Source organism: Lissotriton vulgaris, chromosome 3_1 (assembly GCF_964263255.1).
Source record: "Lissotriton vulgaris chromosome 3_1, aLisVul1.2, whole genome shotgun sequence".
NCBI lineage: Eukaryota > Metazoa > Chordata > Amphibia > Caudata > Salamandridae > Lissotriton > Lissotriton vulgaris.
Window position 1 is genome coordinate 1,616,326,952 of NC_141689.1, and position 144,179 is coordinate 1,616,471,130.

Below are 144,179 nucleotides of genomic sequence, written 5' to 3' on the forward strand. Positions count from 1 at the left end.
ATTTCTATCGCCCCAGGCGCATAAGATCTTCCCTCCCCATCCCTTCTTCGCCGCACTTACATGAAAAGAGTGCGTCCCAAAATATCTGGGGTTCTCACCCATGCCGTGGAGGGCGTGCCTCAATACCCAAAGTAGTTGTGATGCTGTCACCCCGCTGCCTTTGTTCCTGTGAAAACGTCCCCAATATCAAGGCCCGCCCTTACCGCTAAGGTCCCACCCCATACCGCAGGGCACACGACCGATCTGCCACCGGTTCCATGACAACTCACTTCCCCGCACCCCGTTGGTCTGTCTTTGAGCGCCGCAAGAGAACCGCCACCTCCCTGACCCGCAGGTCCACCTCCCCCCATTGTACCCCCCGCTAACCCCTTGCCCCCAGAAGCTCGGACATCCGAAAGGCCCCGAAATACATCCACAACATTAATGTGGAAAACAAAACAGTTTCCTTGCGGTTGCGGCATATCTGCGGCATGAGCCGTATCAAGCCGACCAGAATACCCGCCGTGATGGGTCGGCGCTGCGAACATTGATACCTCGTTCCCGTGCCCAGCCTTCCATTAAGTGAGAGCCCAATTCGCCCACCGACAGCGCATAGCCCCTACCACAGTTTCACCATAAAGGCTAAGGCTGACAGCTTGCCTGCTATCATCACTTTGGACATTCTTTTGTCCATCATGGCCAAAATAAATTGCACCACTTGTTCGCCCCGCACCCAGGGACTGTCATGTCGCACCGCGCCTCTGTCCAAAAAATGTTGCCAAGCCTGCTCGTATGCCTTCCAGGTGGAATTGGCCACTGACCCTCCTACCAGTTGCACAACCCTTTCTCTCCTACTGACCATATCCCCGCTGGTACCGGCGTCCTGCAGTCGTTTGCCTCCATGGCTATCCCATGGAACCTCTGCCACTGTGAACGAGACAAAGCATCCGCAATGTCATTGTCCACCCCCAGCACATGCCTTGCCTGAAACAAAATACCATGTTCCAAACATTGCAGCACAAACACTCTCAATAGCTTGAGCACCTGCGCGTCCCTGGCTGACTGCCTGTTCACGACTTGGACCACAGACATGTTATCCACCTTGAAAATCACCTTCTTGTGCGCCAACTACCATGCCCACACGGCGACTGCCACCGCCAATGGGGACAGTTCCAAAAATGCAATACCCCTCTCCCCGTTCTTCCACTGTGTTGGCCATTCCTCAGAGTACCACCTCCCCTGCCAGTACAGTCCAAAATCTGCAGCCCCCGCCGCATCCGAGGAGATGGTCACGTTCCATTCCCACTCTTCCGGTGGGGCCATGGGAATATGGTCAAAGTGTTCCAAAAATGCCCACCACATGCGCAGATCTTCCTTTGTACTCACCGACAAGCGCATATGATAGTGTGGTAGCGTCAAACCGGACAGGGACAAGCCCAGTCTTCTGAAAAAATGTTGCCCTGCCCATACCACCCGGCACATGAAATTCAAGTGCCCACAAGAGAACCTGGACCTCCTGTACCCTCACCTTCTGTTTCACCAACATGGTATCGATCAACATCAGCATGTGCACCATCTTATCACCCGGCAAGCGGGCCTCCATCAACATCGAGTCCAGCTCGATACCCAGAAATGACAGCACCATGCTGGGACCTTGTGTTTTCTGTGGCGCCAGGGGCACACCCAGGTAGCCCATGAGCTCTGTAATACTGTCCAGCTGCTGCTGGCAGTCCGCGGAACCAGGCCGTCCCACCAGGAAAAAGTCATCCAGGTAGTGGGTCACTGTCTCTTGGCCTGTGTGCCACGAAAAAACCCTCTGCAAGAAGGTGCTGAAACGCTCAAACAGTGCGCAAGATATGGAACACCCCATGGGCAACGCCTTGTCCACAAAGATGGACCCCTCAAACTGTATACCCAACAGTTGATAGTCCTCCGGATGTACCAGAAGCAGGCGAAATGCTGACTTGATGTTGCATTTTGCCCGGAGGGCGCCCGTCCCCACCGTCGCAACCAACCGCCGCACCACATCCACAGAGAAGTAAGATACTGGCCACAGCTCAGCCGCTATGAAATCGTTGACCGAGGCCCCTTCTGGCCATGACAGATGCTGTATCAGCCGATATTGTCCGGGCTCCTTCTTCGGCACCACTTGGATAGGGGAGATGATCAGGTCCCGAATAGGGCTCATCTGGAAAGGGCCCGCCATCCGCTCGTCCCGGACTTCTTTGCCCAACTTGTCCCGTACCACTGCCCTGTGCATCCTGGCGGATTTTAAATTCTTAGGCCCACCTGGCAGCCCTCAGACCTTCCTACCCCAGGCGGAAACCCTCCCGAAAGCCCTGTTGTAGCAGTCCTGCGTCTTCGGTCCGTGGATAAGACGCCAAAAAGGTTTCCAGCCAGTCCTGCTTAGTTGGCGTATGAGCCTTTTCCCAGATGCCCCTGTCCTCCTCTACCCCCTCTACCCCCCGGCTGTTGGCCCCCCGCCGTGGGCTGGTGGCCCTGACCACCGCCTCCCGTCCCCCAGCATTGCACTACCGGGTTTTGCTCTGTGCATTTGAAGCATTTGGGCCGAAACTTACAATTTTGCCTCGTGCAGGAGCCCTTGTTGAAATCCCAGCACGCTCCCAGTGTGCTCCCGGCGGCGCTCCCTCCTTGTCCCACCCCCCACCCCCACGAGTGGGGCAGGTCAGAAAGGGGCAGGGCATGAGCGGTAGCCCGCTGGACGTGTATATCATTTTTCTGAACTTGGCCCCTCCCATGGTCTGCTGGTATAAGTCCCCGTCATTTTCCTCCACTTTACCTCCGGGTCCCCGGCCAGCTGCGCCCGAAACTCCTCTTCATAGTGCGACCAAGCGTATCCCCCGTACATGACCTGCGCCCGCCTGATCACGTCCATGTATTTAACAGCTCAACGGACCTGTCCGGGTACTTTTCACAGTACACGCTGGCAAATATCAAAAAACCCGCAGACCAATTCTCAATATTTATGGTTACCCACGGCCTCTTGGCCAGCTCCTGTTCCTCCTCCTTGGACCCCTCTTTCGCTGTCAGCTCGCAATGTAGGAGCTTTAATATATCCATGTGCTCGCCGTTCCATGTCTTCTCTTTGGTGGCCAAAGACAAGTGGGCCCCCAAGGGTTTTGTGATGCCCATATATGGCAACTTTCACACAGGGATGTCATGGCTCTACTTACCCTCTTTACCATCCTTGCCCTCCTTGGGTGCCCCCGTGTCCTTACCTCCCCCTGCCTCCCCGCTCTGGGCGCCCATCCCCCGGCCCCACCCAGTGTCCTGCACATATGTTCCTCTGTTCCAACGTACCCCCATCCTTCCCCCCCCTCACATCCATGCCAACCGAGACCCTGGCCTGGATAGCACCGCCTGCTGGCCCTTCGCCCAACCTTTGGCTTGCCTTACCTGGCGTCAAGGTCGGAGTCCGCACCAGATCCCGCCACCTAACCAGTCGTGCCGGTAGGACCGTCACTCTTTCCGCGTCTACCCCATTGTTCACACCTCCCTGTGAAAGACTAAGCACAGCATTACTCCAAGCCCCCCCGGCCTGACTCTCCCTCGCCCCTGCTCCACTATTTCGCCTTCTTCCACACCTTCCTCGTAGTAATCCAACTGTAATGGGCCGTCCCCATTGGACTCCAGACCCGCCAGCTCTGTGCGCTCCCCCACCACCTTGTTCGGCCACAGGCCGGCCTCCTCGGGCTCCAGCCTGCTCAAACCCGCCCGCTCCCTACACGTGCACAGCAATTCCCCCAAATCCAGTCTCTTTCTCTTCTGCCCTGCGCGCTGCTCCTCTGGGTCCCGTTCCCGGCTATCGTACCTCCGACCCCGCCCCCCCCGGTGGCCGCATCGGCCCATCAGGGTTAAGCCACCAGGGACTCAACGCCCCGCCTCTTGTATGGTGCCAGTGCTAGGTCCCTCATAGGAGCGCTGCCGCCAACATAAGGTAGAGTCGGCCCATCCTCTCGGTGGTTTGGAGCCGCATGCTGCTCTCCCGAGCACCTTGCCATTCTGTCCTACCAAAACAAAGTGGAGTCCGACATGCCGGGGTTACTCCTGCCCCCTAAGCCGCCACACCCCCACTCCTCCCCCGTATCCCCTCAACCCTGGAAGAATGCCCCCCCACCAAGCTGGGGTATATAGCCCGGCCCCATGCCTACCTCCCCTATCCGGGCGCCCCCTCCTAGGCTGCCCCCCACTCCCTCTTCCCCTTCACTCCACTCCAGCGACTCCAACTCCTGGCAAACCTCGCTGCCCCTCCGAGCCCATCCCTGGGCCCCCATGCACCCCCCTGCTCCCGCCCGCTCCGAAGGCTCCCCCCAACCCCCGCATTCGCCCACCGATTACGCAGGCATTCCAGCACCCTCTCTACCTAACCCCCAGCATCTAAGGACGGCATGAACCCCCAATGCGGAAAAACCCCACCCGCCCCCCCACCCTGAACCTCCCTCCCCTGTACCTACTGGGTGACCTCAGTGCTCCCCGGTTCCCCCCTCACCCCTTCTTCACCCCCCTCTCCCCCTCCATAGCCAGAGTTCCCCTGCTATGCACTCTGTACCCTGGGGCTCCCCCATCCGACCATCATTCACCCCTTGCCTCCCACCTGCCCCCACCTCTTCCTCATCGCTGTCAATCAGTAAAGGGGAGGACCAACTGCTGGGCCCCTGTGTCTCAATCCCAATCACCCTCTTGCTGCCCTGGCGCTTCTTCTGGGCTTCCCCCCCACGGCCCTCGTTGCTCCCCGCAGCCCCCATCCATCCCTGGGGCACGCTGCCCCCTCGGCTCCTTCTTTAAAAGCCAAGGGAGCCTGCGGAACCGCGCTCCGCCTCCCGCCCCGTGAATGCTTGGCAGGTGCGGGCGAGCAGCGCAGCCGCGCCCCTCCCCCTTACGCCTGCACACGCGGCAGCACACATGCGATCACCACCGCCGCGGCTCTGCTAGCTCACCTTGATGTCGGGCCGCAGCATGTCCATGCGGCCAGCGTCTTTCAGAAGTCGGAGCGTCTCCACAACCCGAGGATCCTCGATCCGCGCCGAATGTATGTCATTACAACGCATACCATAACAACGCATTTTTCACAACTCTAAAACCATTACAACAAATGTTTCTACAACGCATACCATTACAACGCGATGTAATTAGAAACTATTAAAAGTACCATTACGACGAAAAACAATACTACGCATACCATTACAACGCAAAAAAATATATATTTTTTAAATTTTGTAAAATAACTCCTGGGACAGGATGCAGGGAAAATAGTGGTTTTGGGTGGGGAAGTGTATTAAAAAATGTAACATAACTAAACACATGATTATGATATCACGAACAGTTTAAACTAAATTAATACTTGTGTATTAAAATTAATACTCGAGTATTAATCGAGTAACAAACAATATTTTTAAAAAAATCAAAACAACAAGAGGAAATGAGATTACTAATATTTTTGAAACAGTAAAAAATCAAATTAAGGAAAGACAACAAGAAAATAGAGATTAAACCATAAAAAGAGACACCATTTTAAAACCATCGAGAAGAACAAGTCCTACAACAGTTTTCATGACGAGAACACTAAGTCACAGAAAACAAAATGGAGGAGTAAACACTGTCAAACAGATTAAACAGAAAGTTTAAATTAATAAATTGAAATATAAATTCTGACATAAAATGAATCACAAAAAAACACAAATAACAATGAAACTTTTCCCGTAAATTATGGTGACACACACATAAAGCTATAAATAAGGGGAAGACACCATTTTGAAGCCAGTGGTCAACAGATTACCAGCGAGAGCAGACGGATTTCCCACATACTCTGACGATTACAGACAAACGAGTACTCAGCAAATGCCATACATCAATTCTCCAAAGAACAAGTAAGTATAACACATATAAGAAAAAATAATTACTTTTAATAAATTAATATTCTAAATTTTTAAAAATAGATTCAATATATTTCACAGTTTTCAACACACTAGAAAATCAAAACAACAATGAACAGAATATTGAAAATCAAACGGGATCGAGCGCTTTTCACGAGGAGAGGAGGCGAGAGGCTCCACTGCAGGTCTAAGCGGGGCCTTACTCCACTCCACACCCAGCACCCAGCTGTGAGGGTGAGGGCGAGCCCCAGTCGTGAGTGAAAGTGCGAGCTCTTGTCTTATAGAGCCGCGGGTGCCACGAGTGCCAGCGGGTGCCGCGTATGTGGGAGCAGAGAAGGTGGAGTTGAAAGTGAAGGCGGGAGCCGCGAGTGCCTCGGGCGGTGCAGGCAGAAGAGTTATCAGGAGTGCCGTAAGAGTTACAAGAGTTGCCGCGGGTGCCGTAAGTAACGTGGGTGCCACGAGTGTTGTTATGCCGTGGAAACCCGGCCCCTGAGACTTTTGCCTGATTTCTTTCTTTCTCCTAACGCTGAGAGCTGTGACCCAAGAGCTGAGAAAAGCTCAGAAGAGATAATGAGCTATCAAACAGCCCTTCTAAAGTAAACATCAGTTTAAATAGCCACTAACCCCTACACAGTATACCTCTGTCTCCTAAGTAGGCATTCGGACACCTATTGATTAAATTTGGATGATTGGACTGGATGCGGTAAAACTGTTTGGGGGCATTGTGTACCTGTCTGGCTGCTCTGCTTAGACCCTTAACCCTCCGGTGGCTGTGTTGTTCTGCCGTGTCTCCCTCCCGCCGCCGCAGCACGTCATCCTGCGGCCGCCGAGCGGAGGGAGACCACAACTACCAGGCTCCCCAGCGCCCCAGCACCGGAAGTGATTTTGCCTGCTTCGCGCCCGGAGGCGCTTTAAATTCACTGCAGCCCCAGTGGAGCGGGTGGTGCGGTAAAACTGTTTGGGGGCATTGTGTACCTGTCTTGCTGCTCTGCTTGGACTCTTAACCCTCCGGTGGCTGTGTTGTTCTGCCGTGTCTCCCTCCCGCCGCCGCAGCACGTCATCCTGCGGCCCCTGAGCGGAGAGAGACCACAACTACCAGGCTCCCCAGCGCCCCAGCACCTGAAGTGACTTTGCCTGCTTCGCGCCCGGTGACTTTGCCGGCTTCACTGCAGCCCCCGCGTCGCAGGATTGCATGCGGTTCTGCGCCGGGCTAAGCCCGGGACAAGGGCAGGACCGTTTTTGGCCGTTAGTGGTCGGGTGAGGCCGGGCTGGGCCACCCCTCTTGGTTCGGCGTATTTATATGTTGAATACCTGCTATCCGTTATTGTTTGACCTAGGGATCTAGTATGCGTAATACTAACGGCTAAGTTGTAAGATGCATATTGATTGATTGTCTATAGTGTTATATACAGCTTAACACCATATAGATAAGGAATGGGGAAAAGCAACCCTGTGATACCTGTTCCTGTCTCACCTCCAAAGACAAAAGAACTTATAAAACCTCAGCTCCCTAGCTTAACCGCTATTGATCGCATGCTTCAAAAAACCATAGTGGTGGTGGCTAATGCCATTGAAAGCACCGAGCGCCGTCTTTTGTTTCCTGCTGGCTCTGTGCCCCCCTTACTCCCTGTAAATGTATCAATGTTCTCTACCAATTCCCAGGATTCGATACTGGCACCATCCTTTGTTGCTCTTCCAGGTGGTGGTAATCCTGTGTTGCTACAGAACTTAACCCCTATGGAGGAAAACTCATTTCTAGAGAGTACCCCTTCCCTTGATTATCATTGACCCCTCCCCTTTCTCAATACTACACAACTGTTGATTCTTTATCCCAGGGTCGGGTCCTTACTGATAATAAGAACTGCAACACCCCTGTTAATATTAGTTTAACCTCTGACTCGCAGACAAGTGTAAGCAGTGATAGCCCTAGTGTAAGAACTAGAGGGCAGTGGGCGAGGCGTGAGTTCAAACATGCTGCTAAAGTTTGCCCAACTGTAATAAATTGTAAAGGGCTAGCGGAGGTTACCAAGAAAAAGAAAGCTCCCGCAAGAAAATGGGCTACAAGGGCAAGAATACTGAAAACAATGCAGATAGGGATGCTGTGGTTGCTACTGAGGCCCAAGGTTTATCTCTTGATGCATGCCCACAGGACAGACTAGAGCCTCTCCATGATAAACTCCCTGATAGTCAGGAGCGTAAAGACCCTGTTAGTGGTGATGCCATTTTATTGTGCCCCCCTATTCCAGAGAAGGACATTTCCCTGATTATTTCTATCGAGCATATTTTGAAGTCCCTCATTCTGCCTTTAACTGAGAGGTTGAAAGTGATCACATCAAGACTCGATCGCTTTGAGCAGGGAACCTTGGATAATTTCTTCTCGATAAAGGCCCTAATAAAGTTAAACACTAAAAATACCCGAGAAGCAGTTGCTCACATACAATCCCCATTGGTAGCCCCTTCTGAAGTGGCTAAATCTTTAACTACAAAGCTGGATGGCACTACAGAGACCCATAGAGGAGATAATTCCGCGAAGAGGAAGGCCCCCACGAGCAAAGCTCCAGCTATAGCCCCTAAACTGAATAAGACCAGTAATCCAATGCCTCAACAACCAACTAAAGGGGATGAGGGGACTCCCGATAGTGCTTCTACTCAGACACAGAAGGCCAACCAGAATTGTAGCAACATAGAGAGACAAAACAAGGATCAACCCCCAAATTCCAACCCAGCCCATAGCAGAGAAACTAACCCTCCTTGTATTAATTTGCCTCCAGCTTGTATGCCCTATGTAGCCGTATTGGTAGGAGTCCCTTGCTTAAAGCAAAGGAAAATTGAATCATATCCTGAACTCAAGAATAAAGTCACATTTTGGCTAAATAATAATAGGCCACTTCCGAGGGGCTTAGATGGCGTGATTACTCTAGTTAGACGAGTTGGCTGAGTTGGAAGAAGGGTTTAGAATATCCAAGGGGATTGCATTTTAGTCATCTTTCACGACAATAGAGTGGCAAAGTTCATCCGTAGCCAGCCGAATATGCACGATGAGGGGGGAATTAGCACCCGGGATCTGGGGTACTTTTACCCATGGCAACCAAACTGTCACCAGAGGCACAGAATTGACAACCAGCTCTGGGGAGGGCAAACTGATAATTTTGATCTTTACCAAAACCCTGTTCTTAATGGAGGAGATAATTACAGCGGAAATAACACCTGGTATTGACGCAGAGGCCATTTACCAATGATTCCCCTCTCACCTCCGGATGACCCCAGTGAGGCTAATATTAGGATTAGGAGTGGGTCCCCGACTATTTCTCCTGGGATCTTTTTCGTTTGTCTCCCAGCACAAGATGAGGCATTTTTGCCTAGGGGGGATAGAGCTGAGATAGCCTCTCGAAATGAGGAAATGTGTAATTGTACATCAATTATGGGTCAGTGTGTCGTCACCTCTCCTTTTAGGCTTAGTTTCCGGCTTTGTAACAACATATCTGTTAGCCCCCTAGACACTTCTATCCTCCCAGCAGATATTCCTGCTGGATGAGCATGGCCTTTCCACCACATGCTCTCCTACCATTAACTATGGCAACTCAAGATGGAGGTGGCTCAACATCACCATCTGGTGATGATTTTAACCGCACAGAGGATAAGGTGGAGATCGCAGGGTCCACTTTGAGGATAATGAGCTGGAACATAGCAGGAATTGTCAGGAAAATAGCTCTTCCAGACTGGCATTCCCTGATGGAGTCATATACAATATGTATTTTTCAGGAAACATGGAGCCTTGAACCTATTCATAAGGTTGGGTATTCAACGTTCTTTTTACCTGTAGTCGTGTCCCCTTCGGGGAGGGGTCGTCCGTCAGGAGGCCTCCTCATATGGGTGAGCATCTCTCTGGGCTGTACCATTACACAAAACTATAGTACCTCACCTGATATCCTTACGATATCACTGCAAAGTCTAGGCTGTGGGAGGCCCCTTGACATATTTAATGTATATGCCAGGGGCACTAATGGTAGTTCTTTATCCCCCACAGTAGCAGTGTTGGAGAAAGCTCTCGGTGATATCCGGGATGGTACTTCAGTTTTAATCGCGGGAGATTTTAACTGCACGTTTGAGCCCCTTGCGAGCGAAGACATTCTGGATATTACTGATGCTGACTCTAGAAGGGGTATACCTATACTAGCGATTCCACTGATCAAAAGATGGTCACAGAGGGCGATTCAGTTGAATGCTATTGCTCTGGAGTATGGCTTATGTGCTTTAAATGGTAGAACCACTTCAGATCCTCTGGGGGCTCATACATACAACAGGGCGAACCACACGTCCAGAATCAACTATATACTTCTTGACTTATCTTCTTGGCGATTTGTCCTAGACATGATTGTAATACATACTGTAGACAGCGACCACAACTTGCTGTCTTTAACTCTAAACCATCCTTGGGAAGAATGTAGAAGCTTACCTTCACTGTGTAATCTCGTGCCTGCATCTTTGACTATTCCATCTAATTGTGGAAGGCGCCTTAACTGGCGCAAACTTGCCCTAGACGAGGGTAAAATCCAGGCTATAGGCCAACTTGTGGATGCCTCCCTAAATGAGTTGGAGACGCATTTCTTAGAACATTCTGATTCTTCTAGATTTACGACATTGTTCCAGAAGACCCTAAGATCAATAGGCAATCTACTTATGATAGATACCCGTGGGGGCAGGGCAAAAGGGCGCTCAAGGCCGAAAGCGAAGCAGGGATGGTATACATTCAAATGTAAACAACAGAAGGTACCAAAGGGTCTAAAGCCATACACAGCTCAGAGGTGTACGCTAGTCACCTAATCCACCACAGTCCCTTTAAAAAACACTTCAGTATGTTGAGTACTCAACTGGTTGCCCGAAAATACCCCCCGAGACTAGTCCAACGGTCCATGAAAAGAGCAATGAACAATAATCGGGAAGCCTTGCTGGAACCTAGACCACCGAAGGCTACTTTGGATCGATTAACTTTTGTCCACACCTTTGGGAATCTCTCCAATAGAATCCAGAGTATGGTTCGGAAGCATTGGCCAATATTGAACTCGGGACGTTTGACCCTTCCACGTCCTTTATGCGCCTTCAAGAGGGGTCCAAACCTAAAAGACAGACTGGTGCACACCAGACCACGTGAAGACCAACCAAGAGCCGTGGGCGCACTGTGGGACCTCCCTCCTGTCCAGGGACATCACCCATGTGGCAATTGTCAGGTGTGTGCGCAGACAACTAAGTCGGTCGAAATTGATATTGGCACGTCTAGACCTTGGAAGCAGATAAAGTTTACTAACTGTAACAGTGATCGTTTGATCTATCAGATTACCTGCCCCTGTGGATATAAATATGTGGGCATGACCACACGAAAGGTCCGAATAAGGATATCGGAGCACAAAAGCACCATTCGTTGTGCCAGACAGGCCACGAAACTCACTACCCACTTCCTGGAAGCAAAACATCTAGCTACGGAATTTCATTGGACTGTCCTGGAACAACCTTTCATTCCATCACACACAGCGGATGTGGCGAAGTACCTAATGATTAAAGAACAAAGATGGGTACTGAAACTTAACACTCATAATGAGGGCCTGAACGATGAAATCCCTTGGTCCATTCTGTAGTCTGCTATTCGTAATGTATTCTATGAACTGAGATATTACTAACTACGTGAATATGTCCTCACTGAAGCACCATGGTCCTTAAACGTAGTTGCTTCCCTGTTAGTCATCACTAGCCCCCCGTAGGCATAGACCCATAATGAAGACTTTTTACACCTTGTCCATTTTTTACGAGTTAATGCATGAACGAATTGGGTCTTCTGTGCAAATCACCTCGATCTGCAGAGGCTGATTATTCTCTCATAGGGAATTCTTTCCAGTATACATCTATAGTAGTTCTCACAACAACACATATTGCAAGGCTGTTCATCTAGAAATGAAATAAGTGCTGACCTTTAAATCCTTTACCATACACCTCGCGCGTATGTGTCATAGTCTGTGTTTATTTACACTGCCCTCGTGGTCCCCTTGACAATTTACACTCATTATTAAACGTCGACCCATGTGGCCGCCTATCTACCAATTACATCACTTGTTTACATGGGGATAACCAAGGGGCATGCTTGATTTACTCTAGTCGCGAGTTGAACCAATGAGAACACGCGTCCATGTATACCACGTGATCAGGCCTACCAATTGGCGGCGCGTTTAAAGTACAGCTTCGCAATACAAATCACGAGACTGTTCTTCCATATATGAAATAAGTGCTGGCCTTAAATACTCTACCATACACCTCGCGCGTATGCGTTATAGTCTGTGTTCATTTACACTGCCCCCTTGACATTTTACACTCATAACTAAACGTCGACCCATGTGGCCGCCAATCCACCAATCACATCTTTTGTTGACAGGGGTTAACCAATAGGCATGCTTGTTTTACTCTAGATGCGAGCTGAACCAATGATAACACGCGTCCATGTACATCCCGTGAACGGCTTACCAATTGGCGGCGCGTTTAAATACAGCTTCGCGTTCGCCTTCTGGTACCTCCCCAGTCGGCCAGGACGCCGGCCCCGGAGTACCGACGGATAGGTAAGACGAGCTGCTCCTTTCCCGTTCACTCTCGTTAATGCTCCGTTTTCAAGCGAATCTACTTCACACGATGGAGGTCTTTCTCCACCGCTTTTGGGAACGGAAGCATTAGATATTTGTGTGAGCCTCACTGACTCCCGGTGACTGACAGTAGAGGGTGTTTGTATTTTGATGTGCACATTATGACTGACATGTGTTTCACATGTTTTTTAGAGCGGTGCTTCATCTTCCCCTGAGCCGCTGCCAGGTGGGGTGAGGCAAGTCTACCTTACAGATTAAGGTAAGAACTGGATGGATTTTTGGATAATAAAATATATTTCCGAATGTATGGTAACTGATTCTCTCACAATAAGAGTGTATATATCAACTTTTTCAATGTGATTTCAATATTGATCCATAGATCATGGACTTATTCCACAGCCCACAGGATACAGATAGTCCCACCTGATACCCACTTCCCCTTTTTTATCCACAGTGATCGGCACTGACTGTAATGGCATTTGGACTATACAGGTGACTCTTTGCACTTGTTTTATTTCTCCTTTTGTCACTCTTTCACTTTATTATTTATTCACGCTGTGCAGTAGCTGTAGCATTGTAGTCCTGGTCCTGATGAAAGCAAGGACGCAATAGTCCATGTTTGCTGAAACATGTCGACCGACCCTACCTCAGGCTTTCTACATAACTTGATTGCCTAAGGTCACATATATTTTTAACCTTGGTATTGAGAGCATACATAGAATAAATATCAATCCATGCTCTTCTAACCAATTTTAACACACTCTTTTGTCTTGGTTTTTCCTTTCTTCACTCACATTTTCTTGCACTGCACACCCCAGTCCCATGTTTTTTCCCACTCATTAAGATCGAGTGGTAGACCACACTGTAGTCAAATACCACATAAGGGACCTCCTCACCACCAGGTCATCCTTTGATTGTGGCACTGATTTTCTCAGACGGGTGGTCCGGATAAAATCCCAAATGATGAAGGGCGGATCCGTATGGTGATTGATGGGTATTTTCCTCATCCCTTGAGAGCCTTCTGTGCCCAATTAATGTTGAACTCTGGGTGATTAGGGTACTGTGGTGGATTAGGTGACTAGCGTACACCTCTGAGCTGTGTATGGCTTTAGACCCTTTGGTACCTTCTGTTGTTTTCAGGTTCTGTGGGGACTGTATCCAGAGCTAGGTCTATAAATCTCCCCGAGGTCCTCCCCCACCATAGTGTTTTTTGTTACATTCAAATGTAGACAGATGAAATCTGCCCTGATAGAGGCTGCGAGGACAAAGTCACAACCCCTGATCCAGCAAGCCAGGTAAAATTATAATTGGGTGGTCGCTAAAGCCAAAAAAGAGTGGGAGGATGCATATTGGCACACACTTAGAGAGGCCTGTGCTGGGCGGGACGCCGGTCGCTTCTGGAGCACTATCAGGGCAAGGAATAGGCCGGATAGCGATCTTATTACCTGTAATATTACTTGCCAGACCTGGTTTGACTATTTTTCTAGCCTATACTCATGTCAACCAGGTCCCGCTCTCATTTCCGCCCCTCTTGGCCCTATGCTAATCTTGGAGACAACATCTTATTTCCATTTACAGCTAAGGAAGTTGAATACGCGATTAGCTGTATTGTACCCCAAAAGGCAGCTGGTCCGGATGGCATCCCTGGGGATTTGCTTAGGTCTAACATCACGCAATGGGGGAAGCTTATTCATACACTCCTCGTTGCAATTGACAAAGGTGCGCCTATCCCAGAATCTTGGAAGGGGGCTGAGGTCGTACCCATCTTTAAAAAGGGTCAGAGGGAGGACCCAGCCAATTACCGCCCTATTAGTTTATTAGACTCGACCCAGAAGGTTGTGGGGAAGGTGTTGCTCGAGAGAGTTCTCCAATGGGTTAGCGACAATGAGATTCTCTCAGACTACCAAGCGGGTTTTAGGGCTGGCACTGGTACCATTGAGCAGGCTTTTAGGCTCTTGATGATTTACTGGAAAGTGGTCGTTATAGGCAAAGGCAGTCTTTATCTCGCATTTATCGATTTAAAGATTGCCTTTGACCTTATGCCCAGAGGACAGCTATGGAGAGTGTTGGCAGACATGGGGATTCCATCTAACATCTTGTCTATTCTAGAGAGACTACATGAAGGTACCTTTGCGCAAGTGAGGTGGGGCACAGAGGGGCAGAAAACAAATAAGATACCGGTGGGTAGAGGGGTCCGCCAGGGATGTGTTCTTGCTCCAACCCTTTTCTCACTATATGTGAATGGGGTTGTTGAGCACTTACTTAAAAAACCATCAGATGCTCCATCCCTGGCGGGGGAGCGAATCCCCACCCTCTTATTCACCAATGGCACGCTCCTAATATCAAAGACCCCGGTAGGCCTTCAAGGCCTCCTAGATAACTTTCAGGCCTTTTGTGACCAACGTGGCCTAGTTATAAATACAGACAAAACCAAGTTTTTAGTATTAAATCCTCTGAAAAAACGTGGCCGATTCCCTGTACTTAATAATGTATCCCTGGAGAGGGTCATTGTATTTGATTATCTAGGTATCCGTATTTCGGATACCATGCAGTGGACCCCCCCATCTCCATAAAATGCTGCTTAGCCATAAGAGGGTTGTCGGGGCGCTGTATAAGGAACAGCGATTTGCCACAACTCGTTTCATTGCACCGGTTATTGATATTTATAAGGCTAAGGGTGTCAGCTCTGCCCTTTATGGTGCAGAGCTTTGGGGCACATCTAACACAGATTCATTGACAAGGTCTGAGAATAAATTTTTGAGGGGTATTATGTCACTTACGCAGAGTACCCCAATGATACCTCTGTTGCTTGACCTAGGTTGTAAACCCATTAATTATTTGGCAAAACTTTGACCGTTGCTTCCATGGGCCAGACTGTGGCAAGTCCCTGAACTCGCCAAGTACGCTAAGGGGCTAGCGGAGGTGAGGTCAATGGTGGGCTGGCAAAAAATAAAATGGCTTAAAGATGTCAAACATCTCCTCGTAAGCTAGGCCTTAGTGAAGCCTGGGATAGTCGGTCCTCTCCCCCGAAAGCTACAATAAAGACCCTGTACTGGAACTGGGTCACCAAAAGAGTCAGTACAGACCCAACTCTTGGCAGGCTAACAGAAGAGTTCCTTAGGCATAAGGATGCCCCATTCCGGGAACTTTATCTAGACCTGGTTTGGAAACCTTATGACAGGGCCCTGTACTTTAGGTTTAGGGTTGGGTCTCTTCCAGTTCGCGCCCTAACTGCCCACTGGAAGCCCCCGTCTCAGACCACTCCTTTCTGCCCCTTTTGTCAAACAAGTGTTGAGTCTGTATCCCACATTTTGTTTGTCTGTCCGGCCTATGTGCGTCCAAGGCAAGCATGGCTGTATGTCTGTGGCCTCTCGAAATTTTTATCCTGGACATGGTCCATTAGAGTTAAAAGGCTAGCATCTAATGTTTAATTGTTTTTTAATCGAATGATTAACCTTGAATTTTAAACTTTTAATTCTCTTTTTACTCTTTTGATACTCATGTATTTTAAGATCGTATTTTTTAAAAGATATCCAAGAAATAATGTCAAAAACAATGGCCAATTTTATATTTGTACAAAATGTTCTTTCTTTGTATTATTGTGATGCTTTTATGATTTGATCTATCGAAATAAAGCCTTTGAACTGAACTGAAAATCAAATAACGATATTAGTATTAAGTTCATTTTTATAAAAAAGTTTATTTTTTGTAAAAAAAGATTTTAAGGAGTATATCACACAAAATGTATTTCTCTTTAAAAAATAATTCAAAGAAAGCATTGATATGAGGCACATTAAGAGGGATCATGTGTCAAGAAGTTTTTGGTGTTCGGGCAACTAATTATTCTTTTTATCATTATTTTTTATTTGCACCAAAAAACCTTCTCTATTCAAGAAGATTTAGTGAGTACTCTTCTTCCTTTAGGATTTAATCTTTCTTAACCTTTAGTGGTAAGATTATTTTTAATAGAGACATTGAATTCTGTAATTCCAAAAAGAGACTTGAGTTAATTGTAAGGACAAACACACAAAAAACTCCCCAAAAATATGTATATTGGAATTTACAGCACGGACCCCGAAGACTTCTCACACTATGTCGCATGAATCTTCTACCTCTAAACGATCTAACTGCACACTGGTCCCCAAATCGGAGTAATGGAAAAATCTGTAACCTTTGCAATCTGAGTGTTCAGCCGAGCCGCCGCCGTTGGCTATGACCAATGTTCTTACAAAATGGCGTCAAAAATGTAACTTCAGCAAGCGATTTTCTATTTTGTCCAAAAAATGAAACAGTGTGTTTTAAACTTTTTAATTATTTTAAGGAGTTTATGTGTATATTTTAATCCTGTTTTCTGTGGCTGTTTGCACAAGAGGGAGATGCTGTGTTCTTTTTCCACCTTCCGTTCCGCTGCTAGCTTAAAGTCTCAGATAAAGTGAGATACTGGACTGCGTTACACAAGTATTGCTGCTACTGTATTGCTTTCTGGTTAGGATAGGATATGCTTTATGAATTCTGTTTGCTGCTAAAATCAAATAGGCTGCTGAGGATGAATTCTATAATGTTATCTAGTATTTTAAATTGTTGATATTTATTGCCCCCCGTTCATTTTAGTTCTTTTTCAGGATACATCTTGCCATTTTATTCCGTTTACCGTTTGTGGAATGAGTGCTGCTATATTTACATTTTCTTGTATTAATTTGTATGCATTTTATGTGGACCTCATTTGAGTTCCAAATCTTAATAAATATTTGAATTGAATTGAGGCACAGTTCTATATTTATCTAAACATTTTGACCAAACAGTGTTTTTAAAATCTGAAAAGAAGAAAGCCATAAATAAAATGTTTTCTGTAAAATATTAAAATATTAACAAAACTAAACCATGTCACGTTTTGATAATTTCAGCAAAATAAAACTATTTTACAAGAAATCTTTTAAAAAAAGATTAAAGAAAGGACACCTACAGTTTTTAAAGACATCTCTTTAAAAGGTAATGAAAGAGAATACTGAATACATAATTTAATGTATAAATGAATGTTTTTTTAAACGTTTTTGTATATTTACCAGAATAATTTGACAACTGTTTGAAAGCGATAACTTTACAAATGTAGAATGAAAAATGGAGACAATTTATTGTCAAATATCTTAAAGCAGTTTATCCATGAACTAATGACATATTTTTTAATCCTTAAAATAGATATTTAATATTTAGAAAATAAACAGTTTATTATACCTATATCCCACTACAGATATCTTCAAAGAAATATCAACTATAAGAATCCAACAAAAAAAACAGCTGAAGACCATCTTCTTCTGAATACGAAACCATCTACAATACATCGAAACTAAAAAACTAATGGTAAATACTAAATAAAAATGTTGAAAGAAATCAATTAACCACTTTAACTCCTCATAGAGTTACCATGCAAATAAGCAGAAAAACTTATATTTTCTTTTTTAATTTGAAACAGCTAAAAGAATTCAAAGGTCAACAAAGCAACCAGAAGATCATCAAAGTACATCTACAAAAACAAGCAACCAACTTCTAAAGAGGTAAAAAAATTCTAAAACATTTTTAAAAGTTATACACAAGAAACGTTTCAAAGCAGATTAAAATTTAAATAGTGTATGAAATATAAATAAATGAATAAATAGAACAGAGAGGTGTAAAAGTAGAGAAAGTTCTTGATAGTGTAGAAGTATGAATTACTATTCAAACTCAATGGAGGTGTATAAGGAGAGTAAGTGCTGGTTAGAGTAGGAGTAAGTGCTGTAAAGAGCAGGAGTATTAATAACTATTCTAACTCCTAGAGGGTGTAAAAGTAGGTTAAGTGCTGGATAGTATAGGAGTATTAAATACTATTCTAACTCCAGGGGGGTGTAAAAGTAGGGTATGTGCTGGATAGTGCAGGAGTATTAATTACTATTCTAACTCCAGGGGGTGTAAAAGTAGGGTACGTGATGGATAATGCAGAAGTATTAATTACTATTCTAACTCCAGGGGGTGGTGTTAAAATAGCATAAGTGCTGGATAATCAAAGGAGGTGAAAAAAACACTGTTTTAAAAAACAAAGGGGCATATGTAGGTAGGCTTTTGCGGTTCGCAAACGCCGTAATTCGCAGAATTTTGGGTTTTTTGGAACGCAAAAGTGTGTGATGCTATGTAGGTAAGTAAAGTACCATGCAAAATTGCTAATCGCAAAATTTGCGATTAGCAATTTTGAGAGTAATGGGTTCTGTGAATAAATTTGCAAATTCGCAAGCTGCGTATCAGTTTTTGCGAAAATCGCAAATAACGTCATGCAAAAAGCGAACTCGCAATTTCCAATGTAGGAAAAAATCGCAAATAGCAAATTTACGAAAATCGCAATTTTGCACTTCTCAATTACCATCAACTCTGGCCAGGTGGTAACCAGGTGCAACCTATTTAAAGTGGCCCATGATGTATCAGTGGCTTCTCACAATGGCTGGGCTCTATGTTATAGCCAGGAGGCTGCGCATCCGAGAGGCTGAAGAGAGAAGGAGACGCCAGGAGAGGATCTACAGGACGCGCATCACCCTCTTCCAACGCACTGAGGAGGACATCCATCTGCACTACATGCTGCATCCAGACAGTATTCTGGAGCTGATAGAGAAGCTGACACCCATGCTTGAGCACCCCACATACAGGGCCCACACCATTCCCACACACATACAGGTGTTGTGCTGACTGCACCTCCTAGCATCAGGGAGTTTTCAGGGGGTGATTGCTGCAGTGGGAGGGGTGTCCCAGAGCGCACTTTCACATTTCTTCCATGCTTTCCTCAATGCTATGATGCAGAGGATGCATAACCACATCAAATTTCCAGACACACAACAGGAACTGGACCAAACCAAACAGGATTTTTATCAAATTGCCAAATTTCCCCATGTGATTGGCTGTGTAGAAGGAACACATGTTGCACTGTCCCCCCATAACACAATGAGTATGTTTTTAGAAACAGAAAATCATACCATTCAATAAACATCCAGGTAGTCAGCATTGCCAAAAATCTCATTACCGATATTGAATCAAAATTTCCAGGAAGCACTCATGATTCCTTCATTTTTAGACACTGTGCTTTACACGCAGAGACTTACAAATGGCGATTTTGGAGAGGGATACCTGCTAGGTAATTTCATGGCACACACAAACAGTAGTATGAAATGTTTCAACTTGCAGCATCTCACTAAACATCAACATTCTTCTTCCATGCTGGAGACGGTGCATATGCTGTGCGTGATTACATCCTCACACCCTACTTAAATCCAACCACAGCTGTTGAATGGAGATACACCACTGCCCACAGAGCCACAAGAGCCACCATCGAGAGAACCTTTGGAATCCTCAAAAGCCGTTTCCGCTGCCTCCAGAAGAGTGGAGGTACTCTATAGTACAGCCCAGAGACGTGTTGTAAGATAGTGGTGGCCTGGGCTATGCTACACAATATTGCTATCAAGAAGGGCAACCCAGTGGATATGACTGACTCTGACACATCGTGGATATTGTAGGAGAGTAGGGTCTGCAATCCCATGATCACCCAGATTTTTTGCTTTTGTTTCACTGGTTTACGACTTTCTCTGGCTGTGGGCCTGCCAATCAGACCCACAGCCTGGCTGTTCTCTTTCTAAATTACGAGATGTACCCTAGGTGCATTTACCAATTGGTACTGGGCCACCTTATCAGACCCCGTAACGCAGGGCATAGGTGTACCCAGGGCCGCCAGGGGCTGCAGCATGTATTATGCCACCCCTGGCTGGCCTCCTAAATTTGACACAACTGGCTGCATGACAGCTGGGGCGAAGTCGTGTAATCACCCTTTGCTTTAGATATAGTAGCCCTATATCTAACCCTCCAATGGACACCCGAGTTCCTATCAGTCACTCCTATGGCAGGCCTTGACAATCCTGAAGGCAGAGTGCATGGGCTCGTGTGAACTAAGCTCTGGCCCGAGCCGAGCCCGGTTGCAGCTTGCGGAATCAAGACCCAATGGCTGTTCCATGATAACGCGTTCCATATCGGTAACTTCGGTGTCGCGTTATCAAGACATGTCGAGTAAGGTGTCATACGAATCGGGATGCTGCCCTCTCACCAACTCTGGCGACGAGGTTAGCATTCCGCCCTTCTAGAGGGACACGACATGTACGTAACTGTGAACCCCGGTTAAAGTTAACGAAAGCCTCAGCTCCACAAAATGGATGCTGCCACCACAGACACGAGTCTGACCTCCTGCTGCTGGGAGTCCTTCCAGCGAGGAGCACTTGGACAAAGGGTTTCCTGTCGAGGGCGGTGTTCGCACCGTCCCAGACAGGGTTTGTGTATTCTGGGTAGGTAGGGCTTTTGCGAGAAGGTGACTGCGGAGTGGCACCCCGGTGCTCACTACGCATCTGCCGGTTAGAACCAGTTCCAGGGGCGACAGCCCTGGCCTGGGGAAAGTCCGGCAGGGGAGAGGGGTGTAACTACCCCCCTTCCTGGTCCCACCCTTAGGGCAGGACCTAGTCATGTACCCACCCCTTTCTTTAGGATAAAGGCCGGAGCGGGGACCCTTCCAAATTAGATCATCTTTGAATCAAGAATACTTTCTACGAAAGGACTTCAAGACTCTTCTCAAGATTTCTCCCTTGTGGCTAAGGAGTAGTCACCCTGCATCAGCGGGCACCATCTAAGAACTCTGCGGTTTGCTGTAAGTCCTTCCTCAAGGAATCCGACGGCCCAGCTCGACGAGAACCGGCTTCCCTGGCACCTCTGACCTCTACCCACGTCATCAGCTCAGCTGTGATCTGTGGGTGCGACGAGACCTCGAGGGACCGGCCATCATCAAAACCTGCACGCTCTTAAAAACCAGCACGGCCATCGAGGTAACTCTCTGGTGAGTGCTCTGGGGTCCGAGAAGCCCCGACCCTGAGCCGCTCCAGCACCGAAGTGCAGTCTCCCAGCATCTCCACGATCTGCGTGGGGCCCTTCTGCTCGCTGCTCAGCACGTTGTCTGGTCACTAGCCGCTGGCTTGTGTCCTTCTGTGACGACATCCGAAAATCAACACTGCCGGTCTGGTTGCTCCAGACTGGCCCTTGCTTCCATCTGTTCGAGAAGCACCCCGGACCCTCCTGGTCCACTCAAGACGCCGACAGCGACATCCGTCGTGGGACAGCTCGCACCTCCACCGTGGTCGCCGACAACGCCTCCTGGTCCGTGAGACTGCAGAGCCTAGCGTCGCCCACTCACCTGGTCGAGGTGACGGCCAACTGGTGCCTTCCTGGTACCCTCTGACTACTGGCTAGTAGTACGAACTTGGTCCCCTCTGCTTTCAGGTTTCATCAATCTCTACGAACTATACACCACTGGTCACCGGCCAGCAACTCCTTTTCTTCCGGCTCCTGGCTCGTCAGCGAAGACCCCGACGCCTGTAAGACTTGTGCAGCCGCAGCCCTCGTGGCTAGGTAACTCGGCATTTCGGTGCCTGCATAGCCTCCTTACTCTAGGGTCCCGAGTCCCTCGCTTCCGACTTGCCTTAACCTTTCCGTGTCCTCGGACACTTGTTTTTAAACTGTGCACTTGAAGTATTTACTAAAGAGATTTGGTTTGTGCTTAGTACCCTGTCCTCATAAAGAGTACAGGGCTGTTGTGATTCTTAATAAATATACTGTTTATTTTCATAACACTTGTGTGGTGTCCTTTCACTGGGTGTTCAAGGGGTACATGTGTGGTAAACAGCTGGCTTAACGCGCCCTCTCGAGTCTTTAGCCTTAGACTGCTCGTATCCACGCTACTAGGATAGCTGGTCTATAGGTTGACTTACAACCAAACACCATAAGGGTCGTTGGAACGATACATAGCGGTCGCTAGAATAGCGAACGTTGCATATCGGGCCAACTTCTCACATTGGTGAGCAGCGGTTGGGATTTGAGCTTGCTGTTGTTTTACCACACGTATCCTAAGAATATCTTGTTGAAAGATCACACAAGTACTGTTAGTACATATAACTAAAGCTTAGAATACTCTGAGTTCTACTGAACCAGCTGTTGTAGCTCCTCAAGGCTTAGCACACCTTGGCTACAACTCTTAGCAAGGGAAAAGTAGGTAAACACATAGTGTAGGTAGGTGCATCACTTACACCACACTAGAAGCAGTATGTCGGTCACAGGAGGAAACACTGAGTCTCCCCTGGTGTCAGTTGACCCTCCACAGGTCATCCCGTCAAGATATACTGCGCTTAACTTCCATGAGTTACGACAAGTATGTACCTCTAGGAAAATTAAGCAAGGGGCTAACCCCACCACCTCCTTTCTGATTGGTCTCCTAGAGACTTATGATGCCAGAAAGGCTGAGAAGCTTCTTAGCCCTTCTAATCCAGAAGGAGACATGCCTCCCCTCGAGGGAACCCGGGACGATCCTGACCTCATTCACCTCGCAACCGAGAACGGGGATGTGGAGGAGGATGAGGATGAGGATCTCTCTGGGGACGAGGCAGATAAGGGACAGGTAGAAGTCGGCAGACTGACACGGTCCAACTTAAGCAGACATGATAGTGGTACTGGGGGACCCCCGGCGCTACTGTCAGGTGCGCTTAACATTGGGAATGGACGAGTTAGGTCTCTATCAAGAGGCTCTAACAGATCCGTTCGAACCAATGGCTCTCGCAACTCTTCTCAAAGAGGGATGACGTCCCCTCAGAGGAGTGTACGAAGCGAAAGAAAGGGCAGCTAATCTAAGGATCGAAAGGGAAGAACTTGCCCTGGCCAAGGAAAAGCTTGCTTTTGCTAGAGAGCAACAGTTAAGTGGGGCAGTCCCCACTGGTGGCAGCAATGTACCTAGTAATAGGGAAAAGAGTTTCGATACGAAACACCTTGGGAAGATAGTGCCCCCCTTTAAACAAGGGGATGACATCCACAAATGGATTACTGCTTTGGAGAGGGCCTGCACTGTGCAAGGTGTTCCCCAGAGTCAGTGGGCAGCTATCTTGTGGCTCTCCTTTGAAGGCAAAGGAAGAGACAAGCTTCTCACCACAAGGGTAGAGGACGCTAACAATTACCAAGTCTTGAAGAATACGCTCGTTGAAGGGTTCGGCCTAACCACTGAGCAGTACAGGGTGCTGTTCAGGGATACCCAGAAAACGCAGTCTCAAGATTGGTCTGATTTTGTCGATTGTGCCACTAAGGCTTTTGAGGGCTGGTTGCTGGGCAGTAAGGTTACTGATTACAAAGGATTGTATAATTTGATGATGAGAGAACAAATTTTAAACAATTGTCAGAACCAGTTGTTGCATCAGCATCTTGTCGACTCGGATCTGACCTCTCCTCAAGAATTGGGGCAGAAGGCAGACAAATGGGTTCGTACGAGAGTTAAACAGAACCAGGGCCAGAATCAAGGTGGTCAGAAGAAAGCAGACCAGAAGGGTAAAGATTCAAAGGGGGAACAAAATGACCAGAAGTCTTCGACAGGTCCCCAACAACCCAAAGAGGGTGGGGGTCAGGCTCCCCAAAAGAAGAAAGAAGGCCAATCCAAACGATGGTGCCAGTACTGTAAAAGTAAATCTCACTGGTTTAGTGAGTGCACCAAGAAAGGAGGAGGGCAGACTCCTGCCACTGCAGCCCCTAAGGCACCTGTGCCCCCTAGTACAGTCAGCAGTGGTAGTGCGCCTCCCAAGGGTTTAGTAGGGTTAACCCTGGGTTCTGAGGGGCGTGACAACTTAGTTGGCACACTCACTCAGGCTGTCCTTGTCAGTACGGGGGACGCGGACGTGTCCCCTGACGTAAGCCCCAATACTTTGGGCAAATACAGACAGACGCCTTTTATAAATGGAAAGATGGCTCAGGCCTATAGGGACACTTGTGCCAGCGTCACCATGGTGACGCCTAACTTTGTGGACCCTGGACAGATCATGCCAGGTACAGAATTCCTGGTGACCAATGCAAGCAATGTCACTACCAATCACAGTATGGCAATTGTAGCTTTCTCCTGGGGAGGGGTAACTGGCCAAAAGAAGGTTGTAGTTAGTCCAGACCTCCCAGTGGATTGTTTGTTGGGCAATGATTTGGAGTCGTCACAATGGTCAGAAGTGGAGCACCGGACTCACATGGAAATGTTAGGTTTGCCAGCACATGTGTTCGCTGTGACTAGGTCACAGGTCAGGAAATGCCCCGCTGAACAGGTGCTGGATCCTGGAACAATGGACCAGACACCTCCCAAGAAAAAGAGCAGTAGGGTTAAGGCTGCGCCTTCCCCCTTGCCCCAGGTCGAGGATCAAGTCTCAGAGGAGGCTGACCTACAGGAATTGAGGGAAACTGAGCCGAGGGAGTTCGAACTTGATCAAGTTGAATTCTTGGGCTCAGGGGGACCCTCAAGGGAAGACCTGGGGAAGGACCAGTTAGACTGCCCTTCTCTTGAACCCCTCAGACAGCAGGCTGCTGCTGAGGCTGCTGGGAACGCCACAGGTACCCACAAGGTATACTGGGAAGATGGACTCCTGTACACTGAGTCAAGAGACCCCAAGCCTGGCATGACCAGGAGGCTGGTCGTCCCCTTGTCTCAGCGTGGTTTCCTACTTACCTTGGCCCACGAGATTCCCTTAGCAGGTCACTTAGGCCAGACGAAAACGTGGGACAGGCTTGTCTCGCACTTTCACTGGCCTCACATGAACGAAGATACCAAGGAGTTTTGCCGCTCCTGTGTCACTTGCCAAGCCAGTGGTAAGTCAGGTGGCACGACAAAGGCCCCCCTTATACCAATGCCTGTGGTGGGGGTGCCCTTTGAACGGGTGGGGATCGACATCGTCGGTCCCATGGAACCACCGACAGCATCAGGACACAAGTTTATACTGGTGGTAGTGGATCATGCCACCAGGTATCCTGAAGCTATTCCCCTTAGGACCACTACAGCACCTGTTGTGGCAAGAGCCCTAGTTGGAGTATTCTCCAGAGTGGGCTTCCCTAAGGAGGTCGTCTCCGACAGAGGTGCAAACTTTATGTCGAGCTACTTAACTGCTATGTGGAAGGAATGTGGTGTTAACTACAAGTTCACTACACCCTATCATCCACAATGCAATGGGCTTGTTGAGAGATTCAACCAGACCCTAAAAGGGATGATTCATGGACTACCGGAAAAGCTTCGGCGTAGATGGGACGTCCTGATCCCCTGCCTCTTGTTCGCCTACAGAGAAGTCCCGCAGAAGGGGGTTGGCTACAGCCCTTTTGAACTTTTGTACGGGCATCCTGTAAGAGGACCCCTGTGTTTGGTGAAGGAAGGATGGGAGAGACCCCTCAAAAAGCCTGCAGCCAACATAGTGGACTATGTGCTCGGCCTCCGCTCGCGGATGGCTGAATACATGGAGAAGGCATCCGAAAACCTTAAGGCCAGCCAAGAACTCCAAAAAGCTTGGCATGACCAAAAGGCTGTCTTGACTGTTTACCAGCCCGGACAGAAGGTGTGGGTGTTGGAGCCAGTGGCCCCAGCAGCACTCAAGGACAAATGGTCCGGGCCCCACACCATCCTGGAGAAAAAGGGAGAGGTCACCTACCTGGTCGACCTGGGAACTCCCCGGAGCCCCCACAGGGTGCTTCATGTCAACAGGCTAAAAGCATATGTCGACAGGAAGGACATGAGTTTGCTCATGGCCCTAGATGAGGGACAGGAAGAGGAGAGTGACCCTCTCCCCGACCTGCTCTCTCAAAATCCTGACGATGGCTCGGTAGATGGTGTTGTCTTTTGTGGCAGCCTCTCCGAACATCAACAGAGCGACTGTAAACAGGTTCTTCAGTCGTTCCGACATCTGTTCTCTCTGACACCCAGTCAGACCGATTGGTGCACCCATGAGGTCGACACTGGTGACAGCTTGCCCGTAAAGAGTAAAATCTACAGGCAGCCTGATCACGTTAGAGACTGCATCAAAAGTGAAGTGCAGAAAATGTTGGAGCTGGGAGTCATTGAACCCTCGGATAGCCCTTGGGCTAGTCCCGTAGTTCTGGTGCCGAAACCTCACACCCAGGGTGGTAAGAGAGAGATGAGGTTCTGCGTAGACTACAGGGGTCTCAATGCAGTCACTAAGACTGACGCCCACCCAATACCAAGGGCAGACGAGCTTATTGATAGGCTGGCTTCGGCCAACTACTTAAGTACGTTTGACCTGACAGCTGGGTATTGGCAAATCAGGTTAGCTGAGGACGCCAAGCCTAAAACCGCATTTTCAACCCCTGGTGGGCATTATCAGTTCGTGGTGATGCCCTTTGGTCTGAAAAATGCACCTGCCACCTTCCAACGGTTGGTGAATCACGTCCTTACTGGGCTGGATGACTTCTGTGCGGCGTATCTTGACGATATTGCTGTCTTTAGCTCCACCTGGGAGGATCACCTGGTCCACCTGCGGAAGACATTGGAGGCGCTGCAAGCAGCAGGCCTCACTATCAAGGCCACCAAGTGCCAGATAGGGCAGACACAGGTTGTATACCTGGGCCACCTTGTCGGTGGAGGTCAGGTTCAGCCGCTGGAGAGCAAGATACAGTCAATCAGGGACTGGGCTCCTCCAACCACCCAGACTCAGGTTCGAGCTTTCTTGGGCCTGACTGGTTACTATAGGAAGTTTGTCAGGAACTATGGTTCCATCGTGACACCATTAAATGAACTGACAAGTAAGAAAATGCCAAAAAAGGTTCAGTGGACAGCGAGCTGTCAAAAAGCATTCGATGACCTAAAGCAGGCCATGTGCACGGCGCCTATCCTCAAGAGTCCGGACTACTCCAAACCATTCATTGTCCAAACAGATGCTTCTGAGTTGGGTGTGGGAGCTGTTCTTTCTCAACTGAATTTTGATGGTCAAGACCAGCCCATTGCTTTTATAAGCAGACGGCTGACCCCTAGAGAGAAGAATTGGTCAGCTATTGAGAGGGAGGCCTTTGCTGTGGTTTGGGCCCTGAAGAAGCTGAGGCCATACTTGTTTGGCACTCACTTCAAGATTCAGACCGACCATAAGCCCCTCTTGTGGCTAAATCAGATGAAGGGTGAAAACCCCAAACTGCTTAGGTGGTCCATTTCCCTACAGGGGATGGACTTCACAGTGGAACATAGACCTGGTACTGATCATGGCAATGCCGATGGGCTCTCCAGATATTTCCACTTAGAACAAGAAGACTCACCTGGTCAAGGTTAGCTAGTTGTTCCGACGTTTTGGGGGGGGTCATGTAGGAGAGTAGGGTCTGCAATCCCATGATCACCCAGATTTTTTGCTTTTGTTTCACTGGTTTACGACTTTCTCTGGCTGTGGGCCTGCCAATCAGACCCACAGCCTGGCTGTTCTCTTTCTAAATTACGAGATGTACCCTAGGTGCATTTACCAATTGGTACTGGGCCACCTTATCAGACCCCGTAACGCAGGGCATAGGTGTACCCAGGGCCGCCAGGGGCTGCAGCATGTATTATGCCACCCCTGGCTGGCCTCCTAAATTTGACACAACTGGCTGCATGACAGCTGGGGCGAAGTCGTGTAATCACCCTTTGCTTTAGATATAGTAGCCCTATATCTAACCCTCCAATGGACACCCGAGTTCCTATCAGTCACTCCTATGGCAGGCCTTGACAATCCTGAAGGCAGAGTGCATGGGCTCGTGTGAACTAAGCTCTGGCCCGAGCCGAGCCCGGTTGCAGCTTGCGGAATCAAGACCCAATGGCTGTTCCATGATAACGCGTTCCATATCGGTAACTTCGGTGTCGCGTTATCAAGACATGTCGAGTAAGGTGTCATACGAATCGGGATGCTGCCCTCTCACCAACTCTGGCGACGAGGTTAGCATTCCGCCCTTCTAGAGGGACACGACATGTACGTAACTGTGAACCCCGGTTAAAGTTAACGAAAGCCTCAGCTCCACAAAATGGATGCTGCCACCACAGACACGAGTCTGACCTCCTGCTGCTGGGAGTCCTTCCAGCGAGGAGCACTTGGACAAAGGGTTTCCTGTCGAGGGCGGTGTTCGCACCGTCCCAGACAGGGTTTGTGTATTCTGGGTAGGTAGGGCTTTTGCGAGAAGGTGACTGCGGAGTGGCACCCCGGTGCTCACTACGCATCTGCCGGTTAGAACCAGTTCCAGGGGCGACAGCCCTGGCCTGGGGAAAGTCCGGCAGGGGAGAGGGGTGTAACTACCCCCCTTCCTGGTCCCACCCTTAGGGCAGGACCTAGTCATGTACCCACCCCTTTCTTTAGGATAAAGGCCGGAGCGGGGACCCTTCCAAATTAGATCATCTTTGAATCAAGAATACTTTCTACGAAAGGACTTCAAGACTCTTCTCAAGATTTCTCCCTTGTGGCTAAGGAGTAGTCACCCTGCATCAGCGGGCACCATCTAAGAACTCTGCGGTTTGCTGTAAGTCCTTCCTCAAGGAATCCGACGGCCCAGCTCGACGAGAACCGGCTTCCCTGGCACCTCTGACCTCTACCCACGTCATCAGCTCAGCTGTGATCTGTGGGTGCGACGAGACCTCGAGGGACCGGCCATCATCAAAACCTGCACGCTCTTAAAAACCAGCACGGCCATCGAGGTAACTCTCTGGTGAGTGCTCTGGGGTCCGAGAAGCCCCGACCCTGAGCCGCTCCAGCACCGAAGTGCAGTCTCCCAGCATCTCCACGATCTGCGTGGGGCCCTTCTGCTCGCTGCTCAGCACGTTGTCTGGTCACTAGCCGCTGGCTTGTGTCCTTCTGTGACGACATCCGAAAATCAACACTGCCGGTCTGGTTGCTCCAGACTGGCCCTTGCTTCCATCTGTTCGAGAAGCACCCCGGACCCTCCTGGTCCACTCAAGACGCCGACAGCGACATCCGTCGTGGGACAGCTCGCACCTCCACCGTGGTCGCCGACAACGCCTCCTGGTCCGTGAGACTGCAGAGCCTAGCGTCGCCCACTCACCTGGTCGAGGTGACGGCCAACTGGTGCCTTCCTGGTACCCTCTGACTACTGGCTAGTAGTACGAACTTGGTCCCCTCTGCTTTCAGGTTTCATCAATCTCTACGAACTATACACCACTGGTCACCGGCCAGCAACTCCTTTTCTTCCGGCTCCTGGCTCGTCAGCGAAGACCCCGACGCCTGTAAGACTTGTGCAGCCGCAGCCCTCGTGGCTAGGTAACTCGGCATTTCGGTGCCTGCATAGCCTCCTTACTCTAGGGTCCCGAGTCCCTCGCTTCCGACTTGCCTTAACCTTTCCGTGTCCTCGGACACTTGTTTTTAAACTGTGCACTTGAAGTATTTACTAAAGAGATTTGGTTTGTGCTTAGTACCCTGTCCTCATAAAGAGTACAGGGCTGTTGTGATTCTTAATAAATATACTGTTTATTTTCATAACACTTGTGTGGTGTCCTTTCACTGGGTGTTCAAGGGGTACATGTGTGGTAAACAGCTGGCTTAACGCGCCCTCTCGAGTCTTTAGCCTTAGACTGCTCGTATCCACGCTACTAGGATAGCTGGTCTATAGGTTGACTTACAACCAAACACCATAAGGGTCGTTGGAACGATACATAGCGGTCGCTAGAATAGCGAACGTTGCATATCGGGCCAACTTCTCACAGATATGACTGACTCTGACACATCCGATGAGGAGGAACCAGCCCCCCAAAGCAGACGTGCATGAGGAGCTGGGGCAGCTGCTGGGCGCATGAGACGTGATGACATCATACAGAACTACTTCTAAGTAAGAGAAAAAACCACAATGACCAATGTTGTTGTTCAAATAAATAGTTTACTTCCTTAAATGCAGGATATGCAAAGTCACACAGTGCGACTGTAAGTCTGAAATTTGCACATGTTAATATCCTCACTATGCCCAAATATCACTAACGTACGTAGTCCTCATGGCTTGTGTTGCTTCACAACATACCATTGTCCATTCCGCCCCTTCACCTACGGCGTGAACGCCTGATGCACCACCTTCAGCCTGTTCAGTTGTTTCAGTGTTGTTGTCCACACCTCTGCCCTGGAGGCCACTCCTACGCCTTTCTGCTGGTATAGGTGGAGTAGGTGAAGTAGTGTGGCTCACTGGTTAGAGGCGGCAGACCCGAGAGCAGAGGACGGCCCGGGACCAGGGTTCGATTCCCGGCGCGGCAGGTTTCTGGACCAGGGTCAGCGGACTCGATAATTCTCTCGCCTCGGTGCCCACTCTGATCAGCGATCACACTCGGCAACTCTGGGCATTAGCTTGCCTCATCTTCACTAACGGCCCCACCAGACCGCCGGGGATGCCTGGTCTCACCCTGGAGATACCCATTAAGGGACCATCTCTCAGGGAAGCCAGGAAGGGTTTCGCAGCGGTGGAAGCGCCTTGGGACCCTCCGGGTAAGTAGTGCGCTATATAAATGCCTATACATACATACATACATACAGAGTACGGATAGCCAAAATAAAACCACAGGTTCAAAAAAAACGCAGCCAGTTCATGTACAATAGGTCTCAATTAGGTATTCTTCTGCTGGATTGCCCAGCAGTGTCTATGCTACCTGGCGTAACAATTCCCCCAGTAACAGCAGCCCGCAGTTGATCAAGTGCATGGGTTACCTGCACCAGGCTCTTGGCAATGTCCTGACAGCAGTGTGCCATTTCATGTTGCATGCTCACAGTTCTTCTAGCAAGAAGAGCTATGGCTGTTGATTGGCGGGTCACAGCCCTTGCAAATTGGTCCAGCCGTGTGTTTAAGCGTCGTTGGTCCCTGCGCTGGGCCTGCCTAGCAATCCTTGCTTCATTTAGATTTGTCTCTGTTGCTGTTACTGTTGCTATGATCCCAAGTCTCACCTCTGACATGTGCCGATTGTGTTGAACCAGCTGACGCTGTATTGAAAATATGCCTTTGCTTTGCAGGCGCTGTACACGTAATATTTGGCCCTCCAGGCCAGCAAATACAGAATCAGTACCTTTTGAGGCACTGCAGTGTTGGCCCGTGCCCTCTGTCTGGCTCCACTGCCAGTCGTGTTGGATGTAGGTGTTTGGGATCTGCCCTGAGCTGTGCTTGGAGATGCATCATCCTGTGTTTCATCTTCTGCATCTGTGGACCGGGATGGCATTTGTATTAATGCAGGTACAATTTTGTGCTGTTTGCTTTGCGCAGAAGGTGTGTCACGTGTGGCACCCTGGCTCTCCTGCTCTGCCTGGTCCTCTGCTGAAGCGGTCTCCCCCACTGCTGCAACAGTGTCCTGTGTTGTTGGTCCATCTGCCAAAAAATAGCACACATGAGTTGTGTGTCAATTAATCTTTTTTTTAAATAAGGTTTTTGACAATACTATTTACATGCCTGCTTGTCTATTTTGTGTACTTTGCACATTGCTATTGGAACTATTCCCTATGTACCCTTTGTATGTGTATCTGCCCCTATTCACATTACATAGGACTACATTTTCCATTATGCCTCACTGGGTAATCCTCAAAACATGGACCGGATTCCTATTCATGCATGGGTTTTTGGGGTGTGTGTGGGCTGGGAATGCATTGGGTGATTTTGGCATGCATCTTACCTTCTGTGGTGTCTCTGGTTTCAGAGCTGTCCAGGTCGGCCACGCCCGTCACTGCCTCAGGCATGAGGATTGTCTACACCAACTCCTCCAAGGTCGTCAGCTCAGGTGTAGTGAAGCTCCCACCTCCAGTTGCTTTAGCTTCTACCAATCTCGTGGCCACCCTCTCCTTGGACCTTTGCCTCATATCATACCACCGCTTCCTTAGGTCCTCGGTGGTACGATGGGTTACAGCAATGGCGTTTACCTTTTCCTGTATGTCTGACCCTATTTTCTTTTTTCTGGCTTCAGGCACACGAAGTGATGCTTTTCCAAACAGGAGGTCATGTTGCCTCACCACCTCCTCTGTCAATACCTCCAACTCCCTCTCAGAAAATTTCTGCTTCCTTTTCCTGCTATGTTCATCTGCCTGCTTCTCAACACCTTCCTTTTCAGCACCCTGTGATTCCATTTTGCTCAGTTTGAAGTCAGAGCCAATTCCACACTACCTCCTCTATGTCTCTCAGTCAGCAACTGACTCTGGGACAGGTACAGGCAATCAGGTGCAGCATGGAGACTCACACTTCCTGGTTGTGATGTCACCATTCTGCACCTGAATTGCTCTTTCCTGTTTTTGTGATTCCTTATTAGCGAATTAGATAATAAGGAATTGCTATTTGGGTAATCGCACATTTATTCTGCGATTTTTTTGAGAATCGCAAAAAAATAGTGATTTTTTTACCTACATCCGATTTTGTGATTCTGAAAGAGAGGTTTGCAGAAAATCGCATTTTCCGAATCACAAAAATGGATTTACCTACATATGCCACCAAACCTTAAAAATTCTTATATTTTTCTTTTAATTTTTTTTTCTTTTCAGATAATGTCAACAGATAAGACAGCCAAGTCTATACCTTCAAGCAAGGGAAACCGACTATTGAAACATGCAGGGCACATATATTGCAAGGAGAGATTACAGAACCAAGAAGACATTAGCGGTGCGTGCAAAATTACTCAAGCCATTACAAAGGCAGAGCGGTTACACTGGGTGACACAGTTGTTAAAGCATCTGAACATAACCACTCTGCCTCAGCAATGGATATTGAGGTAAGAGAAAATTAACGAAATGAAGAATATTGCAAGCACCTCCAATGACTCCTCTGGTTCTTTTTTAATGGAGGTTGCTCAGCATGTCCCTACTCATGTTGCTAGCAGTATGCCAATCATACCTAATCTGAGAATTATTCAAAGAAAAAAACAGGCAAGTAACCCACAAAGAACAACACCTCAAACCTATTCTGAAATTCAAATTCCTCCTGAACTCTCTGTTTCTATTTCTAACAAACCTTTCATTCTGCATGATAACAAAAACCTTCAAAAACGAATAATTATCTTCAGCACACCCCGTTAAGTAGCCAAGTTAGAGAATAGTGAAATTTGGATGATGGATGGGACATTTAAAAGCACGCCCCATCCATTCACCCACATATACACTATTCATGCAAAGATTAACAATACAGTAGTCCCCTTAGTTTACAATTTGCTACCTGACAAACAACCCACAAAGTACACTGAACTTTTGACAGTGATTAGATCAAAAACATCAAACAGAAGTTCTAGGAAAATAATAATTGATTTTGAATTCGCAATGATAAATGTTATAACAAAAACGTACACAGATACCCAAATTCAGGGATGTTTTTTTCATTTTTCCCAGGCATTTTGGCATAAAATACAAAAAACATCCCTAGTTGTAGATTATGCATCAGATAGCAAACTGCAATTCAAATAAAAAAAACTAACTGCACTTTGCTTCGTTCCTCCTGATAGTGTAGACGAGTACTACACTGCCATTACTGAATCAGATTTTTACACACAAACGACGAAAAATTGGCACCCTTACTAAATTATTTTGAAGACACATGGATTGGACATCTAAGCAGGTCGGGTCGCAGGAGGAAGCCACGTTTCCATGTGGAGTGGTGGAACTGCTACACGAGCTGCTTAGAAGGAGGAGCAAAGACAAACAATGCCATAGAGGGATGGCACAACTCCTTCAACCACACATTTGGAAAACATCACCCAAACTTTTAGCATTTTTTGGAAACTTTGAGGAAGGAGCAAAGTTTCCAAGAAATGAGAATGTCACAAGCATTAACGGGTACTCTAAACCCACGTATTTCTAAAAGATCAAAAGAAATGTCAGAAAGACTATTAGGTGCATTACAACAATTTTTGTTGTATGTAGCTTCAGACTACCTGGATAATGTTGCTCACATACTGCACTACTAACTCTACCTACACCATTAGTTTCCTGTTTTGCCCTAAATTAAATTAACAATCAAATTAAATTGAAATTTTTCTAAAACATTTTTTCAAATTAAAAAGTCGGGTCACCTTACCTTAGATGTCTTCTTTTTTCTTTTCTTTTCGTTGTATATCCAAACCATATGCATGCTTTTTGTAATCCATAAAGAAATCCAGCCACAAAATAAATCCAAACGATAATTCTTAATAGTAAGAAAGATTGCCCCAAAAGAAAGCCATTGTCCAAATTTGGTAATCTATTCAAAATCAAAAGAGACCTTTGGAAGAAGATTGATTCAAACAAATCCCTAAAAAAAAAAACTTCTCCAAATCCAACTGATTGCGAAGTGAAAATTGAAAACAAAGTACGATCCATCTTCTTTCTTCTCTGAAAAATCCAAGTCTTCAAAATCCACTACCAAAAAAATAGATAGCTTCCTCGATTCCAAAAAATTGATTAAAAATGAATTCATTTTCCCAAAAATAAATCCAATCCAATGAAATCGATCTTTTTCCGCTCTTTTCAAATCCAAATTTTTTCTTTGAAAAAATACAATAAACAAGCACTGGCGTTGCCAATAGGTCTCGCAGTAGGAAAGTTGGAGCTATTGGTTTTTGTAAATGACATTTTGTATTTTTGTTTAGTGATTTACAATGCCAATAATTTTAACTTTAGCAAATGTGACACTTATAGCATTTGTAATGCCACATGTTTTGTATTTACGTGACTTAGATGTATATATCTTAGTAATATAAATGGTTTTTTTTGTTAATTAATTAATATTGAAATAAAAGTTATTTATAATGTATAATGGCAATATTGTAAACTTTCCTAAATACCTTTTATGAATATTATGTTCAGTGTTTTTTTTGGTGAAGAATATCTAAGATTAGAAGTGAAATCTTAAAAAAATGTTGTGGCATTTGTAATAAAGTTTGAAACATTGAGCGAAGATTTTATAAATAGTTGTTGAATTTTTGCATGGATTGATGCTGTGGTGGTGCGGATAGATGTTGTTGCCTGTGTGTGCGCAGTGCCGGTGTGTGTATGCAGTGCCTGTGTGTGCGCAGTGCACTGTGTGCACTGTGAGTGAGGGCTGTGTGCACTGTGAGTGAGGCCTGTGTTCAGCGCGAGTGAGGCCTGTGTTCAGTGCGAGTGAGGCCTGTGTGCAGTGCGAGTGAAGCTGTGTGCACTGAGTGAGGGCTGTGTGAACTGTGAGTTAGGGCTGTGTGAACTGAGTGTGTGCAGTATGCACTGAGTGCGGACTGTATGCAGTGTGATTGAAGGCTGTGTGCACTGAGTGAGGCCTGTGTGCAGTGTGAGTGAGGCCTGTGTGCAGCGTGAGTGAGGGCTGTGTGCACTGAGTGAGGGCTGTGTTCACTGAGTGAGGCCTGTTTGCACTGAGTAACGCCTGTGTGCAGTGTGAGTGAGGCCTGTGTGCAGTGCGAGTGAGAGCTGTGTGCACTAAGTGAGGGCTGTGTGCACTGTGAGTTAGGGCTGTGTGCACTGTGAGTTAGGGCTGTGTGCACTGAGTGTGGACTGTGTGCAGTGTGATTGAGGGCTGTGTGCACTGAGTGTGTGCTATATGCACTGAGTGAGGCCTGTGTGCAGTGGGTGAACTGTGTGCTTGGTGCACTGCGGTATGCTGGAGTGCACATGGGTGAGCTGGAGCGCACTGCGGTATGCTGGAGTGCACTGCAGTATGCTGGAGTGCACATGGGTGAGCTGGAGCGCACTGCGTTATGCTGGAGTGCACCAGGTTGTGCTGGGTGAAATGAGGTATTCTGGAGGGCACTAGGGTGTGCTGGGTGCACTGCGGTATGCTAGAGTGCACATGGGTGTGCTGGATGCACTGCGGTGCGCTGGAGTGCACTGCAGTATGCTGGAGTGCACATGGGTGTCCTGAGTGCACCAGGGTGTCCTGCGGTATGCTGGGGTGCACCAGGGTGTGCTGGAGTGCTGCGAGCTCCGCTGGGAGGTGAGTTGGGATGCAATGGGGGTTGGCGCCGGCACCGAGATTGGCTCGTGCCGCGGGTTTTACACTCAAAGCACTGAAAGCAGTATATGTGCACTGGATCCGGCTGGATGTTGCCAGAGTGAACAGAATTCCATTCAGATTCAGGCCCCGCTCCCCAGCTTGGATGCCTCCGCGGGGGTCGTGTCTCTCGGCTGCAGCTCTTTGCATAAGAGTTTTAACAGGGAATACAGGCTGCGTGTGCTTCCCTTTTGGTCACTTATGTGATAAGGAAAGTTTGGGGGGTGGGTGGGGGGGGGCGTCCGGAAGGGGTGGAAGTTCACTGATCGCCCTGGCTCCTGGAATGCGGGCCCTTCACCTGGCCTGCGGCTCACAGCTGCCTATCGGGGTGAGGGCGGAGGGGGTGCATGCGGAGCCCTTGGAACCAGTAAGGGGGCTCTTCACACCCCACAGGGAGGGGTCGTCTCAGCAGCAAGAGTTGTTTCTCCCCTCCACCCCCGGCTGGCGTGAGGACCCGCCTCTGTCACCATCAGGACAATGTCCCCTTATCCTCCCCGTGGAGAGGGGCTGATTGCAAAACCCTCACACCCAGGCCATTGTTGGATGTCCGACTCCACCTCACATTCAGGCGCCTCAACAGAACAACAAGGCGCTGGCGATACTCTGCTCTTTATTTTATTTGATTAGTCGCGGTTTTCTATAGCGCGGACTTGGCTCATGGGCTTTAGAGCGCTTTACAACAGAACAAGATATGTGTCCAGGGTATCAAACAAGTAACAACTGCAAATTAGTAACCCGAAAATAAAGTGTAGCATCTGACCTTGCTAAGAGAAAAACATTGGAAAGTTTGTGTTAAACATACGAGTGTTTTGAAATTAAAAAAATTGTTGTGCTCTGCAATGTGTGGACGTAATGTGTATACTGTCACTTATGACTGCTACGGGCTCAGTTCGCGCTACAGAAAACCTAATGTAAATAGATGTATACACTAAGATATGAAAGAGGCGGGTGTTCCCTTTGTACACCCACACACTCTGAAACTCATATTAAGACGTCCCCAACTCACTCGGTGAAAAGCTAACCTGGTTCGACCACCCCTTCCATCAGCTGAACTTGCAGCCGCTTTCACCTGCCACCTGGAGGCCCCGTCTCAAAGTCGAGAAATTGAACGGGATTGCTTTGGGGGAGCGGAAAGAAGACGAAGCCATGCAATATCGGAGACCATGACAGTAGGCCAGGCCTAGAAGTCTCAGCAGAGAAGCACATAGCCAGAGAGCTGCTTGTTGCTCACGAGCTACTCATTGGAGAAGCCTGCTCTTTCTATATAGGGGCATTTATTTCAGAAGTTCTTCAATAGGTGCCAGTGCGCATCACGAGAATTATAGGCGTTTCAGACACAATAACAGTATTTAGGAGTTATACAGTTGTTAAGATCTATGTTACCAACAGTAAGTTACAAAAATACAAAGTTTAGGGTAGGTTCCACACAACAACATATTCTATTCTGAGAGCTAGAATGTTCAAGTTCTTTGAAACTATCTAGACAGAAGTCGAGTGGATAAATACACACACTGAAACAACTGGCTGACAGAAGCCATGAATGAGTTTTGTAATAAGACTGAGCTCTGGAGATGCTACGATTGTTAAGAGCAAGAGCACAGTGTGAGGGTGAGGGGGCAACGCAGGGGGCAGGATTACAAACGCCACGGGAGAGGGGAGCAATTGGAGTGCGGCGGAAGCATCAAAGGGCTGGGAGAGGAGGAAAGGTGGGAGGGAACACGGCCTCAACAAGGGCAGCAAAGCGCTGTACAAAACCCGAAGATGGCAAAACCGTTCAATATTCAGAAGATTTGTAACTCGAGTTTGGGTGATGGTTACACTTGCTGTTGAAGCGCTTAGAAATGGTAGGATGAGCTGAGCTGCTGAATAAAAACAAATGGATTTTCCTGCAGCCTTTCATTGGTGCTCAGCATATGAAGCATGCTGTCGGGAGATTAGTTCCTAGAAGCTTGTAATTTGTTTACATGGTGGGAGCAGGGATACGCAGGCCTACTCTGTAGCTCCAGGGGTGGGTCTCTTAGGAGCTGTCAGGGAATACGTTTCCGTGTATACGTCTGTTCCCATCTTCATTTGTAAAAAGGCCTCGGCTAAATAAAGTCAGAAAATGCTCCCTCAGGCCTGCTTTTCCTAGTTTTATTATCGGCGGAAGGAGCGGCGCATCTAGAGTGAATATCGTAATTTAGCAGGCTAGCCTGGCGGACCTCTTAGGCACCGAGTTAGTGTGTGAAATAACTAGCTCTGATTGTTTGCGTTTGAAGCAGTCTTTAAGGACCTGCTGGCCACATTCAAAACAAATGGCCCTTTGTAGCTTGGTTTGTTACGGATACTGCTTTCTTCTATGTTTATTAAGTGGGGTGTAACCTGCTCATTCAGTTCAGTAACATGGCTCGGGGATCACGTGGTAGTGCCACGTGCCCTTTTCATGTGGTAATTTTCTGTGCATCAATTCGGCCAGGCTCTACCTTACAAAATGTGTAGCAGGAAGGCATAGTATTAGCCCAAAATTTGTAACTGCAGTTCAAATTCAAATTCAAAGATAGCTTTATTCGGCATTTAACAAACACCATATAAGCAAACATTACAAAATACAAAATACAGTTAAAACACCAACATTAAACGTTCAAGTACAAAAATTCCTATTCGTTACACTAGTCATTCAAGTAGTCTAGTATTAAGAACCATAAAAGTTTTTCCTAAAAACGTTTGGTACAAAAATGAATTCATTAACTTGATAGGAGGATGAGGTAAATATGACATATTTATGTATTATATGGTGTTATTAGGCACAGAATAATACTCCTACAAACCCTCAACCTTCTACTCGCTTCTCATAGTCCCTCTACATTTTATAATGAACGACAAAAATTTTATCATCACTCTAATAGTAAGCTCATCTTGAAGCAGGTACAATCTATGGAGGGCTGCTTTACAACTTCTCACGCCCCACAGCTTTAGTAGTGGCAACAGGTGTTTTTTCCTCCCCCACTGATAATACTTGCAGAATAGGATACAATGTATATTAGTCTGGGTAGCTACTCCATCACACGGGCATTTTATCAGTTTCACTGACCAATCATTTGGGACGGGGAACGTTATTAGCCTGAAAAAGGAATCTGTCCTCAATCGTGCTAAAAGCATTCTGTGATAACACGAGAAGTTTGGCGCCAAATAAGGATGAAGACCCTGATCATAGAGGATCTGACGATGGGCTATGATAGTAGACTTATTCCCATCCAGATAATATCTCCTCTCCTCCAATAGACCAAGACATGTCTCTTTTAATACTTTTTTTGAGATTTGGGCGCATGAGGTTGGGTCTAAAAAGAATTCTGGTTGGCCGATGGAGTTCAGGAATTTTTTAACATAGGCCAGCCATGGCTGTTTAGCGCCATTCACTTGCTGCAGGCAATCGTGAATTACTTCCCTATTGAAGGTCGTGTCCTCGCATGTCCAGATCTTGTGCCACAACATGACTGGCGCTATCTTTATCAGATAACTAATATGGGATCTGTCAAGTTCGCTGTGGCAAATAGTAGTAGATGTGGGACGCGGAACTCCTAGGAGATACCTCAGGAATGCATTCTCCTCCCTTTGGATTTCAGAGCTATCTGCGAGTCCCCAAATCCCCGCCCCATAGACAGCTGTAGATACACATTTTGCTGCATAAATCTTAAGTAGTGTATCTACCGGTTTCCCGCCAAGTTTTTTGGCAAATTGCTTAACCGCCCCTATTGCGCGGGAAAAGGCCAAGTTTCGGGAGGTAATCGCTGCAGACCATGTCCCTCTATTGTTAAAAATAATACCCAAGTAAGAAAAAGTTTTGGACATTGCTATCTTTGAATCATTAACATGGGTTTTGCAGTCTGGTACTTTTTTTCTGGTGGTGCATGACATCGTGAAAGTTTTCCCCACGTTTATTATTAGGCCTCTAGAGCTCATAAAGGTTGCGAAGCCCGTTAGTGCCTTTTGGAGTCCCCGCTGAGTGCGGGCCATGATCACCGCATCATCAGCGTATAACAGTAGTGGGACTGCGAGTCCGTTTATCTTAGGGTAATCAACCTCCAGATTGTTCATGGAAACTGCTACCTCATTTATGTATAAATTAAATAAAAATGGTGCGAGAATGCAACCCTGGCGAACTCCCTTTGCTATTGGAAATTTTCTGGTTTGCTCGCCGTTTTTGCCAAATCTCACCGTGGCGCCTGCGTCTCTGTACAGTTCCTGGATAAAGCTTAAAATGTTTTTATCTATCCCCATTTTGGTCAGGGTTTTCCACAAGATTCCATGATCCAAACAATCGAATGCCGAGGTTAAGTCGACGAATGTTAGGAACAGGTTCCCTTTTTTTGATCCAATGTATTTATTTATTATGAGGGACAGGTTTAAACCCTGCTCTATGGTTCCCACGCCCGACTTAAAACCGTATTGGAATTTTGATAATATCCCGTTGCTCTTGGACCAGGTTTGTAGTTTGGTTAGCAACACCCTGCCTGCTACCTTCATTAGGTTATCTAACAAGGAAATGGGGCGATAACATTTTGGATCTTGTCTATCCCCTTTTTTAAATATTGGGATGACTATCGCTTCATTCCATGTGTTGGGAAAGCCTAGTTTGGTGTAGGCATTGAGGACATTTGCTAGTAAGGGGGCCCATAGGTCTACGTTCCCTTTAAACAAATCAATAGGGACTCCGTCAGGCCCCGGGGCCTTTAAACTTGCGCTCTGGGAGATCGCTTGTTCCAGGTCTGCCGGGGTGAACATTACATTTAGTGGAAAGTTTCCCTGTGACTGTGAAAGAAGCTCTCTCCCCGCGTCCTGCGGGGACTGCAGTTAAGATGCAAACTGCATGAATGGGAACGAAATTGACTAATGGCTGCAAATAAAGTAAACACAAAAAGCATGGTCTGATTTCATATGGTTGTAACGCATTAAAGGCAAATTTCTTGATGTGGGTCGTAGCCAGATAGAAAAGCACATACAATACACAGTGGCGAAAGTTTAAGAGTGTGGACAGATTATATTAAAATATATATATATATATATATTATAAGCTTAATGCCCCTTTTTTGTGTGTGTAAAGGTGGGTTGTGTGCACAATGCACAAGAATGGCTGCTGCCTTTTTATTCTTGCTTGCGTTGTTCTTTGCACAAGTCGCGCTATCATTAGCTCGGTTTGACACATGGTTACTGCTGAAAAACTGTACATTAATCTTTCACGTCAGTTTGAGGACCGAATGGAACATCAACAGCTGGCTAATCAGTCCTTGTGTGAAGCCATTATTCCATTTTCAAGGCACCCTGGTAGCAATTCTTGCTCTTCTAGCCCTGCTGTAGTTTTCACTATTTGCCTTTTGTCACTGATTACAAACGTGTGGCTGGATTCATTAGACAAACCATGTTTCTGTGAGGGTGAGGGGGCAACGCAGGGGGCAGGATTACAAACGCCACGGGAGAGGGGAGCAATTGGAGTGCGGCGGAAGCATCAAAGGGCTGGGAGAGGAGGAAAGGTGGGAGGGAACACGGCCTGGGGGAAGCTGGCTGGGGAGGGGAGGAGAAATGCAAGTAAAGGGTGTGCGCAGGGAGAGAGAGGGGAGGTGCTGGAGCTGGGGAACAGATGGTTTATGGCCCAAAAGCGCGTGCCTGTACCCACGTGAACTCCAAGAAAACCGCTCGAAAAAACCCGTGGTTTCACGAGTATTTTGAGCACTTGAATTCTCGCCATTTTCCAATGGAAAAGGGGAGACCTAAAAACAGTTTTTTACAGTACTTTAAACATTACTATTATTTTCAATTAATAATATCATTTTTATAACGAATAACACGTGAGCCGACAACGGCATACTCTAGCAACACGATCTGCGACATGCTAAAAAGCTAATAAAAACATAAACATATATCTAAACTAAACCTCCCTCTTCTCTCTTTGCAATGTATGTAACTCTAAACAACATTCATATTATAAATAAAGTTTTAAAAGATTCCTACCCGAGCGCAGGTCTCCTTGCTTCTGCTCTGTCCATCGACGCTCCTCAATATGGCTGTGATGAATCACGTCTACGCGTATACGTCATTAGAAGCTATGAAGAAAGAAAAAGGACTATTTATTTTCAAATTATTATTAAAAGTAATATATGTTTAAAAACATTTTTTCTTATTTAATAAAATACATCAACATTTTTTATAAAATATGTAAAAAATAAAAAAATTCTTCTTTAATTAAAAAATACTGTAACAAAAAATGAAAATGAAACAGTCTCGCATTCTAAATATTTATAATATAAATATTTTATTTATTCAACTATTAATAATGTAAGCAGGCAATAATTTGTAAAGATTGTACTTACCTTTATGCTGCTCACATTTGCTTCTGTTCCATCCCGCACCTATCTTCAAATGAATTCAACAATGATACACTTGGTAAACCCATAGACAGCAATGGAAATAAATGAAGGACAAATTATTACATTGAAGTCAATGTAAAAGCGTGAGAAAATATGTAAAAGTATTTTTTTAAATAGTTTAAACATATCTATTTTTTGTAAACATTTTTAAAAAATAAAGTACATTGAAAAAATTAAGTAATTTTTTTATTAAAAAAAAAGTTAAGCATTTTAAAAAACAAACAAAAATAAATGTAGTATTTTTTTCAATTTACTGTCCATACATGGGGGGTGTAAAAGTAGAGTAAGTGCTGGATAGTGCAGGAGTATTAATTACTATTCTAACTCCAGGGGGGTGTTAAAATAGAGTAAGTGCTGGATAGTGTAGGAGTATTAATTACTATTCTAATTCCAAGGGGGTGTAAAAGTAGGGTAAGTGCTGGATAGTGTAGGAGTATTAATTATAATCTAACTCCTGGGGGGGTGAAAGTAGGGTATTTGCTGGATAGCGCAGGAGTAGTAATTACTAGGGTAAGGTATTAATTACTAATCTAACTCCAAGGAACTTTAAAAACTATTGGAGGGTTAAAATTAGGGAGGTGTAAAAAAAACTAATACAATAACTTTTAATTACCAAAAATAAAAATAAAACGTAGCCATACTAACGTTGTAATAGCATGCTTTGTAATAGCATCTGCGTTGAATAGCATGCGTTGGAATAGCATGCGTTGTGAAGGTACTTGCGTTGTAAAAGATTTGTTGTAAAGGTATTGAGTTGAAAAAGTTGCATTGTAATGGTTGTTTCCCATCCGCGCCATTGTGACCCGCTGCTATGATCTGCTGGAAAAGCCAGTAAGCGCAGCTTCTTCGGTAATGCGCAATCCCGCAAACTCCGCCGACCGCAAAAACGCCACCACCAAAGGCTGCCCAGCGCAACAATCCACTACTATTTCTCCCACCAACTCAATTCTACGACCACAACTAAACCCTCTCAACTAACTCCACAAAAACAGCCTCCCAGCCAGATGTTGTGTCTCAATCCACCAAAATGGTGGCCTGTAACCTAAGATGGCCGGCTATATAGTGACCCAGCCCAAATGTAGCCCAACACTAGCCCAATCCGCACAAATTAGCCCTGGGGAGCCCAACCAGCCCACTGGGTTCTGGCTGCACTATAACTCTCCGTGAGGAGCAGGCCTCCCGCTGGTCGGCCGCACCCGCCAAAGCCCTATTAGACAACAATGTAATGTGGGCCAACTTGGTCCCACCAAGACTATAGGCATTTTAACTCTACATGAAAAACAAACGAAACAACTATTCCGTTATCCTGCCTCTTGTGCGCCTACAGGTTGTTCAGGCGAGTGGATGTAGCTTGTTTTCCCCGCCAAAGCCTGCCTCAAACACCTGTGCTTCACACGGAGGCCACATTTATGGTGAGCGGGAGAGGAAAGGTTAACGCCCCCACCGAGGGCAGTCTGTGGCGCGCGGCAGCGGAAGGGTTAACCCCCTGAGGGCCGCACCTGTAGCAGTAGGTGGAACAGGCTGAGCTCACTCTTGCAGAGGGAAGTGTGATAAGCAGCAGGGCGGCTGCCGGGTTACCAGAACTGGAGGAGGGAGCCCTGTCCGCAGGTGAGACCTCCGTGCCGGGAGTTGCTGTATCCCCGGCAGGCTGTGCGTGCTTCGGGAGAAAACAAAGAGGCCCCCTATCGGTGCACCTGCGCCGCTGCCGCGAGCATCACCAGCTCCGTGAGGCGGCGTTGACACCGGCCGTTGGTGCCGTTGTGCGAGTCTCGGGCACTTACTTCCTTGTTTGCGTCTTTGTCTTGGGCTTTCCCAGGGGAGGGTGGGGTTCCCAACAAGCTTTAATTAACAGAGTGCGGACAGAGACAGCCACGGACGACAAGAAGCTGAGAACGGAATCGTTCCTTCTTCCTGTTGCTTCGTTGGAGCCTGCGAGCAATGAGCGTGAACGAGGCTGTTCCCTGTAACATACATGGCACTGATTTGTTGCGACTGTGTCGTCGCACTCTGGTCTGTTCCTTTAGAATGAAAAGGGGGTGTCAAAATACATTCCTTCATGGGACTGTGTGGTGTAGAAGATGGGCAGAGTAGCTGGTCCCTCATTTTGGGTCGTGGGAGAGGAGGATATGGGGGGGGGTGAGGAGGTTGCTGGTTAAGTTTCTTGAGAGATTGTGTGTCTGACTTTCCAATTACTGCCACCCGGTTGTGAAACTTGAAAATGGAAGACAGTTACTTGCAAATGGAAGACCGTTTAAAAAAGAAAATCCTGTTCTCCTGCAGTGCAGTGGTGGGAGAGGAGCCAGGACTAGTGGACAAACCTGTAAAATGCGGGATAGTTGTTTACCTTTGTTAGTGGTGGTGTCAGAGGGTATGCTATGGTACCTGGCATTTGTATAGTGTATAACTACTGCTGCCAGTTTGGCTTTCTGACATTCTAAGTGAGTAGAGTGATTACGGGTGGGATGGGAAGTTTGGTTGGAGAAAGGTTGGTTGTAGTATGGCCTAAGCAGAAAAAATTGGCTGAGGTGTGTAAAGGCCTGACATGCCTTGTCACGGTGAACTTGACAATGCTGGTATTCATATTTATATTTGTTGGGTGTAGAGTTGGTCTGGCCTAACTTCAGTACTCCGTTTCTGCCGAGACTCATGACAAACATGGGTGTGCCACAAAGGTGCAAGGGGTTGGGCCCCCAAGCGAATAGAGAGCAACATTAATTAATCATATGTTAATTTTCTTTTTCAGTTTTGAACTTGCTGAAGAAGGAAATGTCATGTACCTTTTTGGTACTTTAATACTATAATAAATATTACTCTACCTACCAGTAGATCCACTATACTTATGATTGTTAGTCTTTTTAGAAATATTAAAATAATTTTTTTTGTCTGTTAACTACGAACATCCTATCCTGCAGTTCAATAAATACAATATAGCACACGGGAAGGTATTCCCAATTTCAAATGGAAGTATGATGAACATTAATACAGGACTGTGGCGGCTGTCAGCTATCGGTAGTGGTGAGGAGAGCAAAATGCTGGGAACACAAAACATACATTTAAAGAAAAAAAAGCCACTTACCTGACCCCGCTCCTCACTCTCGACCTGATCTTTCACCTTCTTGCAGCACGGGACCAGCTGACTTGCTTAACCAATCATAGCACTGCTCTGTAGCGCCAGGATTGGATGGAGGGTCCTGGCTTGACTCTCCTTGAGCCTGTGCCTGGTCTCCACCCAGCTATCTAAGACGGCTAGATGGAGAGCTTCAAAGTGCGCATGTAATTTTGGACGGCATACGACAGCCGTCCAAATTGATATGCCCTCTTTGGCGCATCCTACCTGCCACTGTTTTTGTTCTCTACTGCCAGTCGGCAGTAGAGGACATGCACTGTGGGTCTCTGGGCTCAGAACAGGCTGGCTGCTACAGTGCGCACCACAGTAGAAAAGAAAATGGCAAAGAAATCTTTTCCTTGCCATAACATTTTTTTCTGCACAGCTCTCAAAGGGCGGGGATGTAAAGCTCCCTCGCCCAAGTGAAGAAACCACTCTTGATACAGGATCTTGTAATGAAACCTATTTTAGCAGTTCTATTTTGACCACTATTTCATATGAGCTTCGTTGAACTTTCTATGGCACACGTTCATCTTTTTCGCTTCACTTTCCACCAAAGTTGACATGCACATATAATTTGACTTGCCCCCGTTCACCTTCCATGATGGTGAAAATTGGTGGCCTTTAGAGAGAGAAATATTCTCAAATGTGTTTAGAAATTATCTATGATGGGGGAGCCTAATCCTATTCAACATGCTTCACAAACTGGGGGGAAGACGGGCGTGTGCCTCTTGAGTAAGATAGAAGGGAGTCTTCAAATAGCTGCAGCGCTCTAAGACGTGGAGGGGTAAAGCAAGCATTTTCAGTCTAGGATAGGTGTTGAATTGGTTGCCAAGTGCGAGTGAATTTGGTGTCTGTATGATTAAGATGGGCGGTAAGCAACTCTAGGGCCAGAACATGCCACAGCTGAAGAAACCACGGCGCAATAGGTGGAGGGCCAGGTTTCTTCCAATATAAAGTTATTTATTTATTGATTGATTTTATATAGCGCGAACGTGATCCTTTAGGATGTCAGAGCACTTAACAGAGATATGGCGGTTCTGAATGCGACCAATAGCAAGCAACATAAACCTGTGAAGATAATATAAAACAGTATGAAAACAGTGGACAGTAAAAGTTCTCAGGACTTACAATAATATGAGACTGAACAAATACGTTAAATTACAAATTGTCTTTTACCATCAAAAGACTTTGAGTTCAAAGTTTAGCTGAGCGATTCGTCTCAGTAGCTTAACAAGATGGGGGACCCAGGAAAGGACTGTGAAGACCCCAATACGAATCAGTTAAGGAAGTCATTGTGGGGCCCTCTGATTTTATTAATCTATAGAGAACAGAAAGGTGATTCAATCGACAGATGAATTACTTGATTCATTGTAAAGAGTTATGGTAGGAATTTCCCCATTAGGAAGATCTTAGCTTCCTTCGTGAATTTTGAATGGAATGGTATTCTTCTAATGTTTGGCGGTAGCGAGTTCCAGATTCTGGATGCAGCGCCTGAGAAAGCTCTTTTGTATGTTCTCTTCTTCTGGAAGCGCAGCGGTTTCAGCACAAGATCTTTAATGCCTCTAGAGTTCCCTCCTCCGGATATCATCACTTTCTGGGCAAGGTATGCCAGTGTTTTTGAGTGTAGCGCCTTGTGTGTGTGATACAGGCCAGTTTTAATTGTACTCTGGCTTTGTATGGTAGCCAGTTCAGAGCTTTTAAGTGTGGAGAGATGTGATAAAATTTGATATGGTCTGTCGTGCTGCCCCCAGCATTTGTACTATTTGGCCTCCAGTTTGAGTGGGTCATGGCTGTTAGCTGTGAGGGTCTAATGCTCAACAGAGTTACTGTGGGAGAGCTGGGTATGGGGAATCCTAATGTATCTTTAATGTGACTAAGGACCTCCTTCCAATATAGCGTCCGGTTTGGGCAAGATCACCAGAAGTGGATGACGTCACCCGTTCCACTCCGACATCTCTAACATGTTGGAGGGAAGCCCAGAATCCTTTTCTGGAGATGGACGGGGGTAAAGTACCACAGTGTCATAAGTTTATAGGCCGATTCACTTTGGGGGATGCTTTGGTATATATTAGGTATGTCTCGCTATAGTCTGTCACAGTTTCCTGGGAGAACCTCTAAGTCAAGGTCCATAATCCATTGATTTTGGTATGTGTGGGGCTGGGGTTGTTGCAAGTGTTGTAGCACTTTGTATGTTTTAGAGATCAATCCCCTAGATCCCTCGAAGGCCCGGACTAGGGCCTCAAAAGGAGTAAGCGGTCTAGTCGCTCCTTTTGATAATGCGGGAGAAGACAGCCATTGTCTAAGTTGATAATATTGCATTCGTGCATTGTCTGTAAAGTGAAACCATTTTTTGCACTGGTCAAAGGTGAAAAATGTGGACCCTTGGAATAAGTTTTGAATGACGCGGCACTCGCCCTCCGTCCATGGTTGGAGGGCGGGTGGAAAAGTGGGTTGCGTGCTATAGGGGTATGGGGGAAATGAGTTCTGGCCCGAGGTGCTGCGAGCTTGTCCCATATGTCTAGGACAGTTTTTGTAGGGGTAGCTATGTATGTGCTACGTGGGCGAGACGCTCAAGGGAACAAAGCTAAGTCCCTCAGGGGTCTACACGCCACTGCTCAGTCCATGTGGAACCAGTATTTTTTGCTTTCCCGTACCACCCATTCAAAGATGTAGCAAAGATGACAGAACCAGTAATATTCAAGGGGGTTAGGGCACGCTAAACCCCGATCGCTGGGTAGCATCTGAACTCCAAAACCCCAGATGAAGGTGGTTAAATCACGTTGGAGGGATTGAATATCGGTTTATGGGATTGGGTTAGGGAGGGTTTGAAATAAATAGAGCACCTTAGGGAGGAGAGTCATCTTAACAGTGTTAAGTCGGCTTAGCCAAGAGAGGGGGAGGTTTTACCATCTACGGATATCTTTCCCTATGGCTTGACTGTAGCTCGGCCAATTGGCCTGTGTCCCGGAAGATCATGAGGAAGTCGGGTCCAATCCTAGGTATCTTATCGAACTATCAGACCATTTCAATGGGATCCATTTCTGTAATTCTTGAATCTCTGAAAAAAGGAGGGCAAGATTCAGGGCATGGCACTTTGACTAAGTTGATCCTGAAGCCAGAGGGTTCTTCAAAGGAGAGCAGGAGTGTTGCTAATACTGGAAGGGATACAGCTGGAGTAGTAAGAGGCAAGAGAAGGTCGTCCGTGAATAAAGAAATCTTGTGTTCATATCACGCGAAAGGAATGTCTGAGATATGTTGGATGAACAGCGTACTGCAATTGCTAGAGGTTTCACCACCAGGGCAAACAAGAGTGGGGATAGCGGACACCCTTGTCTAGTGCCCCTATGTATAGGGATGGGAGAATTAAGACCACCATTGATGCAGATACACGTGGTTGTTGATAAGGGGCCATCAGCATGGATATCATGGTAGGGCCTGATCCTATTTGGTTTAAGACCTCCCTGTGAAAGTGCCAGTCCACCGATCAAATGTTTTCTGAGTGTCCAACGACATCAAACCGGCAGGAATGCCCCTGTATTGAGCTTTTTTTAAACGGTGGGCTATATGACGAATATTGTCTGCGCCCTGGGAGTGGCGGATAAATCCGACCTGGTCTGGACTGATGAGACTAAGCAGTTAGGGGTCCAGACGATTTGCAAGGATCCAACATGTTTTTTTAAACTTCTCCTCTTCAATCATGTTCGACCTCCTCTTTCTGTGTAGCGATGAGACTTCTATTTGAGCGGCTTTGAAAAGGAGGGGAAGAGGATGAGCTAGCATGTCGCATCTTACAATCTTGACTACTCATAATATTTCCAAATTGGCACAAGTGCACTGCCAATTTAAATAATGTCCTCACACTTACCTGTCTGATATCCCACGTAAAAGGTGAGACTTGCTGCATTAAAGCAATATCCATAGCATGTGTAAAAGCAGCACCTCCCTTTTTACTTGCAAGAGTGCTTCATCTTACCACTACAAATGTTCTTTCCTCTTAATAGCCATGAACAGGGGTCGCATCTCCAGAAAGTTACCTGCGTCCTCAACTTAAACTCTGAATGATGCTTATGAATATAAATTAATTGCACCTTGCCACGGAAGGCTTGATGTCAACTAATTTGTGAGAACCATTTTTATTAGTGTCCTCTCTTAAACCTTTCAGAGGAAACACTTAATGACAAATAGTCTAGCAGTATTGTGAGACATCGGGGAGCCAAGTCCATCAGAGACCCCTACTTTAAAGTCCTCGTCTCAGATTAAGACCGGCAAACACCAGGAGATTGCTGAGAATAACTCTCATACCACCTACGTGGTGGGTGAGGTTTCATTTCAGTTTCTTAGTTTTCTCCTGTCTCGGTGAAGTGCAAACTACCACGTTAGTGATGAATGGGATGAGGGAGGTGGAGCGTAATGACTATTGCAAAGGACCAGTTACACCAGACTGAGGAAGTCCACTTCAAGCCTAGTTTGATATCCGTGAGAAACTCGCTGACATTGGGTGTTAGTGTAGAAGCCTCTTTTATAGGCTTTCTAAGAAATGTTTGGTGTATCATGCCATATACCCCTTCCAAATTCACACAACTATGATTTAATATAGAGCAGCCACATCTTTTGCGATGTAGGGGAATGCCCAGCCCGTTATCATAAAATTATTAGTAAAGGTTACCTTGTATTTAGACCATACTGAAGTCCAAAAGATGAAGGGGTTAGACTTGCCTATATCTAGATTCCGTGTTAAACCCAACTCAAGATAGACAAATTCAGCTTTCATTAGTGAATGGGACACAAGAATTTGTTTCCCCCTCCAAGTTTAACAAGCATTTTCAATGCAATAGGTCTCGCTCTAGGAAAGCTATTGGTATTGTAAATGACACATTTTGTATTTATGTGTTAGTTTTGAAAATAGCTAAATTAATAGCTTTGTCATTTACAATGCCAATAGTTTTAACTTTCGCAAATGTGACACCTACAGCATTTGTAATGCAATATGTGTTTTCACATGACTTGGATGTATTGATATTACTAATAACAATGGCTTTAAAAAAAATGTAATACTTAAATAAAAGTTATTTTAATTTATAATGGCAATAGCTTAAACTTTTGTAAATAACTTTTGTGAAGATTATGTTCAGTGTATTTTATTGTGACGAAAATCCAAGAACAGAAGTAAAATATTAACATCTTTTGTGACATTTGTAATAAAGCTTGAAAGATTGAGAGAACATATTTGAACCAGTTGTTGAACGGTTGCACAGATTGATGTTGTGGTGGCGACAAGTGATGCTGTGGCGTTCAGTGATGCTGTCGTAGCGCATAGTAATGTTGTGGTGCCCCTGAGTGATGCTGTGGTGGTGCTGAGTGATGCTGTGGTGCTGCGATAGAGTGAGGGCAATAGACAGAGTGAGGGCGATAGACAGAGTGAGGGCGATAGACAGAGTGAGGGCGATAGACAGAGTGAGGGCGATAGACAGAGTGAGGGCGATAGACAGAGTGAGGGCGATAGACAGAGTGAGGGCGATAGACAGAGTGAGGGCGATAGACAGAGTGAGGGCGATAGACAGAGTGAGGGGTATAAAGAGAGACAGGGTTATAATGAGAGAGGAGATACTGTGTATTTGGCCAAATTGTGTGAACTTGGAGAAAACACTTTTTAAAATTATTCATTTGCTCCCTTTTTGGAGATGTGAAGCCCTTGGAGCAAGTAGGAGTTACATCCTAGGCACATCAGACTCTCGTGGTACTTCTGTCCACGGATTTAAAAATACTTGAGCACTCAGGAACAGCTTAATAGAGCAAAGAACCACCAAGGTGATACTCCCAGGATTGGTCCCTAGTATTGTTTTCGTTCATGTATCTGGAGCAGTGGCTGTATTTGCGTCTCTGTAGCTAAATAGGGGTACTGCAGCTGATGTGCAGGTCCCCTTTGTGCTGAAGCTCCTCCCTATCTAATTGACACCTCTTACACATAACATTAAGGGGTATAGGAATGAGAGTAAAAGGGTTAAAAGTGGCTGGGAACCAAATTGACGGCGTAATGGCCAGAGCTGCCGACTTTGGGAAACCAGGCTCGAACATCGGCGTTGGATCAACATAGTGTGATTCTGGGCAATTCACTTAATCTCCCCGTGCTGCCTACAAAAAATTAATGTCTCCTTGTGCAACGTAACTGGTGCTCATGTAAAGTGCTATTATTCGTGCTATATAAAACTGCACAAAATAAAAAAAGCACCCGACTCGTGTACCTCAAAGCCCCAGCCAAAGGAATTGAGAGAAAGAGCGGCTTGTGTGACACGGGGACAGAAGGTCAGCGCTGCCAGCTCTCTCCTTCCCTGTGGCCTGATAAGGTTTTCAGAAGCGTTGTCCTTGCAATGGTGGCCGCATGGATTCTCCGGCGCTTAGGTCATTCTGATCCTGCATGCCTTGGAGCCATCTTCGGATTGCAAGGTATGCGAGACAGTGGGCAGTAATGCGGGAAGATGGGCAGCTCTGTGGTGACGTGGCTTTGTTTGGATGTTTCAGCACCGTGTCTGCTTACAATCTATGAATGGATGCTCATGTAAAGCGCTATATTTCGTGCTATATCAAACTGCAAAACTTACAAATAAACAAGCAACACAAAGGAGGTGGGGGTATAAAGCTACACTACACAGATTGGGTGGTTGGAGAGAAGGTAAACAAAATAGAACAAGCTCTCGGCATTACGTGGCGATGGGGGGGGCGGGTTCCTTTGAAGTCTGATGGGGGGGGGGGGGGCGGGGGAGCCGATTCCTTTGAAGCCTGATGCCAAGGCTCAGACAAATGGCGTGTGATGTGGCCGGCGATGTGCACGCGCCTGGCTCACATGAAGCAATGCTGTAGGCTCGACCTAAAAATGGGTTTTCAATATCCTCAGCCTAGCCTATTGGCACTCCCTCTCCAAAACATCCAAGCAATCCTACTCTAAACGGCTGGACTTAAGATGCATTAAAATAGAAAACAACCCTCTTACCTCACAAAGCAAGTGTAAAGTGATCCCATTGTTTTTGACTTTTTTTTCCGTTTGTGGCACCCAATATAGAAATTCCAAAAAGAGCATGCCAAGGTGATCCTAGTAAGTTTCAAAGTATGGGGGTTGATCGTCTATGTAGAACTTGCAAAGGGTTTTTGTTGGATCTATGGCAAGTTGTAAAACTTAATGTTACGGCAGTGATTGTCCATTTATTCTCTCTTTAAAGAATTTAATACTAGGGTGTTGCACAGTTAATGTAGTGTTGGCCGTGGAATCTGCCATGGATGTATGAGGGCAGCATGTTTTTTTTTTTTTTGCCTGACTACAATAATGAACTAGAGTGTTTCGTCCGACGTGGTTGTGCTCAATGTGTAGATGATGCCACAGACTGGGGTCTTCGTGACTTCTTCCTGCACCCCTGCTTTTCCTACATCTGCCATCCTCTGTCCTTAACAGATCATGGAAATTGATGATTAACTGCTGGGGTATGTTCTGCAGACTCCATGCAGGCAGCAGTCTGGCACCTCTATATCATTTGTCCACGTTCACTGTTTAGTGAAGCAGTGCTTCTTTGCTCTTATCAGTATTAACGCCATGAAGAATGCCTCTGATTATAGGGTTCCCCAAGAAGTACAGGAGCTGAATGTATCCGGATGAGAGGTTGCCACTTTCGCCCTTTCTTCTTGCCTTTTTTTTCCCATCTTCCATGGCAAGCATAGGGTACTTAAGCCTGTGTGGCCTGGTAATGCATGACTAGGTATTGTCTGCTGTGGCAAGCCTTCCTGTACTGCCATAATGCACCCAGCATAAAAGTGTAATATGGCGCAGTCTGAACAGCTATTGTTTCCTGTGAGGTGAAAGAGCTGCATCCCATTAGGAAAGACTTTGATGTCCTTGTTAAAGTACTGCGGACACTCCATGTGAGACTGCCTGTATTTTTGCTTGGGTGTCTGCCTCTAAACCTGACCTCCATCACTGAATGGATTACTTTTTCCATTCAATGCTCAGTATCACGGATACATTTCACCGCCCACCCCATGGACCTGTTTCTGCTCTACGAGATCCAATATACCTTAATTTATATTCCTGGAGAATCGCTTCTTGCAGGTATTTGCAGACCACTTATGACCCGGATAACCTTCTGATTTCAATGCTTCGTTTTGAAGTAATGTTACTAAAATAGCCTTTAAACCTATTTTTGCTTAATTAATTAGCTGACAAACCGACCTTCTTTCCGCGTCTTTATTTTTGCTTGGTGATGAATGTACCTTTAATTTTGAAATGGTCGATGAGCAGGTTATAGGAATGGGCTAATGTGCAGTTTATGGGGATTAGTAGTCTAGAACTCTTACTATTTCCTTCTCCTTGTATCAAGACCAGTACTTGAAGAACTGCCAAAGGTGTACATCTACAGGAAAGAGCAGTGGCAGCATTTTATGTGGTACAACCCAAGCACGTGTTAATAATAAAGCACAGCATGGTGTGAATCTCTCCAGTCTAATATGTATTTGACGCAAAAATAGGAAGCTACACAGCAAACAAATAAAAAAATGTTATTTGAACTGAAAGCTCTTGCAAAAAAAGGGTCAGCGGGAGCCTAATACCGAAATACTTGACATTTAGTACAGTATGTTTTTATCCCAATACATGCCTATAGAACCTAATCACATGACACATTGTTACTTTTCAACAAAAACGCATCCCATGAGGTGGGATCTTTTACTAGAGGAAGCACAAGACATTCCAGAGGTGTAGAAGATATGATTCATGAATACAATACTGAGCTCGGTATATTATTCTAAATCCTACTTGCAGTTGCCATTATTAAAAACGAGGTTATGATTTGCAGAAATTTGCAATTGTATGCCCTTGAATAAATTGGCTTCTGGGCATACAACAGCGGAGAAAACTTAGCGAGCGGGAGGCTGGCTGTAAGATAGTTCAGCTCCATAATAAACAACATCCAAATTTGATTCTAGAACATATTGGTGCACATGGAGATATGCAGATTTTTACATATGTTATGCTACTAGGCACTTGTAAAAGCACGGCTACTCAAAGGTGTGTCCCGGCGCTAAGACAATACAAGCTGTTCATAATGTTATTGTTTTCTCACACAGTTCTTTCACGAAGCAGGTTCTACTTGTTTCACCAGTTGCCTGGGTCCATAGTAGTTGGGATTGGAGGCCCCCTAAAGTGAGCAACTGGCTCCTAAATAGATACATTTGTAAGGTTTGATAGTGGAAACAGTAATGAAAAATAATATTGAGACAGTCACATGCCCAGGAATGCCTTTATTCAATACTCCTGCGCGTTCACACTTTAGGAGTATACCTGCAACAGGATACCTACTTTGAAGTCACTTGTCAGTAGTGATCTTCCAAGATACACCAGGAAGGGGGAATTAAATATTACAAATGAGCTACATGCTATCGCCTATCCTGAATGGGCATTTCAAAATATTTACAATAATTCAATTACAATAATGAGAAGAAAAGCTTGTTTTCTTCTGCGGTGACATAACCCTGCTCAGTCTTTGAGTGGGAGCCTCTCCTTTGGTTTTGTACATATCTATGTTTAAAATGACATAGTTTGAAAAGCCTGTTCACAATAGTGAATGGATTTGGAGCGGTCTGTCTAGTTCATCTCGCTAAGAATCCGTTGGTTTAAAAAAAAAAAAAAAAGAAAAAAAAACTTTACTCACACTTCCTATCTACAATTCTGTCTTCATAAAACCGAGAGCATATAACTATTAATCCCAATATAGGGATCCCTTCTTGAGATCGTGAATACAGAAGTTGCTCATCTGTTACTTATTTTCGGCAATTTAGTGTTGTGCGTTTGACTATGTGCACTCAATCTATCTATTTGTCTTAAAATACAATAGTTTTCTATTCTGAAACAGTGGTGTTCCAAATTTTTTGGTACCTTACTTAGGAAAAGTGAGCCACATTTCAGCACCACCTGGTGATGTGTTAACACCATTAAAAAATGTTGCATGTAATTTGATCCCGCTCCTCACAATTAACCCATGCCCTTCTGCTCCCAGGATTCTTTTAAAGCGGATACTTTGCGCAGGATCGTTTGCTGCAATGGATCGCTACCGGTATTTCATCTTTAACCAGAGGAGCATGATCATCTTGGGGATTTGCCAGATTGCCTGCGCAGGAGTTACGGTAGTCAGCGGCTTCATGGATGGTGCCTTCCGCAAGGAATCCACATTAAGCAACACCAGAGCACCGATCTGGGCTGGCGTGGTAAGGATACCTTTCTTTTATCCACACTTGTTGACCATTACCTGGTTTTGCCAAGATCTGTGTGTTGATGAACAAAAAAAAACCTCAACTCTGCTGTTATTGGCAGAGTAGAAGTGTCCTTGATCGTGTTGCCTATCTTGGCCTACTAGGTTGTTTGGTGAAGTATGTTCCTGGCACAGCATGGAGCACTTAGATGTTTGACTTCTGGTTATAAACTTACAGAGGGTAGCTTTTATTTTAGCAGCTGGCAGTCTTTACGCTTCTAATGTTGCATCAAATGACGTTTGCAGGAGTAGGAAATACTGCACGTTTGACTGATTCTTGGGCAATTCAGTGTTCCATCTAGGGGGAAATTTTGCTGTGGTTACTATCTGCTGGTTACTGCTGAAGTCGGGCAGTCGCAAACCTAACAACTAATTTCTCCTTGAGGAGAAATACTGTTTTGTGCTTTGCCGAGCAGAATAGCGAAATGCAGGAGGTTTGTATGATTAAATATTAGCCAATGACAGAGGGCATTGGTGCCCAGTGAACTTGGTAGGCAATTTTTTTTTTTTAAATAGGGCATTTGACGGCACTATTTTCACATAAATTAGGTGAAACTCGGGGATACCACACCTTCCCCTTGGGCGAAGGAGCTCCCGCCTCCTCAGAACACATTGAAATAAAGGGTGGGGAAACAATTGCTCTTTCAGCACAGTTTCCATGTTGACCAAGGAGCTCCACAAATATCAAAATCAGTTAAAAAGCGACCCTTAAATATGATTTGTCTTTATCACAGGATTTATTTCAAAAAGGTTTAAGGAGAGCTTAGAGCTTGTAAGGCAGTGTCACGTGGTGCAGCGTTTTATGGCTGAAAGTGGCCTTTGTAGATTTATACTTGGAGCATACTCCATACCTACTGACTTTAAAAGCCTGAAACTATTTGTGTACATTTCGGTAGCTAGTTTACGCAAGGGAGACCCCCTATGATAGTCACCCTAGTTAGAGCTTGGCTCTGTTTATTTGTTAATTGTTCCTTTGAAACCATATTTTGGTCACTCAGTTTATCCTGGCATAGATGCCAGCCATCTTGCACTGGTGGTGCGGGCTAGACCTGAGTAGCAGGCCCGCCCGTCTTGCCCAGCTTGCATTGAATAGCTAAACCTCCACAGAAGCTTGAAGAGGTTGGGCACGGCTGAATTACTTTTTTTGTTTTCCTTGGAGTAGTCGATCAGTTGAGATGGTACAGTGTCACTTTTCGATAATCAATAGGAAATGCCAGGTGAGTAATTACTCGTTTTATTTAATAGGCCCAGAACAAGTTGTAGTGTTTGTGTGTGGGCTAGCGCTGGGGAAGTGGACGCTAAATGAGACAGGAGCCGATGTTACTGTTCACACGTGGCTCCGACTGCCAGCCGTAGCCACACCTCTTTATTTTATAGGTTCGCGCGCCTGACGTCACACGTCAGCGCAGGGACGCTCCAGCGGCGCGGGTCAGCTAGACCGCTGCCTTGCGCCTTGGAACACTACATTCCTTCTAACCTTTATCAAAACAGTGAAAACACCAACATTATGGTAGATTATAAAATGATGGATCTGTTACCAGTCTGTCAGGGTTCATTCAGGGCGTCACTCCACCAGGTAGTCAGCCAGCTGGGAGGAGGGTGCAGGATTCTGCCGCAGCCCATATCTGGACTGTCCCCCTCTGTGTATCATTACACTCTGTGTCCCTATAATTAGGGTGCTGTTTCCTCCGGCCAGAGAAAATGGGCTTAACACTCTGCTTTCAGGGGTGGCTGGGACCTGAGAGGTGTCTTGGTCCCTCAGGCCTTCTCCCTCCGAGGTGTCCGAGTCAGTCTCGGGCTCCTCTCCTTGCTGCTAACCCAGGCTGGACTGTGCTGGGCCAGGTGAAATGCTCTGGTGTGCTTTCTTGAAGAATGAAATGTCTCTGGTAACTATTTCGGCCCCTCTCTGGGCTGTCCCCATGGTACCGGTCCTGCGAGTGACAGTCCACGGTTGGTGTTCGAATGGGAGTCGGAACTTGCTTCCGGGGTAGCGATCCTTGACATAGACCTGGTCACTTGGTTTTATCGTGGATTCACAGGCTCCTCGTCGTTTGGGAGTGTTTCCTTCACTATCCGGCCCATGGTTGATGCACTATGTGCTGTGACGTGTGGGGTCATGCGACATTTTCTTAGGAAACTGTAAATGGCCTTTTCCAGAGGTGATCCGTCTGCGAGGGCTATGCGGATGGTCTTGTTGAGCGTGCACATGAACCTCTCTACTTCCCCATTGGCTTGGGGCCAGCGCTGGGTTAATTTGCGGTGATGGATGCCCCAGCCTTTTAGGTGCTCTGCGAACTCTTGGCCTTGGAAGGGTGGCCCATTGTCAATCTTAACCATTCCAAAGATGCCGTGCGTGGCGATGGTCTTCTCGAATTTGGCGATGACTTCCGTGGCCGTTTGGCTCCCTACGATCTCTACCTCCGGATACTTGGTGAAGTCATCAATTATTACTAGCGCGTATCGTCCATCAGGGAGGTATCCAAAATCCGCACTTATGCATTCCCACGGCCTCTGAGGGTTGTCTTCGGTCACGACTGGGTGAGGTCAGTCCGGCTGCCCCGCTGCCTGACACCAATTGCATGCTCTGACCGTTTGTTCCACCATCGGGTCCATGCCCGGGAACCACACCTTGGCTCTCAGCCTGCTCTTGGTTTTAACCATGCCCTGGTGTCCTCTATGCGCTAGTTCCACCGCTTGATGGGTTAGGCTGGCTGGCAGGACTAGGCGGGGACCCCGTAGAAGGCATCCTTGGCTGTCAGGGGACAGTTCTTCTTTGATTCTCAGGATAGACTCTAGGGTTGCGTTGGCTTGTGGTGTCCTCCTGATTAGGGAGTCCTGGATAGGGCGCCAGTTCCCTGACTGGACTGCTTTGGCGACCAGTTGAAGGCATTCGTCATTCTGTGAAGCTTCAACGATGGAGTCGAGGCTCATGGGTAGTGGTCGGGATCCTTCTGTCACTAACCGGACATACATTTTGAGAACGGTCTATAGTCAAGTAGAGGTACAGGAACTATGAAACAGTGTGTAAAACAACCACAATTCAAAGATGAATTGAGTTATTTGATTTATTCAAAAATTGATATAGATATTTTATCTTTTTATAACACTTTTTTTTATTTATATATATATATATATATATATATATATATATATATATATATATATATATATCTTTTCATTTTGTATATTCATTTCTGATATGACTAATTTACAGTTCATAAACGTATAGTTTTAAAAACACAAACCAACAATAGGCATAAGACATGACCGATGGTGGAGGCAATACAGCAGGGTAGTTCAGGGGTGTGAGGTGATATGAATTTTTATGGTCAATTGTGTCCCCTATCGTAGACCCCAACGGCTCCATGTACGTGCTTTAAGTACATGTATGTTCCCTCCACTTCCAGCTATGAAGACGCAAATACACTTGCGTCCAACTTTAACATGTCCTCTTTCAGATCCACCATGAATGGGTCAGATATTAAGTTCCTAAGTGTGCCTTGCCAACGTCTTTACATGGTGCACTTTCATGTTTTTCTAACTCTGGCGAGTTAGGCCCTGATTCCTGCCATTCAAGCCTTTTCCTGCCTTCCGCCTCTGGAAGCTGCAGCCTGGACCTGCATCTGTATTCATGACCTTTTACTTACTCCCTGCGCGGATAGCGGTGCCTGGCTCGGCCTGCTCGCCTGCCAAAACTGTATTCAGCCTTCAAGTTATCTGCTCCGCTTCTCGAATACATTCCTGTCTAGTAGTATAGGTAAACATCCTTCCCAGCTGCAGAGCAAAGGGCCCGGCCTTTCTGTCTCCATGCAAGTAATTCATAGCTCCTGTTACCATGGTAGGCCCATGGCCCCTCGCATCTCATGTAGACACGTAGTCGCATATGCACGCATTAGCAGTCAGTATAGAATAGCCTCTGCCCGAGAGACCTTTTCTTCTAGATAATACAGTTCCTTAAACACAAGATACCAGATATGATTTGGGATTAGGTTGTTCTGACACTCCAGACTTCTGTCTCCTCATGTAGGGCTAAATGTAAAGTCCCCTTCACCCTCCAGTTACACGTCAATCACACGTCATGCTGCTGCGCGCGCGCATCTCTGCCACATGTTTTTGCTGACACTGCAGGATTCCTCTAGGGATCCACCCACTTGTGACACCTCTATGTGAAGTTTCTAGCACACACCTCCGTGTACGCCCTCATGCACGCCTTCTGTTACGTACTTATGTTCTTATCTCTTTTCTCTCAGCTGTTACGCCTTCTGAACCCATCACCACTGTAATGCATTGACTATATATATGATGTACTGTTAATAAAACATTGTAATTCCCTTCCTGAACCTTCGTGGTGATGGAACATGAATGAACCTGGTTCGAACCAATTCCTTTTTAAGGAATAAAACCCCTTTTAAAACTCAGATGCCACGGACTCTGCCTTTTCATTTTGACTGAGTTATTCTTATTGAACTTTACCGCATAAATTAAGTATAGGTAATTTAAATTTACCACATAATTGGCGCCCGAACAGGGACCCCTCCCCCACCCCACGCGCCGGCGGTGCGTTGCAGGCCCGGTCCCCTGCCACAGCGCTGACGGACAATTACGCGTACCCGCAGGATTTCCTGTATCTCCCTCAGGCCAACGGAGGTGGCTGAGGCTGCGATCGACACCCAGACGAGGCGGTGAGGAGTGCGGAGGATCCCGACCAGAGCCTAGCTGAGAGAGCAAAGTCCGAGGTATTCCGAGGCCCACCAGTTCCGAAGTTCCGAAGTGCTTACGTCGCGAGTCCAGTCCATGGTCCAGTCCAGTGTCAAGTTTCCGAGGCCTTCCGTTCCGTGCTTCCCGGTGAGTACCGTTGCTGGGGACGCATCTAGACGTGCGCATTAATGTGTGCCGGTCAAGACGGGTTTGGGTACACAGACCCGGTCTGCACTGTTTAGCGGTATATCGAGTATGCAGGTAGTTAGTTTTATCCTAGTTATTATTGTTCGTTTTAAAAATGTTTAAATGTGTTTTAATGTCGTGGTATGAGTGATTGTTCGATCTACATTATTGTGTTTATTGTGTTAGTTGTGCCCAAGTTCAAGTAAGTATCAAGTACCAAGTAGTATAGATGAAACATGCCGCTGTTCTCTAAACTAAGACAGATAGGAACTAGAAAAGGGATACTAGAGGAAGCTGTGCCCATTCCACCTAGGGACACTCCAGGGTACTTTATGTATCACAAACACGGCCTAGATGCTGTATTATATCTCGATTTATGGGTGGATTACACCAAAGATTTAGCAGAGAATCAGAGATGGCCCGCTGCAGGGACATGGGATGCCGATTGCATCATGAGAGTAGAAGAAGCATTATGGAAAAAGAAAGCCAGACAGTCACAGAAAGATGCCATTGAATTATGGCGGAAAGAATCACACAGACGGACAGAGAAAGCACTCAGAAAAGCAGAGAAAAGTAGAGAGGATTCAGACAAAGCCCGTGAAAACGTATTAGTTGAGGAGGGGATACGAGTAAAAGCAGAACAAGTAGACCGACAACGAAACACTCTTATGAATGGTATGTATCCTCTTCTGGCCGAGGGTTTACCTAAGGCCACTCCGGAAATGCCAAAAGATCTGCCCCCTCCATTGCTCCCGACTAAAGTACGTCACAAGACCACAAAAGACATTTTCCTTTCTTCCTATTTAGACGATGTAGCCCCCGAATATGTTAATATTCCGCCGCCACGCACACCACCTGCTGACGGCACTCCACCCCGAGATAATCCACACCCACTTCCGCAACAACAAACTCCTCCTCCCGTTCCACATCCTGCGCCTATTCTCCCAACCCTTCCGGCACCCGTTCTCCCTACCATTAACCCACTAAATCCTTTTGGACCGGGCACCTCGGGAGGTGCTGCAGGAGGTTTTCAAACACCGCCACAAGCACACCGATTGACTTATAGGGATTTAGCACAACAACGTACACCCCAAACAGCAAATTACGACATACTTAAGGAGCCTCTTACAGACTGTAGATATGATCCGGTACCCGGTAAAGACGACAGAATGATGCTATCATCAGTACGTCTACGACGAGTTGCAAACTATTTAATGTTACTACCAGGAATGATTGATCATCTAGACAGAATATATCTTTTTGTCCAAACGGGGCAAGGCCCTGAAAGTATTGGCGATGCCATGGCGCATCAGAAGGTTAACACTCAAAAAATGATACTACGTTTCTTCATAAACAGCTTGATAAGAGACCGAGATAGGCCTGGTGTAGACCAGGAGGAGATGAAAGCACTTAACAAATGGGGTCAGAATATAGCAGACGGAAAACATGATAAACAGAGTTGTATAGAAAATATGTATCGAAGGATCCGAAAAGTAGTAGAACAAATACACGAAAGAAGACAGCCTGAACCAGAAATAGATTCAGATAAGAATGAATCCTCGGAGGAGGAACAACCAGAAACGACAACAGGACAATTACAATTACCAGCTAGAGAAATGATGGCATATGTAGGTAAGGGAAGACCTTTTAATAATTCAATACGCCCGGTACGCCCAGAAAGTAAGAGACATTTTCAAGCTGCCATGTCCAATCCGAAGACGCCAGAACACCTATTTCAGGCTACCGATAAAATACTTCAAGAACGAATGGGGTACCATGTACTCGATTCCATGGATGAACAAGAATTAGCCAGGTCAGCAGTACAATGGGCTGACAGTTCTGATAAATATAGTGATGACGGCTTAGCGCAGACCTTTTTGAACCTTTCCCCTGACGAACAGAAATTAGCTGGAGTATATATGATTCAGCATCTCATTACATTGTTCAAAGGCCAACATTCTGATCCAGGTCCCCTACCTGATATTTTAATAGAGCTACTCTCGAATAGATGGAGAGGTCTAGGTACCGACTTAATTAAAGTAATTCTAGAAACCAGACACAGGTATAATGCTTTTCTGAATACACAGTTCGTTCCAGCTCCACCTCCAGAAAGAAAAATGTATTACATGGACAGACAGAATCCCTTGCGAGAAGTACATCCAGTTAGAAATGATAATACCTTTAGACGCGTGTTTGTGTACACGCCCATCACTAAAATGGAACTGTTAGAAATGAAGAAATTAGTGCCTAGTCATGACAAAGACCCAGCAGGTTTCCACCGTGAAATTAAAGACCTGTTACTCATGGGTGATTATACCTATCCCGACATCATGAAAATATTGAAAGTATTACTGCCTGCCGGTATTTATGAGAAACTCAAGGAAAAAGAATGGGAGGTGGGAGAGCAAAAGATTGTTTGGGCGGAATTAGAGAACGAAGAAAATACCCGAACCCCAGGCCTAGGGCTTGGGGACAAAACTAAAGCATTACCAGAACTGTTAGTACAAGTATTGCCACGTTTATTAGCTACTAAAAAGGAAGACTGGGATGCAATCTCAGCCTGTAAACAGAAACCAGATGAAGACACTAGTGATTTTTATTCCCGATTTGAGAAATGTTTCGGTATTAATAGTGGCCTGAAAGCAAGTAGCGAATCATATCCACATCTTTTTGTAACCAAGCTAGTCGAGAATTCCCTGCCCCAAGTTAAGAATCGTGTACAGAAAGTCGAGAGCACATGGCAAGCAAATACGCCTTCACAAATGTTACAAATGTTACAGTACCACCAGAACAGAATTAGAGAAGAACATGAGCACGAACAAAGACGTATGAAAGACACGAAAATGAAAATGTTAGTTGCTCAGTCAGTTCCAGCTGACGGCCAGAAAAAGGGCACAACACAGTCCAATAATTCAGCAGCTCCTGTTAAAGGGACATGCAACTATTGTAAACAGCCAGGTCACTATATAAGCGATTTGTGCAGTTTTGAAACACAATATACTTACTGGTAAAACTAAAGAAAGACCGCGTCCCCCTAGACAGGACCAGGTCCAACAACAAGTACCCCAGAATATCCAGCCTATGCAAGCTTCACAACAGACGGCACAGACCGTAGCAGTTCCGCAGCCGCAACCCATTGCCGCAACACAACATGCCACACAACAGATGTACCAGTATGCACAAAATGATTATCCCGATTATCAGCGATACACATGAAACAGCCTAGAGAGGGAAGTTGGCTTGCCTCTTATTGAGGTTCCTGTAGATCAAGAGGGTCCTTATGTACACAGTCAAGTATTAGGGAAAGACCGAAAGTTTTTAATTGATACAGGGGCAAGCAGAACAACTATAAGTCACGACGAGGTTCCAGGGGCACCCCTCTCAGGCTCACAGAATGTTTCCCTTGGTTTTTCAGGCAAGCCTATTATTAATGAAGTATCGCAACCACTTCCCCTTGCAGTTGGTCCATTGGCACGTACTACAGATTTATTACTCACAAAATCATGTCCAGAAAACTTGTTAGGTATCAAGACTCTGAAAGCTCTAGGAGCTGTTATTTGCTGTTCCCCGGAAGGAGTAAGGTTGTTTTTACGTGACTTTAAGGGTCACTATGTGTTGAGAGATATTGATCCCAGATTACAGAATGTTCCTGCACATTTGTGGGCACAAGGCCCCACTGATGTAGGTTGTATGCACATTACACCATATCGAGTCACACTTAAACCAGGAGTTGTTTTACCACGAATTCAACAATACAAGTTACCCCCAGATGCTGTAGTGGCTTTACTGAAAATCATTGACGAGCTCATCGCATAAGGAGTGGTTGTAGAAACCGACTCGAATTTATGTAATTCTCCTATCATTCCAATTCTTAAACGCACTGATCCAAATGCACCACCAGTTAATCGATTAGTTATCGATTTGCGCGAATTAAATAAATGCATTGTACCGCAGTACCCTGTGGTCCCAGATATCTCATCTCTATTGACAGCTATTGATTCCGAGGCAACGTTCTTTACTGTAATTGATCTGAAGAACGCCTTCTTTAGTGTCCCAATTGACCCGGAAAGCCAATACCTTTTCGGATTCTGTTTAAATGGACGAAGCTTCAAATTTGCACGCGCACCTCAAGGATTCAAAGAAAGCCCCAGCATTTATAGCCAAGCACTGAAAAGACAATTCGACAGTATTCATATGCCTGATAACACTGCCTTACTCCAGTATGTCGATCTATTGATCACCGCCCGAAGTGAACCTGAATGTGAACTAGCGTCGCTGACGGTTTTACATTTCCTGGCTGACAAGGGGCACAAGGTGTCCCCTTCGAAGCTGCAATTCTGTGTTCAGCAAGTGGTTTACCTTGGGCACTTGCTGTCCAAATGGGGGAGACAGCTAACACCCGACCGCATCCAGTTAATTGCAAACATGTTACCACCCAAGACACAAAAGGAGGTACGAGCTTTTATAGGCCTCACTTCTTACTGCAGACAATGGATCCCTCAGTATGCATTTCTAGCAAAGCAACTCATACAGTTGACAACACAGGAGGCAGCGTCTTCGACTGTCCTCCCTTGGACTCAGGAACATACACAAGCTTTTGACGACTTAAAGAAAGCCTTATGTCAAGCACCAGTTTTAGCGACACCATGTTACAGTAAGCCTTTTACACTTTTTGTCACAGAACGTGAAGGTACTGCATTGTCAGTACTCACTCAGGATCAAGCAGGTTCACACAAACCGTGTTCCTACTTTTCTAGTACATTGGATCCAGTAGCCCAGGCTCTGCCTGCGTGCTTAAAATCAGTAGCAGAAACAGCTCTAGCAATCAGACAAAGTGATTCAATAGTGTTAGGACATCAATTGACAGTACAGGTTCCACACTCCGTGGAAGTTCTTTTAAACCGAACACAGACTCAACACTTGACTATAGCACGACTGACCGGTTATGAATTGACATTGTTTCAGCCACACATAGAAATCAGACGTTGTAATACATTGAACCCTGCTACACTTCTGCCATTAACTGAAACAGATCCATTAGCACATGATTGCATTGAAGTCATTACTATCACGACGAAACCCAGACAAGACTTGACAGACACCGCATTACCAGATCCAGACCTGACACTCTATGTGGATGGTTCATGCATGAGAACAAGTACAGGAGAATTAGTGGCCGCCTACGCAGTCACGACAGAAACTGAAGTCATAGAAACGAATTGTATTGACACCCTGTCAGCTCAAGCAGCAGAGCTCATCGCTCTGACACAAGCCTGTATTCAAGCCAAGAACAAGAGTTAACATCTACACAGATTCACGTTATGCATTCGGAGTCGTACACGACTTCGGTGTCCTCTGGCGAGAGAGAGGTTTTTTTACTTCTCACGGTGCCAAAATTCAGCACGGTCCTCTCATTCAAGCTCTGTTAGACGCAATACATCTGCCTACAGCTATATCCATCATGAAGTGCAAGGCACATACAAAGGTTACAGATACCATTTCTCAGGGTAATGACCTGGCAGACCGAACCGCAAAGCATACAGCTCAAAATCAGACTCACACCACTGACCTGACAAAGACAATAGTCGCGACACCGACACATTGCATGACAGTTAAGGATCCCGCCCTAGATGTAATTGACATACAGACACATGCTACACCAGACGAAATAAAGAAATGGGCTGAACTAGGAGGGGTCCAGACAGAACAGGGATGGATGACGAAGGGAAAATCTACATGGTTTCTCCCCAACTCTATGGTTCAAGTTATCATTAACACAGTACACAGTCCAGCACATTTAGGAGAAAAAGCCATGTTAGACAGTATTCAACACCTCTGGTTCAATAAACATTTACGAGCAGCAGCCAAACAAAGTGCGTACTTGCATGATTTGTTGTCAGTTCAATCCAGGTAAAAGCATTCCCGTAGAGCAAGGTGGATTTCATCCTCCCGATCACCCTTTTGAAGTCCTCCAGATGGATTATATCCAGATGGAACGTTGTCGAGGATTCAAATATGTCCTCGTAGTTGTATGTGCACTCTCCCGTTGGACAGAAGCATATCCAGTCCCAGATTATACTGCTCCGACCACTGCCAAGCAGCTGGTTCGTGAATTCTTTCCCAGATATGGTTTGCCCCGCATCGTGTACTCCGATAACGGTCAGCCATTCTCGTCCGAGCTTATGAAGCAGGTATCACTCCTGCTAGGCTATCAGTGGAAGTTCCACTGTGTCCGACATCCCGAAGCAGCAGGTCTCGTAGAGAGACACAATCAGACTCTGAAAATTCGTCTTGCTAAAATCTGTAGAGAGAAAGGTGTCGACTGGATAGTAGCTTTGCCAGTTGCCCTTTTTTACATGAGAATGGTCGCACACTCCAGAACAGGGCTATCCCCGTACGAGGTGGTCTTTGGTAGGCCACCGAATATGTGGGGGACGCCTCTGCCTCGCAAAATAACCGATGTCGATTGTAATATGCTGACAGATTACCTTGCTTCCTTGATGTCTGCACTACAATCATGTCGTTCACAGGTCGCTGCAGCCTTTCCCGACCACACCGAAGTGAAGCCCCATGAAGTGGTTCCGGGAGACCTCGTCTATATAAGGAACTTCGACAGGAGAAGTCCGTTGGAGCCCCGCTGGCAAGCACCAAGACTAGTACTTTTGACCACAAGGACAGCTATCAAAGTCGAGGGCCGCAAGGGCTGGCTCCACTCGAGTCATATCAAAAATTTCCATGGACTGCCGCCAGTTTCAGACTCCCAGCCCGGCCCTCCTCCACAGACTGACTCAAAACTCCCCCTGGTAGAGAAAACTTCTTCCGAAATATATAAACTGAAATTGAGGTCTAGCAAGTCACAGTTTAATTGTTTAAGTCCTCCCCTAGGTGAATCGGTTAGACGTGTTTTCTGACATGTATCCCCTAGACCCCAACAGAGAGAGAGATAGACAGAAACAGCTCAAGAAACGTGAATATTGTAAATCTCTTCGCAGCCACTGCATTGTGACACTATTGATTATGTTTTTTCTAAGTCTTCTGATTATTGCTGCAAGTGTGCTGTTACACGTGTACTACCCTATTTTCAAGCGTGCACAGTCTCCCTTCAATGTTACTGCCGAGCATTCTTTCAGTGAACTGCCCCCGCATGAATTGTCTTACAGACTTGTGCTGCGCAACAACACATTCATTAGTATGTTACACCATTCCCATCAGACCAGCAACGCTACAAATTGTTGGATATGTGGCCGACTCCCTCCCTATCAGAAATACAAGGGAGTTCTGCCTCTTTTCCCGTACCCGTTCACACACAATGGTTCCTGTGGGGCGTGGTTTAGTCTAATGAACTCTCTAGATTCCAATTCCGTAGTATACCAGGGCAACTGGGTATGGGGAAATCTGAACACAGTTCTGCATAAAGTATGTTTCCCTGACAAGGAGGGTCTTCCCAAAAGGGCAGGAACTGATCTAGAAAATGAAGTATATGGATTAGGTAACTTTACACTTAACCTCATGATTCTGAGTGTTGAATCCGAAACAGAACCAGTCTTGCCCGCCATGTCCGTACTACCAGTCAAAGGTGAATTATGTGTCAGAAAGAATGGTTCAGTACACCTGGGTCATAGTAAATGTACTACTGTGATCGAATTTAGTGATAAGGGCAAGTCAACATTCAAAGCTTCCCGTCATTCCTACTTCGTTTGTGGTCATACCGCATATATACGCTTACCTCTAGATTGGGATGGCACCTGTTACATTGCATTCCTTCTGCCACCCGTTTTCCTAGCCCCTCCTGACTATCATAGGAACACCCATCTAGTACACAATAGACCACAGAGAGATCTCCCGATTGTCGACTACACTGAAACGGCATGGGAGCAATACACAGATTTCAATAAAGGTTTCTTTCCCTACTTAGGTGCTGTCTTTAATAGTAAACTGATACGCAAATTAACTAGAACCCTCGAAGCAGTAGTGAATGAAACTACTTCCGCCCTAGGTAACTTAACAGAGGAGCAGTCTGCTATGCGGATTGTTGTTCTTCAAAATCGTCTCGTCCTTGACGTCATCCTGGCCGATAGGGGCGGAGCCTGTAGAGTCATCGGATCGAGCTGCTGTGTTTTCATTTCAGAAAACGCGCCATCAGTATATAGAGCCATTACCCGTCTTCACAAGATTGCAAGTCTGATTCACCAGAATCCAGGCACCTGCACTTGGTCCGGTTGGTTCTGGACCACGTTGTCAGCCTGGGGATGGAAAGTCCTATCCTTCCTAGGTATAGCCCTTCTTATAGTATTCAGTTGTTGCCTATGTCTGCAATGTGGGCCAGCAGTTTGCGGCTTGTGCGCCACATCATGTATTCCTCGTTCAAGTCCTCATTCAAAACGCCGTAAGAAGAAAGAAGAGCAAATGATGTTACATGAACAAATTGATAGATTAATGAGGATTGATATATCATGAAGGGTCCGTAGGGGACAAGGAGGGAATGAGGTAATATGAATTTTTATGGTCAATTGTGTCCCCTATCGTAGACCCCAACGGCTCCATGTACGTGCTTTAAGTACATGTATGTTCCCTCCGCTTCCAGCTATGAAGACGCAAATACACTTGCGTCCAACGTTAACATGTCCTCTTTCAGATCCACCATGAATGGGTCAGATATTCAGTTCCTAAGTGTGCCTTGCCAACGTCTTTACATGGTGCACTTTCATGTTTTTCTAACTCTGGCGAGTTAGGCCCTGATTCCTGCCATTCAAGCCTTTTCCTGCCTTCCGCCTCTGGAAGCTGCAGCCTGGACCTGCATCTGTATTCATGACCTTTTACTTACTCCCTGCGCGGCTAGCGGTGCCTGGCTCAACCTGCTCGCCTGCCAAAACTGTATTCAGCCTTCAAGTTATCTGCTCCGCTCCTCAAATACATTCCTGTCTAGTAGTATAGGTAAACATCCTTCCCAGCTGCAGAGCAAAGGGCCCGGCCTTTCTGTCTCCATGCAAGTAATTCATAGCTCCTGTTACCATGGTAGGCCCATGGCCCCTCGCATCTCATGTAGACACGTAGTCGCATATGCACGCATTAGCAGTCAGTATAGAATAGCCTCTGCCCGAGAGACCTTTTCTTCTAGATAATACAGTTCCTTAAACACAAGATACCAGATATGATTTGGGATTAGGTTGTTCTGACACTCCAGACTTCTGTCTCCTCATGTAGGGCTAAATGTCAAGTCCCCTTCACCCTCCAGTTACACGTCAATCACACGTCATGCTGCTGCGCGCGCATCTCTGCCACATGTTTTTGCTGACACTGCAGGATTCCTCTAGGGATCCACCCACTTGTGACACCTCTATGTGACGTTTCTAGCACACACCTCCGTGTACGCCCTCATGCACGCCTTCTGTTACGTACTTATGTTCTTATCTCTTTTCTCTCAGCTGTTACGCCTTCTGAACCCATCACCACTGTAATGCATTGACTATATATATGATGTACTGTTAATAAAACATTGTAATTCCCTTCCTGAACCTTCGTGGTGATGGAACATGAATGAACCTGGTTCGAACCAATTCCTTTTTAAGGAATAAAACCCCTTTTAAAACTCAGATGCCACGGACTCTGCCTTTTCATTTTGACTGAGTTATTCTTATTGAACTTTACCGCATAAATTAAGTATAGGTAATTTAAATTTACCACAGGTGAACTACCCTGCCGTGTTGCATATACAAAATGAAAAAAGATATAAGTGTTATAAAAAGATAAAATATCAATTTTTGAACAAATAAATCAAATAACTCAATTCATCTGTTCTTTTGGGTGGTGAGTTTACATACTATTGGATGCTACTACCATAACATTGAATTGTGGTTGTTTTACACACTGTTTCATAGTTCCTGTACCTCTACTTAACTATAGACCGTTCTCAAATTGATTATTTTTCCCTATGTATAGCAAGTATATTACTATTAATAAATAGGGTTTCCCTTTTTCCAAAGTGACTAACCGGACATACTTCTCTGTGTCTTCCGCTTCCTCCTTCACTTTCAGGGTGGCTTCTCGGGGGTGCCTTGACAGGTAGTCCGCGGGGTTTATTGACCCTGGCTTGTATTCCACTCGGTAGTCATACCCCTATAGCTGAAGTATCCACTTCTCGATTCTCGGAGGTGGCTTTGATACTGAGCCTTGGAACAGGGGTAGGAGAGGCTTGTGATCCGTGGTCACCGTGAAGGAATGGCCGTACACGTAGACATGAAAATGCCGGCAGGCCCAATGGATGGCTATTGCCTCTCTCTCAATCTGCGAATACCTCTGCTCCGTATCTGTCAATGAGCGGCTGGCATAGGCGATGGGTGCCCACTCCCCGTTGCTCTGAAGCTGCGTCAACACTGCCCCTAGGCCGAAGGGGCTAGCATCCACGGCCACGTTGGTGGGCTTGGAGGGATCAAAGTACGAGAGGGTGGTGTCCACTGATGAGGCCGCCTTGGTGTCTCGGAATGCCTTCTCTTGTTCTGGGCCCCATTGCCAAGTGGTGGCTGATTTGGTCAGTTCTCAGAGCGGTTTAGTGAGATTGGAGAGATCAGGGATGAACCGTCCACAGAAGTTCACCATACCCAAGAAGCTCCTTGCTTCCGAGACGTTCGTTGGGGCTGGGGCCTCTTGGACATCCTTCACCTTGTCTGGGTCCGGCGCTACTCCGTGGTCCGAGAAGGTGTATCCGAAGAGGCTGATTTTGTCTGCAGGAATTGGCACTTTTCTCGGTGGAGGGTTAACCCGGACTCTTTGATTCTCTGGAGAACTCCTCTTAGTCTTTGGTGGTGCTCTTCAATGGACATCGCATAGATGAGCAGGTCATCGCACAAGGTTCGCACTCCTGCGAGTCCACTGAGGACCTCGCGGATGGTGTTCTGGAATACTTCTGCTGCACTTGATATTCCGAAGTTGAGGCGCCGATATCGTCTTAGTCCTACATGAGTGTAGAAGGTGGGTATGTACCTTGAATATGGGTGGAGCGGTAGCTGATGGTATCCTGATCAAAGATCTACCTTGGAGAACCATTTCGCTCCGTTGAGCTCCCCTAGGATATAGTCTATCGTGGGGGTCCGGTGCCGTTCTCTCTTCACCACTGAGTTCGGGAGGCGCATATCCACACAGATGCAGACTTGTCCGGGTTGCTTGGGTTTTTGGGCTGCTACAATCTGAGATACCCATGGGGTGGGTCCACTGACCTTTTCTATGATCCCTTGTTTTTCTAGTGTTTCGAGTTCGTTTCGACCTTTTTCCTTAGGTGGAACGCAATGCGCCAATGCCTCAGCGCGACCGGTTGGACTGACGGGTCGATGTGGAGAGACACCTCCTTCCCTTTTAGGCATCCAATGCCCTTGAACATGTCCTCAAACTCTTCCATGATGGTGTCTAGTTCTTCTTCTAGTACTGCCAGGGCATAGGATATGAGTTTTAGATCTTCTGCAGACTGTCCGCTTAGAAGCATGCCGCTGCCCTCTTTCGTGACATAGACCGTTGTGGGTACTGTTGCCTCTCTGTGTTGTAGTTCTGTTTTGAAACACCCGATCAGAGGGATGGGCATCTTCTGGCCCTATGCGAACACTCGTATCTTTGCTTTGCGTAGTGGAGGTCTTGCCCGCAGTTGGTTGTACATGTTCGCTGCCATCAGTTCAATAGATGCCCCTGTGTCCATGGTGGCTCTCACCTTTTGCTGGTCCATCTTGATGCGGCACTTCAGGAGGCGGTGTTTCTTCATTTTTGGTTGATCGATAGCATAGACATAGTGGACAGGATAGTCCTGTGTCCTCGTCCATGTCTTCACTGTCCCTTTCTTCTCTCGCCACATGTGCAGCCTCCTTCTTGGCTCTCGTGGACTTGCATACCGCTGCAAAGTGGTTTATCCACCCGCATGCGCTGCATTTCTTCCCTCTCACCGGGACAGTATTGCATGCGGTGGGGTTGGCCTCCACAATATTCACACTCCTCCTTCTTGTCTGGTTGCTTTCTCCCACTCGTTTGTCTCCCCTTGGGTCTCACCACGTTCACCTTTTCAGCCGTGTTAACTTGTTCACTTTTGACAGGTCGGTGTAGGGCTGACTCCATGTGGGATACTCTCGCCTGAGACAGTTCTTTAGACCGGCCCAGTTTGAGTATGTCTGCGAGGGGTTTGTCGTCTTCCTGGAGGATGGCGACTCGGAGTTTGGATGAGAAACAGCCTTGGAGGATCTGTCCTCGGATCTGGTCCTGTTCATCCCGGAATCTACAAGAGCTGGCTAGTTCTTTTAACCTGCCGTGGAATGCGTCTAATGACTAGTCAGCCTCTTGCTTTGCTTGGCGGAAGATGAACCGTTCGTAGTCCTTGCTCACCATGGGTTCAAAGTAGGCAGTCAGCGCCGTGAGGAGCGTTTGGTATGTCTTCGGTGTGGCTTCTATCAACGTTTTGTAGATGCGATGTATGTCTTTGCCTCCTAGGTGTAGGAGTAGGGCTCTGCGCCTCTCTAGAAATTCCCGCTCCCTCAAAATAGATTTGGAGGCGGTTCGTCCAATCCCTCCAGCGTGGGGCAAGGGATGAGGGAGCTCAGTCAACCACAAAGGTTCGAGGGCGGGAATAGACGCCATTTTGGCACGTGCGCAGTGTGCTGCGCTGTTTCTTCGACGTTAATGAGCCACGCCTCTTTATTTTATACGTTCTCGCCCCTGACATCACACGTCAGTGCAGGGACGCTCCGGCGGCGCGGGTCAGCTAGACCGCTGCCTTGCGCCCCAGAACACTACACAAGTCACTGTTCCTGAGCCCTGCAGTAACTGAGGTCCGCTGCCACTCTAACGTCTGGTTCATTGTTCCCTCGGGTTTCAGTCCCAGCAGCACAGAGCCCTTAACATTCTAGAAAACCATAACCCATTTCTGCAACGTTATTAACTCTCACCCAGACTACAACAAACTTTAATACTAAACCTTAAACCTCCACCTCCTTCCCAACCCCCCCTTTCTTGGATTCTAAGCCAGCTTCTTGCCTGTGTTGGAAAGACAAAAACAAGACCAGAAAACGCAGGAAAATGCCCATGCTGCTGTTTATTTAATTTATTTGTGCAGTGATAGGGTGCGTTGCTCAGTATAAATTCAAGTTCAGACAGTGATCTCCGAGGATTCTTTAGTTCTGGCTTAAGCTGACATTAAAATTCAATACATTTCAACAACAGGAAACACATTTGAATCCACAAGGAAGACAGTGATTATTTTTTTTTTTAAAAAAAGGTTTATTAATGGAGTACCAACGTTACAAACTCAGTCAGTATTAGTTGTGATCAATGCATGAATGCAAAAGCCAATGCATAATTCATTGCAATTCAAACTCAATAAAAACAAAGACAAAGTACTCTTAAGTGTCTCAAAATGTAAGTCAGTCAAGGTCGATTCCCCCATAAAGAGCGCACCCTCCTAACATGTGGAAAAGGGAGTATCTGAATCTAAAGACCAGTAGAAAAGCACCTGCTCTAAAGGCTTTTACTACGAAGTATGGAAATAGGGAATCTGAATCTACATTGCATTTGTTACATTTCTAATATTTCGCTTCACCTACACATGATTCTCATATGAGGAACCAATCCGGTTAAGGCACAAGCAGTCAAGACAACTTCGTTATTTTCTCAAGCTCGTATACAATAAACTAACTCTACATTTCCTTCAGACTTGCAGTTATCTGCAACATAATGAGATCTATTTGGTGTGGGCAGTTTTCCTGCAGGTGCTTGTTAGTGCATTTCGCAAATGTTTTTCGAAAATAAAACTATTTCACATGTGTACAGAAAACAAATGATTCATTGCTTAAAGTTATTGGTTTGGTTTTTTTCCTGAAATAAAGAAGATGTCTGACATGGAAGAAATGGCATCCAGACATCCATTTTAAAATGCGCCCTAGGTGGTGGATTAGCAATTTTCATCCTTAATGTTGTCCCTGACAAAACCAAACGAGTCATTACATACGTATATTATTAATAAAACTAATTCGAAGACTGAAGTCCAAGATCTGTTTTAAGTAGAAATCATAATAAAAAACAAGCAATGGCAATGCCAATTGGTCTGGCTTTTAATGTGCTGCTCTGTTACGGTCCCAGTGCTCACCATGCAGTCACATGGATAAAATATTTTACTGTGCCGTTCTGGGTTTAGGAGTGAGAACCAAGAAAGAGTGACTGCCTGCTCTAGTGCCATGGATCATGGGCAGCGCCAAAAGTGCTTGAAAAGAAGAACAAAGCATGTGAGCAGGCATGAAGAGCGGAACCAGAGATTATTTAGAGATACTCTGTAAAGGTGCCCGCAAGTACCTTATGCACTACATGCAAAGTGTCCTAAACAAGATCTGTTTATTCACTGGTAACCTATAGAGGAAGTACACTGGGATGTATCGGCAATCGCTATAGGAACTTTTTCAGGAGTCCATGGGAGGTCAGGGGGTCCCGGGCTCAGATTGTATCAACCAGTCATTTACCCGTGTTTTTTTTTTTTTTTTTTTTTTTTTTTTGTTTTTTTTTCTCTGCTGTTGGAGACTAACCCAATCACCTAGTGGGCCCCTTGAGCACTATGCTCTGATGGTTGTGAAGTCGAGCGGTGCAATGCTTACTCTGGTTGGTGGTGTCGTGGTTCAAGACTGAGAAGTCAATAAGCATCAAGTAACAAACTGCTGACCAGACAGCACATAATGTTAATAAAAACAAGAAGTACTTCAATACTACATACAAAGGATAAAAAAAACTGAGGTGATTCGCGTTCTGTCTCTTTAGGCAGTGGCATTGGACTTTGTCCCATCAGGAAAAATTCCCATAAGGCTTGCTGGAGTTATTCTTGTGGGGCTTGCTTTTTTCCTTTAATCAAATTATCAGTTTTCAGGTGTGATACCACCATACGTATCTGTCCAGTGTGAAATAGTTTGAGGTCTTTGTGCTCAGGTGGATTCTACATGCATCACTATCGGTGGTAGCAGCTGATTAATGGCAGTGTGTGGCACGCAGCCTGCTGTGTGCAGATGGTGTGCCCCTGACTGCCCGGCCAACAGGATCTGTCTGCGATGAGCACCTGCAACCTCCAGTGAGTCATGACAGGAGAACCGTGCTCTGGGTCTCACTTCAGGTCATCGAAAGGCATCTTTGCACATGCATAATAGTTGTGTTTGTAGTGTTTGAACCCCATGCAGGAACCTTTCTCTATCCCTAAAGGTGTTCTGAGGTAAAATACGTAAGAGACATGGCAGCTGCATTTTCTACAGTCTGAAGGGGACCAATAGGAGAATTAGGTAAGCCAATCAAGAGTGCCTTCCTATAGTATATAGGCCCTACAGTAGCTCTCCCCGGTGAGGCAACTGGGGCTGCGAGCTGTGTTGCTGAAATCTGAATTCTTGTAATTTGTGGAAACGAAATAGCGCGTTCTCTCCTTTTTAAATTGCACATAACGTATTTTATCCTAATTGTGTCTACTGACTGTGTTTTTACTTGGGGGGCTCACCTGAGTTAAAGGGAAATATTTTGGAGGCACTCTGACACCACTCACACATTTGCAAAGTCCATTGTCTGCACTGCCGCCTTGCCGATTCTCGGCGACGGTGGGCGCCATATTGAGGGAGGCAGGGAGAGCGCTCTAGTCGCGCCATACTCCCACCCCCTTTTCTCCCTATAATATGTGCAGACCGGCCAGACGGCGCAGCGGGCTGGCGCAGCGGGCGCGCTTGGCGCGCGCCGAAGCCGCGCCAAAGCCAAGCCCGTCTGCGCCCGTCCGCGACCGGATCGCGCCGGGCGCTGGGCACGCTGTCGGGGCTCACCCCGCCATCAGGTATGACAGCAACTTCTTATTGTCCCTACGCCCCTTACCTGCTCCCCACTGCTCCGACTGCCCCCATATTGACCCCCTTTCCAGCCCCCTTGCTTGTCCTCGTTGTGAGTGGACCCCTCCTCCGCTTATAAATGACATTACCGATGTGCATGCCCCCTTAAAAATTCGTTCCTCCCACTTCAAGGGTGGTCTTGTAAATGCTAGATCCCTAGCCTGCCATGCCCAAGATGTGCATGATCTAATTTTGAATCATGAACTGGATGCCCTGTTCATTACCGAAAGTTGGCTTAATGACTCCTCCAACCCTGACTTGGCAACTGCTCTCCCCCTTGACTTTACCATCTTCAGGAGGGATAGACCTTCTGGCCGAGGAGGCGGGGTAGCGCTAATCATTAAGGAAACTTTTCCCTGTCACACATTTGAATTATGCCACCTTAAAGACACTGAAAGCTTGGGTTTTTCTATTAAAATCAATGCCTCGTTTTCCCTCTCGGGAGGACTTCTATACCGCCCTCCGGGTAATCCTACCTCCTTTCTCAACTCTTTGGATGAGGCCCTCGGAGCGCTCATGCTACAATACCCCAATTTTACCCTCATTGGTGATATAAATCTACATATGGATTCACCTGCCAACCCCCATACCTTTTCCTTCTTACAGTCTTTGAACATTTTTGGACTTTCCCAACGTATCAACACTGCCACTCACAGTGCTGGACATACTATTGATGGCATCTGCTCTAATCTTCCAAACCTCTCCATTTCCCTTCCGCTACCTCAAATTTGGACTGACCATTACTTCATCCCATTTGATATTATGTTACCTCTTTCTACCCTATCCAGCTCCAGGCATACCCATGCCACCTTTACAGTCAATTGGAAGAAGGTGGCCGAACGAATAAAGCTAGAACCAAAACCACTGCTCCCATCCCCTACTCTAATTGGAGATGTCGAAATCGACTCCCGCAACTTCCATATTTGGATGAACCAAATAGTCACGGCTAATACTAAGCCCAAAAACCATCAGGAAAAGGGCTCTAAGAAGAGAAAACCTAATGCCCCCTGGTTCACACAGACCCTAGCAGACACTCACCTTCTATGTCGGAGACTAGAAAGACACTGGAGACAAGCATATGACACGGTGCCCAGAGCATGCTATGTCCAACAGAGGAAATTATACCTCTCCGACATAAAAATAGCAAAAAAGGCATATTACACTAAGCTCATAACGGAAGCACACCAAAACCAAAAAACCATCTTCACCATAGTCCAGTCATTTACTCATCCGAAAGCCCTCACCACCGAAATACCTCCCTCTGAGAGCCTATGCAATCAAATTGCAAATTTTTTTGTTGACAAAATTGTCAACATCCAGAAAGACTTTTCCCCTCCTCCGACAACGCCCTTAAGGGAATCAGTCAACTACCCTCTTCTCTCCAGTTTTAAATCGGTCTCCCTGCAACAAACCAGTAAGGCAATACGGGCCTGTAAATCAGGAGCGCCTACTGATTCCTGCCCCCCCATTATTCTACATCACCTGATCGACACAGTTAACCCCTACATTAATGCCATTATTAATGAATCCCTTGAATCTGGACATGTACCTGCTGACTGGAAGAAGGCCATCGTAAAACCTCTGTTGAAAAAGCAGAATAAATCATCAACAGATTTGACCAACATGCGTCCCATCACCTTACTTCCCGTTCTTGGCAAAGTCACGGAGCATCTAGTACATGAGGAGCTTAAAACTTATGTAGAAGCCCATAACATCTTGCACCCTCAGCAATCGGGTTTCCGCTCCGGTCACTCCACTGAAACAGCCTTGATCGAACTTGCTGATTCCATCAAATTCCTGCAGGATGAGGGCAAGCAAGCTGTCCTCATCCTGCTGGATCTTACAGCAGCGTTCGACACCATCTCGCATGCCATCCTGATTAACCGAATGCGAGAGATTGGCGTGACAGACACAGCCCTGGCCTGGATCTCATCGTTTCTATCTAATAGGTCTCAGATCGTGTCCTTAGGGCCCCACCTATCCTGCGAAAAACCTATTACATCTGGAGTGCCCCAGGGGTCCATATTAAGCCCTTTATTTTTTAATATTTACATGGCACCCCTCTTAACTGTGATTGAATCACATGGGATTCTTGTCACGTCTTACGCTGACGACACTCAATTGGTCGTCACCATTGACAAACAGCGAACTGACGCAGATCTCCGGTTTAAAAACTGCCTCTCTGATGTCTTCAAGTGGCTCAAAACTAACCATCTTAGATGTAACAGTGCTAAGACGGAAATCATCCCGTTGGGTAAAAATTTGACTTTTTGCCCGAAAGATTGGTGGCCTCTAGGATCAGAGGCCCCTCCAAGTGCAGTACCATCAGCCAGGAATCTAGGCGTGCAATTTGACTCTTCTCTTTCTTTCGATGACCACGTCAAGATTACCGCTGGTCGCTGTTTTGGACTAATAAAATCTTTGAAGAAGTTCTTCGACTTCCTCCCAATTGCAGCTAGAAAGTCAGTCGCGGTAGCCCTTATACTCTCCCGACTTGACTACTGCAATGGCCTTATGGCCGGAGTGAAAAAATCTACCCTTAGAAAGCTGCAGAGCATCCAACATGCTGCAGCCAGGCTGGTTTTACAACTCCCCAGAAGGTCATCAGCGTCGGCAGCATTAAATTCGCTGCACTGGATGCCGCTGCACAAAAGAATCCTGTTTAAACTGCTTCTCACAGTTTTTAAAACCATGCATAATACAGGGCCCCGCTATTTGGCAAATCGTTTCACGCGCTATAATCCCTCGCGTTGCCTGAGATCCTCTGGGACAAATCTGGTTCTAATTCCCAAATTCAAATACAAGACCAAGGGTGGGAAATCCTTCACTGTTCTGGCAGCCAAAGCCTGGAACAATCTACCTGTCAACCTCAGATTCATAGAAAAAGAGAACAACTTCAGAAAACTTCTCAAGACATGGGTCTATCGACAACCAGACTCCTCTGTCTTGGCTGCCATTTAGTTTCTTCCTTTTATCACACTTCATTATTCAGTCATTCTCCGCAGCTTGCCTAGCGCCATGATGCTCCCTTGGGAGCGAACGTTAGCGCTTTACAAATGTACATAAATATCAAATAGTCCATAAAGGATTAGATAACTGCCTTACTCACCAGCATTCTCAGTTAAATTCAGATATGAGAAAAAAATATTTCTTAAGCTCTTGGAAAAGGGAGTAAAATGTACAAGCAATTTAGTTGAAATGTGGACACAAGGTAAGATCAACGTTGATAGTATCCCCAACATTTTTGGCCAATAATATTAACCTGTTTACTTTAATGTGATCATAAACGTGACCATGTGTTTTTTGCCCGATGAGACCCATCGAACATTTTGGTCAGACCTGAAGTATACAATGATCTGAACTTTAAGTAGTGCCCTCAAGACACCACAAATTTACTGCAGCCATACCTAAAAAGGGAACCTCTGTTTTAAGCCCCTCCCTATTGGACGTTCCATAGTTGACAATGTATTCAATTTGTCAAATTTAAAATGTAAAGCCTCTTACTGTTATAAAAACTCTTTCTCAACATTTGTCAGAGTTCACATGATAAAGCCACTTTTTATCGTGTTTGTAAGGCGGGTGCGGCTGGTGTTAGAGAAAAGTGGTTGGGCAGCATGAGCGGGGGTGACAGACAACAGCACACACAAAAAAAAGTGCCTGCACCTGCTGTATCACTGCTATTCTGCAGCACAGACTGAGGCTCCTAGACACCCCCACGGCCAATCCAGATCTTGCTCTCATGCTGCTGGCAGCATGAGAGAAGTTCCAGGATTGACCTGAGCACCCTGGAATTGCGCTCCCACAGGGACTGGAAGCCTGTGCTGGCTGTCTCCAATATAGCCACGCAGCTTGGGTTGGAGACATCTGTGTGCATACCGGTTTGGCCGTCCTAGGACGGCCGGCCAAACCCATATGCGCACTGAGCCACAGTGCTCACCACTCCTCCTGTGACTTTTTCTTCTGCCCGTCACTTCCAGGTTGTCCACTCTAAATAGATCGGGCAGTGTAATGGCTTTACTCCGTTGAGCCACTAAAGATAGCTTTCCATCACTGAGCTACGGTGCCCCATCAACAGACAGCAGACTGTTCTCCTGACCTTAAATTGGGTGAGTGGACGTCAGTTTTGTGGACAGGGTACTCCATTGTGGCAAAGTACTCTGTCCGTCAAATTCCGAGGCCCCACTGTGGTGCTTTGAGTTTAAATGAAACCTTTTGAGCTGAAACAAATCTCAAAGTTGCACAACAGAGATCCACCCATTTATGGAGTACTAAGAGCATATTCTACTTTCCAACACCATTTTATTTAGCATTTATTCAGAAAATGTGCAATCATTCAGAAAATTTGGGACATGTTTATGCTTTTAGAATCATTATATAACTTGCAATTGGGCTTGTAAATGTTCCTACAATGACCATTTATAAAGCAATCTATATCAAGAGATTTGTCAAATAAATTAAAGAGAATGGTACACATCCAAAAAACAATGTGTTATTGTGCGCTCGCTTTAAAAAATAGGATAGGGAGAGACTTCCTTTTCCATCTATTCAACCACACACATAGAAAAGCATAACACCTACCTTCTGGTATCCCGTTATCTTTCTCACTCCATACATTTCTCCAAGTTGATTACATTTTTAGAGTACCATTCCAAGAAATGCATACCGCTCCAATTAATCCCTCCTCTGTTTGGAGAGTCTCAGCTGTGTGATACGGAGGGGATGCACTGGAAATAACATTTTTTCAAAAGCCTTTAAGGTGAACTATAATTATGGTACTGGGCCTAAGGCATCAAGTAGGTTCTTCACACAACCCGTGCTTCCATTTCTTTTATAGTTTGTTTGATGAATAAGCCTCTTTCATATGATTAGAGATTCTAAGTTGGAAGTAAATAGATTAAGTTATCATACCCCTGCTTCTTTAAACTGTCTGCTTTTTAAGATTCCCCTACCACCCTTTTCAGATATGTATAATTTATTTAAATAAATATAATTGGATACTCTTGTAACCGAATTCTTAAGAATCCAACATAATTCAGTGCATGTCAAATAATTCAGCAAACCGGTCCCTGCTGTCAGCTGAAGACATCTGGGAGGTTTGGATTTTCACACTATGACAAATTATTTAATTACTTAAAATATTCTACTGTAAAAGCCTACAGTATTCAACCAACAATGCATAGACTGGATGTATATATTTTAAGTAGCACAGGCTGATTCCTATCCCTTAGCGTTCCAAGCTTGACCTTCAGAGGGATAGCCCCTTTCTAATAACTGGTTCCTCATTATGTCCTGCTCATTACGTTTGCACCATGTAGGGTCTGAGGTTGGGATGCTCCAGACGGTCTTTCAGTTGATTTCTTCTTTTGTGGTCTGGTCTGTTGGTGGAATGTGTTTATCTTTAGCTTGAGAGTCTCTTGGCTAGTTTTACATTTTACGTGTCGTTCTTTCATTTCAGATGATGGCTGTTCCTGGAGTTCTGGCATTGTTCTCATCGCAGAGGAAGAATCCAATTCTGGTATGGCTCTCTAGTATACTATAGTCTGCTTCTCAAGAGAACTTTTAATACCTTGCCTGTTCTGGAGCCAAAGAGCATAATTAAACTATTATGAACATTTACTTGTTTGCTAGCAAATCCTGTGCTTTCCAGCCCTATCAAAACGTATGATCATTGAATAAAAAAGATTTTATCTACCGGAATGCTAAGAAAAAACCTAGACTTGAAGGTATACTCCTTTGTGGACATTGGAAACCTCATAGTGCCGATGCACGTTGCCTGTTGGCATTGCTGAACATGAGATCTTGCAGTCCAAGGTGCTCATCCTCATTGTGTGACACATTTAGAGTAGCAGAAAGGTCTGTTTTGATATTGCTTGGCAGAAATTCTGACCATGTGGTGTGAGTGCACATTTGCGTACATGAAATTACCCAAAATATAGAACTAGACTAAATCAACAGGTAAAGGGTCTCCTCATCGGTAGAAGCCTTCAGCTGTGTGCTGAGACCCAGGCAGGGGCGGTGGGTTACATTTGAAAGTGGTGGGGCGCAAAGTGATTTGCATACAGCACCGTAGCGAGCGAGCGCAGCCCGAACCCCAAAAGGGGGGTTTGGGGGGATAACCCCCCCCAAGAAAATTTTGAAGAAAAAGAAGAAAAATCGTGCATTTTCAGGCAAATTTGAGAAAGCAGGAAGGTTAATAAAGCAATTGTGAAAGTGCAGTTATTACATTAATAGATGGCATAACATAGGTAGCTGCTTATTCAGTATAACCACAGAGCTTCATACATCCCGTCCTATTATGCTCAGACTGAATCCTGTCACCAGGCCAGCTGGCTCACTTTCAAGAACAGGACCGTATTCAAACCACTTACATGGACATACAAATCAGCAAATGACATGGCATTCATCCTACTCTCTGACACTCTACCATACTACACACCAGATCAGAACCTTAGATCCACCAATCACAACCTTCAAACAACACCAAAGCCACCATGTTTGCCTCCTAGTTCTGGGACTTTTACATCTCAGTCCTTCTACACTGAAACTCCACACCACCCAATATGTGGCCCATTCAATCTCTGCAGGAATTTCAGATGGCATTGAAAAGACATGTGCTTCAAGGAAAAAGCACAGCGGCATGGCGGATGTCGACAATGTCATTTAAAGAACGTGCAATACAAAATAACGTTATATGGGCAAACATTTTTGTTGTTTTCCCCAAACATTTTTTATTAAGTAAATAGAACACTATGAGCGATCCGTACAGGAGAGCTGCATTATTGTGACCAATTGACTACAATCGACAATCAAGGGGAGAGGATGTAGCCTTACGGCTAGAGCGGTCGGCTTCGAAGCTGGGTAACCTGGTTAGACTCTCAGCAACAACACTCTACATCCTGTGATTCAGGGCAAATCACAATCTCCCCGTGCCTACCAATAAAAAAATGAAGGTGTTCATCTATAACGAAACTGGTGCTCATGTAAAGCGCTCCGATACCCTATCTCTCAGGTCTAGTTCGCGCTATATAAAACTCAAAAAAGAAAAAATCTGAACTTCAAGGTCTGCTTAGCCATACAATATGACTATTCAATGATCAAATTATACAGGTCCTACACACGGTCACTGCGAGGAACCTATGAAGCAATGACTGATGACTTATATGCCTTCCCCATAGGCCTATACACCCAGGAAGCAGCAAGTGACTCTTCTGTAGCTACTCTGCGAGTCACTCTTGTGGAATGCTCACGAGGAACTGACCCTTTTCTAAGCGGAACAGCTTTGAAAAACCGGAAAGAGAATGAGCTTTACTCTGTAATGCTAGGAGTGTTGTCTTTATATCTTAGGCACCTCACCTGTTCTAGGCCCCTCCGGTACGCATGCTTGAGCCTGGAACTTCCCATTATCAGAATAAGTGAGTAGATGTGGTTGTCTGCTTGTTGGTCTCTGGTGTTTGTGGCTGTGTGCATGTGTGAGTAGGTTTGAGTTTACATGTGTTTGGGAAAAGAATTACAATCAATGCAATGTAATCCCCACTGTATTTATGTCCTGAGTAATTTGCCACAGCCTCCTGTGCACTGAGATATCTACACAACAATATTAACCTCCTCCATGCAGCTAGGCAACATGCAGAAATGCAATTTCATAAAAACTCATACTTACAGGCCTTGGGGATAGCATTTCTACCAGATAAAAGCCAGCCACTCTGTTTCTATTAATGTCAGATTTCTGCATCCGTTATCTCTCTAGAGGAACCATGACCAAGGCTGAGAGGTAAAGTGGGCGTAAAATTAGACTTTAAATTTGCTTTTGAAGTGAGATGAAATCCAAATATTGGCAAAGCGAATGTGTTTGACTTTTATAGTAAATACAGATACACACCATCCAAGCACATGTTGACTCGACATAGATGATGCATGCATGTAAACATCCCCTCCCTCCCTGGTCTCTACCTTAGTCTTCTCCAAAATGGATTATGGAAACGCTCTCTTTCTCCATACCCAGAAGTGTGTTATAACAAAGCTGCAATCCATCCAGAATGCGGCAGCCAGGATTCTCCTGAGCATTCCTCGCCGCAACTCCACCACTCTTGGCATTCGTCAACTCCACTGGCTGAGAGTAGAGAGCCGCATTAAATTCAAGGCCCTCTGCATTGCATATAGGGCAGTACACGGCATAGGACCCAGGTTCCTGACGGAAGCCTTTCAGCCATACACTCCTAGACGGCAATTAAGATCGGCCAATACCAACCTCCTCACTGTGCCACGCACAAGAACGGCCACCTGGGGAGATAGACGTTTCTTGGTGGCCACCCCAAAACTCTGGAATCTTCTGCCACATTCCATCAAAACTGCCCCGAACCTGATGAGCTTCCGCAGGCTCTTAAAAACGTGGTTATTTAACCAGTGAGAGGATGACTGACCCAGTAGCTCCACAGCGCCGAGACACCCCAGGGTATTTGTTGCGCTATAAAAATTACGTAAATAAAAATGCACTCTCAGACTAACACACCTACAGTACCACATGCATACATACCATTGGGCAGTCCCCCATGCCGACAGAACAACATACCCCAGGCAAACAGAACAACAGACCCCCATGCACACAGAACAGACCCCCATGCACACAGAACAGACCCCCATGCACACAGAACAGACCCCCATGCACACAGAACAACAGACCCCCATGCACACAGAACAACAGACCCCCATGCACACAGAACAGACCCCCCCCCAGGCACACAGAACAGACCCCCCCCCCCAGGCACACAGAACAGACCCCCCCCCCCAGGCACACAGAACAACAGACCCCCCGGCACACAGAACAACAGACCCCCCGGCACACAGAACAACAGACCCCCAGGCACACAGAACAGACCCCCAGGCACACAGAACAACAGACCCCCAGGCACACAGAACAACAGACCCCCAGGCACACAGAACAACAGACCACCCCAGGGACACAGAATAACCAGCCCCCTGGCACACAGAATAACCAGCCCCCTGGCACACAGAACAGACCACCCCAGGCACACAGAACAACAGACCACCCCAGGCACACAGAACAGACCACCCCAGGCACACAGAACAACAGACCACCCCAGGCACACAGACCAACCGGCCGCCCCAGGCACACAGAACAAGAGACCCCCAGGAACACAGAACAAGAGACCCCCAGGAACACAGAACAAGAGACCCCCAGGAACACAGAGCAGACCCCCACACACAGAACAGACCCCCCCACACACAGAACAACACACCCCATACACACAGAACAAAAGACCCCCAGGCCGACAGAACAACATACCCCCATGCACACAGAGAAACAGACCCCCAGGCACACAGAAAAACAGACCCCCAGGCACACAGACCAACAGACCCCCAGGCACCAAGTTCCCTATTTCTATTGAGCAGCAGTTCATGTTAGTAAACGGAACGCGTGCCACGTCGAATCGGACAGCTGGAGAAAAACAGATCGGGTGTGCCCTCAGTCCTGGTGACAAGGCCACACATTAGTGTTTCTGTGTTATTCATCAGGACAGCGACATGTGGCACACATGACATATCACACCCAGTGTCTACATACTGCTAGCACTGGGGCGTGTCTATAGATTAAGGTTGTACAATAAAGCTTTTGTTCTAAAAACAAACAAAAAACGGGCAAGACAGATTACTTTTGCAGTTTTGTACAAAGCGAACTCTTCCCGAAGGTATTGGAGAGTTTTACATTACAGACAAACAAATTCATTTTTGATAGGCGCGGAGAGATTTATTAAGTGGTGTACCCAGAATGGCATGAGGTTGAGCCAAGGTCGAGAATCGAACCTCTGTTCCCCCTTGCAAAGTCGGTAGCTCTGGCTCTTACGCCACATCCTCTCACAACTTCTAACCGAAAACAGCCTACAAGGATACGCCTGAACATATTTTAGACACAGTTTGACGCTAATTAAATTAAAAGAGTCTGTGGTATAAGAAAGAGATTTTTCGCTGCCATAAAACACACCAGACCGGGTAATACATTTGGTTAAAACGTAAACAGCTGCACGGAAACAATAGTTGCTCTACTTTGTAGTGTAAAACAATGATTTGTATGGCTATGCGCTGTAGTGGAAGATTCCATAGGGTACATTACAATGTGCTGTAAAGCCCTCCGTTCTAAAATCTGTGATGTAAGTACCACAATGGACATGCTATGCCTGTTGACAATGCATCACATCATTTACTGTGGCCAAAGGTACCGGCTACAGAGCAGGTATTTTGGCACGGATTACAGCAAATGTAGTGAAACGCAAGTGTATTTTTAATTCCAAATACACACACTTTCATACACTCATGAATTGTCTAATGCAATGTTTTAACTTTGTGCTGGAAAATTTTAAAGTCTTTATTTTTAAAAGAATCCTGTTTTGACTTGAATACCTGCAATGAGTGTACTGCTTGACATTCTCTTTGTGGACAAGGCAATTGGCCTCAGACTACTTTTAATTTCTGTGAATAAGCATAGATTAAAATTGACTAAATACATTTTCATTGAAATTGAATTGAATCATGAGTCATGACTCGGCTCGGGCCAGTGGAGTAATTATCTCTCACCTACATCATACCGGCAAACTACCTTTCCAACAAAGTCTTTACCTTGTTGTGCCTTTACCACTCATTTTATAGCACGCACATTTTTACCACATGCATGCCTTTACAACGCATGCCTTTACCACGGAGTTGAGGGTGTGGGGGTCTCCCCCCCCACAAAAACATTGTTTTGATATATAAAAGCAATGCATGGTAATAGCCTGCGTTGTAAAAGCATGTTCATGGTAAAAACATGCATGGTAAAAAATATGTGGTAAAGGCATACGATGTCTTTACCTGCGATGTACCGTTGAACAGCCCACTATACCATACTGTTGACTACTTGGGTGTGTCCTTCCACCGCCAGTCGAGTGCTTGCATTGAACCATATGAGGGACTTGTATAGTCCTCTCTGCGCGCTCCTACTGGCTCCTGCCTTTGTGTTTTGCTCTAACGTGCTGAGCTTGGAGGGTTGTCAGGTCTCGCAGCTGGCTTGCCTCATGCAACCAATAGCACATCTTTAGCGATCCCTGGCCTCACAGGTGACAAAAGCAGAGCCAAGAACAGACGGCAAACAGCCCCCACTCGGACATTACACTTTGTTTGGTAAATAAATGCATTCAGGAGTGCAGCACCCTTGAGAATACATCATACAATGAAACAAATAAAATGAACACTTTTTTTAAACTTGATGCAATGCTTCATTGTTGTAAATGCGTGAAGCACATAAGCCTGACCTCAGCAAAATGGTGAAATTATTAATTCTCTATTGCGAGGGCATGCTACAAAAAATAAAAAAAAATGCCACCTAAGCATGGCATAACATGCTTGCAATAACAATTTAAAATAAAAAAATTGCAATCAAATACAACTGTGATAGAACAGTAGTGGCCTTTCCTAGGAGGTAAGTGTACATAGAACACATAGAAATCCAGTTTAGTTTAAATGTGTGTCACAGGGAAATGCGCTTCTTATTGACACAGAGAATAGGCATTATTGGCTCTGAACTACTGTAACCTTAAGACAACGTTTAAAACCATATGGATGAATAAAAAACAGTAAGAGGCTAGTCGAAAAGGACAAAATATTGAAAAAGTAAATTATCAGCTCACCATCCCTGGTACTGAAGTGAGCTTCTTCTTAGGCAGGTGTGTATATATATCAGGCAAAATGTCTCCACTCACAGCACAGGGCAGTCATTGGATAAGGGAATAAAATGGACTGATCCTTGCTCCATGCTGTGTGCGTAAGTGGGCAGACGCAATTTGTGCAGGACTGCTGCACAGATCTATGAATGAAGAGAATTGACCAAAAGCCCTTTTATGTACGTACTCCTAATGAATGATGATGATGTGCCAGTCACCTCAATGTGTCAAAGGTGTGGTGGTTTCTTATAAGTAAGTGATCATCCTGCATCCACCCATGCATCCATCCACCCACCCATCATGCATCCATCATCCTGCATCCACCCATGCATTCATCCACCCACCCATCCTGCATCCATCATCCTGCATCCACCCATGCATCCATCCACCCACCATGCACCCATCATCCTGCATCCACCCATGCATTCATCCACCCATCCTGCATCCATCATCCTGCATCCACCCATGCATCCATCCACCCACCCATCATGCATCCATCATCCTGCATCCACCCATGCATTCATCCACCCACCCATCCTGCATCCACCCATGCATCCATCCATCCATCCACCCACCCATCATGCACCCATCATCCTGCATCCACCCATGCATTCATCCATCCACCCATCCTGCATCCATCCATCCACCCATCCTGCATCCACCCATGCATCCATCCACCCACCCATCATGCATCCATCATCCTGCATCCACCCATGCTTCCATCCACCCACCCATCATGCATCCATCCTGCATCCACCCATGCATCCATCCACCCACCCATCATGCATCCATCCTGCATCCACCCATGCATTCATCCACCCACCCTGCATCCATCATCCTGCATCCACCCATGCATCCATCCACCCATCATGCACCCATCATCCTGCATCCACCCATGCATTCATCCACCCACCCATCATGCATCCATCCACCCACCCATCATGCATCCATCCACCCACCCATCATGCATCCATCCATCCACCCATCCTGCATCCACCCATCCACCCACCCATCCTGCATCCATCATCCTGCATCCACCCATGCTTCCATCCACCCACCCATCATGCATCCATCCTGCATCCACCCATCCATCCATCCATGCATCCATCCACCCACCCATCATGCATCCATCCACCCATTAATCCATCCATCCTGCATCCACGCATGCATCCACCCACCCATCCTGCATCCACCCACCCATCCTGCATCCACCCACCCATCATGCATCCATCCACCCATCCAGCATCTACCCAACGGTGTCATGGGGTATAATCCGAATCAACAGCTGGCAATCATATATGCGACATATAAAAAAGAAGCATTTGTAAGTGTCGTTTTTTGATGCACTTGTAATTTTTTTTGTTATGTGGCTCAGGCGAGTCTCGAGCCTTGGTTCCCAGCACCAAAGTCGGCAGCGGTATCCGTGTTGCCACCTCCTCTCTCGCTTTGCAGGTCCGGCATTTTACACGCCTTTCACTTATCCCCCTGTTGCCTTTGTATGCAATCTGTTTAATAAAATTAATGCTGTGTATTAACCATACCGGTTATTGCAAGAGCAGCTCTCCTAGAGGAAATGAGTTTCTGACGCTCAAGCTTTCAGAGGTTCTGATTTGTGAGCGGTAATGGGTTCAGGCTTAGGCCCTACCAGGTTGCTGTTTTTTTTCTGCTGGACTGGCAGGGTGGGGGGTCCGTTTTACTGCTGGTGGTGGCCTGTTTTTTAGGCTGGGACAGGAGCAACCATGTTTGCTGTCTGCATTGCTTAATGCAAAAAGAACAATTGAGGGACTGAATGAAAGCTATTCGGCACACGTGCACATGAAAAATTCATTAACAGTCATTATTGTAAGCTGTATAATTATTAATAAAGCTGCTTCGTGATGTCCATCAATGGGTGCATGGACGATGGCTGGATGATGGCTGAATGATGGAAGGCGGGGATGAATGATGGGTGGATGGATGGGTGAGAGGGTGGATGGATGAAGGGTGTATGATTGGACGGGTCAAAGGCTGGATGAATGGCGGATTGGTGGGAGGATGGATGAATGAAATGGTGCGTGGATGAATGGATGGAGCATTTGTAAGTGTCGTTTTTAATGCACTTGTAATTTTTTTGTTTGTTTATGTGGCTCAGGTGAGTCTCGAGCCTTGGTTCCCAGCACCAAAGTCGTCAGCGCTATCCGTGTATTTTACACGCCTTTCACTTATCCCCCTGCATTTCTATTTATTATTAATTTCCCCCAGGCCATGCACACATATTAGGAATATCACGGGCCTGTCACTAGCGAGGTGGAATGCCCCTGCAACCAAGATCCATGCTTTTTAAGTGCAAGTGTAATGCTATGTCGCTTTTTAATTTTTTTATTGATTAAATGAATTTATGTTAAAGTAATAGCCTGCGAATGCCCCTAACCTGCGAATGCCACTGCAACCGAGAGCCAAGTTCATGTTCAAGTTCAAATTTTATTTTATTAAATGATTTTCTGTTCAGGTTACATAACTTCAAGTTCAAGCGGAAGGCTGCTGCCTTCAATTTAAAGCGGAATGCTATTGTACGATAAAAGTGCATGTAGTTCTCATTTGTAACTGAGGACCTGCTCAAAAGGGAATCGGCCATCCCCAGAACTGCCTCGCACAGTCGTAAGTGCACCCATGAAAGTATGTGTCCTGAACCTTCATATATCATAAAACAATTTAATTTAAAAAATAGCGGTCACTTGTCTTACCCAGTTCGGAATCGTGTGCTCGAGGGAGACGACCCGACCGGCCTTCCGACTGCATGATGAAGGGGGTACTGGTCTGGAAACTACGGTGAACAAATATGGCCCTACTGATAAACCCAACCTGGCAGGATCAACAGAGGCAGGCAGGCCTGGCCGGAGACTAGATAACAGGGCAACACGTCCCACCAAGAGGTGCTGGTGCGAGCACACGCACTGACGCGGGTCGATGCCAGGGCCGGGCTCGATGTGGCAAGCAACTTCCGGGCACCTTTCGAGCGTTGGACTAGCCAATCCTGGTGCCTCATGTGGCGCCAGGATTGGCTAGGGGGGCATATTTACTACTCGCCTTTTTTCAACGGGTTTTCAGCGGCGGCGCCTGTAAGAAGCAGCACCCCTCTCTATGGGTAAAGTCTAGCGCGCATGCTCGGGCAAGGTGGCACCTCACCTTGTCATGCGCAGTACTGCTGCAGCTGAGTGTGGACTGTCACTCAAGCTGCAGCAGCACAGCCAGCCCCACCCCCTGCGCACTCCCGATTGAGTCGGGTGTGTCCCACTCCCGGCGGATTCCCGGCCGGTAGCGCTGATAAACACGGAGGTAATTATTGCCAAAAATACCACGGTGCGTCCATGTGGCTTAGTGGGGCTACGCCCGTACGCCCCAATGGACGCACCGCGGCTGGACCCAGGCCTTTGTACCTTCTATCATTATGAAACTAAAGCCACTGAAGATGTATGTCCCAGAGGAGCCTGAAATGAAAGTGAACCCTTTGGCACGGCATTACTCTATTTTGTGTATAAATAGGAGAGGCACATCAAAGCATTTAATGATCCTGTAGTATTAATTCATGATGCAAATTAGCTTTACGGTTCACATTTTCTTTTCGATAATTTGGTCCATATGCATTAAATGATGCTCATATCCACTACAAAAGCACAGTTGTAGGTTGTTATTAAAATGGTGATCGGGTCTGAGGATGTGGCCAGAGCTGCTGACTCAGGAGTTGGGGGGTGCGGATTTGAGTCTCTGCGTTGGTGCAACTATCTGTGATTCTGGGCAAATCACTGAATCTCCCTTTGCCCATGGTCCATGCCTGGATAACCTCATGGGTGAATGATTATCTTAATTTGTTACCTTTGAACATCAGTTTGAAATGGATACAATGTGTTTCATCCCAGATATCTTCGATACAACAGGACTTCATCGGAGCACTAGTCTTGGCTCAATCCTAATCCATTCCTCACAATAGCATTTCTCTTCAATGTCCTGAGAATTCAACCTTGTCTATGTAGTACACTAACATGCCACTATGACATCCTGCCACAACACGCAGTGCCGAGGGGATTACGCTGTTGAAATAGTAATCTGCTGGAGTATTAGTGAAGGAGCAAAGTTCAGAGTATTCAGTTTCTAGTAGTAAAATATATACACCAGATTGACTTTTCAAGACATTGGGGTGATGGTAATGTGAGGAAAGGATTAGGAGTCAAATGAGAACTAGTCACCTAAAGAAGTCTCATTGTATCTGGGACCAAAATGCATTCACTGTACTTGTTCCAAGGATGGAAAAAATATAAATATATATATATAACCAACACATCTTTTAGACTATATATGAGAATCATTTATTGCATCTGGACCTGGTTATTGAAATGTAGATTGTAAAGTTAATTTGCATCCTGAATTAAAAATAAAGGATAATTACATGCTTTGATGTGTCTATTAAACCTGGCATCTTTTGCGTGTTATGCCCCTGTCTTTTTGCTTCTGACCACCTATTTTTGACTGTGCTGCATTTTGCTTTAGCTGGTTTTAGAACTCTGGTCACTTTACCACTGCTGATCAGTGCTAAAGTCCACGTACTCCATGTGTAAGTTGTTATTGGTTATCCATGATTAAAATATTTGATTTACCGGTAAGTCCCTAGTAAAGTGCACTGTGTCTGTGCGCCCATGGCCTGTAAATCAAATGGGACTACTGGGCCTGCAGCACAAATTTTGCCACCGAGAATAGTAGACTTGCAACCATGTCTCCGGCCTGCCACTGCAGTTTCTGACTGCAGTTTATCTGAAAGGAAGCGCGCTTGCTAGTGTATTTTACATGTTATGATAGTTAAATACTGCTAATTCCCTTTTCCACTGTTGCAAGAGCTATCTCTCCATAGAATATCACTGGAGCTGCCTTGTAACTTCTTACAAATGAAACTTTCAACTGGGAAGAGGGAGATAGGAGTCTGGGTCCCTGAACTTCTGATTTCAAAATACATATTTTAGTGAAGTTGGTTTTTAAAATGCATGTTTTAAAATGCCAATTTTAGAAAATGGGCTTTTTTTTACTTTACAATTCTGTTCCTCTGCCTGCCTCTGGAATTCATATCTGGTTTAGGCTGACAGTCTGGCTGTTTGTGCATTCGCTTTAGTCAATCACACATAGGGAGCTGAGGTGTGCCCTGCATATCCTAATGACCCATCACCAGTTGATGGGTCTTCCTGGACTAGAGTGGTGGGACGAGCTGTCAGACACCCAAAGAGGGCTGTACCTGTCCTCACACAAAGGTGTCTCCAATCTCCTGTAGTGTCTGAAACCAGATCAAGAAAAGGCAGGTTCTTGTGCACGACAGAGACTTTCCTTTGAAGTTTGCCTACTTCAAAAGCAGAAATTGATATAAGGACTGGAAGTTTGATGCATAACTTCTGGACTAAGAGGAGATTCTGCCAAGAGGAGAGCAGAATCTGTAGGCGGGGAACTGGCACTCTGCATGTTGCTGTGTTGTGCTGGCCTACTGCTTGCTGCTTCTGTCTTGGGCAGTGGAAAAGGACTAGACTTAGCTTTTTGTATTTTGCTTGCCAAGGTTCTCCAAGCTTGTGTTTGCTCTGTTAAGAAGTCTCCAGGCAATCAAAGACTTCACCTGCAGCCTGTGAACTCCTCCGCTGGGAGTTCTGATCTGCCAAGTGGTGCCAATTCCAGTTTTGGGCCCTTGGAGGTGGTTTTACTGCAAAGAGAGAAGAAAATCCATGCACTTATCTTCAGCGTCTGTTTTTCCTGACATAGCACCGCTGTGCAGATGAAAAATGACGCATTGCCACAGTGCGGCCGAAGAATCGACACTGCAACTTTTGTGTGGCCGAAAGATCGCTGCAGTGTGATTCTTGAGCCCTGTGTCTCTGACGTCCGAGGCACCTGCTCCAACACAGCAGGCCCTGCTGTGCAACTTTACAATTTGACTTATAACCTGCCACATGGCAGAAAAATCGACGCAGTGCCTGTTTCACCACCTACACATCGGCCCAGCATGGCTGGATTTTCGACACATCGCACCTGTGCACCAAGATCTCCAACATAGCCCTTCAGTATGGACCGAGTCCGTTTTTCCCGAAATCGGCACTTCACATCCCCTCACAGTAAGGAATTGACCCAACACTTCTGCTGCTGTGCAGAAAGAACTGATGTCTCCTTTCTTCTTGGACTAAAGAACTGATGCATCACTTTTGGTTTCCGCCCCTTACCTCCTCTGCGGCTGTTTACGTCTTGGATTTTGACGCACAAAGGTACTATGTACTAAAACAAACTCATCCATAGATTTCTATTGACTGAACTTGCTTAACCTTTTAAAATTGATATCTTTGCTTATGTATTTTGGATTTTTTTTGTTTTTGGTCTTGTTTTCCTAAGATGGAGATTGGTTACCTTTCTAAAATGATTTGTCTATTTGTAGTGTTTTTACTGTGTGGGTACAAATGCCTTACACATTGCCTTCAAGATAATCCTGACTGCTTGTACCAGCCACCAAGAGGGTGCGCAGGGGTTATATAAGGGTGTAATGTCCCTACTAGCTAGAGATAGGGCCCCTACTTGGACCTGGTGCAAGCCGCTGCCAACTAGAGATCCCCCCCCCCCCGTTTCCAACTGTACCTCTTCTATTTTATGTATAAATGCTTGAACGTGCAGGGTGTTAGAATGGTTAATGTAGGGAGGTGGGCACCCAAAATTTGGATCAGCATTGAGTGTGGCACTAAATGTGTATGTTTGTGTGTATTTATGTATGTATATTCACACAACCTTTGTAGCTTGTGCCATTTGTGTGTGGAAATGTGCAATGGTGTTGGAGAGGAGCTGGTGGTAAGATGACAAGCCAGAAAAGTAGAAGGTCGCCAGGATGCATGTGGCTATTGAATTATCTGGACGTGATCACTCTACCTAAAGGAGGAGGAGCTTGTTGTTTGATCATTGTTCATGCAAATAATTAACTGAACAGATGGCAAACCTGAGGTCAGGATAAATGTCAAAATGTCCCTACATCATGTCCTGCCATAGATCTCTTCTGGCTTCCAGTAACATGTGCTTCAACAACAAACTCCTATCATGCTTGTGGAAGCAACTTTGAGCAATTCTGTTGCTCCCTTCTTTAATTCTTTTCTAGAGAACAGTTAACTTTAACCTGAATTAGCACTTTTTTAATCAGCTTCCATTCTCGTATGGCAATCTCCCCAACAAGGGCGTTGCCTCCAGATAAGCCCTGTGCAATTGCTTAGCTGCTGGGACCATGTGGGTTACGGCACCACAGTAACAGGCAATGCACTATTGACAGGCTACCTAATATTTAGGTGCCACTTGCCTACCTCATCCCTGCACGCTCAAATGATGTTTTCCCACTCCGTGACTCTCTCATAAACCACTCTTATAACTACCTGCATTTACGATCCCTGACTACCTCCTACTACTTTGTGCAGATTCACTCTTAATTCATCATGTGTAAGCACACAGAAGCATATACATGTGTCATAGAAGCCATTTTATGTATCCACCTGTGAACATGTAAGGTCTCTTAATATGAATGTTGGGTGTGGCCTTCAGTAACCTAGGCCAATGGCCTACTGAACAATCCATCCCATTCAAAACATGGAAGTCTGGTATTGATCTGCACAGCTGTGTATTAGGGTCAACGTGGGCTTAGTGAGAATGTGGTTGTATAAGATGGGGTTGTACCAAACATGGAATAAAACATGCAGTAGGAAACTGGTTGAAGGCTATTTTGAGAGGGCATGGGCAAACATTGCATGGTGAACCTGCAAGAAGAAACACAAAGATACATGAAAGAGCAAGTAGAAGCAAAATTAAATACAATGTTCAGTCCTGGAAATTGAGAGGAACACCCTCTACTCACATGCACAAACTAGGAAGGTGAGGGAGACACCAGACCATGCATTAGATAGAAGAATCTGCTTCACTTGACTCCTCCGCTTTCCTGATTCTGGTTGCACTTACTTGTTCCTTCTTGTACACCGTTTCCACCACTAGCACCTGTAAGGATGTAGGTATCGTAGATGTTCACAGGGCGAGGTATGGGGCTCTTTGAATTGGCCATTGGATAGGAGGCCTCTTGCCTCATGTTCTTAGTCAAACTCGAATTGAGACTAGCCCTGGTGACTTCCACTCCTAGGACACCAGTGGCCTGTCATAGATTGACTCAAACGTCTCCAGTGACTTGAGTTGTGTCCTCCCGCGCTGCGAGCCCAGTGTGTTGCCCAGTGTAGAATGTCTCCAACCTTTGAAAGTTCACCTTTGAAATAGTGATGATGGGTCTGACATTATGAAGAGGACGTATCTGGGACAAAAAGCTCTATTGCAGACCTTTCCAGTGCAAACTGATGAAGGGCCCTGAAAAGAACTACCTAAGCCAGGGGAGAGATGCTATCCACTGCTGACTTCAGTTGCACTAGGGCAACCTATTGCTTTACTGGGACAAACTGACCCAATCTGGCTCCCTGGCTTGCACGAGCGTGAGGTCCTGTTCATGCCAGTCTATCTGAATCCTGTTTGGATGAATTAGTATCATGTGCTGGCATTTGTCTGAAGCTCACTCATGCGATAATCCAGTTATCTCCTTGACACTGTGACTTCAACACTTAAAGGTGCTTGCTCCAGTCTAACAAGTAATGGTGGTGGATTCAGCTTCTAGCCCACGCATTCAACCTGGAGGGAGTCCCTACACTCATCTACTACTTCCAGTGAATATGCACATGCTGCACTCTGCATCTGTACCATATTAACCTCCCCTGCAAACATTGGTCATTCCCTGAAAGCCCTATATGGCAAGTGTTAGCACTTGCTTGTGCTGAGAGAAAGCCAGCTGATATTGGTAGGACTTTTAGAACTGTCAGCCACAGCCGCCTTATCATATGGGAAATTAGTACAAGTCCTAACCATCTGCCGCCCATGATTTGATGACCTTGGGCAGTCACACGGGCACCATTTGAAAGTGGCTAAATTACAGTTGAAGGATTTCCCACCCCTTTTGGGGCTGGTCGATTGGCCTACTTGCTACGTAATGTAAGATCATAGTTCATATGTCAGTGCGGGCAAGAAGGTCCTGTGCCTGTGGTACCATCCTCATCCACACAGCCACACTTTGGCACATCTTTAGGAAAGATGTTTATGGTTGAGGACTAGGGTTGTGGTTAACCTAGCGAACACCCAGTTTAATTTTGGTTTGCAAAACCTTCACCTGCCCACTTTTTGCAGCTCCCATGATTCTTCAGTTCTTGTTGCTTTGCCTGTTGGTGCCTCTCTTTTTTTAAATTCCACCATTAAAGGTACAACTGCAGAAATCTTTAGTTCCAGTGGAATTTCCTATGAATAATGAAGTTCTGCAATTTCTGCATTTCTTCTAAGCTTTGTGAGTGTGGTCATCAGTGGCTGCAGGCATGCTTCATGGTGACGTTTGCCACAGGTCTCTATATAGTCTTTTTATCCAAAGCAACTGGCACTACTCTCCCAGGGTGGCAACTGTGTATCACCAGGGATCTCCCATCACTTCGGGGCCATCTCTGCTCATCCAGACACGATTCCTCGCACAACTTTCTCCACTTCTAAGCTGTCCATTCAGACCTCTCTGTTAAGTCTCACTGCACTGCTTTAATAGTCCAGGACATGGCTGCATCTCATGAGCCCCAAGAATGATGGACTGTACAATGTATTGGAGGCCTAACCTGCTTTAGCCCCATGACTGATATAATTATTTCAACCAGAATATGCAAGCCACCAACGAAACCTTTTCGCCCACCCCGAAACACTCGCACTCGACTCCTTCTGCTGCACTACATAAAACTAATGACATTGGAATTACTGCAGGAAAGAGCTTTATAAGTAGAAAAATATCGCCTACTAAAATTCTCTTGGAGGTGCTCCATGGCCTCCTCAACGGGTTGTCTGTCTCCTCTTTAAGTCCCTGAACTAGCCAAAGATGTAGTAAAGTTTAGAAAGGGTCTTAAATACAATACAAATGAAGACGCATTGGAAGCCATAAGTGGTGTTGTGCATCTGTGTAATTAAACTTTATTTTTCTTCCAGGTGAACACGCTGATCGCTGCATCTGTGTTTTCCTGTTTTACAACTTTGATTATAATAGTGTACTCCTCGCTGACACTGAGTTATGGAGAAGAGGACGACGACATATTCCTTCATCAAGATATTCACATCTTTCATATGGTAAGCAAGGTAGAGGAAGGTAACTCAATCGAAACCATGTTGCAGTTCATTTCAGGGACTACGATTGGCTCAGCAGTTACTTTGCATAAACCATGATGCTCACCATTAAGCTGTGAGTGAGTTCCTGCAGAAGTATATTTACTTGAGTAAACTCTCTGTACTGATGCCAACTTTCCATATTTAATTTGTGCTGCTAGTTGCAGGTGGTTGCCACCGGCACTCCTTTTTTGGTACAGGGTCGTATTTTTCGTCATCAGACTTTGACCCAGGGAGAGAAACACAGGAAAGTTGTGTCAAAGTGAGAAAGCGTGAATGAAAAATTAACTCGAGACACTAGGCGTGCTACCTCAAGCACATGGTCTGGGTAGCATTCCAACCACTCATTTTTCACCCACTGTGGGACTCTAGATAGAGGCCCACCTTATGCGAATCAGTACTGATCCTGCTCTTCATTAGAACTCTCTATTCAGAGCTACTCAGCAAGACCCCCTTCAGAAGGGAACACAAGCAACTTCAGACCAGTTTCATCTTTGTAAGGCCTCATCAGGGAGGTATGGCTTGAATCTGTAGCATAGCAACCAAAGGCATACACAAAAAGCAACTGGAATCGTTTTTCTATGCGAGTATGACCCTTATTTTCTGACTCCTGGTATCCAAAGATTTTGGATTCGATGCCTCACTCAATTGATTGTGACATGCTTAATCATCGGTGCCTATCGACACCCTGGGTAGGATGGTAACACCAGGGCGGACTCAACCAAAAAATGTGATGTGGGTTCTTCTATAAATCGGAACTGGATAAGTAGGGATCCAGTTGAAAAGTATAATCTTAAAAATACCTACAACTATACCCTCCTCTGAAATTCTTAATTCCTGGGTTACATGTGATATGGATAAAAGGAGAAATGTTTTATTTTTTTTAAATGATTGTTCATCTAAACCCGTTTATATCTTTGCCAAAATGTTTTGGCCCTCGCACAGCTTGTTTGGGTCTGGGGCCTTCGTCAGGGCTTGTTTGTGTGTCCCTGCTTACTTATGCGTGGTCTCATCCAAAAGCTGTGGCGTAAAGCTCTCGCCTATCTCGGTATTCTGTTGCTGGGAATTTCCATGAGACAAAAGGAAAGGGAATGGGAAGGGTAAGGCAGAGAATAAAGAGTGTTTAGGGTCGATTACTGAAATCAGCTCCTCGAGAAGACTTATAGGCACTCTGCCTAATTCAATTTTTCTCGAAATATTTTTTAAAACTAAAAAACTATCCCATGAGTGATAAGTGTATACGGATTTTGATGATTTTAGCAAAGTGAGTGGATGTGGAAGGGAAAAGGAAATGCTAGCCCCTCCTGGAAGTTATAGTGGGAATCATCATCCCACTGAATTATATATCACTTGATTAATGGTTTGTACATGGTTTAGACTACTCTGTCATGTGCAGGCACTCACCCATATGTGTGGAAACCGCAACCATGGACCCATCTCTGGGAATACCCTTAGCCACTTAGGACATTACATCAAAAAGACCAAGGATGGCAGGAGGAATACTTGGCAGACATCTGTCTTCAGTGGCACAGTGTGTGAATTATGTTGGGTTGGAATGCTACCTCCCAACATTGTGTAAGGTAGAGGTGGGGAGGTCCAGAAAAACAACTGGAGGCTTCGAGATAGATTGGTGTCTGTAAGAACACTTGACACATGTCCACCTTCTTGTGGCAGAGAAGTGTTGGGCTTAATTTTACTTCAGTTTTCGGGTAAAGTAGAACAGCTGAGTTTTGTCCCCAAAGGGAAGATGTTGTTAATTATCCTCCCTAGGAAAGACATCCCTCAGTGTGAATGCATTGTAAACCTATACCGTAATACAAAAATGTTAAGTCCTAGGTAGGAGGTGACATTTAAATACAGTTTTTGCATTATAAATTTCAATCTGTTTTTAATGTTTCCCCCCAGTATTTACTGAACCAGTTTGTTAAAGGAGCCAACGTAGCAATGCTGATGGCGTCTCTCTGCAGCCTTTTTATTGTACTGACCATTGCATATCTGTGCTGCCGGAGTCTTCCACACTGCATGTGCTATGACACAGTGACTGGCATGGTAAGTAACCTTTTCCATTCTCCGTGCATGTCTTTAATGTATATTTAATTTTATCCCATAGTTTGTTCTCATGGTTGCACTTTTTTGTGCATCATGGTTACAGTTCAAAATTGTTGTGGCCCTGTGGAGCTTTCTCCCAGGTGAGGCAATAATGTTTGTGTGGTATGTATGTACAGCAAACAGACAATAGGGTTCTCTGTGTTTTTGGGTCACTGCTGGAAAGAGCAGCAGCTCAAACAGTGAATATAGGGTGATTTGTGTTCTAATGGAACCAACAAGAGTTCTTTCTGGTCTAGTAGAGTAAAGTTTACCATTTTACTATTTAGAACTAAGATTGAATTTTATTTCTGATGTATTGAAGTATGTCCTCTCAGTCCTGCTTAGAGGATGGAAGTGATAACGGTCTGAGGTGACTTGGGCGAATGTCGGATGTTGGAGGCTATGTATGAGGAGTTTTGAGTTTGTGTAGAACCGGAGAGGAAGATCGAGCATGTGGGCTCAAGTTAGTAAAAGGCACCATTATGGGACTGTATAGTATTGCGGTGTAATGGATTGGTTACAGTGCGCGTAATGTATTCCAGGATTGAAGGGGTGGTCTTATGGTGCTGCTGTGACTCAAAAGCATGTCTTAAAGATGTGTCAAATGCCATCACCTTTATGGGCTGATTGGGAAAATCTGGCAAATTCTTTTTGGGAGAACTGAAGTTGTGATAGTGTATTTGTATACCCAGATTTTCATAATCACTGTGAGGTGGGGAGGGGTTATACATAAGCCAGTGGTCACTGGGAGAAATCTTGCATGCCGGCCTGCAGTTCCCAACCCACAAAAATAATAGTTTGCAGGTGGCATAAATACAGGCTTAAAATCAAAGTACTCACGCCTGCATAACTGGGCCATTGTGATCTGTCAGGGCCTCTGGACAATGCCTATCTGGCCATTAACTGCTTCAAGTGGGCTCTAACGTCACTGTTCCAAAGTGGTACTCACTGATACTGGAATGTACTTGTCACCTGTAGCCGATTCCTGGTCATTAGAAGCTCGATCGCGTAAACAGTTTAGTTCTCATGTAGGGGGCCATCACTGAACCTGGCATACCCACTAGACTCTTTGTCTACACCGACAACGGGAAGGAGCTCCACAATAGTGGTAGGGTCTGAGACCCTCTGAGCCGTACAATGGAGAGCCGTTCTCCGCCTTCAGATAGGATTCATTAAACACAAACAGTATGTTCTTGAAATATACAACCACAACTTAAACAATTCTCAACCACAATTAATGTATACACAATGTCTTCACAGTCAAGCACATACCGTATCTTTAGTGGGGCTCCAGCAAGGTAAAGTACAGTTCTCAACAAAGCTCTGCTTTCTGAAGAAAACATAGCAGTAAATCCCTTTCACTCTTGGAACATCTGTTTAGAAAACGTATTCAAGCTAGGCTTCACAATCCTTCCATTGCAAGTGGGTGCCTAGCTTTTAAAAAACAATAAATATATTACTTTAGAAATGTGTGCATTACAAAGCATGCATTGTCTGTGTCATTTCCCAGGCTAAGTATTCTTATAGCCAACACTTATCTCCTGAGTTTGTTTCGAAGTCTTTTAGTCCATAACCTAGTGTGTTTATCTCCAGAGTTGGGTCTTGAGGTTTCAGCTCTTGGTAGCTCCGCTCAGACTCTTTCCTTCACTTCCTGCAGATTTAATTTAAGACTCTAATAGGCAATCCTTATCTTTGATCCACATGGAGACAAGTTTTTTTTCTCTCGACCTTCGGTTCATTAGGTGCCATTTATCTGATAGGTTTACAGCTGAGCCTCCACTCGCTTCCTGGGTTAAATAATACAACTTTTCAGGTGCTCTGCCTTCAAATCCAGGGACATGAGTGAAACTATGGTTTGGAATGTTTGGAAATACATATTGATTTAGACTGAACTCCAGATAGCCCTCTGTGCTAGTGTATAAAAGAATTTTCAATAACCCATTACAACATTCAGGTACCCTTTTCACATTTAATTGATGCTCTGCCCATACATGGTCTTGGCTTGAGGTTAGTCCCTAGGCATGTAACCCTACTAAATAGGATTTCTGAACAGGTTTCTGGTGTCTGTCCCCAGTTTCTACCTTTTCAGACCTCCATATTAAAAAGACTGCCTATAAGAAATCAAGGAAAAAGATATTCAGGTTTGGTTAAACGATCACACGTTATGTCAAAATCCCTTATCTCTGTTGCAGCATGATCAGACTGCGCAGACCCACTAAAGCAACAGTGGGTGATAGGTAGGACCATTATTCTGGAAAAGGATGTGATGGCTTGTTCATGTTAAAATTGACAATTTCTAAAGTAATCCAATGAGGCATCAGTGGATATATTCACTATTTGGAAGGCTTTTCAATGTACCATTAGAGGGACCCTTATATAGATATCTATATCTATATCTATATCTATACATAGCAAGGGACTCACGTCTGAGCATACCCTGCCACACTTATGGCGGCCAAAAGCGGTACAAAAGGGGGTGGTTCCCATGAGGCACAGGGTCAGACTGATTTGCATATAGCCATGTCTGAGCTGGGGTGGCAGAGTGGGCTAAAGAATGGTGATGGATTAAACCCAGATCTTTTGACTGGGTGCGAGTGTTTGATTGATTCGGATGCTCCGTCCATCACCACCCCCTTTTGTACCGCTTTTGGCCGCCATAAGTGTGGCAGGGTATGCTCAGACGTGAGTCCCTTGCTCACTTTGCCACTAGATTCAAGCAAGCGGGGCTGAAGACGGCTGGAATGCCAGAAACCGGTCCTCGGAAGCTTGTTTCCGGTCCAGGGAAGACATGGCTTGGCAGTTCGGGCTGGACTGTTCCCATGAGGCACAGGGTCATACTGATTTGCATATAGCCATGTCTGAACTGGGGTGGCAGAGTGGGCTAAAGAACGGTGATGGATTAAACCCAGATCTTTTGCCTGGGTGTGATTGTTTGATTCGGATGCTCAGTCCATCACCACCCCCTTTTGTACCGCTAATAATTTATGTTCTAGCACTAAAATTTGTTTGATTTTATTTTATGTTGAATTTATAGATGGTGATGTTAGATAATATTCCAGTGGTGACTGTTAGATGCCCGAAAGGCCATAGATCTTATAAACCGGAGGCACTTGTTCCCCGTTTTGGATACGTTTCAATTTCCATCCAGGTTTACGAGATCTATTCAATTATTATATCAAGGGGCAACAGATCAGTTGATCATTAAGAATTCTCCGGCAGGCCAAATTAGTTTCAATCAGGGCACCTGTCAAGGTTCTTCCTTTTCTCCGTTATTTGCCCTTTTTATTGAGCATTTAGCTCAGTCTGTCCGTCAAGACACAAATATTGTATCCCCATTGCCTACAGCAGCTAAACTAAAGTTCTTTACGGATGATATGGGCCATGTTCTTGAATCCACCTACACTTAATCAATTAAAAGACCCTTTCAATATTATGACCTTCACGAATATTGGGGGCTATAAAATTAATTAAGCAAAAACAGAATGATATTTGAAACCAACCATGAGGTATTTGTCCTTGCTGAAGGATAATTGTAAAGCAGGCACATAATTGCATCTGTGTTTTTTTGTTCAGAGGAACCGGAGAAAGTTTAAATCCCTTGACGAGAGAGGTTTTTAATCTATTTGAAACCTTGAAAATGCCTTCCCCTATCCATTATCGGGTAGTGAGCCCTGATCAAAATTCGTTTTACTGCTTTTCCACTGCCTATTTTTATCCTTACATTGTAAACTTGAGGTTTTCTTTTTAAACAAATTAGAACAAGGTATCCTCTTTCATATCGTTCCAGAAACGTCCATAAGTGCGCTTGCGTGGGGGGGGAGGTTTGGGACTGCCTGATTTCCAGAAATCTTATATGGCATCAACCATCCTACAATTATGCTGCTTCTCAATACCCTCCTTTTAGTTTTATTAATTCTATTCTTCTACTTGTGTTGAAGAATTTGGGGATGCGTGACCTTAGGTGGTGTCTTAAGTCAAAAATTGTCCAAAAAACGTTGGGTAGAACTTGTTAAATCTTTACGAGCTGTGGAATCCTTGTTTGAAGGCCTTCCTCTGGAACAGAGGCTCCTCCAGCCCAATAACCATGCATGTAAATAATATCTGACTGTAGTTAATGGAGGGTATGATTTAGAGCAGTGACTTTTACATGCGGCCCCCTGGTCAACAGCAGCACTGAGCTGCTGTTTACTCGACTCACCACTAACATTAAAAAGATGGTAAATAAACATGCAAGAACTTATTTTAACGTTAATTGAAGTTGTAGAAAGTAAGTAATTGGGGTGTCCTACACAAGTTTAGAAACTCCTTCATATGGTTTATAGCGTGTTCTCTTGCAGCAAAAGATTAAAATTTTGATAGTCTTGGCCTGGGCTCGTATTATACTTAAACAACGTTATAGTTTATTAAACCAAACACAGTAGAATGTTTTGCACAGCACACATCCTGAAGTCGTATATTTTGAAGTGCTCTTGTATGTGAAAATTGAGAAAAAGGAGGGAAAGTGAAATAACCAAATGTATGTAATTCAGTGCAATTGGTTTAAGTGTAGAAGCCAGGATTAATCCCAGGTCTTCTGGTTTCATGTTGTGCAATTCAATCACTAGATGTACAGGTTTCTCCTTTTATACCCAATTTACCGCTAAGCCCCCCTGCTCCCCTGCCACCACCCTTTTGGCATCAGTGTGGCCCGCAGTCCTATCATAGACCAAACTTTTTGACTCCAGAAAAAATGTTTGCAAGTAGCCAGGATTTAGAGTTCAACAGATGGATTACCCCATCAGAACGTGATGGGTATACTGTTTGTGTTATGCCAAACAATATAATACACCTGTATTAAGGCAAGCTAGATATCTGTCATGTTTGTCAGAGTAACCCGTCCGCCAAACTCTAAATCTGGGTGCGATTACAAGTGTAATTTAAAACGCAAAATTCCTTTACATTCTGGAATTTCATATGCATTACAAAATCTGAGGGGGTGATTCACCTTTGACCTACTGCATCGCCGTCACGAAAGCTAAATGCTGTTTCCCCCCCCCTCTGTTCAAGTTTGAAAACTAGGGTAAAAATGTTGACTCGTTTGGTTTTTCAAAAAGTGTAGGTCGAACCCCCATGTTTCTCCCTACGAGGCTAAAAGGCCCTTTTTAGTTTTTGCTATATTTTAAAAGTGACAAATGGTCCTCGACTGCCCCCATGTGGCCAGTTTATGAACTGGGAGATTCTGCTTGGCGCACATGGGGTTCTCTACCAACCTGTAGCTAGTGAAAGTATACGTTTGTAACATCATATTTTCAGGAAAATTGGATCTTTATCGTAATAATTTCTAATGGAAGTGCTATTCTTTGCGTACTCTTTGGAGAAAGTAAACACTTCGAGGTAGGCAAGCCAGCAAAGAGCCAAGCCAGGGTCCTGGTTGTGCTTTGAGGCAATCGAGCTATCAAGATACATTATGTACATTAGACAAATGACGTAACGAAGAAGATATGAAATAATTTAAATGGAAAAAAATCCACATTTCTTTTTCTTTATTAAGTAGAAATGAGTATATCTGAGGGACCTTGATTGAATATATTTGTTTACAAGAAATATTCAAAAATACCAACATGCCCTGTTGGCTTTGTCAGGAGTTACCCAACAATCACCCATCAGCACAATAACGGAGTAGCCAAAGCATTTTAATCTACACACTTAAAACGTATACTTCACAGCATTAAACATAAAACGACTACACATTTTTGGACAGGCACTTGGGCTACAGCACCTTGTATTATGTCCCGATTATTCCCTCTCTATGGTTTCCCCACCTTGGCAAGCCTAGGTCTGTCTACCCCCCAAGAGTTTAGTGTCTCAGGCAAGTATCAAGGTTTAGGTGCATAGATTACCCTTAAGTTCAGTTAATAGCATTCAACACCTGTAGCAAATCTTCGGTTTTACAGTCTCGCCACAGGCAGGCATCAGAGATGGTGTAGCACCATCGGGGCTCTCAAAGAAAGATCCTACTTATACATTTTATTTAAGATGTGGGTGGTGACAACTTCACTCCTGCTTCCGAGAGGGTTGTCCGCTGGAAGTCTGACCCATGATCAGGGAAGGACCTCAGCAGAACTTTTGCGGATATCTGACTTCGAAGGCAGGTGTCGACTTTGGCGAGCAAAGGGTTCCACTATAGGTTGCCGATGAATTGCAGTTGGCAGGCCACCATGTTTGGAGGTCAGAGTGTCACAGAGTGTGATTACAGCCACTGTGGAGGGGGTGGGTCACAGGTGCAGTGGAACAGCACTTCTAGAGCCCAGTAGTGGCACAGTCTGTCTCGACACCGACTTCTGAATAGCAGAGCCCAGTAGTGGCACAGTCTGCCTCGACACCGCCTTCTGAATGGCAGCACACTCCTTGGGCACAGTGCGTCTTGACAGCAGCAGGCTCTGCCTTGGACATTAGCTCGTTTGAGGCAGTGAAAACTGCTACCAGTGATTCCTCCAGGATCCATCCACATGGGGAGTCTGCAACGAATATTCCTTGGGGGCACTTAGATCTCTCTTCAGTCTTCCTTCAGCCGGTGTACACAGAAGGCCTGGGGGTCAAGCTGCTGTGGCACAAGTCAGCTGCACATCTGCAGGGTTGGCAGGTTCTTTCCCTCGCTCAGCCGGAGGTTGACTTCAAGGTACTTCAGGTCAGAGATTCAGCTTCTTGCAACAGGGCCAGGGGATATCACCTGGCTTCTGATCTAGGTGATGTCCCCTCCCTTTTGAAAAGCTGGCTGTCAGGCAGACATTATCTCTGATTGCACTGCAGTCCTCTGATTACTCTGTGGAGCATTGCCTCCCTTGGTCGACGAGCACTTTAAGAACTGGAATAACATGTGGGCCAGTGCCTCCCACTTTTATAGAGGATAAGCAGACAGAAGATTTGGGTTCTCTATTTACACTGTCAAAAGTTGTTTGGGTTGGTTTTCTTTTCCTCTGCCTTCTGGTCTCTGGAGAACCAACTAGTGAGGCACAAAGGTGTGAGCTTTAAGAACCTGTCTCTAAACAGCCACGCCCAGTGATCAAGAAAGTGACAAATGGCTGACCTCAACTAAAGGACCCTTCTCGCTCTTAACAATAAAGACTGCAGTCCATCCAATCGCCCCCACCATCAGCTAAACTGCAATGCTAAGGAAGACTCATTAGCAGCTCTGCTCAACAAAAGGATCTTATAAAAATTAAGTCCTGTCTCCTCTTTCCCCACCTCATGGTCTGGATCTTCTCCCTCATTCTTCAGGAATGTAAGCAATGCATTTCCAGTGTCCGAGAAAGCAGCCTCCCCATCCTCTGGTGTACGGGAAGAAGCCAGGGGCTTTCAAAATGGAACCAATCGGCTTGCATTACTGTGGCTTACGCTTACATATACCACAGCCTAAATAAATGTACATGCTTAACTTTCACTTGCCATGTTTACCAATGGATCTGGGTAAGCACCTAGAAGCAGAGCTTTATCAAAGTGGGCCGGTAGATCACCACTCCAGTGACACAGATACAAGGTTAACTACTGATTCACAAAACCTGGTATGCTGTCCACACCACTCTGCATGCTAAACCTGTGAAGGGCATGGAAGCCCTGAGTCCAGTAAAAGGGGACATTTTTGATGAGCTCCTCCAGGGTACAAAACCGGTCCTGCACCTGACAGGTCTAGGTCTTCATGCATGTACTAAATTAGTGTGAGGCTGAGGCAAAAATGAAAACCCAGGATACTAGTCTGGCACTCCGGGCAGGGGACACGACTGTACGTGATGCAGGGACCATCCCTGTCTCAATGGGTACCGAAAGCAGCAGTCATTCGCTTCACTCAGTTTGGGCTCTCCTGGGACTAGGATCAAGCCAGATACAGACAATCTGCTCGAGTTTGTTTGACGTTCCCACCTCTCCTACGGAGTATGTAAAATCAATGCACACCTTACTCTTACCTTCGAACAAGCATTCAGCATTTAATGAATGCCAGTTGCCCATTTCTTTGTTCTTTTACTCAGGCCCTCCAATCTCAGGTTAATTTATGGCTTCCAGCTAATTATATACCCATCTACTGTTTTATTTTTGTTTCTTGTGCTAATGAGCTTTGGAGTTTCTGGCTAAACAATTGTGCAAGTCATAATTGTCTTCTTTATATTTGTTTTTTCTATCCTGCAAAAATAGTCTAAACACATTGATGAAAACATTGATGCGCTTACCTACAATTTTGTTTTATATAAAGTTAGTAACGAATGTTTCTGAAAAAAGCACAAATACTGCTTCATCAGACACAGCTAGGTAACAGTAAGACTAATAAAAGTAATTGTAAAGTAGAGTTTATGCAAACCTTTGCATTGTGTAGATTGAACCACAGTTACTTATGTACCTATTTTTGTAGGAGTGGCTAAGGCCGACAGAAGAAGCTCCGCAAACTGTGGAACTAGTTTGCACTTTCAGAGGTATGTGAAGTTAAGCATTTTTTTTAAATTCCATCTTTTGTTGGATTTGGGTCTAATATCATTGTTCTGTGGTATCTCTATTGTAAGCTTAAAGTATCCACTTTCTCAATCTTGTTGCAGGAGGCGATGAGACGGTGTTTAACTCCCCCATGCAGTTCAGGGATCGTCATTTTGTAGCAGAAGAAGAATTCTCAAAACCACCACCATACGTCAGGCTTATTTGAAATTGGGGAAACTTTGGCAACTTATAATGTGCTCAAAAATGTCCCTTAGAACATTTTACGCTCAGAACTTCAAGATTCACACTTTTAACTTTGTATTTTCAGGGAGGTTTTTCTTGGGGGTGTGGTGGAGTCCCATAAAATACTCCCAGAAAGAGAATCAAGCGTGCACACAGCAGAACTGAAACCAGCCGCAGGAGAGTACCAGCGCATTTCAATGCTATGATGTTTTGACTACTATGTCATCTTAAAATCTTGTCGTATACGTATGGTCGTCACAGCAATACTGTTGGAAACGTCGTTTACAACGCGGTCGTTACATCACAATGCCATTACTTTGCGGTTTGTAGAACGTAAGTCGTTACGACTTGCGCTGGATGGCACTCTAGGACAAGGAATAGTATAATTTACTATCCAACACCTTCCCTACTGTATGTAGACTGGAGTTGGAATAGTAAATTATACTACTCCGAAGTCCAGCGCCCTCCAGCGCAAGTCATTGTAACAACTTGCGTTGTAAAAACCGCGATGTAATGGCATGCGATGTAATGACATACAACCAATACTGTTGATGCCTCATTTGTCGTAACTGCTCATGCCATGATCTTCTGATTGCAGTGCCCTTCACAGTAGCTTTCTGCTGATGCAGCCCTCACCACTCTCCAATGCCTTTCTGGAAACATTTCAGTTTTAACTAAAAGTATCAATGGCAACAGGTAGAATGTTGTATTGCACCAAAGTGGTGATCATAGAGGAGTTTGTCCAAGGTGACTACTACACAGAGGAGAGCTGCAGGAATCCCATTGCAGAAGTTTTTTTTTATTTTCAATATGCTGCTACTGGGAAAGATTTTATTTCAAATGCTAGCCCCTTTTGCTCGAAGTTTAATGCTGTGTCCTAAAGGAGCGCTTTTGTCTGCACTATACCACTCAGGATTTTAGATGTATTTCCCTTCTCTGCGGGCTCTTTACATATGAATCTTATTTTATTTAAATTTCTGGTTGACTACAGCTTATATTAATGTCACTTTCACGTGATTTTAACATTATACAAATCTTAAAGTGCATCCACAGTGGCAAGAATATTTTTTCAGGCTCACATTACTGTATTCTGAGGTAAAATTGAAAGAAAAGGGTTTTTTCATTTACTTAAAGGTCCGATTACGTTTGAAGGATTTAGTGAATTTAATGTATATAGTACTTTCCTACATGTTTTTGCACCTGGTCTGATTTTTGATGTGCCATGAAATTGTTTTTCGTGGAGATTTTTTCATGTTTTACTTTTATTTTTAAATTGGAAGTTTTTAATTAAAAAATACAAATTTACTACTCGCATTTTGTTTCAGTAGTTATTGAGCTCTTTTCCTTTGGTAAATAATGTTTTGTGTTTACAAATACGTATCCAAATAATTTGCATATGTAGGTGTGTGTGTGTGTGTGTGTACGGTTGTAAAGTACCAAAGTTCACTGCAGTGTAGAGAAAGCAGATCACCAGCCCATTCACCAATGTTGATGGCTTGGTTTGTGACATAACCTTTCTGTGAACTAGTGTAGAGATTTTTAAACTAGGAGTAATACCACGTTGATTAAGCCAATGCAGTGGGTCAAACCGTCCCAATGCTTGTGACCAGAATCCTACTAGAAATTAAGCAGTTAACCGTATGCACAAAACAATTCTATCTGTAGCAAACAAGAATCGCTTTAAAAAAAAAAATAGCAATTCCTTTCAGATTTTGTCATCCCCAATGTGCAGTAAGTGGCAGGTGTTCCCACCAAATGTGATTTCACTCAATTGACTGACCTCAGAAGCACGGCTACCTGAGAAATGAACCAGAGGCCTGCGAGTAATTGCAGATGGCAGTGAGTGTTTAACTTGCTGAGACGTTGTGGTGCCTTGTGAATTTAAGGCTTTTAAGATACTAGACTACGGGGCCATACATTCATTGGAAGGTTCAGAATGTTTTGCATTCTGAATCCGAAATGAATTAGCTGCATATAAGAGCTCCAGTGCCTCGGGTAGTAAGCTCTATATAAATGCAATTACAGTTGGCCATTGCAAGTAGTAAAACAATGCAAATGATGGACGTACTGTCGGCAGATAATCTCTGTGGGGAAGTGTCATTTCACAGGCTGGAGATTATGACCTCTATTTCATAGAAGAGCAAGCAGCAGGGTTAAGTCTGACCTTAAGCAAGGTTATACTATGTTGAAATCCAAATAAAGAACACTATATCTGATCCAAAAGGCACCCATAGCTGCATTAATGGGTGCTTGTTAAATTCTGCCTGGCCAGTCACTCCATGCCTTACAGCATGTGGCCCCAAAGTTCGGCCGCCCCAGGCCCATTGTCCTCTTGGCTAATTTTAAAAAGAGGGACTGTAATCAGAAGCTGGATAGTATTTATTCATTTATTTATACGTTTTATATAGCGCTAGCTAGACATGAAGGTATCGGAGTGCTTTACATAAAATTAAAAATATAATACTGTAGCTTTTCATATGATGCTAGACACTTAGATTAAAGAGCAAGCATAAATGGAGATAGAGTTATTGGTCAAAAAGGGTGGTTATAGTATGCAGAACAATTTCAACGGCATAAATTAAAGGAGTAACCACATTAGACAGCTGACACAATCAAATAACCAACAATCGCAAATGGTTAGGTGTTAGTGGGAATGAGCTATTTGGAAAAAAACATCAGTGCATGTGTGTGTGAAATATTTGTTGAGGAGAAGGAATTTCTGCTTCCTTTATAAGGAAGGGTCATTTATTTATGTATTCAGTGTTTTCTATAGCATGAACATGACCCAAAGAAATGAGTGTCGAATTGCTTTACAGTTGGATCGCACTACATTTTCAGAATACAAATCTTATACACCTACTACCAGGAAAATGACTTAACCCCATTGCATGTTCTAATAGTTAAAATAACATACCTAATAGTAATAGACAACCTTAAAACAAATCACATAACCCTTATTTACAAACGAATACTGAGCTACTAGGAATTCACATTGGTGACATATTGTTTGACAAGTACAGTACAAGACCAGAATGACAATGGAACCTGATGTAAGTCCTATGAATTGACCTTATACCTCTCCAATATTAAGGAAGGAATTTACTCACCAGAAAGGACTTAGTCTCCTTCTTGAATCTGGTCGCGTTGGTAATCCTCCTGAGTGAGTTCCAAATCCTAGGTGCAGCTCCAGTGAACGCTGTATTATATGATCTCTTCTTACGGAAGGAAAGCTGGTTTCAGTAAAAAATCTCCCCCTAAAGGATCTAATACCTCCAGACAATGTAATTTTCTGGGCCAGGTAACTGATTTGAGTGCTGAATAGCCTTGTGTGTTATACATGCAATCTTTAGCTATATCCTCGCCTCGAATGTAACCATTTGAGAGCTTTCAGGTGAGGAGTGAATTGGTCAATATTTTTGGATCCCGATAAGTCTTGCTGCCGTATTTAGACCAGCTTTAAGGGACGCTGTTAAAATCTTAGGAAGACCTGATAAAGTAGAGCAACCGTATTCAATTCTAGAGCTGACCAACGCCTTGGTTGCATCAGCGGTGTCTAGGAAGTGAGTTCCATATCCTGGGTGCATTTCCAGAAAACGAGCGAGTCTGGGTGGATTCCCTTTTGAGTGTGGGAAGTAAGAGAATGTTCCAGCATTTCTTTTCTTCTGTACAAAATAGCACCTGTTTTGTACTGGAAGATAAATTTAGTCTGAATGAATCCTAATTCTAAAATCTTATGTCTGCAAAGTACATTTAGACCCTTCTTAAACAAATGTAACAGATTCAAAGTCTGTTTAGGAACATGTGTTAAGACAAAAAACCTAAAGTATTTTTGATAAATATCCCCTATCCCATCATATTCATACCTTATGTAGTACTTTAATCCGAAAGCAGCCAAGCTCTGTCTTCTGCAGTTGTCAATACTCAACATCTTGCATGTTGTTAGTGAGCATCTTCTCTACCTTATGTGACCTTTTTATCTGTGTGAAGAGTAATACCATATCAATTCAAAATCAATGAAACCAGCAGAAACTCCAGACCTTGCAGTCGACCTAGATAAGGCCTCCAATTTGCCCATCTGTTCTTTCCTAGTCACCTTACTCTCACGTGTGATAAGCACATAGTGAAACATTGGTGAATCTGTAGAGGTCTTAATATTCGAAAGCTGGTTTTCTTTGTTGGGATGTATTAATCCAATCTGCTTTACTAAATGTGTGTTCTTTCATAGATCATAATGGAGCTTTATGAATGTCCGATAAATTACTGGCTATATGGACAGTGCATTGTTTGATTGACTTTGCTCGCTCCATAGTCAACTTCTGTATGTGTGGTTTTTCATTGTATAAATAGCCACAACTTTACAGGCAAAAAGGTACAATCCAGTTCTTGATCTGGAGGGAAGCTGCTTGAGCCTATAAAAGCCACAGTTTTCACAAATATTTACTTTTTTTTGTCTTTGATAGATGACTTCCATTATTTTCCAGGTGATTTGTCTGTTCCATTCTGCTTTGTACATCACATACTGGATGAGTACCTAAATGCCGTGCTTAGTGCGTATGGACATTGAGTAGTTTGTGTCGCAGGAGACTGGGTTGGACTGGGACAGAAATTAGGCCTGGGTACCAAAGTGCAAGCAGCCCCCATTAGTGATTTCAATAGATAAAAAAGTGATCCATGTTTGCAAATTAGGGCAGTATTGAACTTGTGAACACTTGCTGTATAAATGTTTTGCAAAGTATGAAAGACTACATGAATTTCAGCTTGCTGCAGGCAATGTTTGCCTTACAGGGATATAGTAAAAACTGGCCCATCAGACCAAAAAACTGGCCTACACACTGACCTGTCTGATTAACCCACAGGGCACTATCTGACTGACCTATAGATCAGTCCGACCCTGACAGATCTTTCCTTGTCTCTCAGTCTGAGTCTCTTCTGCTCAAGTGTCATACGGTTCATACTTTGTTGGACAACATAAACCTCAAAACAGTGCAAGACTGATTCTATGCACACCATAATGATGTGTTGGCCTGAGTCCGAGCTTGCTCGCAGTACACCATCTGTACCCCAAACATGGCATGGTAACGGGTGACCTTTGCAGCCTCAGAAAATGACAATCCTGACTCCTCAAGAAATCGTGGAAACAGATTTAGAACCCTTTCATTTGGTAACTTGTGTATGCTCTAAGATAGACACAAGAAATACTCATTGACATTTCAATATTTTTCTGAAGCAATAAGATACTTGTGTAAAATACGTGCACTGCAATGACCAATCGAAGAAAACAAAACGGGGTATTTGGCATCACGAGAATGGTAAAGAATATGAACAATTCAACCATTACATAGAATATATGCTTGCATAGATATAGTTATGATCCTATCTAGTGCTTTCAATCCTAGGGGACCTAGGTTGGTTGAATCTACCGGAATGCCTGTAGAGTGATCTAACTCCACAGTTACCTGTGTGGGTATGTTTCATCTGGGAGCCTGTCTTGGTGTAGAGCAGAACACCATCCTTCTCAGGAGGGAAACCGGATTCAGCTCGGCTGGAAATCCAGCATGGGACAATCTCAACTGAGTCAGCGAGGTGCTCCTCTAAACTAAACAAAGGCAGTGATGTTGTTTATATAATAAACGTTACCCATGTTACCAAGCCGAATACCCAGACAGTCTCATCATTATTGTTTCTATCCTGACAAAGCTGTTACTGAGTGAACAATAACAAACATTTTGCGCTGTGAACTTTATCTTTCATACAAAATATTCAAGGTTCTGATAATATGCCTTCTAAGATTTGTAAATGTAAGCAGAGTTATTTCATGAAACATTATCCATACAAGCATGCAAGCAAATGTGTGTCAAATGTCAGCGTTGAAGAAAGGATGGTAACTTTAAATGTGAACATGTAAAATGGTGGTGTTCCTGCCTGGGCCTAATGTGACCATATAACACCCACTACACTGAGAAACAAAAAAGCTTCCTAAAATGCATGCTTAAACTATAGATTCAATATAAAACCTAAAATTTTAAAAGCATTGTGCTTCTTTAATCGTAAAAGCATAGAGAAAGCCAATGTGTATTAAAAATGTAATTGAACAAGGTAAGTAAAACTTCATTCTAAAAGCAGTTTAGTGAATAAAAAACATAACTGAATTAAAAAATCTCTCCGCTGCTTGAAACTGCCAGATTGCTTAAATGATCCTAGGAATAGACAGAACATTGCTGTTCCCAGCATCCACAGAAGATTGTTCCATTGGCACCCCTCTTGCCAGGAACAAATATGCTCATTCATCCCTCCAGCAGCTGCTGAAAAAGTGATGGCCAGTAGTGTATCTCGGAGGAAGACCTTATAACTTGAACATCAAATATATCTTAGCAGAAGTTAAGGCCACTTACTTCTGAAACAATAGGGCTGTTCAGTCTGCTTAAAGCATTACAGCTCATATTTGAAATCTCTATTGAAGGTCAACTTGTTGCATTCCTAAGTATACGAGGTGGTGGAAATGCACTTGTGTACAACAGGTCATGACCCCAGAAAAAGTCACCAGATAAGGTTGCTGTGGGATGAATCCAGGAATACCATAACTATTCAACCTCCACTAACTCCCATTAGAGCGCAAACTGGATGAATCACATCAGCTGGGGACCTTTCAGATAACATGACAAGTTCGACTTTGATGCATTACATGTGTCATGGAGTGTAACATCTCTGCATATCTAGAGAATGGCCTAAAATATTCGCGCTGTTCGTGCTGCTTAGAAAAACCTCAGTTGCACTTTTCCTACATCGATAAGCGAAAGGCAGGATCTATGCCTCCTGTACAAAGCCTTCTAGCACTTCATATCTGCCTACTTAATGGTGTTGCAAGCATTATTTGCAGTTAAAATTTGGAATTGGCAGAGAAATAAATCTGTATTATCAAATCTGCTGATGGTACCTCTGCAACGGTAAATGGTAATTTTTTTAACTTTTCTATGTATAATATAGTGTGTATTGTCTTTTCTTAGCCATACTGGTCTGTTCATTTGTTAAGTTGTACTGTAAAAACAAACTAGTGGCATTCAGGTGTTTCCATGGAATGTGACCCATGCATAGCATCTATAGAATACAACTTAGTAGCATGATAGACCTAAACTGTGATAGCCCATGTTGCAAAGAGGACATGCCACTGCATACTGTCAATCGCAGACGAGACAATGCTACCCAGAGAATCTATCCTTGTTGATAATGTAGTCATACCATTGTCAATTACAGCTAGAGACTTTTCTAAATTTCCTATGTCAATTTCATGAAGTCTCTCAGCAGCTTCCTGCTAAAAACCAGTCACACTTCATTATATATTGCATACAGAAAGCACTTTTTAAAACAAAATTATTTTTATTAACATAGCTCATATTCAGTCATCATGAAAGCACTTTTGACGTGACTTTTGAGGACCTAAAACAAAATCCTTTTGTGTTAAGTGTCTGCCATCCGGTAGTATCTAACAGCCACACTAACCCTCCCCCTGGATTGGAACTTGAATTGAATGTCCCATTTCGAAGCATGTTTTCAACAGTGTCCTCTGTTTAATTTGTGAATTGCTGCCAATTCTCAAAACTATAAAATGTAGGATATTTTTGGTGTATTGAGATCCTTTATCTTGGCCAAGTTGAGACCGGATGTCTGCTGCAATTGTATTCCAGAAAATCAGTTGGTGTGGTATAAGGCATGCTCTAAATAAAGCTGTGTTACTCAACCTGTTAATCTCTAATTCCCCATACAGATTTTCAATCCATATTGTCTCTCCAAAAGTCAAGCCCTTATGTCGACAACCGAGAAATGAAAGATGCAGAATTAACGAATTTGGTGTCAGTGAGCATAGTTTTATTTGCCTTTGAAGGTGTGAGTTTATAATAGAACTCTGTGTCAGGTGGATTGTGATCAAAAAAATATGCTTACTTCTGTGCAAATGTTTTTGAGCTGCCCAGTGGTGGTGTAGGGCAGTGTTCCAATTAGAATAATTTGAATGCTTCATGTGGAGTGCTTGCTTTATTTAAATAATGGTGACCATAATGGTGAAAGCAGAACATTTCATCATAATTAGATGTACCATCATACATTTCTTCACAAATAAAAGCAGTGTAATGCTTTAAATCGGCAAGCAAGCCTTTCATGCACTGTTAATGTCCCTATCCTCAAAGATAGTACCAGGAGTGATAATTTAAAGATGTACAAAATGCATAAGGTACTTGTAAAATTTCAGTTGGTCCAAACATATCATATGATACCGTTTCACAAACAATTCCATCAGGAACTGGAACAGCTAAACTGTTCACCAAGGAACGGTGCCTTTGCATTTGTATGATGAAGAATGAGTTTTCAAAACCTCATTTTCTAGTTCGACAGCAGAGAGTTCTGGAAGATGGTGTCCATTCAGAAGCAAGAAAAAGACAGTCCTAAAACCAATCCAAAGGAAGTGGAAAGTGATGAAATTGTAATCCAAATGTATATCCACAGAGGGATAAGGTATGTCTTTTTGTGCCAAACTAAAAGTTCATGTAGTTGTCTCTGTAGCGGTGGAGGTGGTTCGGATGAATTCAAGAAGTCAGTCGACAAAGTAGCCGAAGTCTGTTTGTAAAAACATGGAAGGCAAATTAAGCTGTGATTGATTGGTAGATGATTCCAATGGCGGTACATTGTAGATGCCATCACTGACTGCTGGTTGAGTCGGAATCTGTGAAGTCGTACAAGACAGTTGGATGGAATTTGCATATGTAACAGGAAGAAGTGATATTTAGGTGATAGCTGTCTCCAGCCGGGGAGATAACACTTCATCGTTGGTCAAAGCTTGTAACAGGATTTCCTGTAAGGCAGTGAGAGAAAGCAGCTAGTTACCCAGGAGTCCTTGAGGGCTATGTAGAACCGGCCACATGATTAGATTGATAGACACAAATCTCTTGTGTTTGCTGCTGGCAAAAGGCAGTAGAAGAACAGTTCTGGTACCTTGATCACCCAGGCCAGGTACAACTGGTAAGATAGCCCGAAATCCTCCTTGTCAATAATTTTCTTCCGTACTAGATCCCTGATCTTCGGAATCCAACCTCAAGTTGCCAGTGCTTCCTTCACTTTACCAGTTGTGGAGCATTTCTGTTAGATGTTGTTCTGTATGATTTGGTGGTGTTCTGTGTGATTTGGTCCAGGCCATGTAAAAAAATCAAAATATTCACTGATCTCTAAAGGCATCTCTGTTGCTACTGTACTGGGACCATCAAGTTCTGGAACCCCCATCTTAACCCCAAACAGGACTTCATATGGAGTCAAACCACCCAAGGATTTTCTAGGCAGATTGTTTAACCGCATCGCTGCGTGGCTATTCCCGCTGTGTGCGGCAATTTTCAAAACCCCGCGTTACATGACGAGCTCAGCTCGTCATCAGCAAATGAGCGCCGTAGCTGATGATGAGCTGAGCTCTTCATCAGCAGTGAAGAGGTTAAGGCTTTCCTGATCCCATACAGGTGGAGAGCCCAACTACGACCTGAACCTACAACTCTAGCTGTTAAAGACTCCTTTAAGGCAGCTTTTTCCTCTTCTCTACTGCATTTTCCTCTGGCTGATGGGGAGAAGTTTGCACAGTTGCACCCAATCTTCCCACTGTCTCTCTGTGAGCCCTGGAGACGAACGCCGCACCTTGGTCAGAATGAAATGTGGCTACTGCATATGTGCCGATAAAGACTTGTAAGTCCTTTTATAACAGTTTGAACATCAGCAGATTGCTGTGGCTTTACCCATAGGAATCGAGAGCAGGATTCCACAGTTTACATGTATTTAAATGACTGTTTAGAGTGTAAGGGTCCGTAGTGGTCCAGATAAACACAAGCCAGCGGCTTGTGTGAGATCAAGTGAGGTCTGTGGTGGATGAGCAGTGATGGATACTTTTATTTGCTGGCAAATGTCATATTGAAGGGCATAGTCTTTGTCCTTTTTGGGGAAGATCTGGTTACCAACAGCATTGCTGCAATAGTGACATTGTAGCCACATCCACTGCATGAGCAGATGCTAGACTGTCATGTGTTGCTAGGGTCAGTCCTAACCAGTGATCTAAATGAGTTACTACTCTATACCCCACTCCGGGTGTATTAGCAAATGGAATGTTTTTCACGCTTAACTGGTAGGAGTATTTTATTGTAAACCCTTTCGGTAACTGGGCGCCATTGCACCTAGCATCGACTGCCGTCATGATGTCTCCATCTATCCTCGTACTGGAACAAATAATTGCTGTGACTGCAGCAGTTTGCGGCTTCGTCAGCCATTAAGTTCCTTGCAACGTGTATTCCTACACGGTGGCTCAGTGTGTGGATAACATGAGTAACTTGGTTTAAGTCCAACCACTTGTCCCCAAAAGCATCTTATGCCTAATTGTGTACCCTTCGGAATCTCTGAATCCATTCTGGCTCCAGTAGTGTAAATACTCATTGTAAGACTTGACACAGTAATATGAGTCACATACTATAAGTGTGGGGAACTCACTCTGTGTTCTCAAGTGCCAAAATTGGAGCTTTCAGTTCAGAAAATCATGAAGTGACATCATGAGTGTTTGAGGTTGGAATTCTCCATCTTTCATTTTATCCGTTACCACTGCACAAGTGGAAGAACCATCAGTATAGATTATACAATCATACTGAACTAGAGGCATTTATTTCTTTGGGAAGAATTTTGTGTTCTTATTGGAGGTATGCTTGTTTGTAGTGTAAACTCAATATGTCATCTACATCTGTTGCTGCGAGTGAGTTGGCCCATTGTATCGATCTTGGGTGTAAAGTTTTCGCAATTGGAACACTGGCCTTTGGATCACCCTCTAAGGCTGGAATGAGAGTCACAACAATTATTCCTTTTCATTGAGCCAATGATCTTTCCTTCACCACTGCTGTTTTTACTGCCATCAGTATTTTTACTGTGGGTGTAAAATGCATTTCTGAGTGGGTATATAAATGTGATTTATATGTAATTGGTACAGTGTCTTTCATTGAATGTGATGTGTATCCTGATGTAGCCACAGTTATATGTATCACCAGGTTTGAGGCATTAACACGTGTATGTGTAATTGTTTTGAAGCAAACATGTCATCTTGTACTAAATGTAAAATCTGTGTGTAGATGTCCAACGTGCGCTTAAAGTCTGGATGTGTCAAGTCTGGAGTTCTGGACTTTTTGGTTCCGTCCAGAGGTGTCAGGGAACAACACCCGAAGACCCCGGAGTTCCACCTGCCTTGGTGCACAAATGAACAGAAACACGGGCTTCTCGATGGTGGCGTCAAAGACCAAAGGTTTATTACTGCAGGGACACAGAAGTCACAGAAACCACGCATGGGCAGTGTCTAGGAGCCTGTTCAATTTGTACAAAGAGGGTTGCTCCTTATATACTAAATTTTAAGCTGGGGGCGAATTCTTTACATGTAATACATTCTCAAAACCTTTGTGTCTAAAACAATAAATATTTGGCGTTACACAGGAACCGTCGATAAAATCTGATGCCAAACATCTACGAAGAGGGGTTCCCACTAGTTCATCACAATCCCTTGTCAATATTGCATTCAAGAGCCGGACCGCCTCATCGTAAATTTCGTTACCTCCCCCTAATAAAGATTCAGAAAGAAAGGAACGGAGCCAGGTGTGGAAGATAGGAAAGCGGGATAAGAGATGTTTGTGGGTTGTAAATGGGCAAGGCTACCGGCTTCGGCCGCCTAATCGTGATCAGGACAATGGACACGAAGACCAGTTTAGCAGGACTGGCCTCGGGCAGAGGAGGCAGCCTTTGTCGAGTCATGCAGCTACAGCGTGATCTGGTTTAAGGTGCACGTGTCATGAAAGAGGTGAATCTCCGGCTAAGGCTACGTGTCCTTAATCGAAATGAAGTGATCAGAGGTAATTGCGTATGTGAGGGCAAGAAACACATAATGGCTGCCATGATCTAAGATGGATGCCATGGGTAGATCAGAAATGTGTTTAAAACAGGAGTACTCTTGCTCGTAGCATGGCGAAAACACCAGGATATGCTAAATGGATCATTTGCGGTTCGCTGATACCAATATTATGTATTTCCGACAATATTGAAACCACGGGTTCAAATCGTCACGGACCCTCAGACCCTCCTTTTGCCCTTACATAGGCAATTACTCAATCTATGTCAGAATCTAATTCTATGCTCATCAGGTCAGTGACATGCTGTTGTATCATCATCCTTTCTCGTGCCTTTTCTCCAAACGCAGGTGGTTTTCTAAAACAAGTTGCAGCGCAAAGACTACACAGAGCAGGACCACACTGGATAATCAGGCAGCATGAGAATAGGAATACTAAGATGACACCAATGACCATTAGAACCTTCCATCCCCACGCTGATATCAGAGTCCAAAACCACTCCATGAAGGACCAGTTTCCCTTGTCTACGTGTATAGAGTCGGAAATCTTGTGTAGCTTAGAGATCGCCTCATAGACTGTTGGAGCATTATTAGGAATAAAGACACAGCAGCTCGATTGGATCATTCTGCATACCCCACCTCGATCTGCAAGTATAACGTCTAGAACCATACGGTTCTGCAACGTCATGAGTCTATCCGCCTGAAGCTCAGCTGTCAAATTGCTAAGGGCACCAGCAGTTTCGGTAATAGTAGATTCAACTACCCGTGTTAGCTGACGTATGTTTCTACTATTGGCCATAGGCCCCCAGAACGGAAGGAAACCTTTGAAGAAGTCTCCAGCTTCCTGACCAGCAGTATCTTCCTTGCTGAAGACACCTCTCGCTACTCTGGTCTTGTGGTAGTCAGATGAAGCAGTGTATGTCGGAGGTAACAATCGAGCAATATAACATGAACCTGAAAAGTCGGCAGGCAACCATGTATAAGCTCTGTCTCGACAGATGAAGTACGTACCCCTAGCAGTAAGAAAGGCAGGGGAAGAGTTAGCCGGAAACACATAAGTCTCTACGCACTCACTCCTCCCTAGCTGAGCTCTCGGATTTCTCCCATTACCTTGCAAACAGACCTGACCTCGGTGAGGTACGACCCAGATTGGAGTTGAGCTTTTACGCTTGCTTTCTCCCAAACTAAGGCGATACTCTGAAGAATTCCAACTCAAATATACTCGCAATTCGTCTCTAGGGTAAGATGGAGTATTATTGACGTCCTTGATCATGTCAATAATTCCCTGGACTAAAGCTTTGTTGGCAGAGTTATATTTAGTGGAATGTGGTGGACGTGGAGGATAGGTTTCAAGGGCATAAGCAAAGATCGTTTGAAGGGCCTGAAATGATCCATTGTAGCTAAAAGGCAAAACCAGATAGGGAATACCTTTATCCATAGTGTGGGGTATCAAGCCACACACCCAGCAGTCTGTAGTGTTAACTACCAGTTGGTGTTGATGCAAGAGCTGTACAAAAGTGATATTAATGAATTCTGAGCGTCAAGCTTGCTCATGTTCAGGAAATGAGTGAAAAGAGTGTATAGAGGAAACAGTAGAAGTAACAGGATCAAGGGGAGGTACTGTGGTTACTGGTACAAAAATCAAACTCATACCGAAAACGATTCCACCCACCAACGTTATTAAAACAATCAAAAATGTAATGGCACATTGTATCAAAAAGCATTTGCTGTGGAGAATTCTGTAAAGTCTGTTTCTGCGAACATAAATCACATTTTCTCGTTGCAGCGCAGGAAGCTCCATCTTCTACAATCCGCTCGCGACCACTGATGATGTGTACGTAGATGAAAATGCCTCTATCAGCCCTGGGAGTTCCCAGAACCAACAGAAAGATCGACCTTGTGTCAGACCCCCGCAGATTCAACTAGGCACACAGCCACGACCCTACGGCTACCCAGACGGCAAGGCAATTTTAAAACAATAAAACAATAGCAAACTTCCTGGCTGAAGGCAAAAGTTCAAAATGTCAAAATATCACAATGGGCAGTTGCCTGCTTTATTTGTCCATATTACGAGGTCGTAAATTGTATCTTTGCTTCGCAGGTACTGTTTGATCGGCAAATAGCGTATCACTGGTAGCTGTTGCAGTGTTCAAGTTCGCAGATGACAGAGTTTTCTCTGATGCAGGGGACAAATGTTCAGAGTTCAAAGGAGTCTTTTCAGGAGGGGAGTCAGAGTTTGGAGTGTCGGTGATCAATTCGGCATCGCTGAAAGGGATGAACTTTGGCGTGCGTTCAAATTCGGAGGCACCAATTCCCTTCTTCACCCAGTCGTCGTAAGGAAGTGGCAAAGGTACACGTTTGACGTGAGATGCGTGTACCCAGTGCTTGCGACCAGCTACACCAACTGCGGTTCTTGTCACAAGCAGGACCTGGAAGGGGCCGACGTATCTGGGCTGAAGGTTCTTCGTCCTCGCAAAGTTTCTTATTACAACTTGATCGCCGGGTTTCAGCTGATGCCCTGGACTCTCCGGAGGCTTTGGCAATGCATCGAAAACCTGTTGGTGAATAAGACTCAATTTAGCAGTCAAGTCGTAAAGGTAGTCTATCAACATAGGATATTCTAGAGAACAAAACTCTTTAGGCCTCGGCACACCCCAAATATTTGCCGGGCGGCCAAAGACAATCTCATAGGGGCTAAGCCCCACTCTAGAATGTACAGTTGCTCTCGTTGATAACAAAGCCAAAGGAAGTGCGTCTGGCCAGGGTAAACCTGTGGATGCTTGTATTTTAGCTAGTTTTAGCTTGAGGGTGCCATTGTAACCCTCCACTAAACCAGCAGACTGAGGATGGTTCGCACTGTGGAACTTCTGTTTTATGCCTAGGCCGGCACACACACTCTGCATAACTTTCCCTATAAACTCACTTCCGTTATCTGACCATACAATCCGTGGCATACCATATCTAGGGAAATATTCTTTGAGAAGAATTTTGGCAGTTGATAAGGCAGTATTGTCCTTTAGTGGGTATGCTTCGATCCACCTGGAAAAAGCACAGACTACCACCAGGACGTATTTCAGATTATTACAGCGGTCCATGTGAATGAAGTCTAACTGAATCACTTCAAATGGGCAGGAAGGAGGAGCGAAGTGACCAGCAGGAGTTGGAGTTCCCTTGCCAGGATTATGCATCAGGCATACCATACAATTTTTCACCACTCTCTCTGCACACTTACTGATCCCATCATTCTTCCAGACTGGAGCCAACATCTTACAGATTCCTTTAGAACTTATATGCGCTACTCCATGCGCCATTGTCACCACTGCAAGCACATACGCATCAGGCAACATCCAACGCTGCTGTTCTGTCAAATCATCCAACACCCACTCGAATCCAACTTGCCCGTACTTTCTCTCCATACACGTTTTTCCTCCTCAGTTGCCTCTTTCTGAATCTCTTTCACACTTTCCATTGTATCCTCACACATTCCAGACTCCGCAATCCATCTTGCAGACGTAGCAACATACATTCTGCTCATCATGTCTCTAGCTGTCTGTTTAGCGGTTTCATCAGCAAAAGCATTCCCACGACCAACATCATCCGTGATTGCTTTATGAGCACTGCACTTTACAATCGCAACTTCAGTCGGCAAGGTTAGGGATTCCAAAAAGTCGTTAACTAGCTGACCATGTTGAATCTTAGTCCCATGGGACGTAATGAAACCTCTTTCTCTCCACAAACGGCCAAAACTATGGGCCACGCCAAATGCGTACTGACTATCTGTAAACACATTCACTCTCTTTCCCTTAGCTAAAACACACGCTCTTGTTAAAGCTATTAATTCTGCAGCTTGGGCAGAATTCTGACTCACTCTTGCAGTCTCCACAATCGTCTTCAAAGTCGTTACTGCGTAAGCAGCAGTCACATCACCATTCTCCAATTTAAAACATGACCCGTCCACATACAGCGTGCCATCTGGATCTGATAATGGAGTGTCTTTTAAATCAATACGTCCTTTTGTCTCTTCCTCCGTTCTAAAACAACAATCATGTGGCTCGGAATCACTCGACTCTTGATTAGTCGGCAACAGCGTTGCTGGATTCAATACATTACATCTTTTGATCTGAATATGACTCGCTAGTAATGTCAGCTCGTAACCAGATAGTCTCGCACTGGTAAGGTGTTGTGTCTTGGTTCGGTTCATGAGTGTATCCACCGCATGAGGAACCATGACCACTAGCATGTTGTTCATCACCAAACCAGCAGATTGTCGAATGGAAGCCGCAGCTGCCGCTGTAGCTCTCAAACAACTAGGTAACGCACAAGGGCGTTGTTTATCACCAAACTTCTGTGTCAGAACACTCAACGCGCAACCTTCTCTCTCGTGAACGTAGAGCGTGAATGGCTTACTGTAATCAGGTGTACCCAATACAGGAGCTGAACACAATGCTTTTCGTAATTCAGTAAAACTCTCCTGACATTCATCAGACCATGGCACCGGACTCGGAACATTTTTCCCAGTCAAAGCTACCAACGGTTTTGCTAAAAGAGAAAAATTTGGGATCCACTGCCTACAGTAAGAGGTAATACCTAGAAAGGCACGTACTTCTCTCTGTGTGCGAGGAACACCCATCTGCGTAATTGCTTTTATTCTCTCTGGGGTCAACTTCCTTCCCTCCTTTGACAAGAGATGACCTAGGTAGGTCACTTCTTGGCAGCAGTATTGCATTTTCGAAGGTGATACCTTGTGATTCAAATTAGATAAATGATGCAATAACGAAATCGTAGCTGCTTTGCAAGTTTCCTTGTCATCGGCAGCCACTAGAAGATCATCTACATACTGCACTAGAGCAGAACCTGGAGGAAGGACAAAAGAATCTAACTGACTTTTTAATGCTTGACTGTAAATAGATGGGCTCTCACAATAGCCTTGTGGAGCGCGTTTAAATCTGAAACTTCGACCTCCTAGACAGAAACCAAAAATATCTCTGCTTTCCTCGGCTATCGGAATGCTGAAAAAGGCATTCTTCAAGTCAATGACTGAAAACCAAGTAGCTGTAGCAGGAATCAATGTTAACAAGGCGGTAATGTCTGGAACCACAGGAAACTGCGGGACCACAATCTTATTGACTTCTCTGAGGTCGATGACAAACCTATAAACTGGAGGCTTTGTAGGATCAGTTCGTTTCAGAATCGGTAATACAGGACTGTTACAAACATTTCCTCTAGTTTCTTCAACCACACCTTTCTTAATCAAATCCTGCACAATCAATAAAAGCGCACGCTCACCTTCACTAGATATTTTGTATTGAGGAATTCTTGGAAATTTTACATTTGCTTTCAAAGTGACTACATATGGTGGTATTTCTAAAAGGCCTACATCATTAGGACCAGTCGCCCAAAGAGAATCCGGGAGTGAACGCAGCTCTGGCGGTAGTGCATCCATTGACAAGTACATCGGAGAGGTGATTCTTTTACCCAATGTAAGCTGTACCCCTTCCGGAGAACAGTACAATGTCGCATATAGTCGTTTTAACAAGTCTAAACCAAGCAGATTTTCATTACAACCTGTCGTCAAAATCAGGGGTGCTTTCAATTGACACGGTCCAACAGAAATAGACAAAGGACCAGATATGGGGTTGTAAACAGGGGCGCCTGAAAAACCTACAGAAACATTTGTTAAGCTGGACAAAGGTGCGCCAGGGAGTTTCGCATGAATGATAGAACTTTTTGCGGCCCCAGTATCCAACAGAAACGGTTCGACTACACCTGATGTTGCTACCGCGACATAAGGCCCACTCTGATCCACTGGAACTGATACTACTCCCTCTCTCTGTCCATGGCTGTCCTAGTACCCATTTTGCTGAAAACCCTCATCCACTTCACAATAGTCTTCAACAAGATATTGTTGAGATCTATTTTGCTGAGTAGACTGGCCATTTCGTTGATCAAAGTGATTGGAAGGACGATCGTTCGTTTGTGGAGGCATAGCACCTCGCCCTCGACCTCTAGAATTCTGCACAAAACCACCACGACCTCTCTGAGCTGCTGCTGCATTATTTTGCGCTAAGATCGGACACTCATTCTTGTAATGACCCTCTTTCTTACAGTACGCACACTGGTTCCACTGATATTGAGGCCTAGGTGAGCTATAATCTGTTCTTTGATACGACCCTTGCTGCGTATTAGTCTGATTCATGCGAGGCAGATACGCCTGTTGCAAAAGAACTTTAGTCTTTAATTCTTTCGTTTTCTTGTCTGATTTCTCTTTTTCCTCTTTATCCCTATTTTCATAATACTGTGCAGTTGCAAGTATTTGCGCAGTTGTAGAAACAGCCCACGCACTCTCTGAATCCTTTAATTTATTGCATAACTCAGGTAACAAATTATGCACAAATTTATCAACAAACAAGTCTCTGTCCTCCTTCTGTGCTCATATCCTGACCACTATGATCTACAAAAGTCTCTTCGAACCTGGTGAAAAAGTCGGAGACACTTTCGTCTTTCTTCTGCCTGCATGCGGACAACTTGTCCCAATTAACACGCAATGCGGGCATCAGAGTCTTCATTAAGTCTATTATTCTACCTGGAAGATTAGCAATTAGGGGTTCGGGTTTTGCACCACCTGTTTGCTGACCATCCGCTGCAACGATAGCTGCCCAATCACCACCTAGGGCAACTGGATGATTCTCTCTACGAATTTTAGCCCAAATTGGTTGCGGAACTACATTGCCAAATAACATATCGATGTCTGCTAAGTTCATTATACAAGCCTCAACTGTCTGTGTTAATTCTTTATAGTATCCAGCAGGATTCTTACGCGGGTCTGGCAAGGCCTGCTTCACTGCTAGCACTTCGGCTCGCTTCCATGGAATGTGTATCCACACTCTTTGGAATTGGGCCGGAGCAGCTACAATACCACGAACATTATCAGCTTGTACAGCTTCGCGCCAAATTGGAGGAACCTCCCTCATTGGATATTGGCGACTTAGCTTCATCTTGCTTTTCTCTAAATCTCTTGGTGAACGAAGTGATGGATCACTCCTATAACTTAAAATTAGTTCCATCGCTTCTTCTATATTTTGACCTACTATCATTTTTGCAGCAAACTCTTTCTGAACCTTAATTAAGTCTTCTAAATTTGATTCAACATCATCTTCTTCTATCTCCTCACGTAACAGCGAGCACATCTCATCAAAGACCTACCGTTGCGTTGGTTCCTTCCACTGCATAAATGTATCTAGCACATCTCTCGTACTATATCTCCTACTCTTCGAAATCCATCTGAGAGCCGTGGAATCTAAAATTCCCCGTTCTTCAGTACTCGGAAGCTGACTACGTCTCTGAACAGAGTCAGAAGTAGGAGTCTTGATTAAAGTTTTATAGAAAGGAGACAGAATGTTAGAAACAGAATCAGTGATTCTTCGACGAACAGAAAGTGGAGTCAACACACTCGCAGACGTAGAGAACACAGTAGAGGTAGGAACAGATAGCGGGACAGTAGGAGTATCGAGGAAGATAGTTTGTGGAACAGTAGGTGTAAGCGAGACAGATACAGGTATAGAAGTCGGCAACCCAGGAGGAGGAGGAGCCGTAGGAACATTCATATTGACCACAGGAAGTACAGGAACTTGATTCTGAGGGGCAGGAGCAGGAATACCAGGTTGTCCAGCAACCGGCAATTGAACATTCGGTACAAGTGGAGCCGTAGCACCTTGTGCATACGGTGGAGGTGACCGTAACAAATAAGACAACAGAGGATAGTTTTCGGAATCCTCTAGTATCTTAGCTGTTTTCGATGGCAAGGCTGGGTAGCACTTGTCAATTGCTAAATTATGCTCTCTAATGGCCACCTCTATGGCCTTCTCTGACTCGTTAACTTGCAGCTGTTTAGCCGCTTGCTCCAGAGTCAACTCTTCTTGCTCTTTCTGTTCTTTCTTTAACCTTTTCATTTCTCTCTGTTTGGATTCTTTTCGCCAGTAACGGAAAGAATCAAACATTGCCGGCCGGGCTTTCTTCCTAAACAATTTCGCTTCTAAATTGTCAAGAATTTCGGGTTCAAAACTACCATGCAGTGGCCAACTAAGGACACCATCTTTCTCAGTATATCGGACCCACACCTCATTATAAGATATAGGACCCACACTATGTTTACAGTACAAGTCATATAGGGGAGTCCCAATCGGAGGAACCAGACATGAGTCCTCCAATCGTGAGTCACTGTTGCAACCAAAACAAGACAACATACAGTTTCTCCGACTTACCATTTTTCAGTCCGGAACACAGAACAAACAAAACAAGAAACAAATATGTGCACCTGAACCAAGAACTTAGGCCTACCAAAACGGACTGATGTATCGATACCCAAACTAAACCAAATAGATTATCGTAACCAGAACAACCAGTGATAATCTTACGAAACCAAACCAAAGCAAGAACCAAAAAGGATTTTAACAACCCTCACGAAGTAACCAGCTAGCAACCACTAAATACTTAACTGAGGCACTGTAGACGTCACCAAGGAGAAACCTGTCACGTTTCGCTGTACTAAGGACTGCACCTCGGGTCCAAGACAGGGCGACGGTCAAGGCAATGGCCCACTGCAGCCGTCCTGAACGGGAACCCTCGTGGAAGAGAACGTCGGGCCACTTTTGCGATATGCCGGGATCGATGAAGTGGGGTGCCTCCCTCAGGAATCTTCACACGAAGCTTCTCGAACTCTTCAGGCTTTTGGACCGGTACCAAATGACGTCGCCCCACGTTGGGCGCCAATTGGAGTTCTGGACTTTTTGGTTCCGTCCAGAGGTGTCAGGGAACAACACCCGAAGACCCCGGAGTTCCACCTGCCTTGGTGCACAAATGAACAGAAACACAGGCTTCTCGATGGTGGCGTCAAAGACCAAAGGTTTATTACTGCAGGGACACAGAAGTCACAGAAACCACGCATGGGCAGTGTCTAGGAGCCTGTTCAATTTGTACAAAGAGGGTTGCTCCTTATATACTAAATTTTAAGCTGGGGGCGAATTCTTTACATGTAATACATTCTCAAAACCTTTGTGTCTAAAACAATAAATATTTGGCGTTACACAGGAACCGTCGATAAAATCTGATGCCAAACATCTACGAAGAGGGGTTCCCACTAGTTCATCACAATCCCTTGTCAATATTGCATTCAAGAGCCGGACCGCCTCATCGTAAATTTCGTTACCTCCCCCTAATAAAGATTCAGAAAGAAAGGAACGGAGCCAGGTGTGGAAGATAGGAAAGCGGGATAAGAGATGTTTGTGGGTTGTAAATGGGCAAGGCTACCGGCTTCGGCCGCCTAATCGTGATCAGGACAATGGACACGAAGACCAGTTTAGCAGGACTGGCCTCGGGCAGAGGAGGCAGCCTTTGTCGAGTCATGCAGCTACAGCGTGATCTGGTTTAAGGTGCACGTGTCATGAAAGAGGTGAATCTCCGGCTAAGGCTACGTGTCCTTAATCGAAATGAAGTGATCAGAGGTAATTGCGTATGTGAGGGCAAGAAACATATAATGGCTGCCATGATCTAAGATGGATGCCATGGGTAGATCAGAAATGTGTTTAAAACAGGAGTACTCTTGCTCGTAGCATAGCGAAAACACCAGGATATGCTAAATGGATCATTTGCGGTTCGCTGATACCAATAATATGTATTTCCGACAATATTGAAAACACGGGTTCAAATCGTCACGGAACCTCAAGTCCTAAAATGGTTTTACCTATTGTGCATAATCTGGCATGTAAGTTCTGCCATCATTTAGAAAACCCAATATTGATTAGATTTGTCAATTTCATGAAGATTCTCAGCAGCTTCCTGCTGTGAAACCAGTCACACTTCATTGTATATTGCATACAGAAAATACTTTTGACGTGACCTTGGAGGACCTAAAACAAAATCCTTTTGTGTTGTCAAGAAAAAGTGCCTGACATCCGTTAGTATCTGACAGCCACGCTAACCCTCCCTCTGATTGGAACTTGAATTGAATGTCCCATTTCTAAGCATGATTTCAAGTGTCCTCTGTTTACTTTGTGAATTGCTGCCAATCCTCAAAATGTACAAATGTAGGATTGTTTGGTGTATTGAGATCCTTTATCTTGGCCAAGTTGAGACCGATGTCTGCCGCATAGTTTTATTCCAGAAAATCAGTTGGTGTGGTATAATGGCATGCTCTAAATAAAGCCTTGTTACTGAACCTGCAAATCTCTAATTCCCCATACAGATTTTAAATCCATATGGTCTCTACAAAAGTCATGCCCTTATGTTGACAACTGAGAAATGAAAGATGTAGAATAAACTAATTTGGTGTCAAGAAGCATAGTTTTATTTGCGTTTGAAGTTTATAATAGGACTCTGTGCCAGGTGGATTGTGAACAGAAAAATGTGCTAACTTCTGTGCAAATGTTTTTGAGCTACTCAGTGGTGGTGTAGGGCATTGTTTCTATTGGATGAAATTGAATACTGCATGTGGAGTACTTGCTTTATTTAAATAATGGTGACCATAATGGTGAAAGCAGAACGTTTCATCATAATTAGATGTACCATCCTACATTTCTTCACTAATAAAGGCAGTGCAATGCTTTAAATCAGCAAGCATTTCATGCACTGTTAACATCCCTATCATCAGAGCTAGTACTAGGAGAGGCGGGGCTTGCAGCCGGCAAAGATGGTCGCAGCCTAGTGAAGCTCCTGACCCCCGCCTGCTAATCCGCCCTTTTTATCCTTCTGCAGACCTGGGATCCCCACCGAACCTCGGGGGAACCCAGAGGACGCTCCTGTGCCTGCTCCGGTCTAGGAAACGACTCACTGCCGCCGCGGAGAAGGGACGACCTGGCGACGGAGCTCCGCTGTGCCGGAGCATAAGATGGCAGCAATCCCGTGACCTACAAAGAGCCTCTCCACGTTCAGCCGGCCAGCCAGCCCCTGAGGATTGCCAGCGGGGACTGCTCTGCTGTGTGGCGCAGACCGGAGGACTACGGGACTGTAGCAGGACCCCTGATCCGGAGCCGTGCCTGCCGCCGCTTCGCGACCCCAGCGAGGCCCCTCCCCCCGCCTGGAGCGGGTCAACTAGACACCCCGGCTTCGGAGGCCTCCGGTGGCCAGAGGGGCGGTGAGCCGAACAACGCTGCTATCCCCGGCTCCCCCCATCATCTGGACACCTCGGGACCGCGGGGGCACCGGCCACGAGTGGCGGCCCCGTCGCGGGATCGGCAGAGACTCGGTCCACCTCTGGGTCCGCGAACACCGCCTCTCCCCACCCGCACACTTATTGACTTGGGGAAACGGCCTTTGGTGGCCTGGAGCGCCCGGGGACAGGGGAGTGCGGGCATACGTTAGACATTGGATTGCCTGAGGGGTGCGAGCCACCGGCGTGGCTCCCTGGAGCTGGAACCTGCTAAACCAAATGCTCACTGGCCCACTGACGCTGCCGAGGGGGCTGCAAAACACTGGGACAGCTTACTCAGCAGCCGCCTCAGACGTCCATGAGCTTCACGAGGTCAACACGCGACGAGGCACCCAACTGGGATCCTAGGGCCGGCCCTACTGAAGGAGCAACGCCTGTGGGGCGCCTGAGACCCTCTGCCCTGCGCCTGATCTCCGGCCATCAATAAAGGGGCCCGGGCCACCCCAGTGGGGACAACAGAGAACTGGCATTACTGTGGGTCGTTCTGTGGGAGCCCCCTTTGTCCCAGCCTCCGGAGCTTGAGTGCCAGAGAAGACGCATTGGCCTACACGCCCGGACCGCTGCCTTGCCCCCTGCATACACCACCTTGGGCGCTTACCACTAGTAGGAGAGCGTCGGGCCGACATTCCCTAGCAGCCACGAGGAGTACTTTGGGGTACGACGCTGGGTTTTGTCAGCGAGGAGCGACAAGAGGAGGAGGGCTCGATATCTGGGAGCTTAGTGGGATCGGAGGTCCTGAACGTGAGTCTGTCACTACTCCTGAGTTTACCGACCTATTGGCCCCTACTATCTACGAGCGGCTTTCCTTTGCTGGGACGAGCGCCAATCATCGCTCTCAGTGCTGTACTGCCCTGGTCTGTGAATAATAGCCCAAGATGGGGAAACCTAGAGGCCCGAAGGGAGAGGGGGGCGCTGGCACGGAGGCTCCGGACGACACTTTGCCGGCCCCACCGGATCTCCAGCAGATGCAGGACCGGATCCTAGAAGCCATCACCGCCACAAAAGACGCCCTGCACCAAGACATAGCACAAGTCGCCACGAGCCTTGGGCTCCTGCGGGCGGATCATGGGAAACTATCGGACAGAGTGAAAACTACGGAATTGGCCCTGAAGGAGCTGGTACCCGCACACAAATCTGTCGAAGGACGGCTAACGGACGCTCTGGACAGAATACAGGCCCTCGAGCGGCGAGCGGAGGATGCGGAAAATCGCAGCAGACGCAACAACGTGCGCCTTGTGGGCCTTCCGGAAAATAAAGAAGGCCAGGACATTGTGGGCTACTTGACCACCTGGCTACAGACAGACGTGGCACGGCACCTGAGGGACTCTCCCCCTTCTTTACCATCGAAAGGGCTCACCGGATACCAGCCAAACCACCCAGTCTGGGACAATCGCCCCGACCTGTAGTAATCAAACTTCTACACTACAAGGAAAGGGACTGGTTACTGCAGAGAGCCGGAACAGCGGGCCCCTTCCAAGTGGACAATTGTAGGGTGATGCTGTTTCCGGATTACACCTTTGAGACCCAGAAACTACGAGCCTCTTTCTTATCCATCAAAAAGGAACTGAGGACAGAGGGCCTGCAGTACTCGCTACTTTTTCCGGCAAGGCTGCGGGTGATAGTGGACGAGAAATCCCTGTTTTTTCCTTCCTCAGCGGAGGCGTGGGCCTGGTGGGACACATACAAAGCCGGAACGGATGGAGCACGTATGAGAGGAGGATGCGCTGCTGCAGCATCCACTGCGAAGATCTCGGAGGGTGAGGGGCCGAAAACGGAAGACTGGAAAACCAACGGTCTCGCAGACTGAGTGAATGGAAGGTCGCACTACAGGCGGTAATTGACTTGTCGGGTGCTGTCCTGGCTCAATCGGATCGAGCCTCTGGGTCTGAGGCTCGAGCAACGGACTCTGAAACAGAACTATCAGAATTCGGCGGCACGAAGGGCCCGGAGATCACGCCGCAAACGTCGGGAGAGATTGTTGAAGGCTAGGGAGGCTCTGTCGACCCGGTACTACCCTTTGCTGGCGGAACTTGGCTGATCTACAGGCGGGCGAAGGCAGATCTTGGACGATAATGTTGTGAGTAACACTGTTTTGAGGGCGGGGGGATGGGAACTGAGGTCCCAAAAAACCCGTAGCCGACCCGCGCCTCTTAAGGCCCATAAGGCCTCCGCAGTGCAGACTGCGGATTAGGAGGGTAGTTGGGCAAGGTTGCCCGCACATGGTTTGGGTGGGAGTGACTCTAGCACAGTTAGGTCCTGTCCTGGGGGAGGGAGGGGAACCCGAGGCAGTTGGGGTAGCCAGAGGTACAGTTGTGGGAGGGGGTAGGGGAGTTGTTGTTACGGGGAGAAGGGAATGTGTCATCATGAGTGATCGGGGGAACGGACATAAGGCACAGAACCACGCTACGTGGAACAATGACTAATGTGGGGTCGATAAAGTGTGTGACTTGGAACGTGAGGGGGCTGCACACCATGCCCAGACGACACAAGGTACAGGCCTATCTAGTTCGCAGAGGGGTTCATATAGCACTGCTGCAAGAGACACACTTGATGAAACAGGAGGGGATAGCACTGCAGCGAAGATGGAGGGGACACTTGTTTAATACGACATATTCGGCCTTCTCTAGGGGAGCCTTGATTTGGGTAAGGGCGGGCACCTCGTTCCAAGTTACTCGACAGGTGGTGGATCCGGAAGGGAGATTTGTGGCAGTGGAGGGTATCCTTAGAGGGCGTCACATAGTGCTTTGCAGCGTGTTTGCGCCCAATGTGGACGAGGCTGCGTATTATGCGCGGCTCTCCGGGACATTGGCTAGTTATCTAGCAGGCCCTGTTCTGTTGGGGGGGAGACCATAATTTGGTAATTGATGTTGACCTGGACAGATCACACCCCCCGCTACACGCTTCCCCGGTACACAGACTGGCGAAATGCAGGTTAGACTGGCAGGGACAATGGGGGTTAACTGATGCTTGGCGCACGCAGCACCCACTAGAGGGAGATTACTCATTCCACTCTGGCCTCCACGACCTCCACGTTCGTATAGATGCCTTTTTGTGCTCTCCGCTGGTGCTCCCCGCGGTCGCCCGCACTGAATACCTAGCGCGTACGATCTCGGACCATAACTCTTTATTACTAACTCTCGACTGGGTGACTGAAATCTCTAAGGTCCTGACGTGGCAGCTTCGCCCGGACACACTGGAGCCGCGAGGCTCTGGGGGACAGAATTGAGCAGTATTTTGCGGAGAACGAAGGGTCAACCAATTCCAGAGCCACGGAATGGGACGCCCTTAAGGTGGTGGTCCGCGGGCATTGCATTGGAAAATTTGCGGGGGCCCGCAGGACATTGTTAGATGACTTGGACAGGGCGGAACGCAAGCTGCGCGAGATTGAACGAGCGCGCCCGGACTGGCCTGACCTCCAGGAAGATCTCTGTGCAGCAAGGGAGGCGGTGGCGGAAGAACTAGAACGTCTCCGCAGTTATGACTACAAGGCGTATTTGGTGAAAACGCACGCTGAAGGAGATAAAGCGGGGTCTCTGCTGGCTTGGCTGGCCAACCTCACCAGACGCAGTGAGGTCATCTCAGACGGAGAAGGCAACATGTGCACCACGCAACCGGCGATCCTGAGTACCTTCAGGACCTATTACGAACAACTATATAGGAGCGACCTCGGCGATAAGGAGATGGACATAGCTGCTTTCCTAGAGGACCTGCAGCTGCCGCGTTTATACCAAGACCAGGCGAAAGCCTTGGGAGGCCCAATAGAATTAACGGAAATCAGGGGGGCGATAAAGCGGATTGCCCGGAATAAAACCCGGGGCCTTGACGGATTGCCGATCGAATTCTATGGGCGATATATCTAACAACTAGGCCCGGGACTTCAAATTATTTATGCTGAAGCTAAGCTTAAGGGACGGCTACCGTCCTCAATGCGTGAAGCATTGATGATCCCCCTACTGAAACCGAGGAGAGAGCACTAATACCGCGTCCTACCGACCGCTATCAATGCTGACCACCGATTATAAAATCCTGAGCACGGTGTTAGCGAACAGGCTGTTACAGCACATGCAGACTCTGGTCCATGGTGACCAGTCCGGGTTCATCCCCAAGCGAAACACCAGTCACAATATTAGGAGACTGACCCGTCTGTTGTGCAGCCCTCCACCAGAGGCAAGGGCTCCCTTGGTATTGGCAGTGGATATAGAGAAGGCGTTTGATAGCCTGGAATGGGATTACCTTTATAGAGTACTGCGGTGCTTTGGGCTCGGGGAGGACTACATACGGTGGATGAAAGTTTATATACTGAGGCGAAGGCGAGGGTGAGGGTGGGCACCCTGATATCGGATCAATTTGAAGTGCTTCGTGGCACCAGGCAGGGCTGCGCGCCATCTCCGCTGCTGTTTGCCCTGGCGGTAGAACCTCTGGCGGCGATGGCTAGAAGGGGCGCTTACTATGGGGGACTGGCCCACAGTGGGGCTCACCATTTCGTCTCGCTATACGCGGATGACCTCCTTCTTTTCCTGGAAGATGCCGACGAGGCGCTGTCAGGGGCGGAAAAACTCAAACGCTTTGGAGAGATATCTGGCCTGAGGGTTAACTGGGCCAAGACCTTCCTGTTTCCTCTGCGCAAGCACGAGACCCAGCCCTTCCTCCGGCCTTTACTTAGATGGGAACCCAGTTGTTTAGAATACCTAGGTGTGCATGTCTACCATGAAGAGGTGGACATGCTGGAAGGGAACGTCGGCCGTTGCATACGAGCCCTGAGGGGCAATATGTCCTTCTGGGCCACTCTCCCTCTATCGGTCACAGACCGCATATCGCTGCTCAAGATGATAGCGTTGCCCCGACTGTTGTATTACTTCCGGACCCTGCCTATTTGGGTCCCAGCCGCGTTTTTCCGACAGCTGCGAACAATGACTATCGCCTTTCTGTGGGGCACGGGTAGGCGGAGGGTGGCATTGTCTACGCTGATCCGCCCGAAGGATGAGGGCGGCCTGGCTGTCCCAGATTTTGAGCTCTATTATTTAGCGGCCCAGCTCCAAACCCTAACGCAAGAAATAGCGAGGGTCTACCGCGGCCCAGAACAGGCCTGAGACAGCGGCATCCCCAGACATGTGCTTGCCTTCATTGCCCTGCGGCAGAGGTTGCCACTGAGAGACTTGTCCGTAGAGGAGCGAATTCTCTGCCTGTGCTGGAACCGCTCGACGAAGCGCGCGGGGACTAAATGTCCATATGCGCCCGAGATCCCCCTCGGCATGGTGACGGCGCTCCCGCATGGGGGAGACTGGTCACACTTACAGGGCTGGGAGGATGCGGGACTGTAAGTGGTGGGAGACTTGTTCGAGGATGGGGCGTTGGTCCCATATCAGACGCTACAGTAACGCTTCGACCTCCCACGAGGCGACTATTTATTGCATGCGGCAGTAGTGCGAGCTATACAGGGACATTGGGGCATGGGGCTCACAGAGCCGCTGGTAGCCCAGGCCTGCCAGTACATTATAATGTCGGCAGGCACTTATAAGGTGGTTACGTGCTTATACTCGAGGATGCTGAGGGAAACACTGCAGCTGCTGACTACTCTGAAGACCAAGTCGGAATCAGATTTGCAGATGGAGATCCCGGACACCACGTGGTTGCAACTGGTGGGACGGGCTAGAAAGAGCACGAGGAACGCTAGTTTCCAGCTCATTCATTTCTATATTCTCCACAGAGCCTACCTTACCCCGGGCAACATACAGAAATACTTTGGAGCGGAGGAGGCCGCCTGCCCACGCTGCAATACAATGGGGGCGGATCTAACTCGCATGCTCAGAGAATGCCCCCACCTACAGAACTACTAGAGAGAGATCGGCGACACCTTGAATGAGGCCGCAGATAGAGACCTCCAATATACTACAGCGGTCAGCATTCTTCACTGGTTTCCGCACACACCAAAAAATAAGATGTCGAGTAGATTCATTGATATGGGCCTCCTCTTAGCCAAACGGGAATTGACAAGGGGATGGAAATCTAAAACGAGCCCGACACACCGCAGATGGCTCGCTGAGTTTCTAAAGTGGGCGGCGAGCGAGAGCACGATTAGATACCAGTTGGCGCGCAGGAGGGCAGACGAACGGGCCCTGGAGGCAGCTATGGAGTGGGAACTCTTAGTGCTAGCACTGCGAGATAGCTCATTAGAGGAGGAGGAGGATGAACGGGAAGGGGCGACTGCTGCCACTAATGATCACGGGACGGCAGCACCAACACCAATCACACACACACACAGTAGATCACTACAGCCATCTGATTGCAATCATACAGACCTGATTCCTAACCGAGAACGATTGGTGACACTAGGGGGGGAGGGCGAGTTTTGGGGGGGGGGGGGGGGGGGAGGACCCCTTACCGGTAATGTCATTGGGATGTTTAGTTGTAGACACAACGGGTGGGGTGGGCTTGGGAAAAAATGAAAAAGCAGACAGTGGAACCCCCCCATGCGTCGTACAGTGACCTCCGACTGTGAGGATTGCACCGTCCTGTGACTTTGCCGCCCGACCTCCGGGATGTGGGCTGAACGGCTGTGTATGCAGAATGCGGGCTTACAACTGAAGGGGGGCTTCCATACTGATGACAATTATGCGATTGATATATTCTGTGATTTGATCTGCAATAAAAATTGTTTACAAAAAAAAAATCAGCTAGTACTAGGAGTGATGACAATTTAAAGATGTATGAAATAACATAAAGTACTTGTAAAGTTTCAGTTGGTTCAAACATATCGTATGATACCTTTTTCCAAACAATTGCATCAGGAACCGGAACAGCTAAACTGTTCACCAAGGAACGGTGTCTTTGCACTTGTTTGATGAAGAATGATGTTTCAAAACCTAATTTGCCATTTCAACAACAGAGAGTTCTTGGGGATAGTGTCCATTACCTAGCAAGAAAAAGACGGTCACAAAACCAATCCAAAGGAAGAGGAAAAGTAATACAATTATAATCCAAATGTATATCCACAGAGATAATGTATGTCTTTTTGGGACAAACTAAAAGTTCATGTTGTCGTCTCTGTAGTGGCGGAGGTAGGCCTGATGGATCCGAGGAGAAGTCAGTCGACAAAGTAGCCGAAGTCTGTTTGTACAAATATGTGAGGCTCAGGAAGCCGTGAAGGATTGGTAGATGATTCCAATGGCAGTACATTGTAGATTTTTTTGAGGTTGTTGAAGAGCATACTTCTCTAAGAAATGCGTCACAAGGCTTTTGCCTTCACTTGACAGCTCATATGCCAAACACAGGACACTAAAATGAGCAATCTTTGATTTTTTTTTTTGTTATAACTACATTTTTAGCCCATGTGAGCAAATCCTAGAATTATGCAATCTACTCTGGTCACGTGTGTTTCTAAGTCATCATCTATTATGTACATGTCATCGACATAGAACAATGCTTGGTCGTCAAAATCTTGTAGAAGTTTTGTTACACGGGCGAAGAACAGCCCTGAACTATTCCTATAACATTGGGGCAATCAACAGAACTGTTTGAGAACCCAAAGCGCTAAATGCGGTCCAGTACCTGCTATCAGGCACTATGTTATGGCAGAAAAACCCATTTGAAATTTGTAATGTGGTTTTGCATTTTTTGCACACTGTGTTAGAGGCGCGCTATGTGCGTTTTGTACAGGAATTATGCATGTAGCAGTGTTCAAGTGTCTGTAATCTAACACTAAACGATATGAATAGTCTGGTTTCTTTACTGGAAACAAGGAATTTTTAATTAGGGAAGTGCAACTTTCTGTGACACCGTGGTATTCAAGTTGTGTAAGGAATTCTCTAACCTGTTTTTTGGCCTCCTATTTAATGGGGTACTGTCTTTGAGGTTGTGGGGTGGACCTGACCGGTACAATATGGTAAGGAGATCTGTCGTCCCCACCCACTTGATTGCAGTATAACGCCGGGGCCTGTGCTAATGCCTACTACTTGGCATATGGATGTTTAACTGATTCTGAAACGAGGTTGGAATAAGCTGGTAAAATTACTGTTTCTCCCTGTGGGCAATCCCTCACAAATTATAAAAGCCAATCTTTTTCAGCCAAGAAAATGTCTTAGCTGAATGATAAGTTCTCCCAAAATAGAACATTGATTGTAATTTATATATGCCCCTCCATCCTGAATTGCAATTCATATAATTGATTAGGGACACTCTCCTCTTGTCTGGTGTTTTCACCTAGACCTAGTCACTCATTGCTACTGCTGCCAGAAACTCCATAAGATTCTGGCGAACTATCATGACTTCTGCCACGCTGTCCAACATGGCCAGATCCCACACCCCATTCAGAAGATGTGCCCTCAATATCTGTGGCATGGTTTGCTTTTATCCCAGTCTTTCTTCCTTTTTTTTTAAATAATTCAGTCAGAAGAGCATTGTCCTTCGCTTTCACTTACTTCTCTGATCTGTGCTCTGATTGTCCTCCGCTCTCCAAGTTTTTTAAGGATGATTTCCTGAATGGAACGAGATGGACGTGTATCAGTATCCTGATACCTATCAGGCTGCTTATGTGAATCACTGTTACACAAATTATAGCACTTCTGAGTGGACGCCTGTAGATTGGAACCACCCCATGTTTTAATCTTTTCTTAATTTTTCTTATTATCCCAACGCTTCTTAGGATTGGGTGCCTGCTTCAAGTTATCTTTTTCATAATTACTCTTAAGCTATGGTTTATTAGGTCTGGCTCCCAAATTATCCCTACGAATGAATGCATGGAATTCTTCAATATGTTTGATAGTTCGAGCTCCTGCTCCATTGGAGTAACCTGCGTGAGTCGCTGGCATATAGTCAGCGCTGCTGCTTCCCCTTTTATATTGCTTCGTATGATTAAGAAGACTGCAGCAAATGTGTCTATTAATTTCATTCCCAAATCCAGGGTAGTGGCTGCACCATACTCATTTTGAATCTGTTTAAGCAACTCAGCCAAAACAGCTAATAATGGTGCACCATGTGTTTTGGTATATACTGCAGAAAAGACTGTGCTCCAGATGGCCTAGTCTTCTACCAGGGAAACCATCTCCATTGGAAGGGAAATTGTGAGAGAATTCTATGTTTTTCTTGGGATCCTGTATGGGGAAACACTGCTTCAAGCTGACTTGTTTTGGTGCAATCCAGATTGGAATCTCATCCCACCTGGTGGGAATATTACCCATTATTTAATTGATGGTTACTGAACTAATTCCAGGCATAACCAATTGTGGATGTGCCGCTTGAGCAGCCTTTGCAGTATTTGTAATTGTTCACATCACATATTGTGCCAAATATCTGTATATTTTGACCAGACTTGGATAGTGTGTGTAATTCTGATGCTGAAAGATTTCCCATATCATGGTACGGTATGAAACAGGCTAAGACTGGGCATGTCACTCCCTCATTACTGAGGGGACCCAGTCTGACCTAATTTCTTGTATGTGGTAGGGCACCTTGAAACCAGTTTTGGTGTTCTTGATATATTAATGGTATTTCCAATGCTTCATAAGCTGTGTAGTCAGGAACTGCAGCTACGGTGTGACTGAAAGGGTCCTGATTGTGCATTTACTGCTGGGAATGTGACCCATTAATGGAATATCTCTGTACTGTGTGTTTCATGGGCGTCCAAAATGAAGTTAACGTCCCCCCCCCCCGTAAGGGAGGGCCCATGTTGTTACTGCATATGCGTGGATACATGTCTGCAGTTTACTGGTATGCTTACTGATGCTGCATTAGCCATTAGAATATGTGGAATTCAGAGAGGGTTTCTCTGTGGGGTGATCAATTTAAAGGTTCAAGCTTGAACAACCTACATCCGGAAAATGGAGGTTCCCTACTTTGCTGCAGAGGATTTTTCCCCAAACAACACGGATGTCTCCGGTTAGTAGGTGAGTATGGGTTTGGTCACACAAAATTAAAACTACTCTGGAGATCCATTAAATAAGTACCCAAGCTCGAATGCTGGAGGCGCTATGTTGTATGGTTCATACTTTCTCAGGAAAACTGTGAATTTGTTGGACAACATAACAGTCAAAACCGTGCAAGACTGATTCTATGCACACCGTCATGCTGTGTTGGCCTGAGTCCTGACTAGCTCACAATGCACCATCTGTGCTCCTGACCTAGCAAGGTAACCGGTGATATGCGCAACCTCAGAACATGCCAACCCTGACTCTCCAAGGGAAATGTGGAAACAGATCTAGAAACCTTTCACTTGGTAATTAATACATTCCCAAAGATAGACACAAGAAATACTGGAATTAACATTTCAATATTTATTAAAGCAATAAGATTTTTGTGTAAAATACGTGGACTGCAGTAATCAATAGAAGGAATGGTAAAGAACATGAACAATTCAACCATTGTCATGTTTTGTAGAATATGTGCTTGCATGTGAGTGAAGTTATAGGTATGCTCCTATCCTTGTCTACCTAGGGTGGGTTGATATGCCAGAATCCTTGTAGGGTGATCTAACTCTCGGTAAACATTGTTTACCGCACATCCATTACAATGCAATTGTTACAACAAGACCATTGTTACATTGCATACCAATGCAACGCAAGTGAGAAGAATGATTTGCTGTAGGACGCAGAAGGTGTAGGATTTAAAATCCAACACCTTCCCTACTGTTACACAGACTGGAGATGGAATAGTAAATTATACTGTTCCAACATCCAGTGCCTCCCCTACAGCAAGTCATTGTTCCGACTTGCGTTGTAATGGTATGCGATGTAACAACACGGTGGTTGTAATAACTGCATCGTATTGGCAAGCGTTGTAAGCGCATGCAAACTAATGTGGCATATTCCTAATGTCCCAGTTACCTGTAGGTATGTTCCATCTGGGAGCCTGTCTTGGTGTAGAGCTGCGCGGTACAAAAGGGGGTGGTGATGGACGGAGCATATGAACCAATCAAACACTCACACCCAGTCAACAGATCTGGGTTTAATCCATCACCGTTCTTTAGCCCGCTCTGCCACCCCAGTTCAGACATTGCCATATGCAAATCAGTCTGCCCCTGTGCCTCATGGGAACAGTCCAGCCCGAACTGCCAAGCCATGCCTTCCCTGGACCGAGAACAAGCTTCCTAGGACTGATTTGCATATGGCAATGTCTGAACTGGGGTGGCAGAGTGGGTTAGAGAACGGTGATGGATTAAACCCAGATCTGTTGACTGGGTGTGAGTGTTTGATTGGTTCAGATGCTCCGTTCATCACCAGCCCCTTTTGTACCGCTTTGTTCGCCGTAAGTTGGCAGGGTATGCTCAGACGTGAGTCGCTTGCTCACTTTGCCACTGGATTCAAGCAAGCCTGGCTGAAGATGGCTGTAATGCCAGAAACCGGACCTAGGAAGCTTGCCCTAGGTACTTCAGGCAGCAGGGTTCCCATCTGATCGCTCTGGTCGTGGAGGGCTGGGTCTCACCCTTGTGCACTGGAAATAAGCACGTCTTTGACCAGTTTACTTTTAGGCCGGATATTTCACCAAAGCTGGTTAAGAGATTGTCGGCC

At 45.6% G+C, this 144,179-nt stretch overlaps 1 protein-coding gene across 2 annotated transcripts; it reads left to right on the plus strand.

Annotated features, from left to right (window-relative positions):
- Window positions 1-44,169: 44,169 nt before the first annotated feature.
- LOC147728255 (uncharacterized) lies at window positions 44,170-110,896 on the plus strand. Of its 2 annotated transcripts, XR_015309369.1 has the most exons (8): window positions 44,227-44,319; window positions 55,858-56,065; window positions 82,315-82,374; window positions 98,639-98,776; window positions 100,718-100,861; window positions 109,281-109,341; window positions 109,462-109,915; window positions 110,053-110,896. XR_015309369.1 is itself a non-coding variant. In XM_086962102.1 (7 exons), the coding sequence occupies exons 2-7, from the start codon at window positions 55,901-55,903 to the stop codon at window positions 109,563-109,565; spliced, it is 672 nt and encodes a 223-aa protein (XP_086818228.1). In that variant the 5' UTR covers window positions 44,170-44,319; window positions 55,858-55,900; the 3' UTR covers window positions 109,566-110,896. The 2 variants fall into 2 exon arrangements, 1 of the variants encoding a protein (XP_086818228.1); XM_086962102.1 differs by having other exon boundaries at window positions 44,170-44,319; window positions 109,462-110,896.
- Window positions 110,897-144,179: the final 33,283 nt, after the last annotated feature.

What these genes read in the sequence shown, in the direction of transcription:
- LOC147728255 (XM_086962102.1), top strand. Translation starts at nt 55,901, where the DNA reads ATGGATCGCTACCGGTATTTCATCTTTAACCAGAGGAGCATGATCATC. An exon ending in CACCGATCTGGGCTGGCGTG is followed by an intron (nt 56,066 to 82,314) that starts GTAAGGATACCT and finishes CTTTCATTTCAG; the next exon opens with ATGATGGCTGTTCCTGGAGT. An exon ending in AGAGGAAGAATCCAATTCTG is followed by an intron (nt 82,375 to 98,638) that starts GTATGGCTCTCT and finishes TTTTTCTTCCAG; the next exon opens with GTGAACACGCTGATCGCTGC.